Raw genomic sequence first — 144179 nt, forward strand, 5'->3', positions numbered from 1 at the left:
TGATGTAAATATAAAAGTTGAAATCGCCAGTAATTACCGATATATAACTATTTTCTATGGGTTTTTCGTGGTGCCGGTACCGATATACAACTATGTGACCAATTTTGTCCTAACAAAAATATTATAATAGATTTTTTATTGCTTTTTGATGTCTTTTTTTAACTTTTCGCAGATGAATCATAAGTATAAAAACTTTTAAGACTTCGAATTCATATTTCTTTCGCATTCGAAACATAATTTCTAGAACACAAAGCTTAGTTGGAACAATGGTTTGAGACGAAACTTGATTACTTAATGTATGCAAATTGCGTAACCTCAAATAAATACAATCGCTTATGTTGAAAAATCTTTTCATTATAATTTTATTTATATATATTAATAAATTTATTTTTATAATTCTGGTTATTCCCCTAATCACAACTCTGTGTGTTGAGCTAAAAACAGACTTTGATAAATAAGAAAAAAATATTATCGAGGATAGGAGTTTTCCTTCTATCCTCGATAATATTTTTTCTCGATATTAATGATAGAGTTTTTTTTTAAATATGTATACTTTGTTATTTTATATTTCAACGTTCGTCAAAAAATATAAAAAATAATTATGATTGTCTGTGGCTATATTGCTTAAGTCGTGATCAATTGATCTGCTCCCAGTCTGTCACAATGCAACGCCACAAGACAATGCGACTTGGCTAACAACGGGGTTTGCGGTTGAGGTCCGACTCATGTCAATATTACAACACGTAGAAGTTACTTATGATGTAATATGTAATGCAGGATATGATAAGTAATAATTAAAGTGATACATTTTATTTTGGAGAAAGGCAAGTCAATCACGTTTCAAAAGTTCTGTATCTACCTATACTCTGAATACATTCATATACAATCAGTAACAACTTAAAGAGTAGACATAGTCACGTTAATATTATATACGCAACCAGCTTATAAGACAGCAAAGCTGAGGTCTTGAGTTCAAATCCAGGATCGGACCAATAGTATTTTCTGAGTATTTATCACGTTTTTGTTAAGTCTCTCTGGGCAAAGCTTGTGAAAATGGCATTTTCAAGTGGTTTCAAGAAATAATCTGATAAATTCTAAGACTTTAAATAAATAATATAGCTCATATTTGAATAAAAATGCGAATATAACCCTAAAAAAATAAGTGGTATATTAGAAATAAATATATTCTGTGATAATTTTTTTTTACATTGAAAGAATGGGAACATAGCTAAAAGATAGCAAGAATATAAAACCTGCGATCGAGTCCTGCGACTAAACTCTTTCCAATCGTATTCTATTATCGAAAAGGGTAACTAGATTTGTATTTGAGTATTATAATGTATCCATTATTTTTTTTAGTATTTTTGGAAATGTCGATACTTAAAATTTACGCCTCATCTCACACTTACATAATATTAGTAGAATATATAAAATTCACACGCTTAATTAAACGTTAAGTCATCATTACATGCATGATATTAACTTTTTTTTTATAAAATAATTTAATAAATTGCTTCATGTTATGCAAACATCCGATGATTGAAATTCAACGTGCTCTGACATAAAAAGTATGTTACACTGCTAAACTTTTTTCAATTACTTTCACTGTATTAAGTATTTGACCAGAATGTGTTGCATATAATAAAAACTGGGACCAGCGCCTCAATTGTTTTTTCAAGACACCGTTTTGAATTCCAAACATATATATTCATATATCAAACAGAAATATTTCAAGTATCTGCGTACAACGTGATCGGTTTTGAAAGCGGTTTGGAATATAAAAAATACCAAGCATTAAATTTTATATTGTTCTGATCGTTGATTGTACTTTCATATTTTGAATATTAATAGTACAACTTCTTGCAATATCGTCCGCGTAGTATATATCTACACAAGTTATTATATTAAATATCTGGTACGAGTCATTAATCTCACGTAAGTATGTCTTGCGGACATACAATTCCATTCACGATTCCTTTTCGATATCGTTTGTCGCGATCTACAACACACGCCGACACCTTCGTTTATTGTGAAACGCATTTGACTTTTGGTTTTTATATAATTTTAAGTAAACCGCCGCCTTACTGCAGAATAAGAATATAATTTACCCTATTCCATTGCAAGATCTACCTACCCGAGTTGTTATGGCTATAATTTTTATCTTGAGAATTATTGAACCTATCGATGAATAGGTTTTAAAACAAAATTGATTGACATTTCGGATTTAAGTAAAAAATTCTAAGCCGGTATAGGGTCTGGACCATTATATTTGACCTGATAGGCTCTGATACGAGCTACTTGACTGAGGAAAATAAGTTGTTGTCACTTCGGGGCACTTGTCCATTAATGTTAAAGACTATCTCCTGCAGAACATTGACGGACAATAAAGAACCCATTTACTAGTAAGGGACAAATTCCAATTGAACACTTAATTTTTTTTTTTAATAGATCAAAAAATTTACTGTTTAGTTTTTTATTTTTTATTTTACGCTACATCCACGGGGACACAGTTGCCCGTGCCTTTTTTTTAAATTTAATTTAATATTTTAGTGACAATTTTTGGCGTACAGAGATTTACAGTAGTTACTATTCTAACATTATCAGCTTATTAACTACATATAAGTATACTGTTTAGGTTATGTTTAAATGGTATGTCAATAAAGGATAATATTCGTGTGTGTAATCAATATTAATGAAGATTTACCATAGTTTCACAATGGTAAATCTTCAGTCAGTTATAGAAATAGAATACTTTTATTGAAATATGTATTAAGACATTATTCGCGCTATTTAAAGCAATATCAGAACTTTGGGAAAATACTTTGTATAACAATGAATAGATCATTGTTATCATAACAATACACATTATTGGGTATAGAATTTATGTCGCAACAACATAATTTAAATGTTTAATACGATTATATAATGTACCTATTTATGAAAAAGTAGTATCAATAATTATCGATATTAACGGGTGTATTTGTTTATAATGAAACAACTAAATATTTTCAACCGACTTCAAAAAAAGGAGGAGGTTCTCAATTCGACTCGTATGTTTTATTTCTATGTTTGTTACGCGATAACTCCGCCAATTATGAACCGATTTGAACAAATCTTTGTCGGCATATAGGTAATACCTCAAGGGTGGTCCCATTTAAATTTAATAATAAAAAATCAACCCCCAAGGGTTTTATACGCAATATCTCCGCCGATTATAAACCAATTTGAACGATTTTTTTTTTGTATTCACGCATTTGAAGTCGGTTTTATTTATTTTTTTAAATGTTAATTATTATGATTTAGAAAAAAATAAACATTATATTTCTTTACATAGTTTGAGGCAGAATGATTTTGATCTGATGATTTATTTATATACTTATTATATCTTATAGTGAGTTATAGTGATAAATAGGACAACATATTCAAGTGAAGTCAAAAAGGCCGTTATGGTTTCAATTATTAACACATCGCCACATATAAAGATGACATTTTTAACTTTATTTTTATATTTTGTGTGGTTTATGCATAACGAGACATCATCATCATCATCATCATCAATTAGAAAGAAAGCCGTTGAGCCGTTAAAAGTGACGTCACAGTACCTCATACTACTGTTTCAAATTTTATACTGAGCTACCACTTTCCGTCGCATCGATTTACCGACGGAAAGTCACCGGCAGGAAGAAACTTGGAATATACAAATATATATATACCTATGAGCATGTAGTAATAATTCTACAATGAGTCAAGTAAACTTTACATAAAATCATCGTTGAATCGTCAATATTTAAATTCAACCATGGTTTCGGAAAGCAGCCTCCAGCAAGATGAAATGGCAAAAAATCGCGTTGTTGCTCTTTTCACATAAATTAGATTTCCAATTAATATTTACTTTTGATGGTCTTAATCACTAATTTCATTAAAATAATTCTTCAAACGGTAAATTCAGTACGAAGTTGTACTGAATTTGTTTCTTGCATCTACACTATGAAACAAATTTTTTCTTCATAGATCAATTACGTATAACCCATGTCCTATATTCATATTTAATTTTGTGCTAGGTGCTATAAGTTAATAAAACGCAATGTGTTGATTACATTAAGTAATACTACTACAGTAAAAACAACGTATTTAACTATTTTTAATATATTATTCCATCAAGTAAATAAATATTTATTTATTTTCCGCAACGCAGAATCATGATACGTTCAATTACAGAATAAATTAACCAAGAGAATATTACCGCTAAATTTAAAGTATTACAAGATTTCAGTATTGATCCATCACCGCGATATCGGTGCATTAATTTCGAGTTTCAAAGTTACAGACAGATCAACCGTAAAATTATCGCCGGTACGCTTTAAATATATAATTACTAAATCAACGTGGTAAGAAGTACTCTTACCACAGATTTAATGGATTATTAAATAACAATTCTTACGTTATTGATAATCATTAAAATAAGGTAATTGTGGTTCGTGATGAAATTAATCGATAATTGTGATTTTGTCTGTACAAATTGCCTCAATAAATTGACCGAACATTATGTTGCTATCGCTTTCTTGTGGTAGAGATAGGAAAGGATAGACTATTAAAGTCGGTTAAATAAATTTGAGATTTTGTAACTAATATATAGGCATTGTTTTAACATTTACAATACTAATATAATATTCTATGCCATTTTAGCATTGGCTGTTCATGTAATTTATGTTTTTTGCCAAACAAGCCCCAATGGCAAAAAGATTATCACTATTTTATTTCTGATTAATTATCACACTAAAGACATATCATAGAAAAATTCTTGATTTCATTTGAATGACTGTGTTAAAAAAAGTTGTGGAAAAACAGTCATAATATAGATAATAGGTGTATGTTTGTAAATGGTCCAAAGATTAGTAGAAGATAGTGTGTTTAAGACTCGGCAAGAACCACTAAATCTTCATGGACTTAATTTGTGTTTATTATATATTTATTCATATCGTGCTCAGCGAGGATCGTGAGAATTGGGTTTAACGACAATATACCAAACGTGTACTTACCAACACTCATTGTAGCAGCGCGGTCCAAAAGCGTCCAAGGCTCTCCTCAAAGGTAAAAGAGCTGTAAGCCAAGAAGTGCAACATTTGCAGACTATTACTTTTTACATATTTTCATTACTTTAGATGTATCTGTTTTGTAGTACTTACTATTATTTCCGTCGGAATAAAACTGCTTTATTATAAACATTTTATTTATTTTAATTCAATAGCCAGTTTAGGAACATTTTATCTTAGTAATAATTAAAATGTAAATAGCCTTTATTATATAATAAAATATTTGTGAATACCACCATTTATTTACTTACATACTATACATAATAATACTTGTAGTTTCATGTCAAACTTTTAAGGCACATCATTTATAATTCATTAGACAAAGCCTATAATTATAAGTGTGATGCTAAATATAAAATAAAAACAGTTGAAACTTTTAAAAATAAAGCATTTAAATACTAAAAAGTACTACAATTTCATTGTTTTTTTTACAGCTAAGTGTACAATGTCATAAACTCAAATTATTTTTAGATAACTAAATAGCCTGTTATCTCTTTTTAGCGCCTATATATGTAAGGGATAGTTATATTTTTAATGCTGTTCAAAAAAATCCTCTCAAGTCAATAAGAGTACTAATAATATGACATTACAAATAATCTTTTAAAACATTTTTTTCTCAAATGTTACAAATAGCTTGATATGCTTCTATATGCGAGTTTTCAGCTGGTGTTAGTGTTAACTGCCGACTCGCCTTCAAGAACAATACAACACCAGGTCTTATTTGTACGGGTTCAGTGTCACAAGCCTCACCTGACCCAGAAATTATGATAAATACACTCGGACTGGGACGGACTTTAGTATTGTAGGAGTCACCACTTTCCACCTGTAAAATGTTTTAAATATGAATTCAATATTATATGTAATTAAACTGGTTGTTAGCAAATAACAATAAAATAATTAACTTGTATGAGCAATATTATTTGGTAACAAAACTATTATAATGGAGAATAAAGAATATTGGGATAGTAAATGTTAAAAGTGCTTACCCTTATTTTTGCAACTGCAAAATCTGGCACAGGTGGTCTCCAAATACAGCTATTTTCATCCTCCAATTGTGGTACAAACAGCAGTTCCTCAGTTGCATAACTCTTATAGTCCAACATATCCACAAGTGTCGGCACATCAATGTGCTTTGGAGTGAGTCCCGCACGAACAACATTGTCAGAACAGGCCATACATTCTACGCAGTCTGAAATATAATTGTTCTTATTTAATACTATAAACTTATATACATTGATAAATCAAAACAATAGTCTCAAAGATGGACAAACAGTTGAAAGTTCAAATTACCTCCACTTAAATATGCATGAGGTAAGTTGGGCTTCAGGAAAATAGCTTGACCAGGTCTAAGTATGATGTAGTTCATAAAGTATGGAGCCCAGCAGCCGACATCTCCTGGATAGTCCTTATAAAGTCTTTGCACAAGTGAATACAGAAGCATTGTCTGGGTTTCAGCACCTTTGAAGAAAAATAATGCATTTGTAAGTTTTAGAAAATACTTAGTAAAATATTAATTCAATTTTATTTTGATTACTACCAAAATTTTTCTGAACTTTTTCTTGAAGCTGGTTATAATACGACACAACTTAGATGAAGTTCGTTTTGCTGCTATTAGTTATGTTAAGTTGCTATAGATTCTCGCGTCAGTTCAACCCGAGATAACGAGTGCATGTAAATCGAAAAAGTTAAATTGACGAACGTATTAGGTCATATGATATTATAAGTTATTACGTTTATGTTAAGATCATGTTGACATAAGAAATAAATATTGAATATTTGGGATACTTAATTCGGATGTGATCGGTTTTTAGAATTTTGCCGATGCTACATCTAAGTTGTATCAAACTATACCATTTACTCTTTTTGAATGTCAAATGATAAATTATAAAATATACCACAAACTAAATAAACATTACCTTCTTTTGCTAATCTTGCATGTAAGTTTTTTAAACTTGAAGAAATTACATCTTTATCACAGTTCATGAGGGATTGAAAGATCTTTTTCAAAAGTTTTTCACTTTCATCCACAGAATCATTGTTGAGGAAGGAACTTAAATTATCTTGTGGTAAGATTTGGGCAAGTTCAGGTAGATCTGTAATAAATTCACATAAACATGTATTATAATATTCATTTATTGCGAAAATTGTGGATGGCTTTTGTTAGTCATATCAGTATCTTAAATGTATTTTGTTATACATAAAGTAATTAGTAATTTCTTACTAACAAAGAATTTGTTTTTGTATAAGATAAAATTAAATACTACAAATACTTAATTGTATCCATTCATATTACATTTTCTTATAGATTTGAATTTAAATAACTTTTAAGAATATTATGTATGACAAAAAGTATAAAGTAGACATAATTTCTGTGTTAAATTTTAAAGTATATAAAATTGTACATTTATTTTTCAGTTAAACTTACTTTTCAAAAAATCCTTGATTTGTGTAGTAGGCCTAAAGCCACATAGCGCTTCAAATGGAGTAAGAGCTATAGCTAATTCAGGTTTATGATTAGGATCTTTATACATATCAGGAAAACTCTTGTGTAGCACCTCTGCATGATCCTATAATAACAACACAGATAAGATAACTACACACAACAATAACATTTTATTACTCATTAAAAAGTCTTTAATAAGAATTATAACTTATATGTATGCACTATGTAATCTATACCAATACTACGAAACTAACTCGGCATGTTTGTCCATCTGTTGCTCATTGTCAGTATGAAAATGTACATCAGAACAACTATTTTAATAATAAGGATGCCAGTCAGCATTAATATGATAATTTTCGTAATTACACATAAAACAAATCACTCCTGCTTATGAATATACATGTTCATAATTATAATGGATAAATATGAGACATTGAAATAGACATAGCACTAATCCAGATTAAGCATACGGATTTATTGTGTTATATTGTAAATGTCATAATAACTGAGATTAATATCATTGACTAGATAATTGCCATAATAGTACCATAGAAGGAACTAATTGTGTTTAAAGCCAGTTAGACTAGAAAATAAAAATAAAAGATACCTTAGTTGGATGGGCTTGTATAGACAAAGCTTTTCTAACTGATAATACTTTCAATAGAAAAGGAACCGTGACTCCAAATTTTCTCTTCACATCAGGGCCTACTGCATCATGGTTGTCCTTAAGATACTCTGATAAAAGGATGTCTCTTTCTATGATGAGGGATGGTCCATTTGAGTGTGTACCCATCCACAGTTCTGCATAAGGCTTTTCAGGATCAATTGTAATGTTTGGATTAGCATTTGACAAAAGTTTTGCTACTGTACTTTCCAATCCTAACTTGCCCCATTCATAATTTTGCACTTTGCATTGTAACTCCATTGTAGTAAACTAAAAAAAATGAACACAAATCGAGTTCAGTTGAATATAACAATGATAAAATGTACAGATTGCTAACAACAACAAGGTTATATATTAGCACCAAGATTACGTAATGGAATCACATTTCAAACACAAATCAATATAATATATTGTCGTTACGAAGAACAATTTAAATTTAATAGGTTATAATTAGTGCCTCTAATAGCCAGGCTAATTGTTTCAATACAGAGTTGTTGTGTATTAAAAGATATACAATATATAATGCACTACTTTGTTAAGGTCGATAGAATTACGTTCATAAAATATAATTAGTATTTAATGCCATATAACAATCAAAATATTTACGTTTAAGCAGAAATCGCTAGTCAGTTTAAACTTCAAGTAGCAACCAACAATAGTCCCATACTGTTAGAACTAAGACGTCAATGCCAAGTGCCAACATCGAGTGACAAAACTGACAATTTAGTATTATACTTCAAATGTCAACGTCAGGTATTTAATATAGTAAAAAATATCTTGCAATAATGACAATTAAAAGGCAACAACTAAAAGCCGTTAAACTAAGGAATGAATAAAAGATTATACTTAATTTATTACATAGCACTTATGGTCTAACTTTTGAAAAATCTCATACTGACAGCGAAAACACAGCTCAAAACGCACGCAGAATAATGATTAGTAGGAATCTTAAACGTTATAAATAAAAAATAAATTATTTAATTGTATGTTTAATTAATAATATTTTTAAAGTATTAATTACAGTTTTATTTTTTTTTATTAATTTACTTTAAACAGACAGACATATTAGCTAAAATAAAATTCGAAAACGTTTATAAAATGAAAAATACTTTTTATCTACTATTTTATATACTTATTCTCCTTTAAAACAACTATTTTATGTTTTTGAAGGAATACGTCTAGTAATAATAGTATTAACTTCTGATAATCTGGATTGCGCATCCCTCATTTTACCTCAATCACGACAAAAATTTCACCACTAGGTACGGTAAATATAAATAATAATAATGATAGTTTTTTGTAAAACTATCTTTTCATAAATTTCGTATTATGCACAGCCAAAAAGCAAATTCAACCCTTTTTTCAAGATAGCATCGCGCATATGGGATATGAAATCGAGGTTGACAATTTATAGTTAAGCTATCCTAAGAGTATTCAAACATTCATTTGCATTTTTAAATGTTTTGTGTATAATGACTGGACTTTTTACTTAGTCAAAATCATTTATTACATTCATTTGATACATAAATGTTTATAATCATGTACATTCAGTAAAGAGTAGTTGAAATGACGTTTTGAGGTATCTAAAATGCCAGCGATTTTCGAGAAATCATTTGTTAAAATTCAAAAATCATAATTAAATCGTCTTAACAAATTGCGCATGTCAATAATAATAACTTTTACGAATATTACATAAAATTTAGTTACAAAAAAGACTACATCGTTCATAGCGTTATTATTGCTCAATATATAGTTTAAAGTCCTTGAATATTTTTGAGATCAAAAAGAGCATTGATATCGTCCGTCAAGCTTTTCAAAATATTTTGATTTGAGGATTTTTTCGTTAAAACTAAATCTGGATTTTCAGATGGTTTGCAAATGCTAGGTTTAGATTCTATCATTCTATGTTTCGATAAATGTGGTGGTATAGCGAAACCAGTTAGACCTCTATTTATTATTTCTACATTAAGTAACTCTTCCGCCGGTTCACTGAGGCTAGCTTCATGATGCATTTTTTGATCCACATACAAATTATCAAATTTTTTGATATTAGGAAAATATTTCATATCTAATTCATTTATATCCAGATAAGGATATTTTTTCATTATAACTAATTGCTCGAAACTTCGTACTTCGTCGTCGTTTACATTACATTTCTTAGCTAAGCTTTTGAAACCGATATTAAAGTGATCATAAATATTTTTCCCGAAATACTGTGTAGTGTCTTTTATTTTTCTGAATGTGTTTCCAAAATTCGACGATATTCTTTTTCTTCGGTCTAATAATGCATAATTTTGGCTTTCTGAAAACGGTAAAATTGCTTTTTTTATTATTGTGATATTAGTTTTATAAAATGTACAGAATACACAACTGAAACTCAAATATAAAATTCAGCTGCATTAAAACTTATTAAGGTGATTTAATTTTTATAACACCATGTTACGGCAAGCGGGTTACCCATTAAGTTATTTATATACATATCAGATTCTATGTTATGCTATATCTATGTATGACTTCGTATGCCTTATGGTTAGCTTTCACTGATTTGCAGAGTTTGAATCTCGGCCCGGATTAGATACTTTTGATATATGAATGATTAAATGATTAAATATGATTTCCTACTTTAAACTAGTCTGATTATGTAATTATTGTTATGATAGATATTTATGCCTCTGATAAATCTTTTCAAAAGTACATACATAAAATCTATGTATAGGTAGGCTAAATTAAACTATTCGAGTTTCATTATTAAGTATAACAAATTTAATTCCATAGTACTATATTATACACCTATTCTTTCGCCGGCGGTTTTTCCGATACGACATGGGAACCTTCAAGAAAAGACCGTACTCCTTCTTTTAAGGCCGGCAACGCACCTGCAAGCCCCCTGGTGTTGCAGATGTCCGTGGGCGGTGGTAGTCACTTTCCATCAGGCGAGCCTCCTGCTCGTTTGCCACCTATGTCATAAAAAAATATTCTTAATTTGTAAGAACTTACGATTTGTATAGCCAATGGACGAGTCTCTTTCAAGCGGAAATGTAGAGTTGAACGTAAAGCAAAACATAGTACCAACAATAATTAATAAATTGATATATTTTTGCATATTGATTGAAACTTACAATTTAAAACGAACTTGAAAGTTTTACACGGGCAATAGGTATAATTACTACGCAGGTTTTGTTTAAAACGTGACACTAGAAGTACATTTATGTTTTACGTGACATTTAGGTATCTCATCATAAATATAAGTGACTGGTCAATATTTATAGATAACTAATATACCAAATTATTTTTATTTTATATGACAGCATATTTCTAAGGAGTATATAATTCATTGTAGAAATACCAAAACGAATAAACATTACAAATTACAATATACTTATCCTTAGATGATTTTTTTTTTATTGATTGAACGGTGCGAGGTTTTTTCCCGAAGCGATAATTTATAATTCTTCAAAATTCTACAGAATTATTAAAAACACTACATCTAATTCACAAGTCCTCAATTACTTTAGCTTTTAAGTAGGTACAGTTGTTTTGTTGCACATAAAAGTCCTATTTTGTTTTATTTTAAAGGGTAGCTATACAGACAAATGGACCAGCTGATCAAAAGTGACCGCCGCTAATAAGAATGTCGCTAAAATAAATAAGAACCATTGCTTAAAACACCGATGCCCAACCAACCTTAAGATAAATTAAGATGTTATTGCTATCGAATCTGCAGTTTGGCACATGCACATGTCAAACCAGAATACTACCGAAACAATCCTAATTACTTAATGCTGATTGGCAGCGGAATATTTGATCAGTTGGTGGTACCTACCCTCCGGCACGGTAGCATGCGTAAGCGATCCCGTGGCGTCCGCCGAAAGACGGAGAGGGTACCGCTGGTTTTTTAGTGGGTAAACCCGGCCTGCCTGGGCGCACTCGGCGTCCAGGGCTCCGGAGAGACCCACACACCCCCCACTTTCCATCACGTGGGGGAAGCGCGTAACGCGTTTTTCCAGCGAGAATAAAAAAACAAAAAAAAATGGTGCCACCTACCCAAAAAGGCTTTGCACAAAACCTAGTAGACTACAGTTTCTTTGATGAAGATACTATCTGTAATATATTACAGTTCTTTTAAATTTGGCCCTTTAACATTGTTAAGAAACGAAAGTTATTTTTTTAATTTTATTTATAAGTCAAAACTTTTATTTTTAAGTGTTTGTTCGTAATAAGTTATTTGTATACGGTAATAAACAACAAAAATACCTTAAAGAAGGGAAAGAAACCTTACATTAAAAAGCAACGGTAATATCAATAGAAAAGTTAAAATTGACACTTTTTAAACTTAGCAACGTATTTTAATCAATCGAAATGTGCCCGCCTATAGTGGGCTGGATTAAATGCGAGAAAGCGCTCTCATTGGTCGGTATCCACCCCGATTCCATTAGGGATGAGGGACACCGAGGGCGGGACCCCGTTATTCATATAAACACCTGACACTTTCAATCCACGTGCAAAGTGGGATAGGGTTGCACGTGTGGTGCGTTGTGCATTATTCGGTAACTTAGTTTTATTCGTAAGATTTATCAATATTAAAATTGATTGATAATTATTATATTATTTATACAAATCATTACATACATAAAAAAATTGTAATTGAAAACAAATTTTAATATGATGGATAAAGAAATTTATCCTGAAAAGTCTAAGGATACATCAATTCAGACGCCACGACCGTCTTCGCCACGTAAATTCTTCGCTAGAATTTACGGTCATCTGGACCAGCCCAAAACAAAGGATAAGGAACAGACACAGGGATCTGAAAGTGACTCGTGTTCTGACGTGGAGATTGGAGATAATGAAGGAAGAGACAGTTTATCAGCATCTCCGTTGTGGCCACCGCCACCGCTACCCGTCTGCCCTCGGCCAATTCTGTTACCCCATCAGCAATTGGCATTCGGTGCTGGTCTCGCAGCCTTTTGTAAGTTTTACTTCAACATTATTAATATAAAAGTGCGTCTTTCAGGAGTAGCTACAGGAAACGAATACATAGTATGTTTTTTTTTTCTTAAATATCAACAAAGCATTACTTACTTATTAAATAAAATAACATAAAAATTAACAAACTATGCGGTAAGTTTGCTGTTATTTTTTACCAAAAGGACTATTTGAAATACAATTTAACTTTGTTCGTAAAGGTCATTTAAAAAAAATAGAATAATATAACATGTTTTAGTCTCCTCCGTAAGAATATACAGAATGGATAGTAAAATCCATTTAAAAACAATATATTTATAAAATACTAGACGGCAGAAATCTCATTTGATAACATTTACTTAAGACAAAAGCTGTAAAACTAAAAATCGGTATTTCTATCTTTAATAATGAATTTCCATAAAAGCTTCCATCACCCACTTCACTCTCTTATGCTGTAAAATATAGAAAACCCTTCTTTAATGTTAAACTATCCTAATCCGTAGCAAATAAAATATACCAAATGTTTTTAGCGAGCATTGTGGGAATATAAACCGTTAAAATTAATGCGTCCATGATAAATAAACCTCTTACTAAGTTCTACTTCCGTAGCATACTATCTAAAACATAATATTAATAATAAAGTGCAAAATCATACGTCGTAATAACTTTTACCTCTTGAACTTTAAACGAGATACCCGTCCACTTCAAAAAATATTATTTTTTTGAAAATAATAAAAATATTATTTTTTTGAAAATATTAAAAATAATAAAACTGTAAGCACACTGACTTTTCTTTAATAACCTTTAAAGAAAATATTTAAAAAAATATACTGAATTGTAATCTAACACATAATAATATGTTATACATTTCGCATCATTTTGATATGATGCGAAATTATAACGCACATCTTTTCATGTATCAAAATGGACAGAGAGCGTAAACGTTCACCGAAAAAGACTCGATTTTTGTCTCATAACTTTGTAGATGACTTTGTATCCTAAATCACCAAAATGTAGAAACTAAGTACTATCATTCTGAAGTAAATAAACCATAATCAGTGTTTCGTGTTGTATTGATACTTGTATCGATACTCTTACAGTAGGTACCTATATCATTACTAATTATTAAAATACATATATACCTATATATATTAAGATGATATATATACGTTATTATTTGATAAGTGCATTTCCTTTATTATTGTAACAAATTATTCACTGTTTATATTTTAAGATAAGGTTGAGAAAAGCCGCATTATCTGAAATAAGCGAAGACTATTACAAAAGCTATTATTGCTCAGAGCTTTTCCGTGCTTTTATTTTAGCAACTTGAATAAATTTCTTTAATTTTTTTTCTACATCTTTAACTATTAGTATGAAATGAAGATAGTTCCTTAACATAACTAAGCACACAATTTTATATGCGAATACTTACACACGCATACAAAAACGACTTGTTCGGTGTTTGTTCATCGCGATCATATCGCAATTTCAATCGCTCTTTTTCTTTGAATAAATATTAAAGTAAATTTAAGTAATGAGTTTTTTTAAAATTGACTCTACGTCACAAAATCACTTAACAATACAATTTTTCGAAAGTGAGCATTTACTAAAAAATTGTATCAAATAAAGTTATATAAATAGATGTCACGGTTTGAATCAAAATCTCGTCACAGCAGGAACAAAGGCTCTCTCGCTGTAAGCGCTAATACAATACGAACAAATAGAAAACACTCTACCTTTAAAGTTTCCTCGAAACAACAACACGTAACACTTTTACGTTCTGAAACTAGATCGTCCTTAAAATTAGAAAGCATCCATAGAAAGAGAAAAATAGCGGAATATTTCAGACTTATGTAGTTTCTATGAAAATGTTTTCATAGAATTTTTTTTAACACTTTTAATTTCTCTTAATTTATAATAATTGTATATATTTAAAACTATTGTAATTTTGATTATACAAAAAAGAAACCAAGTAAAATATTTAAATTTAAATAAAACTTTATAAGATATATTAAAAGAAAAAATAAATAAATATTGAACACCTTTCTTCATAACGTAAAAGTTGTACGGTTCGCCTACCATTAATACGTTTTTACGCAAAAAAAAAGTATAGGAATCCCTTCATAAATTTAAAAACAAAATATCGAGACAGTATAAAGTCATCTTGACTTGACTTGACTTGACCTGTTCTTAACATTCTAGAACCTCGCTTATAGTTCAACTGACGTGATTGATAAAATTTAACCTTTTATTTCTACGAACTTATGTTCAGTGCTTAAAATAATAACGATATACTAACGTATATTGCTGTAAATTGTTATTATAATCTCAGTCTTTAGTTACTATTTCCGCATTCTATTTTGTTCATTTTAAACTGAACGAATTATGAACTAATTCATTCAAATTCAATCAAACACAATCACAACAGGCCTAAAAAGCTAAAGATAATTACATTTGTATTAATTTAAATATTTCAAAAGATAATCCTTTAGCATAGTATATAGTTACAAATAGTAATCATATAATAAGTACTTTATATTTTTAAGCTTTTACTTTATATTTTTTCTATTGGAACCTGGAGAGGGCTATAATGGCTATTGGAATCTACTGAGACTTAAAATGGATAATCAATTATATTCATAATCTAGGGCTGCCTACAAATAAAAAAAGAGATTCATAGATTTGGTGCTTATTACATTTTCTTAGTTTTTTTTCGCCTTCAGTCGCCGAGGGCCGTAGAGAGATAATTACGAACAAAACACTGTCGGCTCTTTATATAACGAACACACAGGCATTATTTTATTTCTAATATTAATATACCCATAACAAAAATACTCGTCTAATAATTTTGTAAAGTTCATTTTTTATCGTTTACGCCATTATTAGCTTTATCGCGTCGAGTTCATACAGTCGGTGGTGACAAACGCCCTACATTCTATATGACTATTACTGCCAGATATTGCATTTGCCCCATGCTGCATTTTTATGCTACGATTTAAAGATATTATGTGATGTGATTGACATTTCATCCGTGCAAATTTTCGCCAAAAATAAAAAAATAGATATTTTTACAAAATAGAATTTAAAATTAACAAAAATATTAGATGTCTCGATGACAAATTTTTCCATTAGTCAAATTTATTTATTTGTTAAGTAATTTATTTTAAATTTATTTCTAGTATATTTTTATTTCATCGTACTTCATAATGTAAGATTATACGAATGTAGGTAGGTGCTTCCTGAATCCTTCCTCGCCAAAGGCAAAGAGATCAAAGGGTTTCATAGATATCTATAATGGTCCTGCAAATAAAATATCACTAGAAAAATACTTTGAATAAATATAATAGCGAGATGGTATAGATAAGCCGCATTGCGTGGATACCTACTTAATCTCGTCTCTTTGCCGGACGCTCCTTTATAAAATATTCAAAGAAAATGTTTTCAATTTTTCTAATATCATTTCATTCTATTTTATAGATAGACATATTATATGTTTTACAAGGTTTATTTTCCTTATGTTTCAAGAAAAATCTTACATAAGTGTATTCGTATAACAAAAAATTTGTACCACCACCAACACCTACCTATGGTATGGTACATATGTGATAGCCATACTAATACGGAAGATGCGATATTTTTATTTTTGAATTTATTTTGAAGAACTTCATATAGGATAGACAGCAACTATATTAAAAGTCTAAAACACTGAAATTTACTGCAAAAAATGCGGTTTATAAATGTCAATTCCAATTTTCGCGAGAAAACGGATCTCTATTTCGTATGACGTTACTACTGTCTGTCACTGCCCCACTGATCATACTTGTCCTCGCTGGCTTTCATACTTTTGTATTTTTCTCAATCTTTCTCTTTATCTTTCGAGATACTTTTTTGGGTAAAATTTAAACGGACTATCGATACTCCGAAAAAAAGCTTTGTTGACATATGTTTTGTGCCAATTTGTTCGTCTACTTCAATAAAATTTTCATATAAATAGTTTTTGACTGGACCTTCTGACACAAACCTGAGCTAAAAGTGGTATCAAGCTGAAAAAAGGATTTCGGAGTCTGCTCTGACAAAACCAACTTTCATTTTAATACGAAAAACGCAATTAATTTTCGTTTCAATGTTCAAATTTTTATAACTCAAATAAGTAGTCTTTCAGTGACGTCATTCAAGTCATAACATGAGTGACGTCACTGAAAGCTTATTAGTGTTTTGACAAACGTTCCGTTTCACGTTACTTTAATACGTAATTATTGTTAAAAAACAAAATTATATCAAATATAAACCTTGCAGTGGCGCTTCTTTTATATTTTTAACATTTGAATAGCAAATTTTTCATAAATATTATATTTGCATGCTGTTATTATTATTGACGTTACGTAAGTAACTTTGTATTAAACGCTTGTTTTACTAAAATTTTCGATTTTATTTCATTAAAGATACAAAGTACGGAGCTAAAATATATCAATGTACATAGATATACTTTACATTTAAAATTCGCGTAATTTTTTTGGACTTCGTTCTATTTAAATATATACCATAATATAGTATTGTATTATTAAATGTTCAGAATAAATTCAAACGTTGTTACATTATCTAACAAATAATAGGTACCTTCACCTTATTAGGTGTATACTAGGACTTAAGTAGACATACAATTTCATCGTTACGGCCAACATACTTTAAGCTTATTAGAATGAGTATTGTCGTTCTGAAAATAGAATCATAATGGTTTTTCGCGTCGTTAAAAAACGTCTGAGTTTCCAGTTTGTGGACGCGGAAGGCGAAGCGACAGCCAGCATCAGCGTCGCTCTGATGCGATTACTACACCACGTTTCGATGCCTCAATATAGAAGCAAGCCGCGTTCCATTCAAAACCACCCTTGTATGAAAATTGCCAGCACTGTTCTCCTACACAGCTATAAAATTCATTGTTCAACTCTTATAACTATTACGAAACAACGGTCCGTGAAACTGAAACGAAAATTAGCGGCTCAGCGAATTTCGATGGAAGTGAATCGGTTTTGTCTGAAAGTCCAGTAACGTAACAATTAAATTAATTTGTAAAGAAAAACCTTTCAGAACAATTTCATCAACAGATATATCTACATGAAAATGTTACAATGAGAATTTCTCGTCCTTCACAATAATATATTACTAATGTTTATCATAATTTGATCTCATTACAATTAGGTAAAAACTTTATTTTTTAATAAAGCATTAATTTAATTAAATATAAAACAGATACGACAAAATATATAAATCCAATACTATCCATATTAAACTACGTCAAATAAACGCTCAAAATTCATGACTCTCAGCTGTGTCACCGTGGGAGCGAGCACGTGGTTTGCGCCCGCTCCGCTGGAAACATAACATTGTGATTTACATTAGCCGCAATTTGTATCGTCCTCGTTTTACATCATATTTGAGCGGATTGGGATTTAGGAGACGTGCCTATCCAACCAGATATAATTTATATTTTATTTGTTTTATTATTGTACTTTTATAATAATTATTTCGAATGTCTCGTGTGATCATTTTTATTAAAAAGAAAACTTGTATGGTCATAGTTTCATCATACGGATCGTATATTTTTCATTTATAGTAAAGTAACAGTTGTTAATCACTTCCGCTGTTGGAAAAAAGGGGGACCCTTTTTTAATGAAGAGAATGAATTTCAACTTTCTTCTCAAAAGAAGTTCTCTTTTATGAAGAAGATTTTAAACTACATATTTGAATATCGTATTAACAAGAAAAGATATGTTATTTTCAATTAAAATTATAAGTTGTTAATAAATATTTTACATTTTAAATTATAGAAATAGATGCGTTTCCATTACAAGTCTTATCTTACCTACACAAAAGAAATTTCAATCAGGCGCTCTATCGTCCAATTGAAACTTATTGAAGCAAACATTTTCTGCAATATCAATATATCTACAGGAAGAATTGAAAACAAAAAAAAACACAAGTCAGGTGTACTTCTCTCTCAACGAAGAATGCTCGAACGAATCTGTAATTAGGGGATAGCTAATGAATATTAAGGGAAGCAACCCTACGCTTTATTATTGTATTGTTAGCATTGTTGATTAATCACAATCATTTTTAAATCGCAAATAACAAATACGTGTTTAGGGAGCGAAGTGGATGGGTATTTTTTATCATTTGATGATGCGGTAGCCAGAACAATACGAGAAGGGCATGACAATGTTTTTGTATTGATTAATAACGAAGGTGACATAAATTGTTTTGCGATAAGTATTGAACGGGAAATAATTGCAATTTATATTATATTAATAAATAGGAGATATTATATTAATATTAGCCCATTGCTGATGCAGCGTGTGTGTTGTCTTTTATGTAGCATTAGGTATATTTAAAAAAAAGGTGAATTAAATATATTAAAACAATGAATATAAAAGATTTGTACTTAAAAGTTTTAATGCTATAATTTAATATCCCTCGATACAATTCAAGTAAAAAAAAGTAGATTGAATGTCAATATAATAAATCATTTTATCTCTCACTTTCCGCACGATTGGCCTCGTGATAATTTAATATGACAATACTCAGTCAGATTACGCTCTTTGCGGCCCAATTACATATGCGACAACAGCTGACGATTCCCATGTCACCCTTCTTATTTTTATGTCAATTTGGTCATAGCCATATTGTTCACAAACGTTCTAGTAAATTGTTTAATGTAGGCTGTTCTTAAATAAAGTCTAAAGTTTTGTATTAAACATACTAATGCCTTACTAAAATTACCTACTTATTTTATAAAGTTGTTTAAAATACTGTTTCTCAATTGAAGACTATTTTCCGACCCTGTGTGAGGAGGAATGCCGGTGTTAATATTTCTGTAACAATAAGTAGTAGACCATAATCCAGCTCTGTAAGGTATTTTATTCGGTATTCGTTTAGCCGTTTTGGCGTGATTTATTATTCACAAATATTCACCTAAACTCTCCACTTATAATATTGTCACTAATAATTTAGATGCGTCAGTATTTTTGTCTCTCTATGTATTCGCTAAGTATTTGCGATTAGACGACCGAAAGGTATTTTAAATAACGACGACAAAATCATGACTAAGTTCTTAAACCTGGATAAAATTAAATTATAAGTTATAGACGTTAACTTGGTGAAATAGCTTTGTGGCAAGTCTGTCAGGTTAGATTCTAGCCACTGATTCTACCGCCGAAAAACAATAATTAGAATGGTTTGTTCCGGTTAAGTTAAAAGGATACCGAATTTATGTACAGGCAGTAAAGATATTAAGTACATGTTGGTAGCTAAGGTTACGTTAGGTGGCGCTTTTGCAACCAAAAAAGTAGTTAAATGGTGTACTTAATATTGTTGTACAACAAGGTGACCAATTAACCCGTCAGTATTAAAAATTTAAATAATATCGTACGAGAGGAGTAACGGAAAACACTACGAGGAATAGGAAACAGACAGACGAAAAGTTATAGAATGAAATATACGAAAATAAATATCAAATATGATGTTGAAGAGCACAAAATACTTGGAAGATTTTTCTATACGAGTACAATTTGGAGCATTATAATAGAGATCATTAGGCGAACGGCCCATACTTGGACAATAAACACATTAAAACAGTCTCACGCACCGTCTTGTCTAACGACACAGATCATGCGAACTATTGAATAAACTTTTGTTCGTATTTCCTTTACGTATATGTACTATTACGTCTCGTTAAATAGCGTGCGTTATCATCAACGAGGCTATTACCAAGAATGTGGATGTAACATTATATATTAAGTAAAGAACAATTTACCGTTATCATTAATCTACTAAATGATTTATATTTTATTTGTAATAAATAAAGCTTCAAGGATTTCTGAATGTATATTGCCTTTATTTTATTTATTTTTAATGATTACGAAAAGCTGCTGAATCTAGATGATCAGTGAAAAAATGAGTAACATTGGATACATTACATTGTAGGTAGGTACATGTAGTCATAGAGTGAATTACAGTAAGATACAGTGTTTTTGTCGTCAATTATATTGGAGCACACCAGATAACCACAGATTGTACTTCTAAGGAAAGTACCTACTTTACTATAATCAATAGAAGGATCGGCTATTGATTGCAAATAACATGGTGGTAGGACTTTGTTCCAGCCCACCGATCCTATTTTTATATTCCATTCCATATCCGATATTCTATTCCAAATAGCAGTACTCAATACTTTTGCACTCTAGACTTTGAAGTATGAGTGGTACTAGAGGCACAATATATATTACATAAGGTATGGTAAATATTTCTTGCAGCGCTGTCTACTTGGAATCAAGTGACCCATTTGCTAGCCACCTAAATATATATTAAAAAATACTTACTATACGAGCACTTCAACCTATAAACGCACTAAAAAGCGAATGAAATCGGCTTATCCTTCATCAAGCTACTTAAATACATACTTGTAAATTCAAACAATATTGAACTTTAAACATATTTAAAACATTATCATAAAGTCTAACCTCACGTTGCCGGTGTTTATTTAGATCATCGAGCTCTCACGCGTAACTACGCACTAACGTTTTTATCTTTGGCTGGTCTTTTGAAATTAGCTGTCTTTTGATATGGACTCCATATTACTGTGCCAAAACTTCGTGCAAGCTCGCCTGGGTAGTTACCATACATTCACAATTAAATAAACAGATCAAAATAAAAAGTTTGCATTGCTTTTTAATTTGCAGACCTTCCAGCGATGGAAATTTGACTGGGAAATCTCATGAAAATAGTTCCAATATATTGAACTCTTGGTTCAATACATTTAAGCTTACATAATTCGGCTTCTTATTTTATAATTATTAATATGGATAGAGGATAAAGAGCTGTCGGTTTTTATATGGTATCGGTGATCAGTGAATCGTAAAGTAAATCTTAAATTGAGCGGACATCATATAATTACTGACATGTTATAATACTTTCTGGCAACAGTTGTTGGAGAGATTTTTTCGTATTTTGCAACATTATTATGGTCCCATTATTTGAATTATTGAATAAGAATTAAATTAATTTAAATAAATATTACTTCACACAAATCGAGATAACTTCTTAATCCTAAGTAAGTTTTTACATTAACATTGAAATTTGATTATAGCAGGATTTATCTATTATCACCTTAGTAATTATTACTAACAAGGATTTTTAGAAGACGAATTAATTAAAATTAAAACGATTCAGGTTAAACTTCATCTTAAATTAAAACTTATATTTCAATACAGTATTTCTCAAACTATTCGAAGTATTAAGAAATTCAAATCCTTCTAAATAATCAAACCTGCAGGCCATATTTACGCAATGTTTGAATCCTTACCGAGAAGGCGTAAATCAGGAAACCCTATCCGATGATATTCATAACATAATAATATCGTCACAGCGACGCTTGCGTATTATATTACAAACTGATTATTAAAATGATCGTGATTCACCCTTGTCCGGCGCAAGGTTTCACTTCCGTACAATATGGCACGGAATCGAGAGCTCTTACAATTACGAGCTCTTTTCTCGTGTCTAAATCACTTCCCCATGTCTACAGGAACAGTAGGGAAACCTTAGGTACAATTAAAACTTTTTTTGTTATTAACAGATTGCGTTAATTTTATTAGTCACTTAATTATATCTGCAAGTTGTAATATACATAACTATATTAGGTCAATGCTTTGCACTTCCTTTCAAAAACACGTCATCATTAGTTTAAAAGTTTATAAAAAAATCCAAGGGATTTAGAAGCACCACATATTAAAAAAAAAAAAACATTATAAAACATCCGCAATATATTCCGCAAATCATAGAGCGACAAAAATATGACCTATTGTATAGACCAGATCTGGAGGTCCTAAGTTCAAACAGTAAACTGTTAAGACTCAGTAGCAGATGTGCATGGCTGCATGAATCACAAAGTCTTGTGTCACATATTGTTATGCGATAAAACATAGGACAGGCTATGTCCTTAAAACAAGCGTAAAAAAAATGTTCCAAACCTAATCACCTGTGCAATTCATCTTTTATTTGCAAAACTTATAACTTTAAACATATTCGGTTAGCCCCTAAAAAATGGCAGATAATAAATGTGTTATATTTTTCTTTAAATAGTAAATAATAAATAGTTTTTTTTTCTTTTCAGTGGCACGCAGGAGACGTAAAGAGAGTCGGCCTAGACGGCAACGCACAACCTTTTCCGCTCATCAAACGTTAAGGCTTGAACTCGAATATGCGAGAGGGGAATACGTTGCTCGGGCACGAAGGTAGTTGGTTTATTATATTTTAATTATATACGAATTATATTTTATATATATGAATATTTGTATAATTAAATCTCGAAACTTCAAAATCCAAATCCAAAGAATACGTCTTTTTTTAAAGCCGGTTTTGTTCTTATTGATACCGAACGCACTTAGCATGATATGTACGCAAATTTACATAACCTTAAATAGGAGCAATTAAAAAATATATCAATAAATATTATATGTTTCAGATGCGAACTTGCTTCAGCCTTGTCATTGAGTGAAACTCAAGTGAAAATATGGTTCCAAAATAGAAGAGCTAAGGACAAAAGGATTGAAAAGGCTCATTTGGATCAACAGTACAGGTTTGTCATATTTTTCCTTACATAAATATTTTAAAATATTGAAAGGTTGTATTCCTCAACTGTCTATGGATAAATCAATTCAACTGCATGTTTTAAAAGAAAAATGCAAAATGAACCTACATTTTTATTTAGACCCAAATGGATCAATGGATGACCTAAATAAAACTCTCAGGTTCAAGATTGAGCAAGCAAAACTAGTTTTCAAGTGCTAATACGGCGATGAAGGAAGGTGGGCAACCTGCCATGTCACCGGTGTAATATTCTGTATATACAAACCCATATGTTTGATTGATTTTTATCAAGTTAATAAAGTAACTTAATCCTAAAACTATGTAAAAAATATTAACATTTAAGTTTGTCTAACTATTACAGACAGTTGGCCGCAGCTTCTGGATTTTTCCAGCCCATTTTTAACTCGCCATATGGTCCACCACCGTGCCCGTGTTTGCCAGTACATTCACCGCCTAATCTCGAGAAATAACCCTAATTTAACTGTTTAGCAATTGAACAATTTAGACAATTATGATATTCAAACGAAAAAAGTATACGAGTATATATAAATGTGTTTCGAAACAAATTAATTTACTTAATGTATATACAATTGTACTGTATTGTATACTTAGAAAAATGTAATACTATTTTTAGTATGTGATTTCAAAAAAATTATTTAGTACAAACAGTGATTGTTATATAAATTAGTTCATTTATTATCTCTTTATTTCAATTTCAACAAAGATATTACCACCAAATATTATTGTTACAGTGCATTATTACTTTCTTATATTATCATAACATAATATTGGCTAAAAGTATTATTAATAATATTTATTTAATTAAAAAAATATTAAATATTTGTTATATACAAAAAAAATTAGAAATATAGTAATGTAAAATTTTGTAGAATAAGATAATATAAAATTGTAAATATTTCGAGTGTTGCCACGCTTAATGTATGTAAATTATGTATTAGTTTGACGATGATAAAATAAAAGACGTTACTATTATTTCATTAAGTTTTATTATACTCAACTTACCATGGCCTTTTCCACGAACGGATGCTTGTCCAAGTGTAGAAGAGTCCATGGAAAACAGTCTCAATTTAATTATAATTCACACAGATATGGGATGAAATGTAGGTTATTCTACATTATACTTATTATACGAAGTAAAATATGAAGAAAAACAACAACTTTATATTGATATTAAGATTATAAAAAATACGAATATAATTTAACATCAAGGAACTCTTAAATTTTTTTTTAATAATTTATACCTATATTTATTAAAATTGCAACAATGAGATCAGAATAATATCCAACAAGAACTGTCTTATAATAATAATACTAAATAAAAGTGAATATACATTATTCAATAAAATTGCACTTCATAATGCTTTAAAATTAAGAGGAATGTTAAAATGGCAGAAATTTTAAATAAAAAAATATTTAAAATTGATAAAGATAAACATTAACATATTGCATCACTTATATGCTAGAAACGTAACCCTTAAAATAGCACAGCTTTTACAATATCAATCAAAAACTCCTTTCAATTAAGACTATAATAAATAGAGCAAAACCTCTGTGTGCTGAGAAAATACATGTAAAAACTGTGACAGTGCTTGACGAAAAATGTATCTAGTGCCTCACAGTACCTGGACCAACCTTATAGGAAATAAATGTAAACTGACTAGGTGGTTCGAGTCATCTTTCCTCACTAGCTAGCTGACTCCCGCCTACCTCCTGTCTATCTATCTGCCTCCCTAGCTTCGACTAAGCGCAACTTGGTACCTAAGCATTCAAAAATGTTTAAATTATCAAACATCTATTAAATCTTTGCTTAGCGTGCCCAGAATAAAACAATTTTCAATCAGATGCTATGAATGAAATACATATATTTTTTGCATAAATAAAATGTCAGCATTTTTTTTTTCGTTTTAAGTTTACTGTGTTATCTAATATCACTAATGAGAATCATGAAATGTTAAGTAAAATTTAGATTGATTCCATAAATTCCAAAGTAATGTGATACTTTTAATAATTATATTTACTAATGTATACATACAATATATTAAAATTATCATATAGTTATCACAGTTAAATAACTATGTTTTAAATTATGATCAAATTGATTAGATTAAATTAAAAAAAAATCATACTTACAAGAGACAAATTAAGTTAGAAGCGTCGCTGATTGCCTCCTGGTGGAGGATTTTCCAAGTTGTTAAAACTTCGGTTACCCCCAGTGTTATAGCCTCCACCTGATATTAAAAGGTCATATGTACTTATACTGCTCACAGTGTGAACTGAGTCGGCGGGCCAAACATATCACTGTTGTAAAGAACCTTTTTAAAAATCTTATAATGAAAATCATCTATAAATATTCCTTGCTATAAAGCACAAAAATAAGACACTTCTTAAGTCCAATGAGTGTGAATGAAACAATCCAATAATAATGCTTTATGGTCCGACGATTCAGTTCCTAATACCAGAGACAGTCTTCTTTGCAACTTTTTTTTGAACAGCAAATAAGCAAATGAGATGACCAGTTCATGCTTTATTTTTGTTGTACCATTACTAGTTGTAACGTTTTTCTATCTAGCTCTATATCTAGTTATTAAAGTAAAATTATTAAAAAGGGGTCAACTAATCAATCATCAGCCAATCCTAATGCACTGCTGGACATAGGCCTCTCCGCATTTTACCAGAAGTCCCGATTCTTCATCCAACCGGGTCCCTCCGCATTATTTTGTTCATAGTGTGGTGAGTCCAGCAGAGTGCTACTGCCCTATGCCCTAAACTGCATTTGCCAATCAGTTTTCCATTTTTAGACTACTCAACTAAGACTAGTCAACTACTACTTCAGTCTGCTAATCATGCAGGCTATTAAGGTAACTCCGATTCTTCTTTGGATAAGCTTATTACTGACTTTGAAAGATAAACTTTCAATGATATTCCGAGCATAACTTATTCAAGTCCACGTGAGTGACTTTAGTTTGTAGACAAGAACCACATTTCGGCACCGTATGGTTTTACTGGATAGACAGTTTAGGAGATATAAAATTCCCCTCTGCACCCCTCTGTACAGTTAAGTAAGTCCTCATCTTAATAAGATTCTTAAATAAGATACTAATTATAACGACATTATACAGATTAATAATGTTGTCTTAAATTTTCGCGATTACACATTGAAATAAAACTAGCTATAACGGATTTGAATCGCGTATATTAATTATTTTTAACCTAAAGATACAGTTAGTGCCTTCTGCGTGCAACTAGAACGTTACTCAAGATACCAATTGAGAAATCGTTGGCGGTAGTTGTTAATAATATTTCTTTTGTTCTTCAAATAGACAAATGTCACCTCAGTCTACCCGTGACCACGAACGCTGTAAAGTGCTCGAAACGTCGGGATGTTAAAAATAATTAATATACGCGATTCAAATCCGTTATAGCTAGTTTTATTTCATGATACAGATTAATCTCAGCGCCAGATTGTTGAGTAACTCTGTTGTGATTGCATCATCGCTCGAAGCTTTGTTATCCTACAGCTTTTCTAAAGCCACCATCATCTCGCTTTGGTTAAAGTCCATGAGGTGTTGGAATTAATTGCGCGTGTAAGAGGTCATCAAATACGAATCCCAATATTCTCCGATCTTACTTGAAAACTCTTCTTTTGACAATCTCAGGCTTAAAAGGCTTGCTTCGCGATTCCGCTAGATCAGCCTTGATGGCACAGATATTGGAGTACCGAATATCAAGTAACTTTTTAAAAGCTCGGTTTAAAGCTATAGTGGTTACCCCTCCAGCCCATCATGTAGGAGTATCTCAGTTAACAGTTGTGATTAAAAAACAGATAGGAACCAATATGAAGAGATTTAGTGTTTAATTATTACTATTATTGTTTTTAATAATATACTCGAAAACTTTAAAAGATACCAAAATTCCTAAAGTATGTGCTCCAAAATTTTTGACATATCCAAATAATATTATTATGTATTTCCTATTTGTCTAATTTCTTATTTACCTATTATACTATTACTATAATATTTAATAATGATATTATTTTTTAGCTGTATGTAACTTCTTCATTCGTCAATATATACATCACTAGTAAAATTAGTCGAGTCGATATGGCCCAGAGGTTAGAACGCGTGCATCTTAACCAATGATTGCGGGTTCAAGCCCAGGCAAGCACCGCTGATTCATGTGCTGTTCGCTTGTGTGGCGAATTTGCGTGTATTCTCCGATATCAGTAGTATTTATAGAACCATAAACCGAAATAAATATGTAAACTAAACATTTAAGCTCATGGTTAGCTAAATAGATACAACACATTATGTTAAGAGTTGATGTATATACCAAAATTTAAATAGTAATATTGTACTTACATCATTTCATGATTTAAATTAACTTTAATAGAAGACAATAATTTAGCATGAAGTCAAATACATATAAGAAATGTGAATGAGATATCATTTTGTATTGAATATGTACCTGAATTGTATGGTTGCTGTCGGGGGTTATTAAAGTTTTGACGCATTGGACCTCCACTGTAATTTTGTTGGTATCCACTACCAAAATTATTAGATCCTTGATTCCACCCTGTCTGTTCACCATATCCCTGATTGCCCCAGTTGCTGGAGTTATCCCATGGGCTTTGATTCCATCCACTTCCTTGTCCATATCCTACATAAACTATTCTTCGTTAATTCTTTGATTTATTTCCTTTAATTTGTATTTGTTTATAATCTTTTATATTGGTGTTACATTACTATTATATATATTAATATAAGAGTATAGTGTTTGTTGTATAAAAGTGTATGTAAGTGCCTGTAGTCACATCACACAGTACAAGAACTGTTCATACTATTATTCAAAAAATTTTGTGCCAATTATGTTTCCAATACACAATGTGAGAAAATATACCTCCATAATGAGAAGTGATATATAATTCTCAAACATATTTTTTATTAAAATGACCATTTCAAAATAACATATGGGCTGTATGTTTCTGCCCCTGGCCTTTGTAGCAGTATTGTGTAGTAGCAGCTTTGAAGTTTGTTTGTGATAGAAGATGTTTGATGTTATATTTTACCAGAATCATTCCAATCTCGACCTCCTTGTCTGTTACTCCAACTACCACGACCACCACGTCTACCACCAGATGCATAGTTAGATTTAGACATTGCTTTTTTTACATCAAGGCTATATCCCTTAATTTTATGTGTTTGTTGCACTGTAATATTGTGAGTCAGTCTTAGTTATTAATAATGAATACATAAAAGAAAATTTTTCATTGAATGACTTGATCATTTTTAACATTCCATTCCATCCCAAAATGGGCACATTTTTTATCTATACACCTCCTACTATTGAAATAAGCTATAGTACTTACAGCATATTCTATCAACAGGGTCGTAGTCATCAAATTCTACAAAACCGAATCCTCTTTTATTGCCAGTGTCTTTCTCCGAGACTAGACTAATGGATACTATATCACCATAAGAGCTAAAATATGCTCTCAAATCTTCCTCTTCAATATCTTCTTTCAGACCGCCAACAAACAACTTCTTTACAGTAGCACTAGCATCTGGCCTTTTGATTTCATCGCGAGGCACAGCTCTTTTTGGCTCGACAATTCTGTAATTATAACATAACAGTATATTAATACTAATACTATACTACTAGCTACTGATATACTGATCTCGTTTTAAATGAAAAGGAAGAGAGTATTAGAATAGAGTCTATTAATTGACAGTGTATTCTCGTGTCTCATAAAGCACATAAAGCAAGACAAATTTTGACGTATAATTTATATAAATTTCAGTGGGACTTGGGATGAATTAAAACGGCAACTATGAAGTTAATAAATTCCTTATTTTTTATTTAAGAGTCAAGAGAGGTCACAACCCACAGCTCATGCATAGAAAGACATTTAGATACAAGACGCAAAGCAAATGAGATTAAATATGACAAATATACACCGTATACTTAATAATATATGCTACCAAATCTCAGTCCATTGGAATACTAGCTTTTTCTAATTCTAACTCGAACTCGAACTTAGAAATTTAATTACCTCCCATCGATTTTGTGAGGTCTATTCCTTTGTGCATCATCAACCATGTGTGCTTGGGAATATGTTATGAACCCAAAACCTCGAGATCTCTTTGTTTGAGGATCCTTCATTACAACAACATCCACAATTTCTCCCCATTGCTCATAAAATTTTTTTAAAGACGCATCTGTTGTTCTGTAGTCTAACCCACCTACAAATATTTTTCTTGTGTGCTCCGGTTCTTCCTAAAAGTATGTATTATTTTCAACAACTTTTACATAGTACTTTATTACAATTTTAATCCTCCCTCATTTTAAGTTTTACAACTATTTTATTTCAATAATTTGGCGGAATCAAAATATATTTTAGTCTTACATATTCATCATCATCGCTATGATTCAACTTAGTTGGAGACCTTACAGATGTAATCTCCATATTTACTTTAAAATAATATTTATTTTCTATCTAGTTTACAATAATTAATACAATATTCAACACATAACAGTGTACAATTTATGTCAATTTAATTAGGAGTATTTTATTATTGTCGTAAATTATTCTATTTTTTGAAAAAAAACAATTTAAGCCACAATAACAATAATCACAATGTAATGTCATCAAAATGTCATATCAGAATCAAAAATGTAATTTGACAGATAAAATTAAAAAAAAAATCTAACGCTGTTTATACACGTCGCGGTGGATTTGGACTTTGCGTGTAAACAATAGATAATATGTAAATATATACTATATACCAAACTCTAATAAATGTGAGAATTTAAATACTACGTATTTAATAAGGTGGTACGTCAGAATAATAACGTTACGATGCAGATATAAAATGCTAAATACAAAATTCATATTTAAAACAGCAGAGTATTTGTGTCATTGTGTGTGGTGTCATAGGGAATAAAAAGGTGAATGTGTATTCTTAAGTTACATTTATTTAAAAAAATTGTAACGAAGTCTGATCTTACTACTTTCATAAAACGTAAAATAATAATAATCTACACTAATATTATAAAAAAGAAAAAAACTCTATGTGTCTGATGCTTTTTTATGGTAGCCATTAAAAAGCTTGATGTCCATGGAAAGTCATAAGACTCTTTTATATACTTTTTTACGCCTACCTGACGATCACCATTAAAATGCGGGTGACATCTAATACTGTACATAATCTTTAAATATTTTTAAAACAACAGGTCTTACAATATAAATAAGAATAGAATTGTATTACTACAAAATTTTTATATTTTATAATTACAATATACTTATAAAATTATTACTTTCTAAAATTATTGCAAGAATTGAAACATTATTTGACCTACGATTATATTTGAATATTAATTCAGTTAACATTATGTATGTATGTTATTACGTTACTATAACATCTGAAATACCGAAAGTAACAAATTTATCTATAAAAAATCTATATTTTATTAAATACATAATTCTTTCAGTTTTTGCAATCGTTTACCAGGAACGTTCCTGATATTACTACAAATTAAAGTATTACTGAACTAGATACTATAGTATATATATTTTTATTCAATGAAGATTTTATTAAATTGTGTGTTACTTTATTATGTAATATTTGTTTGGTTTTGAAAAATACATAGAAAAATAAGGCTGGAAATTAATATCTTCATTTTTAATGACTACATGAAATGAAAATTATTTTGTTATTCTTCTACGTGATAATGAAAATGACCATAGATAAGTAGAACACTTCCGGATCCGTTGTTACGATTCACTGCCGACGCTCACCGAAGTTTTAATTGATCGAGAATTCGAGAAACCATCTTTCTTTTAGGCGTGGCGTCGGTCTACAACGGACGTGGTGTACTATTCATTCAATTTGATTCTTTCACTTTTAATTTTCTTACAACGCTAAGAGCCTAAAAATTAGTGCATTTTCGGTTTATTAGTTTTAACTTTTAAGAATTAACGCGGTAGAAATGAGGCCGCAACAGAATGGCGATGATGGATTTGTAAGTATTACATTTATTTATGTATTATTTGAGATTTATTGTTATTATATTTTAACCTTTATTTTGTTAGTCTGTGTTTGCTATTCGATTTAATTAATAAATTTTCCCCGAAAATTGCTAAATACCTGGTGGTATTTAGGCAATTTATGCATTCAGCTCATTTTTGTCCGCCATTTTGTTAAACCTGCGTTCTACTTTTAGGATGAGCCGGAGGTCCATCGTAAAATTTTTATCGGTGGATTGAATTATCGTACATCCGATGAATCCCTGAAAGCACATTTTGAAAAATGGGGCGAAATCGTAGATGTAGTTGTAATGAAAGATCCGAAGACAAAAAGATCGCGTGGCTTCGGCTTCATTACCTATTCGAAGGCGCACATGGTAGATGACGCTCAAAATAATAGACCGCATCGCATCGATGGCCGGTAAGTGGTTAATTATGTTACATATACTGCAGTCCAGTTATGTGAGAATTCATTTTTATTTTCACATCGTTTCATAACTGCATAAATCGAAAGACACTGCTTGGTGATTGTCTTGTGTAAACAACACGTGGCATTTTCTGTGGCGTCGACATACTTCCCTTAGTTATCAAACTTAAATATTATATTTGATTATAAAGGATTCTTATATTATATTATATTGATTATTGTAATTACAGTATTGTGGAAACGAAACGAGCAGTAGCCAGACAAGATATTAAAAACCCAGAAGCTGGAGCCACAGTCAAGAAATTATTTATTGGTGGCATTAAAGATGACCACGATGAAGAACAACTGAGAGAATACTTCTCGAACTATGGAAATGTTCAAAATGTTAGCATTGTTACTGATAAAGGAACAGGAAAGAAGCGTGGCTTCGGATTCGTTGAATTCGATGATTATGACCCAGTTGACAAAATCTGCCGTGAGTATTGTATATTTACATCAATATTAAAAAAATATGCCACAGCTTTGCCCCAGATTGGAAGATGTGTGTCTATATCTGGCTTCCTCTGACTGTGGATATTAAACTATTGATTTAAGCTATACCTGACTACCATTTATAAGGGAAGATCTGGTACGCAAGTCAATGAACATTTCTATATTTTTAATAATTAAATGCTATATAACAATTTCTCTTTACTGTTTATATTGAATTTTTATAAATGTTTTACAGTAAACGCACCCCATAAAATTAACGGCAAACAATTGGATGTCAAGAAAGCTTTACCTAAAGATGGATCAGACCAAAGAGGAGGTAGACAAGGCCCAGGAAGGAATGATAATTGGGGCAATGGTGGTATGTATGAATCAAATAAAACTGAATAATAAATAAAACAATACTCCAATGATTCTGAATATTTGAGTATTTGTACTTTTTGATATATACCATATTAATAATTTTTTTTTTTCAGGAGGCTATGGAAACAATCAGGGTGGATGGAATAATTCCAATCCTTGGGATAACAACCAAGGTGGTTGGGGCGGTAATCAAGGAGGTGGATATGGGGGTGGAAACCAAAGAGGAGGTGGGGGTGGAGGAGGCTGGGGTGGTGGTAACCAGGACTTCGGCAGTTATAATCAGCAGGGTTATAGTGGGGGCCCTACTCGTAATCAGCAATATAGCAACAACCGCTCAGCTCCTTACAATGTTAACCAAGGAGGCGGCGGCGGTGGTGGTGGCGGTGGCTACGGCGGTGGTAACTATGGCGGTGGCCAGGGAAGAGGAGGCAGATTCTAAAACACGTGTGTATACCATTTTTCCTGCAATCATTTACACCACATTCCAATGCATTTACAAATTTATTCATCATTTAGAATCACATAAATACAGTAAATCTTATGCTAGGAGAGCAGCAGATGTTAGAATAATTTATCAGATTATTATAGGTTATCTCAAGCACTACATAGCATTAATGTGACTAGGATAATAGTTGTGATACAGTTATAGTTTTAAGATGGTTAATGCTATGAAGGTAGCTATACTGTTAGTGTATTACTTATACGTGTCTTATTAAAGGTTTTTTCAATCTCTAGGTTTCGTGCTAAGTACACTAGTAGTGCAGAGTATATCGTGCTAGTGTAGGCAGTACGCTCCGGAGCACTAGTTACTCAACTCTGGTCTACATGCGAGACCACCTAGGAGAAGCCGTCAGGATACCCATAGATTTAATAATAATAATAATTATTGGACCTCTTCTCTTTATGATGTCTCTTAGAAAGTATAAATAGAATATTTTTAATATGTACTGATATGTAAGTTGATCTATTTATTGTAGTACTTTAGGTACTTACGTGACATACTTGTAAGGATAATTATTATAGTTTGTGGACTCGAAAGTAGTTACTTTTATACGGATATGTAAGTACAATATAGGATAATCTTGTAAAAGCATCTGAATCTAGAAAGCTAGGAAATTCAGAAATAAGGTGACATTAGATTTTTAATAGATCATGACTTTTTATTTTGCTGACCTTTATTCAGTATTAAGTTTCAAATAGTTGTGAAACAATAGGTGTATAGTGGATGTATAGGTTAATTATTGTAATAAAATTCTGATACAAAACCAGTAGGGTTGTTTATTTAGAAATAATCTGTACATATAACCTTGATAGGCCAGAAAGAAGTAAATGATTAATAGAAATCATTAAATATCTTGTAATTTTTTTGAGATTTCACTTGATTATTAATCATTAAAAGAGAAATATTGTATAGGGATAATTAAAAACCAATCCAATTTGTTAGTTTATTTCTTACCCAATTATTTTTTCATTATGGTGCTCTGAGCACTGAATTTATTTTATATTTTCTTTGTGTTTTCTATAAATTTGCTAGTTCCAAAAAAATATGGAATTTGAAAAGGAAAAATTGCTAGTTCCAAAAATTTGCAAATAATAAAAAAAACAAGTAAATGAAATAAAATTTACTTAAAAAAAACTGCGAAGTTTCCTTGTATAGAAAGGCGTTACTACGATGAAGATCAGCAGCTATGGTAGGTAAAAATTTTACATCTATTAGGACCGACAGCTAAAATGCATATACAATATATACGAAAATAGATGTGCACGGCGTCCCATCCGCCCCAAATTTAAATCATATTTGCCTATTTCATACTGGTATTATTTAGTAGATTACTCGCGTGGACTTTTGTGGTTTATTATTTTATTTCATTATGCTCCACAACCTATTTATCAATACTGAAGTGTGCTGTGAGATGTCGTCCAAAAAAAGTTGACTCCAAATTTTACGAGTTTAGTGCAAAGTTTAGGTTTTTTTTAAGTATAATGCACGATGCCCGGCTTACTATAAAAGTTAATATGTAGTTCTTCGATAGTCTATTCGAGCAAACTCCACAGATTATACATAGTATTGTTAGTTGTAATAATAGTTACATCGCAATCTATTCGAGATAATGGATCAATTAATAATCTGCTTAAGCCACCAACCACGCTTTTAATATAAAAAGGGTAGGTAAACTTTCATTTGCAAATAACATAATGAAATTAAAACAATATATAAATATTACATCAAAACTTTTTTCCAACAAAGAAGAAATAAAATTACTTAATGGTACATTAGAAACATCTTCGGTCCTGGAGAGTGAATACCCCTGACCTTGGAAGATATACAGGCTATCGATTCAATCACAAGGTGTGATTAACATTCATGACCTTATCAACTGTACTTACCTTTCACATACCTACTTTATTCATTTTTAGTCTTATAAATTTCTTGTAAAACGACCGTGCACCACACATGACATACTGAAGTCCAATAGTTGAAGCTATTAGTTTGTGTAACGTTATTACCGATTGCCAAATATCGCAATATAAGTTTACGTACGTGGTAAGAACAAATATTTACATTATATTTCACTAGGTTTGTTTTTAAATTTTAGTTATCAAAAATTATATCTTGAATAAATTTAGGGTAGTTTCAAATATGAGCAAGATTAGTTATTCCAACCATTATGTCACATAACATTAACTTATTGAAATATCGACCATACCAATCAATGTTCGTCGCTTCTCCTTCATCGCGTGACATGGTGAAATAATTTGTGCCGTATTGGCACAAATAAAAAAAAAACTTATTAAATTGAGATAACAAATATTATTCGTTATGGTTTTGTGAAGTAATGGTATCCGAATGTAGCCCATTTTCTGGACAGATGTGCAAAGGTTTAGTATTACAATTTTAATATCGATATGGAAAGGAATATACACCTTGTATAGTATAAAAGCTTTCGCATATTCAGGTAATTAGCAAGTTTTGTTAGGTCTGCATCGCCTATTACATGATAGATTTTAATTAGTTTCATCCCAGTCCATGCTGTTTGCACTGAAAGAATAAAGGGTCTACATAAAATTAATAAGTAGAACAAAGACTGATCTACCAAGTCTTGCTTTTTTTTTGGTCCTTGGAGCCTTCTTGGGCAGAAAATATTATCTTAGGTTTCGTCACAATTATGATCAATGGCTTGGCAATGGCAATTAGACCCAACAACAATTTGACATTTTTTTTTAATCAAGAATAGGAAAAACACCACACCACACATCACACCGGTAAAAGCTGTGTTGCCAATTTAAGAAAAGAGATATCACTACCAGGATTATATTTATATTATTCATTAACGGTTGGGGTTTTTTAATATCTTAAATTTCAACATTTTTGGTAATCAATTTAACGTATAAAAATTGTTTCTTTTGAATGACTACTATTAATTATTTTTTAGTGACATACATGGACAAATGTGATACAACAAAGAAGTTTCCAGAATAAGCTGGCTTCGAACGTTTTGTCATCACTTTATCCTCCCTTTAGATATTTCATTTATTTGGTATTTGAAGTGAAGTCTATAGTTTATTCATAAATCTCCAATACAATCCGGTAATGAACGCGTAAATGTTGGGCGCATGTCTTTTCTTAAAATCAAAAATGCTACATATTATTACGTTTCACGGGGGAAGTTACTATTTTAGGTTTTATTTGCAAAAATCGAGTACATATAAACAATATTAAAACATTGATTTGCACATAAACACACTAAGAACATATTCTGCTACTATCCAAAGTTTCTAACCTACCTTTAATTTTAACCCATTTAATTTTATTTTCATGATTGACATGACATCTCGAGCCTGCGGGTCTTGCAACTTCTACTATTTTTTTCTTTGTGATCAAGGTAAGTCTATTATAAAAGTGCATTTATTATTTGTTTCTTTTATTTTTATTTTAAATAAATGATTTTAAAACAAATATGATCAATTTATTTCTTTCCTGAAACGTCCAGCCATCAATCGAAATAAATTTATAGTTGTCTAGTTAAACCAAATAAAATCATAGCCTTAAAAATTACGATTCTAATTTAAGCCGGTATCATGTCTGAATCTATCCTGATATCGATGATCGAGTTGAATTGGAAATTGGGAGCTTTTTACTACATGGAATCGCATCTTATCCTCAGACGTTCAACTAATGGAAAAGGTACATATAGGGAATAAACAATACTAGTCGTAGTTATCGTTGACAAGGGATCATTTAGCATCGAAATCAAAAGATAGAAGACCAGATTTATGATTACTACAGAAGTACCTATAAAATAAATATTCAGTTTCTGTCTACGGGAAAATTGTTCTTTATTAAAATTAAAAAAAAAATACTAATTTCAAGTGGAGTATAATTTAATACTAGTGTAATTTCAGTACCTAGTTTGGGATGACAAAGTAATATAAGTAGAAAGGTTTTTCAATGATGCGTAATTATCCTATTGTTTTCTAATGACAGCTCAATCATTTTAAAATAAGAAATAGTGTTACACGCCAGTATTAAATGCTGTGACATATAAAATAATATTAATTGCAGTTTTACAAATTATTGATCAATTAGTTACAATAATTATTTATATAATAAAGTAAATTCAATAGCCCCCGCTATAATATGCAACAACAATGTGATACAATCAATAATACAGAACCAAATGACAGTACCGTATCGGAAGCTAGGGTTACTCTCTAACATTTAACGTTTAAATTAAATTAATTAAGATCGGACTAATAATATGAAGTCAATTCAATGACTAAGTGTTTGACTCTTGGCATTGGAGGCTGTAATATAAATAATGAAATCCCTGAAGAAAATCGATAAATCTCATATTATATATACCATATAAATGTGTACGTACATTCGTTGTGGCGCTCGTGAACACTCATCGACTGAACTGCAAGCTGGTTACCTAAGTGTGATTTTGCTATTAATTCAGAGTGGGCGCAAAAGAAACTGCTTTAATAATTTTACACTTCGAATCAATGTTAAAATTTTTTTATTTAAAATAATTAAATATCTAACAATCGTAATACTACAAAGGAAAAATATATTATAAAAAAAAATGAAATTCACGGCGCTACGACATTTAGGTTGCAAGAAAACAATTAATTATCTATCGGGCACTTTATCGCCGTAACGTAATTTGTTCAAATACTGATAAGTTAGAAGTCAAGTTACTTCTAACTTATAAGTAGTTTTGTCTGGTATAGACTATTATATGATTTGTTCATCTTTCATATCAACGAGAAAACGTTGAAATTTTCATTAGAATTACAATTTGGTCACTTTTGCACCAAATGTACATGTCTAGGTATGAACTTGCAGCTTACAATGGAATTAAATCAAAACAAAACATGTCACAAGTATTGAAATTCTTAAAAAATCTTTTATATTTATATTAAATGTCTATAAACGTTTTCTAAGGCAGCTATCCACTTGTAGTATTACTTTAAATTCGATCACCTTCAACTATATTCAGTGCAATTTTCCTTAGGTGATTAGATATTTAAAACTAACTGCTGAACTATTTGCTCTTCTTATTAATTTCTAAATAACTTTCAAGTTCCATCAGCTGATTTAACGACATATCTTTTTAATTCGTTACGCTGTTATGAACGATTGTTTTCATCCTAAGATAATCACCTTCGATTCTTCACCTACAGGACAAGTCAAGAAGGCTATTTTGTTTTTTAAATATTTATACAAATGAACATAATGCAATCCGATATAAGTTATTGTAATTTTATTATATTTATTCACGAATAAAATACGAGTTTTTTTTTGTGAACACCGATTTGATATAGGATATATTCGATTTAAAGGATTGTGGTAGGTAGATAAAAAGCTATATTCACAAATTAAGATAGATATGAGAATGGAAATAATATGTACAATTGTTTGACATCTAAGCCGATGAATATTAATATTATAAAGAAATAAAAACATACGCCGTCTCGTTTTATGATAAATGCCTTTTGTCAGTTATATTTTAATAAATTACCTAGATTCTTTATAAATCATGTTTAGTATACATTATATAGCACATATTATACGTATACTAACTGTGGTTTAATGATCAATTTTAGACCGAACGTATGTATCCAAATATTTTTAATTTGATTACCTACTTTTCTAGCGCATCTTACTAATTAAGTACATTTTGACACGTGGGGGATTTATAAGCAGGAAGTACATATTCATTCATTAGTTAAAATTTAAAATTATTTAAAAAAAGTATTTTCTATCACAAGTAAATTTTACTCGACCCAGTGTGATCTATTAGTGATATAAAACAAAACTTTAATTTTATCTAGTGCAAATAAAAATAAAACGTTTAAATTCCGACGAAACAGAATTTCTATTAATCTGCTACGTGTTCTGATCTTTTTGTTGAACGTGTTGCGGAAATGCCTACCGAGACAGCGCTATGATTTCACTTTCATTTATCAGTGTGGAAAATCCAGCATCTGCGAGTTATGATATCGTGAGAGATGACAGGGTCATGATACAGATGTCTATCACTTATATACATAAAAATAAACACTGGTACCAATTAAGTTCTATTTATTTACACTGAAATAAATTTGAGACACAAATATTATGTATCTGTCTATACCACACACATAATAATTATGTTTATAACAAACAAAATCTATTGAATAATCGATAAATAAAAAGGTAAAAGTTTTTGGTAGGTATTTGCTTTATAATAAAAAAAGGGTTTAAATTGGTATATATCATTATGTACAACCTTATTGTAAGATAACGATAACATGAAACAGCTGTGTAGTATATTCAGTTGTGGTGGTAACGGCGGTGGGGCTTATTATTTTGGTTCGAAGAGAAAGTTCGCGAAGTGGTGGCCGAAGACCCCAGCTCGCAGAGGATTCCGCGCGGCCGCGGCCGACAGCGCCAGTCGGCCAGCGATTTGTTTGCGAAATATCCGAATAATGCCATTGAATCACTGCTGCCGAATTCGACAGTAAAAGCGCGCGCGGAGATGCCGCGCAAATAAATACGCGCCGACACAAAATATCGCGACACCCGAACAACGACAATGTGCCCATGGAGATCAGTGGCTATATTTTGTGTGCTTACATTAGCCCTCTCTGAGGCTAGGAAAATACATCCACAGGACGCTATACTTGATAACCATGTAAGTAATTTTAAAAAAGATCATTTTATCGGTCACATTACGCACGACAGTGCAATGACTTCGAATGCACTTTTACTTTCAGTGGATTGCACTCGCTTGATACTTACGTTAATTGCTTACTAATAGTAATTAATGACGTTAGGCAACTGGGAATTAGTTAAGTGAATATGACGTTATATAATATTAATGCTTAAGATATATTTATGGTACACAATACGTAGGTATGTTAAAAAGTTTGATTCGCGTATTTTATTGTCCCTATTTATTTATTTTTAAATTTATTTGTAATATACCATTATCAAGTAGTTTTATACTTACTCAAACCGTTGTGCTAAATTTATCTAAATAAATACTTTCAATGCTTAATTTGTTTCTGAAGATAATTATACATTTTTTTTTTAATTTAACTAGGTACTTGTATGTCGAAGTTCGTTAAGCTTACACAGTTACGATTATTTAGTAGTTACGATTAGTTAATTTCTATGGAGGCACCATAGATCTTGACTAAGGATCTCTAGTGCACGCTCATGCAAACGCCACTTACAATTTTTCCACATGCATATGTATCTAACAAGCAGTGGTGCTGCATATAATAAGGTTACACTAAAAACTGTCAGGGTACAGGGGAATGTAATTGAAACAGATCAAATCTAATCTTGATTATGTACGTTACTACGTTATTGTATCTAATAGTATAATGTTAAAGTTCTTATTCATATATATCCGTCTCGTACTGCCAAATATAAAGATAAGCTACCTTTTCAAGATAATCCCTTTATTAAGTACTTAGGCATATTCCTTATTTTAAAAATTAGTTTTTCTTACAAAATTTCTTGTAAATTCTTACAATTTATTTATCATTGATTAAAATAAAAATAAGTGTAACTTTTATTCCACCAAACATACATTAAAACACATAGTCACTGTACACACATACGAATACACGAACACACACATACTTGTATAATTTAATTGCGCAAACAGACACATTTATGTCATTTTGCGTCGCCATCTTTATTATATTTATTTGTTGTTTACATTTATTTACCTATAATATTTATAAGAATTGTTGATCAATATTATTGATAAATGAAACGGATATGCACTACTTTCGCCGCTTACGAAACGTTATATAACGTTGTCTTATTCAATACGCCTCCTTTGGTTATTTGCTTATCCTAAATTTTCTTCCTTTTATATATGTCATGATTTTTACATATTAAGGAGTGCACATTAATATTCATAAATCATTTTGACAAACCCTATTCATGTCCTATGTCATAGCGCATGGGACTCGATTAAGTAACAGAGTTTGGAAGTGTACTCTTATATAGAATAATATATTAAAATATGTACTTTAAAAGTCATAATACATAACTAAAAAATAGGTATTCTAAATATATACATTTAGCATTTGTAGCCATAAACGGTATGTTTTTAGATGACATTTGAAACACGTGTGGGACTTAAAAAGTCTTAAATATAGAGGAACAGATTTTCATAATTGAACAGCTTTAACCCTTTAACCATGACTTCATTTAAAATTTAACAGCTTAATGTTGATTTAATTTGAAATTAATTTTATGCTTTATTTTAATTAATTACTAATTAACAAAAAGTCATTATATGACTAAGAAAAACCAAGGATTGTCCAAAATAGTCTACATGGAGAAAAATACAAAACATTTGAAAATTTAGCATGCAACGAAATTACATTATAAGTAGGTACCTACTTTAATTTAACTACCACGATGAGCTATGTAAATACAAGGAATATTTGAATCCATATAATAGAAAATGAAGTATATAATTTAATCCATACAAGATAAAATTAACATACGACAAATTTGTAATAAATGTATCGGCGGCAATTTACCCTATGTTAGAACAACAACCGTTTCAATTAATTGTCGTGGCATACCTCTACCATTATCGTAGTTCATTAGAAGCGCAGACTGCTTTGTTATTAGATAAATGGACAGCAGTCGCCCTCTTCCTGTTCTTGTGTACTTAGTTCTGCTCAGAGCTTGTTTTGAGGATACCCGTGGGCAGCGTTACAGTTATTCCGTCTGATCATTGTTTCACCCGACAAGGATAACAGATACAGGTAAATGTCTTGTTTTTTACTGTTATTTCGAACTACATTTAATTTGCTATTACGATATATAGATAGATAATGCGTTCAGAAAAGCATTTATGTAAATTTGTAGGAAATTCGCATCTATTTCAAATTAAGATCAATGCTGCATTATGTAAGTTGTGTATTTTACATAATTTTAAAATACATTTTTACGTCACAGAATTTCCGGTTATATTTTTTCCAGAGGTATTTATGTTTTGAACTTATGTTTGCATTCCACTATGAAGCTTACTTAACGGACTTTCCCCAAATTATCGTATAGTGTTTATGCCTCAGATAATAGCTTTAATTTATTACATTGATATAAATTTAAATAATTATAAATAATAATAACCGACAAAGAAAGTCGTTTTTATTTACTTCTGGTGAAATAGCTTAAGTTTTAAAACCGCAATATATTTCGATATATTAACAGTCAAAATAGGTCGTCGGTGTACTGGCCGCCTATTGATCAGCAGGTGACTTTATTTTTATATTCAATCTCCATCCTGGAGGCGAAAGTTCTATTTAGTTTTACGCTCAACCGAAGGAAAAAATGGGAAAATCAATAATTCCTTGAAAACTTTTTCTTAACTGTGCATATTTTTTGAGGATTATATATGACGTATTTTATTCTTAGTAATAAAATAGTTTTGTTATTTATCTTCAATACAATATGTTGTAAGTTTACATCAATTATTGTTTAAAACCGTTGCTCTCGTTTCCTTATTAGCAAGAGCGTCAATACTTTCTTGTTTTTGATAAACGACTTCGGATAACAAAAACGAGAGTACAATAACAATTACCTTGTGAAAGGCCCGCAATTACTTTGGAAAGTAGTTTACTGATTGACCTTACAAATTTGAAGGCGTTATAAAAGTACGAGAAAACAAAAGCAACAAAGCATAGAATATTTTTGTGAGGCATTAAATGAAACTTAATTTATCATCCTTTAACTCACCTTAATTTAAATCGAGCTTTAAATATAAAAGACACCAATAATATATTACTTTTAGTGTTTGTCAGAAATGTAGGTTTACGTTTAAGTATGTAAGATTAATGTTTAATCTACAGTAAGTTTATGTTACGGGAACAGCGTTGTGTAGTCTATGGCGTACGGACATACGATATTACGATACGATTGTTGTTATACGACGTTGTCTTGTTCATAGCCTATTGTCACCAAAATGTAATTCAATTTGATTTGATATTGAACTTCAAATGTATTAAGGAACGCTGATTAAAATCAAGGTCCATTGCAACATTGCGAGCTAACGGGTCATGGCTCAATTCAGATTTGCACGAATTATATCAAATCTAGGATCTTTTTGTTATTTTTTGTGACATCAACCTCGATACTTAATTAAATATTTGACATTGATTGATATATAGGGAAAGTTACAAGGTTCATAGACGGTTAGGTCACGATTTGGTTATTTAGCGTAAAAAGGAAAGGAAGTCCTCCTGATCAGTTTGGGTTGCACAGCCTCTCTCGCCTAGGCAAATGCGTAAGAGTTATTATTTAGACAGATGGTGTGCCCTAACTCTATCGTGTAATAAATTTAAGAGACAATATTATTTAAAAAAAAAAGACTTCGTTCTCCCATTTGAAAAAATATGGTATGAGGATCTGCAGCTTCAACAAACCAGGCACATAAGCAGCGACTAACAGAATTTTCCATTTATTGGTGAAACGTCAGTAGCAAAAATACAGATACAGTAAATTAAGTATATTTTTAGGAAAACTAGAGCCTTATAAAACCTTTGATACCCCTAATAACGATTTTGTTATGTAACGATATTCTAAAAATAAGCCAAATATAATATGTCTATTACGTAACTTAATATTTTATATATTCAGTATATACATAGCCTATCTAGGTCGCTGCAACATAATTGCTTACATATAAGCAACCTTAGCCTTGTATCACCTTATATCACAGGTTATCTAATATTTATAACACATATCCGTATGTTTCGTCACACTTACGTAGCAATGCGAGGGAAAGCGTACCAATTAAATTCAGCTTCGACTGTTGGTATGTGAAGAGCAGTAATGGTTTTTTATTTCGATAAAGTACGGAAATTTAACGCATGTTGTTGTTATCATGGTGGGCTATTTGTTTTAATTAGAACCTAGTCAATAATATCCAAAAATCATGTGATCATCAGATTACTTTAAATTTAAATTGTTAAATATTTGGGAATAAGTAGTATCTTTTTTTTTAAATAATAAGGCATATTAATGTATATGTACAATATGCAGTAAGCACATGCATATTTTAATTCGCACAAAAACATGATTATAAAATTAACCAAAAAAAAGGGTTTTTTATACTACGACATATTCATATATTTATATAAAATATTGATAAAATGGGAATGTTGGTGAAGCGACATTTAAAATAATTGTATGTTGAAAAAGAAACGTAAAATAATTTAAGGTTTGGTTGATGTTGCTAAATTCTTCTCAAACAAAATCTTTCCTTTCACCTTCAGTATGTAAAAAAAGATGAGTTCACAGCAATCACATCAAAGAACAAGGGAAAAAGATAAACAAAAAACATCCCAGAAGACCGGAACGATCTTGTTAAGATTGTGAAAGTAACATTGACATTAGCGAGCAATTATGTTATGCAATGTTGTCGGTACATCCGCGCTCAGCGGGAAAGTTAACTGCCTCACGCAGTGCATATCAAAATTATATAAGACACATATAAAAAAGGAAAAAAACGGTATTTAAGAGAAAAGTTTGGAATGTTTAGTTCTTTGTTTTATTTCTTGAATACGGAAGAATTTTTGAATGTCGGATTTGCCACATAATTGGTTATTCATAAATTTGTCATCTTGATGTTTTGTTTATTTTTATAAATGACTAGCTTTACTAATAGCGTCGTCGATTAAAATATGGATATTTTTGTCACAATACAAGAGATAATAGTTTATCTTGCATAATGTCCTATTTCGTGATATTGTACTACATTGCTACGTAATGTACGTTCGGCTAGTTTACGTGATAGAGAAACAAAATGTTTGTTTAGCTTAATTTCACTTAAACATACCATTAACTATGTACGTTGCGGCATGATGCAATAAGAACAGTGAGGCTATATAGTACTTATATGGAAAATATTTGTCCTTTTCTTGTCATGGATCCAATGATGTTTTAGTAAACAGATATGTTATTAACGCGCAAAAAGTGAAGACTAGAAAACGTCCTAATTGGGACGTTTACCTTTAGTCGTTTTACGTAGTAATACGTTACAATACATCATAATTACGTATTAATACGTTTTGCGTAATTAAAACATCTAGTTATCCCTTTTACTTATTGTTTTTATCAAGCTATCCTTTTTACTTTTAACGAAATGTAAAAATAAACTAAAATAAACGGTCCCCGTCGCGGCACACTTTTTTCTATTGTTCAGTATGGGTATAACATATCAGTTTATTAGAATTTTATTGCATGGATCATGTTAATACTATTGATTTAGCACTAGGAATATATGCTCTAATATGCAATCCATGTGTCTCGGTGATGCTCTTCAACCTGTACTAGACGCTGCTTGCTATTTTTACTAGGATACCGGACATATTTTCGGATTATTTTAGTTGGAAACCCTCCTTCACCTCACAGTCTTATTGGAGTATTTACTAATTCAATGATGAAATTTAGCAGTAAAAACAAATAAGTTAGTTTTAAAGTAGGATCAGAGTCGGATTTAAAGGTCTGGAGGCCCCCGGGCCACAAAGCAGTGGGGGCCCTAGACAAACAGAAGCGTGAACAACCTAATAATTATATTATCATGAATTAATTACCTTTTTTATTTCAATCAGTAAGCAATGATTTATTTACTTGTGTCGGTAACTTTTAAAATATTAAATAATAACATTATTATAATTTGACTATATCTCGGTATTTGTTAACTTGCTGAAAACTGTGGCCCCCACAAATGTGGAGGCCCCAGGGCAATTGCCCCGGTTGCCCTCCCCTAAATACGGCCCTGAGTAGGATAGACGAAAATATGATTAATTGTTTTAGTTCCAAATTGTTTATAGTAGAAACTTATATATATTTTCAGGTAACTACTGGGAACAGATCATCGAGATTTCTTTTCGACTCTTTCTTCGGCCTGGAAGTACCTCTTTTAGAAGAGCAGAGTGTGGAAGATGAGGACGAAGACCCTCAGGTCAGGAACTGCTCGTGTGGTATGTAACAGAAGTTTATATTTTAATGAAACAACGGAATCTTATAAGAAATGAAAAAGAAATATACAAATCGATATCAAAACATGACATTAATGTAAATAAGTTGAAAACGGTGTATATATTCACTAAGTATTTTGGAAATATCACACAATTACCTTTGAATTATTATGCAATATGCAAAATAGTGATCGTTGTCAGTATTTTTAGATTCTTTAATATTTAGCACACTTATATACTTTACTTTAGTTGAATTCTCTTTACACCAGTAGAACTTCCTGCAAATCTAATTATTTTCATTCACATTTACATTTTAGAGTGCGGAAAAGCGAATCCACTTCCTAGAAAGATAGGTAAGTTACACATTAGGTTATAATATAAAGCACTTGTAAATTAATGCAATTTTATATGTAGCACGATCTTAATCTCTCCGCACAAATGTTTTCTCACCTCTTACCGTCAGATTACAATAAACTTTAGCGTTAACCTTTTTGCTTTTCTCCTCTAGTCTTTAATCCCTTTCTAGTCTTCTTTAGTGGTATATTATGTACTTTATATGGTTTAAGGCAATGACCCTGGTATATTCAGTATATGTTAAGTAAATAATGCGTATATTTTAAAGATATTGTTATTAAGTGAAACGAAAGTGGTGTAAATAAAGAGAAGATATACTATTTTTGTTTAGTTTTGTTCGGTGGAGCTCGATATTTCGAAATTATCTACGAATGTCTTTTTCACGAGACAATATAATACAAATATCGAACTTCACCGAACAAAAATAAAAAACATGGTAAATATCCCGAAATCGATTACTTTTATAATAAAAATAACCATGCTCATTTAAAATATATGTATGTCTTAAATATATATAAACATTATCACTCATACTCAACGTATGGATTTTTTTCTTCTGTTATTAAAATGTGACTTGTTAGTTCGGTAATTTTTTTTAATTTTTATATATACTTTGGTAAGTAAATAATATAGCAATATATTAAATATTTGTTAACTAACAAATGGGAATAATAATGTCCATACATATAGGTATAATGACTGTCTAGGAAGTAATTCGAGTCATTTCACAAATCCTGCCCTTAGCCATTTGTCTAAAATATGTATTACTTTCTCTCAATCAGCAGCTTATAATAAATTTAATTAGTAAGGCGCAATAAACTTAAAGTAATCCGATGTCACTATTACCTTATGTTAGTCAATTAACCAGTAACACAGGCTCCAGCTTCCTATACCAGTTCATTAACCGTCACTTTCTCCGTAGAATGCAGTGGGCCGAACCAGGAGAATCGTATAGTAGGCGGCGTTGCTGCGGGTCTCAACCGGTACCCGTGGATGGCACGCCTGGTCTACGATGGTCAGTTCCACTGTGGCGCATCATTGCTGACTAAAGAGTATGTTTTGACAGCGGCTCATTGTGTTAGAAAGTAAGTATATAAATATTTTACCAGGCATAGCCTTATCACTGCGAAAAAAAAGTTAAATTGATATCAGCGTTATATCAGTTATGAGAGAATATTAATCTGAGTGTTCGCCATAATATCATACAAGTGTTTCTACGTTTGTGATTTTTGTTTGTTCTGATGTTATTTCGGAATGAAAGTGGTATCATTAATGATTCCCATATTATGACGACTATGTCTTCTATGTCTATACCGTTAAATAATGTTTAAAAAAAATTTTTTTTGCTAATTTAGTAACTTATTAAGTTGTCAATATAATTTTTCAGACTTAAACGATCAAAAATTCGAGTGATTCTGGGCGACCACGATCAAACGATAACGACGGAGAGTGCTGCTATCATGAGAGCAGTCACTGCCATCGTCCGACACCGTAGTTTCGACGCTGAGTCCTACAACAACGACATAGCTTTACTAAAACTTCGAAAACCTGTCACATTTTCGAAAATCATCAAACCAGTGTGTCTACCTCCAGCAAGTACGATATACATATCAATAATAATTATACTACCAGCTTAACTACTGCCGTCAGACTAAAGTATATTAACAGTATGTAACACGTATATTTATTACGTATATTTCTTGCTGGTAGGGCTTTGTACAAGCCCGTCTGGGTAGGTACCACCCACTCATCAGTTATTCTACCGCCAAATAACAGTACTCAGTATTGTTGTATTCCGGTCTGAAGGGTGAGTGAGCCAGTGTAACTACAGGCACAAGGGACATAACATCTTAGTTCCCAAAGTTGGTGGCACATTGACGATGTAAGGAATAGTTAATATTTCTTACAGCGTCATTGTCTATGGGCGATTGTGACCACTTACCATCAGGTGGCCCATATGCTCGTCCACCAACCTATACCATAAAAAAAAACGTCCAGATTCAGATTAACTTCCTCGTAATATGGGCATCATATACAATCTGCTGTTCGTGGATTTTGCACAACCCACTCGGGTTAGAATAAGTCATTAGTTATTCTGCCGAATTATAGGTATCAAGTCAATTGTCTTGGTCTGAGCCTGCGATGACTGCGTGGTTAGAACGCGTGGATCTTAATCAAAGATTGCGGATTCAGCACCACTGAATTTTAATGTGCTTAATTTGTGTTTATAATTCATTTCCTGCTCGGCGTCGAAGGAAAACATCGTGAGGAACACTGCAAATGTCTAATTTCATAGAAATTCTACCACACTTGTATTCTACCAACCCGCATTATGTTCGATACGACGCACGAGCTCCATATAAACTTTGTTGAATTATTCCATTGAGTATTCATAATTAAATATAACGCAAACACCATTAAGACTTCTTTCAACTTTCAGGTGTAGATCCGTCAGGCAAGGAAGGCATTGTGGTTGGCTGGGGCCGTACGTCCGAAGGCGGTCAGTTACCTGCCGTCGTGCAGGAGGTGCGTGTTCCGATCCTATCGCTTACGCAGTGTCGTGGCATGAAGTATCGAGCCTCACGCATTACTAACAACATGGTTTGTACTATTCTGTTTTCAGTATCGAGAATTCTTCCTGGAATGTCTGATTAGAAAAGATAGACAAAAAACCGAAGCTCCATTGTGATAGGATGATTAATGCCGAGTTCGAAATATACCTTTGCATACGATTACCGTTAGCGTGTAATTATGTCTAGCATGCAGTCAGCTATATATATTTTGGTTTGAGATATTAAACCTCATTGTAATGTTACTTGCTTTTTATATTGAATTCTTAATTTAACTGTAAAGAAAAAAATACTGTTGCTAGAAAATGAGTCTACTTAGGGGAAAATTTATTAAACTAAGATTGGACCTGATGTTAAGTATCTATCGAAGTGTCGGGCCAATGTCGGGAAATGTTAAATGAATACACATAGCTGAAACGAGAATATTGTGATGATAATATGGTTTTACGATTTCAGTTTGGTTGACAAAGGAAATACTGACGAACAATAGGAATTGGTGTCTTATTACACAAAATTTGTTAGGTTAATGCCTACATAGTAATCAATGATTAGAAATAAGGAATTGGAAAGACCGAATAAGGACGAAAGTGTTGAGTATGTGCTCAATGCTCTGGGATAATGGGACAAGGGTTAGTCAGTTAATGATGCAACAATTATACTCGTAATATGTAATATGTATTACGTCGTTCTCATATAACACTAGAGCTAATAGACCGTAGTGCATTGACGTTTAAAAATAGTTTTATAATTATTACAGGCCAGTATCTTAGGGCCAGGGTGAAATTTTACTTTTCTGCCTATTTAAAATAAATATACTTAAAAAAAATCTTTAAAAAAAATTAGATATGAGACAACATCACATACATTACTCTGATCCCAATGTAAGTAGCTATAGCACTTGTGTTATGGAAAATCGGTACAGTAGTAGTTAGTTTATAACAAATTAATTTTATAAAATTTTCAGTTGTTGTTTTCTGTTATAGAAGGTTTTACTCTAATGAGAATTAAAGAAATTAGTGCCTGAATAATTTGTTTTTGTTTTACAGCTTTGCGCGGGTCGAGCCTCAACGGACTCCTGTCAAGGTGATAGTGGTGGACCGTTATTGTTACAACAAGGCGACAGATTTCAGATTGTGGGTAAGGAAATAAATCTCTTAGAACAACATTATATTAGTAGAAACTAAACATATACGTCTGTTGTGGAACTGCATTTGTCACTGAACTTAACATTTCATAATAGTAAATTAGACAAAGAATATTTTATATGTAATAGACCATAGAAATGTATCAGTATGAAATTTAAAATTGCTAAATACATGTTAAAAGCGTAAGCCAACTTTTGTCCCAGTGATTATGACGCGATAACTGCACGTAGAAAGTTGCTTAGCCGTAGATGTGCAGAAAAATAAAAAAAGATTCTAGATTACAATTTATCGAATTGTTGTGATTTAATAAAGATTTAAAATTAATGGAAAATGTTACAATGGATGCATAAAAAAATGAAAAACGTAAACAAAATTAAGGAAAATTGGTATCGAGAAACTCCAATTATTTTGAACAAATGCGATTTTTCGGTGGAGACCCACTAGTTGAAATTCAAACATATTTGCAGGAAAATTTAGGTCATCTGATTATTATTTATTTATTCGACACTAATTATTTTTTTCTTGTGATTGGTTTGCTCAGTATTTATCTCATACTATAGCCATACTGAACAGTAGTGATTTATTGTTTTTGGGCAGAAAAATAATTTGTAAGCTGCACATTCTTGGAGATGATTTTTTTTATCTACGAGTATATCAGTATATTTTTCAAAAATCACCTTAAAATGATTGCTAATTTTGTTTATAGTCTATGTGAAAGGATATACAAATGTTTCGTCAGATATTTTTTCCACTCTTTTAAATCACCAACATTTAGTAACAGATCTGTGTACTCATCTCATAGATGTACCTACTTTTATATCCGACATTTCAAAACATTTTCTTTACGGAATTTTTACGTATGAATATTAATATTGTAAATTTTATGTTACAGGTATTGTGTCTTGGGGTGTAGGGTGCGGTAGACCGGGTTATCCTGGCGTGTATACTCGAATAACCCGATACCTGCCTTGGTTGAGAGCGAATTTACGAGACACGTGTCTCTGTGGGACCTAATTTATTTACATTTTTCTCTAAGCATAAATACATTATTTTATATATATGCGTCTTATGAGACGTGAAATATCTTTGTTTAATATTCAATAATAGATTTAAATTCTTAAATCTTAAATGTTCTTTTGACAACAATGTTTTCAGTTTTGGAAAATCCTCGTAATAGTCATAAGTTTATTTTAGTTCGTATTGTCATCACAGACGGCATTTTATTTTCTTCTATCTAATTTATTCTTTCGTTGTTTAATTAAGAAACATTTTGTAAAAGTCACAAAGTCTAGATTAAGTTTTTTTGGTTATTTTTTTAAGATGTTATTAGAGTAATAAGTTTTTAATTATTTTACTTTTAGCTGGTTATAAAATAAAGAAAGATAAAATAGTATGTACTTAATACAAATATAAGTAACACCAATAATTTTAACATTATTAATCTCAAGATAAACTTTGAGCATTACAAACTAATAAAAGTAAAAATTGGAATAATCCATTCATCCAAAAAATTAAAAAATTAAATAACCTCATATTACTTTTACCAAATATAATGAAAACCTCTTTTGAAAATAGTATAATAACAATCATATTTTGAACTTAAACATAATCCGTTTCATTTGCTAGATATAAGTAGTTTTAACTATTTTTAAATAATTTAATAATTGTATATATAATGGACAGGCCGGTGGTGCAGATTACCAATAGATATTAAGCAACTGTAGACAACTACCTACGTGTTCAATGTTTTATTTGTACATAAAATGTTAGGAGAATTAAGTTTTATATAGTTTTGTAAATAACAATTATATCATCACTTACATATTAATTAAAATCATCATCATTATTATGATAACCATCATTAACATTATCACAATCATCATTTTTTAATCACAATTATTTTTACTATCTACATTTAGTTGTTCAAGTTTTTTTTTTCACTTTTTTCTTTCCTTAGAGGGAAAAGGCAAAGGTATTACACCATACAGCCAAGTCTTTTGTAATTTTTATTCATATTCAATTAAATTGTAAGGCATAAAGCCATTTCTTCCGTTTAAATTAGTTGTTCTAGTACTTATTCCTTGTTTTTTTTTTTTTTTAATAAATGTCATCAGCCTCATCATAACATTTTCATCATCATTTAACATTACTTTAAGTCATTGACTATGAATATCAATTAATAAGAAAACATAATGGAGTCAATCTTACCTAATTGTTGATGTTTAAAATATTTTTGTAGTTATTTATTACGAAAAATCGCTCTTTAGGCTATTACTGTGATCTTCGTCACGATGAAATTATTCTAGTAATATCGTTAGTGTTAATTGTAAATAATACATTACTGTAAGTGACTTTTATAATTAATGTTGTTAATTTTTAAAATTTTATTTTATCTGTGCATATTGTAACTTATTTAAAGTAATGTAATATCATTATTTAAATAAATTTTATTAGATATTTGGTTTATTCTTTGTCTCACAATGTCCTTTGACTGCTGTAAGGTTGATATCATTCTTCGTTTATCTATATTAATTAATGAGGAGATTTTTTGGGTTCTCTGGCTGACAATGCTACTAAATTAATATTTTGTTTTTTTTTTTTTTTATTGTATAGGTAGACGGACGAGCATATGGGCCACCTGATGGTAAGTGGTCACCATCGCCCATAGACAATGACGCTGTAAGAAATATTAACTATTCCTTACATCGTTAATGTGCCACCAACCTTGGGAACTAAGATGTTATGTCCCTTGTGCCTGTAGATACACTGGCTCACTCACCCTTCAAACCGGAACACAACAATACTGAGTACTGTTATTTGGCGGTAGAATAACTGACGAGTGGATGGTACCTACACAGACGGGCTTGCACAAAGCCCTACCACCAAGTATATAAATATATATGTATATAAATAAAACTTACACGGTATCTAGAAGAAGCAGCGACTATCGAAGATATAGTACATACATAACAGACAACGAAGAAGAAGAACAGAAGTCTGTCAAAATTTATATGGATTCGTTTTATATGGATCTTACGCCCTTTTTTGTTTTTTATATATAAATTTATCGATCTATGTAGAACAATGATGTTCTAGTAAACAGATATGTCATTAACGCGCAAAAAGTGAAGACTAGAAAACGTCCTAATTGGGACGTTTGCCTTTAATCGTTTTCATCATAATTATGTCAGTAATACGTTATAATACATCATAATTATGTAGTAATACGTTTTACGTAATTAAACATCTAGTTATCGCTTTTACTTATTGTTTTTATCAAGCTATCCTTTTTACTTGTAACGAAATGTAAAATAAACGGTCCCCGGCGCGGCACACTTTTTTCTGTTGTTTAATATGGGTATAACATATTTGTTTATTAGAATATCATTGATGTAGAAGGTATTTTAAGTGATATTTTAATGTATATTAATGATACTTCATTACTTCTGATGATAGTAGCCTGGATAAGCTAATTGTAGCTGACACAAATATATGAAATGGATAGTAAACTAAAATAAAGACAACCGATTGTCTACTATAATGAGTAAGCTTATCCTAATTTCAACTATTTAAAACCTTTGAGATGAATCAATAAAGGATTTTTAACAAATCTTTTTTTCTAAATTTAAAATAGATAGATGACTACCTATAAGATTATCTGATGTTAAATACTGTGTCATTACTTTGTGTCTGTGTAAATGATCACATTGTCTTTGATTAGATATATATATATTTATTTGACAGTGCGCCAGAAGGCTATATATACTACTGCTTGATTGAGTAGTATTTATTTATTTATTTATTTATTTATGCTTTATTGTACACCACATGTTACACATTATAATATGTTATAATGTTACAATATTATATATATTATACATATATTGTAGAGTACAAAGGGCAGTCTTATGGCTACGTAGCCATTTCTTCCAGACAACCCAATAAGGAGAGAGGTTGTATGAAAGTTGGGTAGGTGGTGCTAAGTCGGTAATATACATATATTGCATACAAATATCTACATGTAAATACTCATACAATGTACATATAATATATATATACATACATATATGTATAACATACATACATATATATATATATATATATATATATATATATATATATATATATATATATATATATATATATATATATATATATATATATATATATATATATATATACATACACATACATACACACACATATACATATATAAACATATACATATCAATATTATAGACTAATAAATAATTATAACTAAACTAATAAATAAGCACTAATATAAATCGTCTCTATGCAGATTCAAGATAAAACTTCTTTAGGGAATTTTTGAAAATTAATAGTGTTTTGGATTTTTTTATATTTAATGGTAAATTATTCTACAACTTAATTGCCTGAACGGTAAAAGAGTCACTGTAGAATTTTGTTTTATGTACCGGTATTTTGAGTGTAAGACTCCGGGAAGATCTCAAAAGAGAAGGATCGCCTAGAAATTCAAATTTCTCTTTTAAATAAGAAGGAGCCCTTAGATTAAATAACCCACAGTACAGAAGAGACAAAATATGCAAGTTCCGGCGAAAACCAATAGAGAGCCACTTGAGCTTCGAACGAAATACAGAAATGTGGTCATATTTGCGAAGGCAGAATATGAACCGGATGGCGAGATTTTGAAGTCGCTCAAGCCTATTGAGTTGGTCCTCGGTCAGATTAGTAGTAATAATGAGTGTATGCTATAACAGCAAACGATGGTGTGTTATGGTAGCACGAATGCTTGACTCGGATTTCGATTTTCTATTCGAATATTAATCAAAATAATCAGGCATTATATTTACTTGAAATGCAGGATATTTTTGCACTATTATTCTTAAGAATTTGGAACTTCAAGTAAAAATAGAATATAAATATCATTTGAAATTTCTGCAGTTGTTAAATTTTGTAAGCCTGATATTAGACAGGCCAAACTTTTGAATGCTTCTAATAAGTAACAAAATACCTTAAAATATTTTTCTTACTCGCCAAGCATGCTATGAATTATAAACACATATGTAGCACATAAACTTACCCCAATAAGTAGTACCTACTATCAATGTTTGGTTAACATTTTCATATTCTGTCCGCGTAACCATGGCGATATAAGCAATTTAAAAAAAAACAATAATTTAATTAAATAAGTCACAGATTTCGTCGAATTTAAGTATTCAGCAAATTAGAGAATGTCTTTAATTTTTAATGTTACCGATTGACTTACGTTTTCCAACAATAACAACATATGTATTTTTGTTTTCAAGAATTTAATGTTAATATTTATCATCAAGCAAAAACATATTAAAGACAAGGAAATGTGAAAGTGTCAAATAAAATTTCTGTGATAAATGTTTTTTTTTTAAGTCAGTATGTAAGTTAGTATATAGTAATTAAGTGTTTCTTAAGATGAATATAAAGAGGCATTAACCGTTACTTGTCGTGGAAAGCGATACTTTCGCTTGGCCACTAGTTTGTGCCAAAAGGATATATGTATCATGCATTTAATTCTTAAAAAAATAAGTCTTAATTACCTATACAAACTAATATAAAACCTTTTTAGGTATCATAGTTTTATAAAATAACTAGTAATAAAAAGTTTGTATACCTTTATTGTTTTGTATTTATCTTTTTAATTTGCTTTAGTTGTATTTTTCTTATATCTAATTTCAATGTGTAGTTTTTATCACAAATCAATAGACTTATTAGTGGGGTGTCTCCATCCAAATAACGTACGAGGTCTGTCGACGCGGTCGAGCTACCATTTCAGTGTGTGTTAGTTTGTGCGCGCGCGCGACAAGTTCAAAGACGAGCGATGCGCAGGTTGTGCGAATTCTGAATTTGAAGTTTGTTGTTTTTTTTTGTTTCTTTTTTTTTGAATCAGCTGCAGTATGTGGAAGTGCTTTCTTTTCTTTGTGTTTTTAGCCTTTACTTTCACTTCTGTTCAGGTTTGTGTTTATTTTATGCATATTAATTTAAAAGCTATTTTCATTAATGATTTTTATATTTTGAAACATAAACATTTTGGCATTTAAGATTTAAGGATTTCAACAATAAATTAAATCTTTTTATTAATGAATTCCCAAAAAATATCCAAATTATCTTAATTTGAAAGAAATGGAATATTTGTAACGTTTGGATGAGATATTTTATTAGTACTTCCAAATAGATAAGAGTTGTGTTATATATTTTTTTAATTATAACACATAATATGTAGTATATAGCAACATAGGTTTGTACAAATATTTCCTATGGCAGATATTTAACTGTTATTTTTGAAATACCATTTAAGAATAAATTTAAATCTTCATAGCATTATACGCCTTGTTTTTAACTAAATAATGATCATCTTTGAAGAAAATACTATATTACTTTTCTTGTGTGATATAGGGAGATATATTGCGGGATACACGTGGCGTGTTCTCGAAGAATTTCTTCGGTGGTGTTTGGGGCAACCGACCACCGTTGCTTGAATCTAACCAGCCGAGGACAACATGCACTTGCAGTTAGCATCCTTTATTTTATTGATATCATAATCTCAGTTCCTACAGCTATACAAAAGGGAGGAAATATTTAAAATAATTGGGTCATTTACTTTTAATAGTAATTAAATATTTATCATTTTGTGTATTCAAAATTCGAATACACTATCCACTTATACCAAACTTGACATTTCCCTGTGAAGCTAATAACGCTAAAAATTGGGCTAATTTGAAATAATGTTCAAAGTTCTTGAGAAAAAGCAAAATAATGAGTTAGTTTTAATTTTATTAATAATATATTCCAGAATGTGGCGAAAGGAATGAAGTATCCCGAATCGTTGGCGGCGAAGAGGCCAGTATCAATGAGTTCCCATGGATGGCGAAATTATCGTACTTCAAGCGGTTTTACTGCGGAGGGATGACTATTAATGATCGATACGTGCTTACAGCCGCGCATTGTGTTAAGGGGTAAATTTATTACTATACTCATTATTTCACAACATTTATTTATTATCTGTATCATTTTAAATAGAATCAACAGAACGTATTCAAATCACCATATTCAATTTTTTACATTTATTAAGTTATTTACTGTTAAAATAAATTTGATTTGCTAAAGTTATAGAAGTTAACGTGAATTTTCTAGCGAAGTTATAAAGTTGATTTATTAATCATATGTCAAATTCTATTATTAGATTTGATTGCTACATCGCTTGAATATCATCATAATATGTTAATGAAAATATATCGGTATAACGGCTATTTTACTAGCGAATTGTTAATTTTTCACAATCAATTCAAATCGTAATAGATAATGTTGTACCGTGTTTTTATTGTTCTAACACAAGATACAGATGCAGTTTGATCGAAGTTGCATCGGAATAAAATCGGGAACGTATCGTAACCGTTATAAATAACTAGAATTGGCTCCCTGATTACACAATACATTTGGTGTCAGATTTATCAAAATGTTTTTGTTTATTTTTGTCTGGTCCTTTGAAAATGAATCGTGGCGCCCAACGCAATATAGTGCAACCTTTTGATGACATTTAAAATTTTATATCACAAGTTGTATTAGTCATTTTATTGTTATTATAAAACTTTTATATTGTATTTATTGAACGTACAAAGAATGGTATAATATGAGACGGATGTAAAAATTTGGAATCACAGGTCTTTCGAATTGAGATTCCGAACGTATTGACATTGTTGATAAGGTGGCTAATTAAGAAAATAAAACACTTCAATATTCAATATTCTTCACTTCAATATTCATTAATATTCAAAAATAGAAAAGGTTTTGATACTCGGTTCGTAAGCTACGCTGATTATTGTATACATATACATACGTTTGCTTTGAAACAACCTCACGTGTGTAAATGATCCGAGAAGCCTGAACATTTTAGCAAGTGGTTTTTAAGTATTTACTCAAAACTTAAGAGGATGTTGACTCGCCACCAACACTTGGTACAAAAATTTTATTGGTAAATGTTTATTTTGCATAAAAAAAAATTAAATAATTTCTATTAGAATGTAATGTGAAAATTAAAGAAATGATGCCTAATATGGCTTTTGAGATTGAGGTTTTTGTCTAAATCACCAATTTAAAAAACATAATTGTCAATGTAGGTTAATTGCAAACAAATGACGCAGTCGCTTAAAAGCCGAGTCCTTTGAATATTTAGGATGACGTTGAGTCAACAGCGAGAACCTGATAATTTGCGTCAATACCTAAAATGCAAATCAGAGGAGAAGTAGAGGACGTTTGACGATTGAAGTTATTCCTTTATTTTGATAAAAATGTTAATGCGTCTCCAAATTGCAGATGAAATCGTATATCATCGATATACGAGTCCGATAACCTGGTAATGGGAAAACAAGCCCAGAATAATTTCTTGGTCCGAATTTTTGAATTCCAATCAGTATCAGTACGTTGACCTTTAAACCGGCCGAGAGGCAGGCTCTAAACTTTGAGTTCAATATCCTCACCTAAATGTCCACAGTGGAAGCGTTTGCACGTTTTATTATTTTTTTACGTATCAATGTTTGATTTCTAAACGAAAACATCATAATGGCTTTTTCGTTAATATATACCAAATGTTATGGAAATGTATGTAGGTCGTCAAAGGTTATGCCAGAAGGCATGAGTTAAACTAAGCACCGAAGACACTTGTGTCAGCCGGTACAGTCAGTGAAAGCGTAAATGAAGCATTAATGGTATTCAAGTCCAAAATATTTTGTAAACTTTCGCTCAATGCCGGCACAAACATGGATTTGTAATGTCTTATTGAATAACTGTTTTAATGAATACAAATTATATTTACAAACAAAAATGAAAGCAAGTAAATTGACTTACTATATTCACATTCAAATAACTATACTGAAAACTTAATATTGAAGATTATAATTTTTGTATAATTATGTAGTAGATATAACAGTTGTATCTTAGTGTCGTAGAGTTTATTTTATATAATGCATTTATTTCTATTTTCAGCTTTATGTGGTTCATGATAAAGGTTACATTCGGCGAGCACAACCGTTGCAATGCCACCCAGAGGCCGGAGACTCGCTTCGTTATCCGCGCTATTGCCAATAAGTTCAGTCTGACAAACTTCGACAATGACATCGCATTGCTCCGACTGAATGAGAGGATTCCCATGTCAGTCGCCATCAAGCCGATATGCTTGCCAACCGATAGCAGTAAGTTCTTATAACTGTAAGGTAGCTTTAATTAAACGTTTTGACAGATCTCTTAGGTATTATAGATTAATATACATATTTATAACCGGTGAAGGAGATTGCTGCCTGCAGCTCTTCATTGGAACACATTTGTTATTTTATCGGCGAACTGTATTGCGATATCTAGTTTGAACAGAGAGTGAGTCTTATTTTATATTATCTCAGTTGCAACGCTAGTAAAAATGGTGACTATTTTCCCATTGTGAGAAGATTAATTTTAATCCAATTTTTTTTTACGTACGTTGATGTAAATCTATTCTAAAATAAATGAAGAGTCGATTGTGTGAAAGGCGATATGTTTGGAAAGAATGTAACTTGTGAGTCGACCCCAAATAAAATTGGGATAAGGATAGGAGGATGATGTTAAAGTTATAGTACATCATATATGTATGTATGTTTATAACTTTTTTAACATTCGCTATAAAATACAATGACAAGTAATTTTATATCTAGGTAATTAATTATATTTACTACATATTAACATACTTTATAAGTTTATAGCTTCATATACGACGATGTGAAAGTTTTATACGAACAAAGTCGGTATTATTTGCGTAAATATAATATAGAAGTTAAATTTTTGTTCATTTATTAGATGAAGATAGGCTTATGATTAAGTAGCGACCGTTAAAATAAAATGTACATAATAATGACTTGTATGGGATTATAGATTTGCTAACATATATGTTGCTAACTAATATATAGGTAGAAGATAATAAAAGATACGAAATATAAAAAATAACAATGATTCCATTTTTATTAGATATTTGATTGTTCTCGTATTTTAATTTTGATGGAATGATCACATTCATTTAACATCGTGTACTATATGCACGTAAAATATTTTCTTTAAAAATTAAATAGCTAAATAATTATTTAATAAAACTTCTTATAAAATTATTGAATTTATAGTATAAATTAATTTATAGAGTATGCCAGAGAGACCTAAAAACGTTAATAAAATGATAGAGAAAGTGATTAATTGCATTAGATGAATAATTATTTGACGTGTTGATATTTAGTTTATAACGCTTAATGAAACGCTATTGAATATGTCATAAAGTTATTTATAATTAACGTAATGATAACGCATGCTGCATTTTATTTATATTTAACTTACTCCTTGAACGTTTCTTATGAAATTAATTTACTAAATTAAAAAGGAGTTTTTATAAAAAATACATTTATAATAATTTACTTTACTCCGTAGTACATACTTTATGTTTAAATATATGATTAGCTTGATACGAGAAAATAAATTTAAGTCAAAGAAGATGACCTTGTACATATTTGTTAATAACAAAATATGAGAATTTAATTTATTATAGAAATTAACATAAATAAGGCCTAGCGAATGTATAAAAAATGAAATTTAGGTATTATTCATATTAATTTATGGACTAATTTGCTATTAGAAAGTTGTGAAAAGGATAAACTTAGTATTAAAAAACTTGATATTTTAATAAATGATATTTATATATAGAGTCTAATCAAATACTCCGATACAGACTAGCATTTCTATTTATGTTTTTAATCTATAATTTTTTTTCAATACAGCAAATTTGTACGTTGGAGTCAAGGCAGTTGCTTCAGGATGGGGGACTTTGACAGAGGAAGGCAAGGTGTCCTGCACGTTGCAAGAAGTAGAAGTACCAGTTATAAGCAATCAGGAGTGCCGAAACACGAAATATACAGCCAGTATGATTACCAATAATATGTTGTGCGCAGGATACCCAAAAACCGGACAAAAGGATTCTTGCCAGGTAAATATTTTCAAATGTCAATTTGTTGAACAAGTTTAATTTACCATTTTAATATATTTGAAATATGGGATTTAATTGCATTTACTCTGATCATGTCACTTGAGTAAACTATTGTGCAAAATATTAATGTTAGATATTATTTGTCGTTTAATAATAGAAGGAAATTCAACTAATGGTGATACAATTCAAGAGAAACAAATAATATTTTATAATGAAAGTTAAAATAATAATACTACCAATAATAATATTCCTCGTAAAATAAATAAATTTTAAAACATATCTAAATTAACAACCCCTCCTAATTTTGTAAAATAAATACATATTAGGAATAAAATAAAAGGTTATACAAGAACAAGGATTATTTTATTGTTAAATTTTAATTTTTATAGAGTTTCAATTCTTTAATATAATCTATATCAATAATCCCCGCAAGTATCGCTTAAAGAAAAAACACACTAGATATTTCGTATTTTAGAAATAAATTATTGGTTATAATATGAAGTTCGATCTGCTTAGAAATCGTAACTTATTCCATCGAATCCACAAGCAATGAATTTTGGTAGAGTTTGCGATCTCAATACATCTGTTTCCAGGGTGACAGTGGCGGGCCGCTCATCGCTGAGAGAAAGCACGACAAGCGGTACGAGCTAATAGGTAATGAATATTGATGTTTACTTTGCGAATCCTACTGCGTCCGTAGCTCCCTCTGTAAACAAAGCACATAGCGCCTTTCACTTGCTGATAACACGTGTGCTTAAGCGTTTTGGATACATTTATTTATCTTAACGGTAGATCTACCGTTAAGATAAATAAATGTATCTGTTTATTTATGTATGCTGAAACATTTACATAACACTCTTAGTTAGTTTGTGCAAGTCCTTTACCTACTAGTACTACCTACTAATTAGTTCTGCTATAATTTATTGCCAGTCAATTTTTGACGGCGATGAAGTTTATTTAATTTAGAACAATCTTTTGGTATGGGTATATTTTCCTTTACCGCTGAGCATGAGATGAATTATAAAGACAAATTAAGCACATGAATCAGCGGTGCTTGCCTGGGTTTGAACCCGCAATCATCGGTTAAGATGCACGCGTTCTAACCACTGAGCCATCTCGACATCTCGAAATAGATACTCATTAAAGTGTAGCATTAATTTTTAATCGTTGTTTTTCAGGTGTAGTGTCATGGGGTAATGGGTGTGCTCGGGTGGGTTATCCGGGGGTATACACGAGGGTCACCAACTATTTAGACTGGATTCGAGAGAACACAAAAGACGCTTGCTATTGCAACGAATGAAAATCCATCTTTGTAAACCATAGGTACACATTTATTATTAAAAATAAAATATTTCAACATACAAATAGTAATTGATTTAAAATTCTTAAAGGAATTCCAACTTTAATTATGATAAAATCGACCTTATAATTCTAATAGTACCTATTATTTTTAATGAAGAATTCTATCTTAGCTGATTATTAGTGATTGAATTTAACCTCACAATAAAAACGGTTACGGTGTGACCAATATAAAAAAAAATTATAAGGTAACCATTTAATGTAAAATTTATTTTAGTATTTTATTAATTACTTACTGTATTTATTATTCCATACCTCATATTTTTATTATTTATTGTAAATGTGTTTAGTTTATTTAACAATACCACATTAAAAAATAATTGTCTGCGATATAAAAATATATTATAACTTTGTTATTAACACTTACCATATCTGTGTTAGTTCTACCGATACACATTTAAGAAAATATAACGAAGCCGTGTCAAAAATTAATTTAGTTTTAAGCCAAGAATTTGTCACATAATCTTTAAGAAATCATTAATAGGTCATTGAACTCGTGTAAATATTAAAACGCGTAAATTTGATTGAGTGATATTATTTTAGAGGATGACTAAATCTTGTTCAAAGGTAGATTAAATATTGACTCTATAAATCAGATTTAGAAACGGAATTATTGTCATTGCCTATTCTATTTTATGTTTATTTTAAATTGTACCAAATATATTTCAATAGGATTCGCTATTATATTATTTTGGAGTTTTAATATTTATTAGTTACAAAATATACGTAATAATGCCATATTAAATAAGCTTAGGTTTAAGTACGACTGTGGAATTACAATGTAATATTATATAAATAAAGTACCTCATATAATCCGTTTTTCTTTTTACTATAATATATTCATAATAAACCTGTTACTTTTTAAATACATATATGAATTAAAATAAAGAAGAATATATTGATGCGAACGTAGCTCTGTTTATTTATTTGTTACGTTATTAGGACTGAACCATTCATAATGTAATTTAGCTTAGACAAACCATACAACTGATGAGACAATAATTTTTCGCCTTTTAATTAATTAAACTGGAACTCTTAGTTAATACAATTTCGACCTAGAATCAGACGTAACAATTAATTTGCCACCATTTACTACAGTTTAGGTCATAGCATCATAGCTCATGAGAAACGTCGCTATCTACATGACCAAATAGTTTTATATACTAAATTGTTTGAAATCCTCCAGAAGGCTCCTTCACAAAATTTATATTTATATAATGTAAGTACAAAACACGAGTTGACGTTCACACACTAATCTTATTTGAAATACATAAATAAATACCAAAAAATATTAGTTACATTATGTCTATGTTTATATGCTTACATTAAAGCTGATAATTTATTTATTATTGATTAATCTCTTTTTTAATAATAAATATAATTATAATATTAATTAAGATGATATGTTTAAAGTAACATAAAGCTATGATCTTAGATCATATATACTCTAGCACAGTATTTATACTCTGTGCTAAAGAATGTACCAGTAATATTTAAAAATATATCTTTACGGTGTTTGAAATTGTAGCTTCAACCGTATATAATCACTCGATACAGAATAAGTATCAACAACAAGTTTAAGTGCATAGTTAATTTTCTAACGCGTCTATGACAACGTTAATAAGATTCAAATTACTTATTAATTCATATAATACATACACACGGGGTCAATGATCCATGAGGTCATTGCCAAATAACATGTTTGAACATATAACTTTGGAGCTTAAAAAGTTGCCTTCAAAAGCTTGTTTAGCATTTACACTGAAAAGTATCTCCTGCTTTAGTTTTATCTATAACATATATAAATTAAAGTCCAAAATATCAAATGATTATCTGTGTGTTATATAATGTATATTTAGATTTTTAGTAGCAACGTGTTACATTTTAGGGTGCCCGATATTCATAAGTGCGGTGTGACCGAAGAAATGAGTTAGTGTATCACAAACTTTGTATCCTAAGCACAACGAAGGAACCGTGTATGTGTTAAAGTCGCTTATTGATGATTTTCCTGTCACTTGTTTTATAAAAGTCGTTCGCAACACAAGGAAAATAGTATGCTTTTATATTTGTTTTGTTTTCTTTGGTGCGTGTCTATCAGTGCCGGGGATACGTTGAGTAAGGTAAGGTTTTTTTTATATTTTTGTGTATTTCGATCTACATTCCGTTAATTAATTTTTTGCTTCGAAATCAAACGAATATAAAATCGATTTATCGTTCTTGTTATGAATTTATGTTCCTCTAATTATAACTAATCGATATTTAAAAACTATAAATTTGATTAACGTAAGTTATTCAAATTATAGATTCAGATTAATATTTTTATGAAGTGACTCGATTTATTTTTAATCAAAGTTATTAATATTGTCTACGGAAATAGTACCAATAAATTTTTCTATTATAGGGTTTGCTTAGAGTTACTGATGAGTATTATGCTAATGGACAATATTCAGAAAATCAGTTGCCGCCATGTAGAGACTGTAGTAAGTACATTTTAAGTTTTTTTTAATATTTTATAAAGAGAATAATAATACTTATAACTAAAAAGACTTACGATGCTAGAATATTTATTTAGAATTTTAATACATGTGGAAAAATCACACCGGCTAATGTCAATTAGTTGTGTGTTACACTGTTTAAACTAAAATATGCGCATTTTTAATTGTTTTAACAAGATGTTATAGTTATTTTTGAAAGACAAAGTTAATAATTATTGAGTTTGTTTCAATAATTAAACGAAAAGAGATTTCTTGACTCTCTTTAATTTAATTTTATATTTTCATCTAAAACAAATATTGATATCATAATTAAACTAAAATATTTTGAACTTCGAATGTCTAAAAAAAATAATTATAGATACATATGTAGTTAGGGATGAGAGTATGATTTTAAATAATATTATTAATAGAATATATTCATTTCGTGAATAAGTAGAATGTGATATGGAAAAGAAAAAAAAACAATTAATGATAACAAATGAAAAAGGTTGTTTAATAGATCTTAATAAAAAGAAAGAAATGAATTTATAAGCTTCTTTTGTATAAACTTTCTTTAAATGTAATGTAAATAAAGATCCTTGCTTACCAAATTTCCTTTACCCATTATAACAATTTATAAAATATTAATAACTACACACAGCATGATCTATAGAAGTCAAGTAGAGTTTTGTGAGTTTTAAGAAAGTCGTAAGTACCCTTGACTCTACGTTTCTAGGTTGCGGTGAGCGCAATGAGGAACCTCGTGTGGTTGGCGGCTCTATGGCCGACTTGAATGCCTTTCCCTGGATTGCTCGTCTCATCTACCACAATTCCTTCGGATGCGGAGCGTCGCTTATTAACGACAGATATGTTATCTCAGCTGCACATTGTGTTCGAGGGTAAATAAATTATTCAATAAATACTATAAGACGTACTTATAGTACGTAAGAATTCATACTTTAAATATGTATACCTTTTTTCTATGTATTTAGTTATTGCCTATGTAAATTATTAAATTAAATTAATTATAAGCTTACATAGCTTAAAATTTGATGTGACACAGTAGTAAAAGAGACGCTTTGATTTTTAGAAATTCGAGCTGTTAAAACATGATACTATATTTTCGTGTTTCATAAATAAATTAACGTTGGAAAACGTTTGAGTAAAAAACAAAAAAATAGGTGTATTTAATGTGTGAATTCACTTTACATGTTTAAAACTAATGAATAATTATAGCAAAAACCTAAGGAAATGACTCGTAGATTTATTACTATTAGATACTATTATGCCGTATTGCATACTCTACGGTAAAATATATGCCTACTTAGACATATATTGCTTATTATTCGAATCACAGTGTTGGGCTCGGTTGGTTAGTCATGCGTCGTTGGTCTAGACTCTGTATCTCCAAGTCAGGTTGATACAAAGTTACGTTTTTTATTGAAATATTCTCAGTAGCGTGCCTCGGAAATACCTAAAGCTTGGTCTGGATTCTTTCCTATCGTAGAATGAGGAAAAGGAGAATGTTTGAGAGTTGTAGTTTTCTATATTAAGTTTTGTATAGTTAGCCACTCGCCCTTAAGATTACTTCATGATTTTGTGTCATCTTCACTTTAGAGTTTTTGTGTTTCGCCGATATGTCGCAATGTAGAGATATTTCCGATGACTATTTATAGTGACTTAAAATTGAATAGCACCAATGGTACAGCGTTCATGTAATACAAAATTGATTGCAATAATGTTGTATCTATACATATAATAAAATTGGAGTATCTGTTTGTAATATTAAAATAGTCCTTTTTTAATCAATGCATATGTATCTATACAAGGTACATATACTAAAATAACATTTTTTTCCAATTTTTGGTCTTCCTGTCTGACTGTTTGTTTGTTTCGGTTAATCTCTGAAACGGCTGGACCGATTTTGACGGGACTTTCACTGGCAGATAACTGATATAATAAGGATAACTAAGGTTACAATAATTTTTTTTTTGTTAAATTCAAACGCGTACGAGGTCGAAGACACAGCTTGTTATAAATATATAGACTAGTTACTACATTGAAATGAAAGAAGATCCTAAATTATTTATGATTTACTTAAAAATGTATCAAAGAAAAGGATTAACAAATAAATTTAATTCAATAAAAGGTTTAATTCATAAGGAGATTTTATGCGAAGCACAACAAAACAGGAAAGTGCGGCACTAAATCAATTGGGCGGACATTTAAGCCGTCGTTTGGAAAAAATGAAAAAAATAATACCCTTAAAGAAGCTTATCACATTTTTCAAACGTTTTTTTTTTTAATTGCCTTCGCACTTAATATGGGATCAAAAGCACTTAAGAATTTAATTTTTATAAATATCCAATTAGTGCACAATATATATGAATGTACATTATTAAAATAATTATTACATCCTGTGGATTACAATACTTACTGTATAAATCTTGACCGCGTGGAATGGTAGCAAGAAAGATAATAGTAGTAGATTATATTAATTTTTTATTTCATATTTATATATATTTAAGAACTTAATGGTAATAATTCATAAATGTATAACATTTTGTGGAAGAGTTATATAAATCTAATAAAAGTCACATTGTAAATAAGTATTTTTGTATTTATATTCTGTGTTTATCAGCGACGTTATAATATATTTGATCTATCACAACATTAAAAAACATATCTGTCAAGCCTTTTTGTGTGTGGGTAGTGCTTACCTTTGATCATAAGTAACAACAAAATATATTTGGACTATTTAATATAATTAAATTTTATAATAGTCATTGCTAATGTAAAGTCATAATACTACATAGCATACATACTACATAGATAGCTTATAATATAATTGAATTGACATTTACAAAGTTTACACTAAAAAAAAACAATAGAAAAGTATCAAAAATATTATGTAGCTCCTTAAATTTGTTTTAGATGTTACTCTGTACTTTATAGTATTTGTAATGAAAATGTGATCATTTATTTTGATAAGTAGTTTAAGTAAAAAATAAAACAAGTTTAATTAAAAATGATATATTTATAAATTATAACATTTCAGATTCATGTGGTTCATGTTTCGGGTAAAATTCGGCGAACATAACCGCTGTGAACGTAAAACGCCCCCTGAAACTCGCTATGTAGTCAAGATGTATGTCCACAACTTCACACTAACTGAACTGACAAATGACATTTCACTGCTGCTTCTAAGTAGGCCAATGGAGTATTCCCATGCCATCAGGCCTGTCTGCCTGCCTAAGAACGGTAAGTACACATACAGCAACATATTATTTAAAATGACGGCGATAATGATGTATCCGTATTTTATAAACCTATCAAAATTAATTTGACTTCTGTTGATATGTATCTACTTGAAATTAAATTAAATTTGATCATCATTCTTATACTACAATTAATATAATAAATGAATGTGAATTGTTATTATTCTTGTGTGTGAATTCAAATCAGAATAACATTGACTAATGAGATTATTAAATGTTACGAAATTATAAAATTATATTACTTTATTATTAATTGATTGAACTTACAAAATACAAATTTCTTATTTAAAAAGGAGGTATAATTTCCATTCCATTTACTTTTGTCATAAAGATATCAGTTCGAATTTATTGTTTATAAAATTAAGAATTCTACCTCTTTATTGCGAATCGTAAAAACCTCCAAAAAGGTACTTCTTAGTATAATGATCAAATGTCGAATGTATATTTAGATGTTTTTATTTTATAAGATTACAAAAGTATGTTGTAAGTGGCCAGTTTTATGTAAAATACATACAATTACAGGGGCTTATGTCCTGTTACTATATTTAAAAAACGATTCATTTTGTTGTACAGCAATCGTACAGAATCATTGTACAGAAATCGTTCCAGAAAGAAATGTTGTAATACTTCGTTTTCGAAAAGACTTGAAATTGAATTCGTTAAATATATGGACCGGACATTACTTGATTATAGATATGAATTGAGAACTAATGGTATATAATTGATAAGATATGTTATTGAGAAGTAATACTCATTTGTTTTAGCGCAAAATCTTTACGCTGGTGCACAAGTCACTGTTGCCGGATGGGGCGCGGTGGGTGAGACTGGCAACTGGTCTTGTACTCTCCTGGAGGCCGATCTTCCAGTCCTTACTAATGAGGAGTGCCAAAATACGAAGTATAACAAAACGAAGATTAAAGATGTTATGCTATGTGCAGGGTTTCCAGAAACTGCTCATAAGGACGCATGCACTGTTAGTTTGAAATATATTTGATATTTTATATTATACTATTTACGACTAGGTTGCCTTAAGATAATAGTACTATGGTTAATGTTTTTTTAAACTCAAATTTATATTCCTTTATTGAATATACGCTTACTTATTGATAATCAAATTAAAGACTACCACCGGTTCGGAAAAAAAAAAACACCTTGACCCGAGAAGAACCGGCGAAAGAAAGTCAGTGGGTCTTTAATAGTGTCATACTTTAATAGTGTTAAATGAAATACATATTAATAAAATAAGGGCATGATTGAGACGTGTAAGAATAGAATCAGAATATTTTAGTAGCTAAAGTATGTTTTCTAGAACTTTTGCTATAAGAGGTTGGATTGCTACGACGCTTATTATGTATTTTGAATATTGTTTGCGCCTGAAACACAACTTAAATTAAAATGTTTATTCTACCAACAAGATGTAGAATATAAAAGTCTGGGTTATACATAATTTACACAAGGCATTAACAAAAACAAGTTAAAAGTTTCAAAATTACATATTATTATAAAAAGCAAACTCCTGTAAAAAATATAAAGCAAAACCGTTTTTTAACTCAAATATTTCAATGTAATTTAGTAACAACTAGGTATACAATAATAAAACATTTTAAGCTGCTGAATATAAAATATTTACAGATAACGATATCATAGTATTTATTTTTTGAGTATTATTGATAATATGAAGGAAATACAAAAACTATTAATATGTTTGTTAGATGTAGTTAAAGTTACATGTTTCACAGAGATTTTCTTTTCATGATATGATTGATAATCAGTAATTAAATAAATAATTTTTTCTTTATATTATAATACCTTTTATACAACTTGCAGGGAGACAGCGGAGGACCTCTTATTAATGAAAATAGCGAGCATACTTACGATTTGATTGGTAAGAATTTTTGATTAAAAAAATTTATTGTTTCCCATAGTAACCAAGATCCGCTGACATACAAACAAATATACCAATTTATTATATATAAGCTGGTTGTCATGTCATTTTATTTGCAGGTATAGTATCATGGGGCTATGGATGTGCAAGGAAGGGCTATCCGGGGGTGTATACTAGAGTGACTAAGTACTTGGATTGGATCCGAGATAACACCGAAGACGCCTGTTATTGTGATTATTAGATACTTAAAATGTTTAAACATTTTACCTCGCTTAATGTGCCTCAAATAACATTACTAATAAAATAATCTTATGGAATTTGTTTTTAATTTTTATAAACCAGAAGTATCAACCCACACTTAATTTTATTTTTTTAGTGCATTTTTTTTTAATTAAGTAGTCGGAGGTGTCGTTAAAAGTGTTACTCTTTTTAAAAATGGCAATATAATATCTACCTTAAAACATTAAGGCGTTGTATTTTAAGGTTCGCCTGTTTACAGGCATCCTAAATAAGTTTTTAGAATTTACCTTGATTTTTCATCGCAATTTAAAACTTGAGACAATTTTGTTTGGCCAATTATAACATTTTAATATGTTGTTAGCTGGAGTAGTTCGAGCTTGTTCTTTATTACACTTTATTAAATTAATATCAACTTTGACGAACTATTAAAAAATAACACATACAAGTTTTACGAATACTCTCACAAGTATGTAGTAGTTTTTATTAATAACAATGTCTGTTATTTGATTCGAAATACAAATCACGAATGAAAACCCATGAAGTCAAACGAGAGAAAAAAAAACAATATCAATATTTGGCTTCTATAAAATTATTATCACTGATTTAATATAATATTATCTTTTATTTAATTCATTCTAAATACACAGTCTAATTAAGATTAGACTATGTATTTAGAATAATATGTTGTATCATCATTAATAACAGAGTACAGGTCAAAAAGCTAGTTTGCGTACTAATAATAGAAGAAGGCTAAACCGCATAGTGATGTCGCGGGAGCAACGCACCCATTCCTGTTGCAATCTCCTCGGATTTACTCGTACATCGCCTTAGGAATACTTATTCCACGCCGTTCACACAAACCAAGCTACAGTTCAAAATAATTACAAAATAGGTTAAATAGCTTTTTTTAGGCGGGAGTGACACTTCGTTCAAAATGTGGAACATTAGTGCGGTGCTTCTTTTATTCATATATTGCGGAACAATTGTAAGTTGAACGACTTTTTACATACAATTGAACTACTCTTATAAAAATTATTTAAAATGTTTCTTTTGGTTACAAATAAGTTTCGAATTAGTAATTTTTTTTTTAATAATAAAATACAAAGCATGCAAAAAGGTTTTAATAAAAGGGTTAGTCGAGTCAAATTAAATAGAATTTAAAAAGAAAAAAAAAAAGTTGAATGATTGAATGAATGTAATTTTATAGATGTGTTTTTTTCAATTTACCTACTTTTTAAGGTTCATTGTAGAGAAATTGTCGATTCGAAGGAAGAAAATTTGACAATTTCTGAGGTTCCTACTGGTGAAGATAAAATAAATAAGATTGAGGGATGTAACTGTCGTAAGTATTTTTTAATAATAAATACAAGCTGTGTTTTGGTGTCAACGTTATTTTTATTCTATATTAAAATACTTATAAAAAAATATGTAAGTACTTGCACTTTTCAAAAGGATTATTAATTTGAAAATTTTTAATGTCAATTTTCTAAAATACTATTGTTTGAATGTTGTATTTGGAGTAAGATAAATATTTTAGTAGTATTTTAATTGTACATACATTTGTATAAAATAAGTAAAAAATAGCTTGCCATTGCTCTATTTCCAATGTTTTGCACTCATCTTAAAGAGGATCTTTAACCCGCTTTGGAGTAACGACTCTAATGCGGGTCGGTAGATTAATAAGTCGTAGAATTATCCCGATACGTGCATTTCGTCAAGATGATTTACTTCGCCACCGAGAATGGGATGAATTGAACACCAATTTAGAATATGAATTAATTATTTTTCGATTTGAACTCACAATCTTCGGTTAAGATTTACGTTTTCCAATTACTGGCCCATGCATCTTCTTACGCTCATATATTTTTTAAATTATTTCGTATGGAAACTTTAAGTATAATATAACTTTTTAAAACTATAGTTTAGTTTCAAAATTATAATTTTAATAGGTTGCGGTGAACGTAACGAAGCCTCCCGTATAGTTGGTGGCGTAGAGACAGCTGTGAACGAATTCCCTTGGGTGGCGAGATTGACGTATTTCAACAAGTTCTATTGCGGTGGTATGCTTATTAATGATCGATATGTCTTAACAGCTGCGCATTGCGTTAAAGGGTAAGAATAACACACGATTTAGATGCATTCTGTCCTTGATCATGTCTAAAATCTGTGTTGGACTAAACGTGAACTCTAAATGTTGATTACTCAAAAAAATCATTTTTATTTTACAAGCATAATTGAAATAAATATAAAAAAAATAAACAGATATATTGAGTTGCCCTAATATTTACGTAATCGGTGATTATTTTCTAACAGATTAATGTGGTTCATGATAAAAGTAACGCTGGGAGAACATAACCGCTGCAACGAGACTCACAGACCTGAAACTCGTTTTGTCGTGAACGTAGTCGCCCATAACTTCACATATTTGACATTTAGAGACGATATTGCTGTTCTAAAATTGAATGATAAAGTCCAAATAACTGACACGATAAAGCCTGTATGCCTTCCGCGTAGTGACGGTAAAAAGAAACATTATATTTTAACCTAACTTACTTTTGTAAGAACCAACAATCGTATTCTTGATAATTACATCCAGGTAATCTGATATTTGAATATTCTAGATAATCAATACGAAGGAGTTAAAGCAATAGCTGTTGGTTGGGGTTCAGTTGGAGAGCAGAAGAATCACTCCTGCAATCTATTAGACGTAGAACTACCAGTCCTGAGCAATAAGGAATGTAGAAATACCAAGTATGAAGCTACCATGATTGCTGATGATATGCTCTGCGCTGGGTACCCTAAAGAAGGAAAGCGGGATACTTGTCAGGTACAGTAGAATGCGAATCTCTCTTCCCCTCCTCCGATAATTACAGGTTCAAATCAGAACATAACACAACAGAACAAGGATTTTTCATGGGAATTATCCCATGAATTAATTATGAACTTAATTTCATGCTCGGTGATGGAGTACATTATCTTGAGAATTGAGAAAACCTACATGGTTTGGATGATATGATATGATATACGTATCTGCCCCATGTTTACCCACTGCACAGAGAATAAAGTCAAAAAATTATGCAACCCAAACTTTGTCCTCTAATAAAGAGGAAGATTTGGCCCAGCATTTACAGGTTTAACATTCAGAAATATAATTAAGCAAAATTTTCTTTCCATATATTTTTCCTATTCAGTTGTCTTATAGACAATTATTTACTAAATGTAAACGGAAGCAAAGCAAAAACGTACGAGTCTCCAAAGTAAGAAAAGTTATCTGATTTTGTGGTGTTTGAAATTGAACACTTTTGTGTTCTATTTCAAACACCACACAATAATGATAAGAAAATAATATATAGAGAAAAATATATTTAAAAATGTTACGAAGATACTTTTGCTTTTAGGGTGATAGTGGAGGACCCTTATCTGCGGAGAGGGGAGATAAGCGTTATGAACTATTAGGTAAGAATATTAGAAAATAATTAGCGCATTAAAAAAAACCTTAATATGATTTCATGTATTATACATTGCAGGTGTTGTTTCATGGGGTATCGGCTGCGGAAGACAAGGCTATCCAGGCGTTTACACCAGAGTCACCAAGTACCTGGACTGGATTAAGAATAACTCACGGCATGGCTGTTTCTGCTCTGACTAATTTTTACTATTGAAATATTTTATATAATATACCCGTATTATCCTCGATGTAATAATTCAATAACGTCATTAACATTGAAGTTATCTAGACCCTAAATTAAAGAGCCCGCATATTTAATTGTGTTTTTTTCTATAACTAGGGGTATTATATTAGCAACTGTACGTAAAATCGTTTCAAATAATGCTATATATACTTAAGTATATAGCTTTATAGCTATTTGCTTAGCAAACATGTATATTTTAAATGTGTTCGTGTTTTCCTTTTTAACTCACGTGGTAAGTACTTCTAGCAAAAACGTTTTAGGCGATGGAGCCACTAATGTTCTAGGTTTTTATACCGGTTTGAGGAAGCTGTGTTTGTGTCGTAAGTATTGATTTCCAAATATATCAATTTATAAAATATATGATTACATTCCGGTGTTCAAATTTTTATATGTTTCAGGGTGTGGCATTTCAAAAATTTATGGAAATCATTCAAAAAGTGGCCGTTCGTTTAGTAATGATATTTATACTGCTAACGAAATGCCGTGGTTAGCGAGAATTTACACAGGAACTAAGACTATACGAGGGACTCTAATATCTGATAGACACGTAATCACTGCAGCTAATCCACTTTTTAGGTAATTGAAATAATATTTGTAATATTGTATAATAATAGATTGAGATCTATGATTTCACGTGCTGATTCAGTATTTTTTAATTTTACTGTATTTATTTTTTTAACTATTGTTATGTGTCATTTAGAACCCGATCAGCTTGTGACATTTTTGAGCTTGTGAGCGTATACTAAGTTGGCTTGACTATATAGTTCTGAATATACGTTTATATTCAGAGCTATATAGTCAAGCCAATCCATGTAAAGCGTTTAAGGTTTTATTTTAAGTTGTGCAAGAAATTGAGAAAATCGATTGTGTCTCACAGTGACTGTAAATTTTATGGTACATACGATTTATAGAAATTGGGTCAAAACTTGTAGTCCAATTGTTGTGTACGAAAATTCTAGAAAAACATATATTATAAAGACCGTAATCTTTAGGGACACGGGTAATTACAAATGGTAATTAAAGTATATATTCATAACAACAACAGCCTTTAAATTCCCACTGCTGGGCTAAAGACCTCCTTTTACCAAGATAAGTTAAAGTACCTAATAATTGCGTGATACCTAGTTCTAAACTAACAATATTACAGAATTTAACAATTGAATTAAGATCTTCCTGTTTTGAATTTGATTAAATGTATTGTTATCAGGAAAATATATAAGTTAAACTAAATACATAAATATCAAAATGTCATAGTCGTTATATCCATACCGAGAGGAAATTTGTAGAAAATAGTTATAGTACGACACAGCTTAGATGTAGCTTCGGCAAATTCAAATAAACCGATTACTGTCGATTTATACAACCAATAGAAATAGATCCCTACCGCACCATTCAAAGCTATTCGTCGCTATAGATTTTCGCGTCAGTTCAACCCGAGAAAACAAGAGCATGTAAATCGGAGTCTCAAATTGACAAATATATTTATTAGGTCATGTGATATTACAAGTTATTACGTTTGTGTAAAGATCATATTCACATACGAAATAAATATTGATAATTTGGGGAAGCGTATTTAATTCCATGTTTTAATTCAAAATTCAAAGTTGTGTCGTACTATACATGTTTGTGTGAGTGTGACAGTAGAAGAAGAGTTATACGACCTCTCTTTGTGAGAGCTCAGTGCGGTAAGATAAGTTGCGCTTTGCGTTTCAATGGGTAATTATGAAAAATAATAATAAATTAGTTGTAAATTTAATTAAAAAAAAGAAACCGTAATCAGACTTAAATCATATAATTGCGGTATCAATACTGGTCTTTCACAAATATTTAAAAAAGATTGATTGAAATACTTTACTATTTAAAGTTATATATACATATATAACTTTATATAGTTATTATAATAGGTAAAGTAGTAGTCTGTATATATAATCGCTTGGAGGTTATAATGAGATATATGTATCAAAATTTTTGCAGAAAATCGGCATCGGAAATAGTAGTAACATTAGGGTCACAGACGTGTAAGGAAGGAAGTCACGCACTGAATACGAGTGTAGAAGCAATTTTAATACATCCTGGTTATTCTGGTAGTGTAAGAAATAATGATATAGCGCTCTTGAGATTGAGGAATCCAATTCAGTTTAGTTCATTCATTTCTCCCATTTGTATGCCACTTTATGGTGAGTCTGTTTTTTTTTTAAATTGATTATATTAATTAATAACGTTAAATGCTTGAACGCATACAAAATGAATTGAATATAGTTACTGTATAAATCTTGACCGCATGGATTATTTTAAAGAAGGTTGCACATTTCAGATAGATAATGTTTTATGAATGAATTATGTCTTGAAAGGGCATTGCTTAAACACATTATATAAATAGAAATGAAATAAACGTGTTTTTTAATAAAAAATGGTGGCTTAGTAAGAATGTGTTAAAATAAATGACTTTTATTTTAATAAGTAAATTACTGCTTTTAAGATATTGGAAAATTGGACCAACTAGCATGGACTGCATCTAAGATAAAGACTAAATCTGATTTATGTTTAACTCGGGTCGTTACATTACCGATATTGTCGACTCGAAATTGCAAGGGAAATACGTTGTTGAATTCTTCAGTGGCTACTCTGTCCGATAAAGGTTGTCTTGGACCTTTAGGCACGAAGAGTGTTTTATGTGAAGTAAGTAGCAAAGAATTTCTTTTATAAAAATCTTTACTTGGAATTCTTTGAAAGCAATATGACAAATTTAACTATAATTATATACAAAGTCACTGATTTATTTCTCCAGTTGAATCTAGTGCTGTCTAGTGTGATATTTTTATGTCTCGAAAAATTATTAGTTTTCCTTCAAAAAATTTACTTTTACTTTTATTTTAAGAATGACATTGGTGGGCCGGTAATGACGCGTTGGGCACCAACTTCCCCGTTTCGACTGGCTGGCATCATTACAAAAACATCGTGTGAGGAAGAAATGTCTCCACAATTCACTAGAACAGTGGATAACATGCTATGGATACATGAGAATATTCGTAAAAACTGTCAATGTTTTTGAGTACCTATTTAAATAATGAGTTGCAACAAGGATAACATTGTAAAGATTAAAAAATAAACTATAAAGTATTTCTATAACTTTTATTTAAATATACATCTTAAATTAATTTTAACATTATTTATACTTACTTACTCTTACTTACTATTTTATATAACTACATAAGTAATATAATTTTAATGAGATTAAGGGTATAATCAACCAGCAACAACTTTTCTCTTGAGTACATTTTCCTCGATGACATCATTTTCGTGGTACAACGGTAATCCTTTATCTTCTAAAACTGCGTCAGGTGCTTTATATACGGCATTGTAGGATGGGTTGAGTGGGTGCACGAATCCGATAGCAGTAACTGCATTTCTATCTTTTTCGTTACCGAGGGCATAGTGTGTTCCATCTCCAGTTTTGATGACTCGTCTTGCAACCTTCAGAGAGAAATTTACGAACTGTTTTATTCGGTTTTACTATAATCGTCAGATAAATAAATAAATAAATATGAGACAACATCGCATACATTACTCTGATCCCAATGTAAGTAGCTAAAGCACTTGTGTTATGGACAATCAGAAGTAACGACGGTACCACAAACACCCAGACCCAAGACAACATAGAAAACTAATGATAATCTACATCGACTCAGCCGGGAATCGAACCCAGGACCTCGGAATGGCATACCTATGAAAACCGGTGTACACACCACTCGACCACGGAGGTCGTCATAGAAAGAATGGATGGAACTGATGAATATGATAAGATAAAATAAATAATATAGTATTACCATTTCCGGTGATGCAGTTTTTAGGTCGTAAGCCAATCCTAACTTTTCGAAATATCTTATTAAATGTGCTGAAGGATTAAAATGCATTGTCAGTTCAGCGGCTTTATAGTCCCAAGGGAAAGTGTGATGATAGTTGTGCCAGCCTTCACCGAAACTTAATAAAGCGACGAACCACGACTCTACGGGCTGTAATTTCCTGTAAAATATCATAGGAAAAGTGACATTTAATTATTAATCATAACAATATGTGTTAACATTGTAACTATTTTTTAAAAAATGCTAATAAAATAGTCAATATTGTTTTTTTACTTGTCATATGGTCTTGTTCCATAAAGATGAGCTGCGCTGTTGACTAGCCATGTGCCATTTAATTGAAATAAGTATCGGAAGAAATAGCAGACTAGAAAGGAATTCTTAAAGGATTCTCCCAAGTAATAATACGGCACGGCGACGGGAATAAACACAGCAAATACGAAGTACAAGTAGTAATAGTACCTGAAACAAGAATAAATATCGAATTATTAATAAAACATTTAATAGGTCTTAGTCATTTACTACATGTTTTACTTAGCCATTCATTTTACTTATGAGTAATGACACAATTAATCTTACGATTACTTTTTAGAAAACAAACAAAGTTGTCAAGATTTAATGGAAGGAACAGACTACACTTCTTTCTAGTTGCTTTACTTTCATTAAAAGATAAAAGCGACAAGTTGTATAAGATTAAGTAACATTAAATTCAACGTACTTTTTCTGGAACATTACCATCCAATCAGCTTCGAGGTCTTTCATATCGATTCTTCGCCCTAGATCCTTAACATATGGATGTTTTTTGTGCATCAACCAACCGATGTGACAAAAGAAAAATCCTCTTTTAGAGTTGTGAGGATCACCATCGGTATCCGAATAGCGATGATGCAGACGATGATCGCGGCACCAGATATACACAGAGTTCTGTAAAATATGTGACGTGTTTAGTTGATACTTTTACTGGAAATTGAGTATACCATCATGTCATCTCATTTCAAAACTATTGAATCTTACTGCTTGCTATCATCAAACTGTTATCAAGTTGAGAATGAAGGATATTATCGGTATACTTTTGTTCAGACTATAGACGTATGCTTAACATGTGTAGTCAGATTATATTTGATAAATTTGAATGTGTGCTCTATTGAATGCGCTTCTCTAAGAAATTCTTAGTCACTAAGTTCTTTATGACTATATAAATTATATAAACACACCTGCCCAGCTATCGTTTGAAATAATAATAAAAAGGCTTTCAATAGCGGTGTTGCCTTAAATGTTTTATGTGCAAATAGCCTATGAGCTCCTATTGTTACACCTTCCGTGCTGACAATCATGAGGAATAAAGCTGGAAGCATAATCAACACAGTTAATGGATAATAATATTTACATAAATTCTTCAATAATTATTATATTACAAAAAAAAAAACTTTTAGAAAAACTATATAAACTTACTCCATAAATATGTTGCATAATGGATGCTTCTAGTAGCCATTATCCAGAATCCCCACACCGCTAACATATGCAATATAAGAAATCCAATAGCATTTTTCCAAACTATTTTGTGTTTATACGAATAATCAGTTCCAATTTTTTTTGTGATGTTAAAATTTTTATCATCGCTCTCAGCCTCAGGTTTAATGTCACTATCGGAAACTTCGTTATTATTAAGAGCCATATTGATATATTGTGATTGAATGCTCAGCTACAACTATAGATCATTCTCTTTTCGTGTCTTTATAAACGTTTTTAAATTTATTTGGCTGACACATGTGTCTTCATTTCATTGTTTTCTTGTAACGTATTAAGCAATATAAACTTGAACTCGTAGTTTTGTATGTAAATTAAAAATGGCCTTTTGATACACTATGTGAATAAGTAGCCGATGAAAACAAGGATTATCAGATTTTTTTAAATGTTTATAACGCAAACTACAACTTTTCATATTCGTCTATAAATATTTTATCAATGGTTTTATGAGAATTCAAACACAGGTCACGTGTTTGAAAGAAATTTCGCTTATTTATGTGTAGCCTAATTAAGATATACTTAATTTAAATATTAACATTCGATATCAAGTCATTAAAAGTTTCATAGTTCATTTACAATTATAAAATGAGTCATCTACCAATATATTATGTAAATAGCTTTTTTTTTAAAAAAAAGGTACTTCTAAATTAATCCAAAGTTGTATTTTCGACGAGCATAAAATTAATTACAAGATTGAATCGAATGCACAAGTGAATTTTCGATATTAATATCCACTTCTGTTTTAATTAAAAATTCTCGAATATTTCTTTTATTGCTAACGAAATCGTTCCGACGACGTTGATCGCCATGTTTTTCCTCTTACATCGAACCGAGATATTAAGAACACCTATAAAATGAAACGATTAATTATTTTACTTTGTTTTACGATTGGAGTTGTAAGTCGAAATTGGAATTATAAAAAGGTTTTTACCGAATTGGTTGAGGCTATCGATAATGTTTGTTTTGTTTTTAGATTAATGGAAGCAAATCTAATCATTCGTGCGGTAAGATATTACGTTCCACGTTTGTAATTTACACAATAAAAAATATTTGTACAATTTAGCACGCATGTATATGCCTATATTATATACACTCAGTGGTACCTATTTTACCTACAGATATATCAGATATTTTTTTATTACTATTATCATCATATTACTGTAATGTATTGCTCATTTATATTAAATTTATGTATTTCAATGAGATTTTTTTCTTGAAGAATGTGGGATAGCCGGAAAGAATCGTCGTATCGTAGGTGGGACGACAGTCCAGCCCCATGAATACCCTTGGCTAGTGGCCCTCATGCTGGGCTCAAAGCTACATTGCGGAGGAGCAATCATCACCGACCAACATATATTAACTGCTGGGCACTGCATTACATTTGGGTGAATCTAATATTAAAACAAATTTAATCAATTTATCGTTCTTTCAAAATAGCTTTAGTGAAATTGGTTTAGGAAAATTTAACCCGCTGTTCTTTTAAAAAAGAAAATTATCAGTTCGACACGTATGTATGTAATATTAGTAGAATTTAATTATATTAAGTGTAATGATTATTTAGGAAACCAAGCCACGTGTACTTAATTTCGTAAGAGTATGTTTGCATGTAAGTTAGTATGTTTGTCCGCGAATTTCTCTAAAACTTAAAGTCATATTGATATGATAATTTTTAATTTAAGTTAGGTTAGGGTACACTTCAATTTAGGGCACAGTGTAAGTTTCATTAAAATTGATCTAGTAGTTTCATAGATTTTTTTTCTTGTTTAGTTCATTAGCATGTTTCTAATTTAGAAGACGGTTTTATACATATTTTATAATTTATTACTCAATATACTGTCGATAGAAATGTGACTATTGTTTTGTAAATAGCATAACAAATTAAAAAAATAGGGAATTAATTAGTGCATTTTGTTCTACTGGTTTTTCTAAATCCTTATTAAAATAATGTTATTACAGTCTACTAGCGCAGAATCACCTAATAAAATGTGGAAGAAAAATCTAAAACATACCTAATGTTTTTGTAGCGAGTTGAAGCTGTATATTTTAATCTCAATCACATTAATTACATAATAATCTTATTCTAGCTATTATTATAAAATGTAAATGTCACACCCAAGAGGCAAGACGAATTCGAATAAATTTGGTACACATTATGAATATTATTGAATAATATATTGTTTATTCTAAAAGGAATTAACTAGGAAAGGATTCTTTATAGATTCAAATTCAAATATTGATAACCTTATAAGTCTTTTTTATTGTCTAAGCGATTATGTTACAGTTAGTTTGTTGATGAAAATATGTTGATGTTTTGGATTGTGCTTAGAGTTCACTATCGAGATCTATCAGCGCATATTGGGATGCACGACCGCCTCGGCTCCTCTCACTCCGTAATTCACTTGTCGAAAGGCGTCAAACACCCGAGTTTCACCTCGAACGCCGTACGAGACATCAATGACATCGCTGTGCTGACTCTAGAAAAGAAACTTAAGTTCTCAGACAAAGTTCGACCGATTTGCTTACCGAGTGAAGGTAAAATTTCATAACAAATATGAATACTATATTTATTTATCAACAATATATCGTTTCATGGCCAGATAGCCCAGTAGTTAGAACTCGTGCATCTTAACCGATGATTTCGAATTCAAACCCAGGCAAGCACCACTATATATACGTACAATGAACATATCATATATGTGCTTAATTTGTGTTTATAATTCATCTCGTGCTCGTGAAACCTGCACGTGTCAAATTGCATTGAAATTCTGCCAAATGTGCATTCCACCATCCCGCATTCGAACAGCGTGGTGGAATATGTTCCAAACATTCTCCTTCATGGAGAGCAGTAGGAAATTTATAGGCTGTTACTTTTACTTTTTTATATCTTTTCATTTATTTTATAGAAATGGTTTTTATTTTCATACCATATGTTTCATGATTAATTACATAGTGATATAATAACCATATTATTCTAGATATGACCTTTGGAGAACTGCCACTAACAGTTGCAGGATGGGGTAAAACCAGACAGGGTGCTTTGACCTCGTCACGATATTTACTCGAAACTAAAGTAAAATTAGTAGTGAGCCACGTTTGTACAAAATCTTCTATATATAAGGACAATTTTGTCGCTGATTCTATGATGTGTGCTTATAGTATTGGGAAGGATGCATGTCAGGTACAAATAAATTCTATGATTAATATAATTATAATTAATATTTTAATTTGATTAACAGTACCGTACGTACTGTATTAAATTTATTAATTACTTTGATTCAATGTTGTTGAAACGTCAAAAGTTTTATCAGATTCAGCAAGTAATCGTATCTCTTAAATAGCTATTTGGTCTTAATTTGCTTGTATTTTGAATGAATGAATTAAATTGATTTGAATGAAGTTTTAAATCTAAAGAAAGAAAGCCATTATTTGCACGTTATCAGATCTTGTAAGAGACTTTCCGTTAACAAATGATACAGACCAATATATATGTTTTAGTTTTTATTAATATGGTACAATATGTTGTTGCAGGGAGACAGTGGTGGACCTCTATTTGCCACTCATTCCCGAACTCACCACAAAAAGTGGTACCAAGTTGGTAAGTATCTATCTATTACAGCTTTATTCAGTTTAGTATGCTATTCCAATGGAAGTAGGAAAAAAGATAAACAAGCCTTAGATTTAGGTAATTAATGCGATTTGCGTGCTTTTTTCGTTCTATTTGATAAAAAATGCACGAATAACTTCGTTTTTTTTTTATAATTACAATAACTATATGCTACATTAAGTACAGGCAGTTACATTTACTAAACAAAAAAAAAAAACAATTAATATTATAAGTAATCTAATTTATTAACGTCATGGAGATGATAAAGGAGTATGTAATTAATAAAAACGATCTATAACTTATTGGCGCCCATGATTGAGCAGGACGGAGATCGCTATTTCTTCTGAAAACTGTGGTGTTTGTCTCTGATACATTTAAAATATCTGACACATAGCTCATAGGCTGAAGAATTCCGGACCTGACAAATAACACGTTTTTTTTGTTCAAAATTAAATTTATCTATCAACGTTATATTGCCTCAAAATAGGCCTCAGTTTCAGTAATAGTCTTTTCATTCGACCGAAATAAAAAATAAATTAATGTAAGGTACCCAAATAACTAACTTTTTTACAAATATCTCTCCGTATTGTAAGGATTTTTAGGTACAAAAAAAGTAAAGGCCGGTGAAAACGCGATTATATTATATAAAAACACCAAGTGTGCTGTCGTTATTATGGAGGTATATGTATATAATGTTGAAAGTTAATCATTTTTGAATAAAATTAATGTTTAAATAAAAACGAAAAAAAAAAACTATTCTAAACCTCTGTTTTTCTTATTTATAGGAATTGTATCATGGGGCATTGATTGCGCTAAGCCTGATTACCCAGGTATGTACCTATATCTAATATTCTATGACTTTCATTGTTTTAAAAAGTCAAAAATAATATTCTTAAATAAAAAAAATGTTTATTTGCAGGAGTTTACACGATTGTAGCAAAATACATTCCCTGGATTAAACAACAGATCGTTGGTGGACTTTCATGCAATTAAATATGCATTGATTCTTAGTACATGAAATATTATTATCAACATTAAAAAAAATAGATGCATGTTCATATGTTTTTTATGCAGATTAAACCACAAGGATAAAACACAGTGTCTGTCCGTTTATTTTTAAGAGATAATAAAAATGATGTAATTGGAATTTTTCTCACGTTGAAGAACTTAATAAATAGTTATCTAGAATATATATTTTGTGTTCGAGTGTTATAAATAAGTACAGGTGTATTCTTTCATCCTCAATTTTGCGTCGTGGGGTCGTTACCCAAGGGCTGATGGCTTTAAATATTTTGCCGTTAAACCTACTCTTCTATAGTCTTGCCTAATAAGAATAATATGCAAAAAAACAATAATTTTCATTTGTTCAACAGGTGATTTCAACGTCGTGTAGACCTGAAAAGAGAATTGATATTTCTATTAAGAACTTAATTTTCCAAATATGATTATTTCAATAATTTATAAAATATTCTCATATAATATTATACCGGTATAATGTTGTAAAATTTTAGTTTATATTTTTATTAGTGTAACATCGTAACAATAAAGCGATAAGAGAACTATTAAGATAACACATGTAACGTAAATCGATTTCACACATTTCTCTTTCAAATGTGAAATATGTTCAATGCAAAGTTAATAAGCTTGATGTGATTGATAAGAAATCTTTTATACGAAAATTATCCATCGCTTTTCCGACTTTTATTTATGATCCTCATAATGTTTGATAACGAAGTTAGTTGAAGTCTTATTTAGGTGCCGTTAGACTTTGGATATTAATGATAATGTTGGGCTTACTGAATGCTAGTGTTTTATTCCTTTTTGTGTCGGCGGAATTACTAATTCCAAAATTACATCCGCCTATTACAGCCAAGCTTGAGACAAATTCACACATACAATTTATTAGTGATCGAAATTCAACCTGCTATCTTCGGTTGGCTAACTGGATCTGATAATAATAACAATAGAACATTTTATTGTTAATTATAAATTTTATATCGTCTCGTAAGTTGCATTTACATGGACATTAGCGTGAATAATTTGTATGGTTTAAAGTGAGCGAGACTTTATTAGGTACTGATTCTATTCACTCGAGGACGCCGCGCAGTGTTGTGATTACAAGAAAAGTAAAGAAGACAAATGTGGCTTGTTTTAATACTAATCATTTTCTGCACGGAGGTTTGCTATAAAGATATTTTTAATATTTAATATATTTTATAATAAAGTAAAAGTCTGAACCGTAAAGAAATTTTATTTCAGATATCAAAAGCAAAAGAAACATGTCGTAAGTGTTATTTTGCATACCTAACTAATTGCTATCTATGTATGACATCGAATTTATTGCATTAATTAAGTATTTATGTATGATTAAAAATAATGTAATTAACTTTTATTTTGGATTATATTTTAATTACACCATGAGGTTTTTGCACTTACGTTAAACGTTTTTTTGTAACCTTAAGCAATATTTTATATCACATTTGAAATGCATAATTATATCGTAATCCGTTAATATGAGAAAATAATATTCTGTGTTTTCTTTCAAAAATTATAGATTAGATGATATTTTAATTTAAATGGTTTGAGTAAATACATTTATTTATGTAACAATTTTTGTAAATGTACCTATAAATTTAACATTTATTAATTGCTCATAAAATTATAACTATTTAGAATGTGGCAGGCCTTCCGACGAGATCATATCAGTGAGGATAGTAGGTGGTCGTCGAGCAGAGCCTCACTCATTTCCTTGGACGGCCGCCATCATGAAAAAAGATAGCCTACACTGCGGGGGCGCTATTGTCACCGATAGGCATATACTAACGGCTGGTCACTGTTTTAAATGGTAACATTTAATTTAATCCTAACATGTAATTCTATTTATAAAGTTAAATTACTAATCAAGCTATCTATCTGACGTTTCTCAATATTCACTTTTTTTTAATTCAACCAATATATGTTTAGATATAAGAATGAATTGTCACAGCCATTTTTTTGATTAGTTTAATCGATTTGAAAATAGATTTTATTTAAATGAAGATATTTATATCATAAATTAATTAAAGGGACGACGTACAGAAACTGACAGTACTCTTGGGTCTGGATAACATTGATCAACTAGAGGATGTGGAAAAGAGGTCTATATCGAAAACGGTCATTCACGAAGACTTCACGACAACAGCAGTCAGAGATGAGAACGACATAGCAATAGCGACAATAAATAAGCCAATACAATTCGGCAAAACTATTATACCAATTTGTTTACCTAATCCGGGTAAGTTTAAAAAAAAGGTTATGCGCAGTTTTTATTTGTTACGAGTAGGTAACATCGACGAAAGATCCTAACTTGACGTTTCCTGTTTCTTATTAAAAATAGCAAAATTTTAAGGTATCGAAATTCTTCTTGGATTCATCAATCTCAGTTTCCCATCGAGAACTATTATTCTCTCAAAAGTAGATAAAGAAACAGTTAAGAGTTAAGCGCTTCAAGCGCTATTTAATACGATCAGTACTTAAGGCTAAATAAATGATTATATTTTGTAAAGGAAATATAACCTTATATGATTTCAAAAGTATGTTTCCTATTTCTTTTAGTTTGGTTCATAGTGTTTTAGTCATATACATAACTAATTGATTTATCTGATGTAATTTTTAATGACTTTGGCTAATTCTTCTTGGTATATAGAAATACAAAAAATATTTAATTTTTTACAAACACCTAGGACAAGACTTCTCTGAAAGAGTTGGTACGGTAGTAGGCTGGGGACGTCTAGGCGTGGGCAAGTCTTCTTCAAAGGTTTTAATGAAAGTTAGCCTTCGCATACTCAATGATGAAGATTGCATGAATTCCAAACTGTCTACTCATTTGAAACCGACGATGATGTGTGCTTTCTCTAAAGGAAAGGACGGTTGTCAGGTAAGTATTTAAAAAAACAAATTTTTAAAAATTTCTAAAATTATCAGTCTTTCTATACTATATTGTGCATGTTTTATACATATAAATCTTTCTCCTGAATCAATCTATCCATGAAAACAATGCATTATAATGCGCTCTATAATTTTAAAGAAATAATCATACATAGTATAGAATTGATACTGATTTTTGTTTTTTTTTTTTACACAGGGTGATAGTGGCGGACCTCTAGTAGTGTTTGAAGGCGTCGGAAGATACGTCCAAGCAGGTATAATAAAATTTGTAAATGGATATTATATATACTCACACACAATTAATACCTTTAAATATATTAAAATAAAAAAATATATTTAAAAATTTTAGGTGTCGTTTCATGGGGAATTGGTTGTGCAGATCCGAGATATCCAGGTTTGTACAATCTTTAACGTATAATGTTTTAATAATTAAGTACGTAACACTATTCTTATTTTTGTAAATAAAAGAACCTAACCAATAACTACGTAATAAATATACATATTTTTTTAGGAGTGTATACAAAAGTGAGCAATTACATCGATTGGATAAAAAGGCATACAGCAGATGGCATCACATGCGAATAGACAATATACCAATTAATATATGTTCAAAAAACGAATAAAATAAAATTATAATACATTTATCTCTTTCATTTATCTACCCGACTTTGTAAATTAATAACCATACAGTAAAAATTAAAAAGTAAAAAATATCATATGCATTAGAAAAGTATTTTGTAAAATTTATAAAAAGTTTAAACTCTAAATAGGTAGCAACATCGATATAAATATTTATTAAAAAAATATTAAACACATAATGCAGATATTGTTTAAGTTAAAACTATCTGGACTATATTTTATCGTAACTTATAATCAAATGTGTGGTAAGAAGCGATCAGACGAAATGTATCAATTCTGAACAGGTTTTATAATAATTATGATGTTCTCAAAGTATGAAAGATAAAAATAAAAATTACAAATAGAATTTACTAGCACGTAAATAAATGAATACCTAGTACAGTGAATAAATGAATGTATTTTCAACCCATTTATACATTAGCGTCTTAAGAATGAGAAGATGTCTTAAATTTGAAAATTACATACAACATTGTTTTTGATCTATTAGATTGATTAATACTTAAACATACTATAGGTATATATTTATATAACGTGATTTAAATTGTATACCTAATCATGTCTTAACATATTGTAGTAATTTTACAATAGATCGAGCGTTTTGTATATATTTAATTATTTTTTGTTAGTTATTTATAAATCTATTCAGTGCCGCACTACAAAAGAACTAAAACAAACGAATCAACTTTTATCTTGGTTGCGTGACAGCTACCGCCTTTGACATTTGCGAAATTTCATACTACTTTACAATTAGATTTCTATTTTTCGTTCGCAATGGCTGTCGATCTAGACATACAAGTAATCAAAGGAAGTAATATTCTGTTTTTAAATTTATTTGCACAGAAAACTCATTCAACAGTAGAATTTTAACCCAAAAACCTTATACTTATTAATCTATAGTTTGTTCCACAGATTACGAATTCATTCACTCTTGATTCTGAATGTTTTTTGACGCGACTTGAGCGGCGAGCGCGTTCATCATTCAGTCATTCCAGTTGGTTGGCCTTTGGCCTACTTGCTATTTATTATTGCATTAGCTGTGTAGAATTTTAAAATAAAGCAAATGTAGAACTTGATATTTTTCTTTCCTTTATTCTTTATATAGTTTTGTTAACTAATTTCTCTGGACATGATTAATATTAGACTATAAAATGCCTAGCATCAGGAAATACCGACGTGACACGACCGAAGTCAGCTGTTGTTTAAAATATGTAATTTTTGGCGTAAATGTTTTATTTTGGGTAAGTTATAAGCGCAGAAATATTATAATAAATATTGTTATCTATTCAGTTTCATGAGTTCCATAAATATTCAGATACAAAGTTTTTCAGTTATGTTGTCTTTGTAGTAAAGTCAAGGCTGCATTCACTAAATCCTTGTCCGCTATTATTTTTTCTTTTTATAAGTCGCTAAGTATGTTTGAAATTACTGTATACAATTTATATGGAAACCCAACAAGAAATACAAATACAATTAAAATTTACATATGAATGATAATAAGCCATTTTTTTTTAATTTGTTTCCATAACTTAATATAAAGAATAACAACTAATTGTTGTCCTTATTATGTACTCATATAATTTTGTTTGATTTTTGTAAAGTGACTTTTGTATAGGCTTTTATTTTCTTTTATCTGTAACTAAATTCATTATTAGTAAGCTTGAAAAATATTTATATTTTTTTGTTTGTCCTAAATAGTATAAGTATAGGCAGTAAGTTGTGTTAACTTTATGGAGAGACTTAAAGTAAATGTCTTTCTTTGTTCTTTACAGTTTCTGGGCCTCATTGTGATGGCTGTAGGCGTATGGGCATGGACAGAGAAAGATACATTCAATAACCTGTCTCGTTTGACTAATATTGCTCTGGATCCAGCATTCATTTTAATATGTGTCGGTAAGAACATTTTATTGTTATTTAATTTTATATAACTTGTGTTAATTCATTTCTATGAGTTTAAGACATTGATGTTACCAATACATAATAAATGTAACACAAAACGAGGTCTATATAATAGTTGAAAGTATTGTATGTTTCAAGCTTATATTTTATTTCATTTATTCTGGATTCTGTACTCAAATCTTGTTACCGATTGTTTAGTGTATCTATTCAAAAGTTTATAGATTAGTTATTATTTTATAAGTACCTTAATTCCTATGTTATTTAATAAGTAAATAACAGTCTTTCAAGATAGATTGTTATATCAAAACAATAAAAATGGAAATTGCATATATTTAATTATAAATTTGTGTTTTTTAAATAGATCTAATACTCAGCAAAGTTATAATAGTTGTCAATATATTAGTATATAATATGTGCTTCAAAGTATACAAAATGTTAAGACTCAAACTTATAAAGACACAACTCTCAAATAACATAAAAAATCAAGTTATGTTATGTATTAAGTCCCAGCTATAATCATAATGTCCCATATATATATTGCAACAAAAAATCTAACAAAATTGCATATACAAGTAGATTAGCTAAGTAATTGTATATAGATAATGTATGTAAATATATTTTTTAATGAAGCAATCGTAGACTATACCTACCTCGTTTATATTTCAGTTAAAACTCAAGACACTTTTTAAAGACATTAATGATTAAACTTATCGTCCTTGAAATAATTTTTAACAATAGGTTTTGTTAATTAATCTCATGTCAATTTTTAAAACAAAGACCGATTACAACAATGACACAATTTAAACCATTGTCAAAAAATAGACAAAAGTAACATGCTAATAATTAGCATATGTTAATATTGAACATTGCTCTATGTTTAATTTCTAATTAATTTTGTAACCTATAACTAAGTTTTAGGTAAGCTTTGTCAAAACTCAAAACATAAAAATTAGACTCAAATACATATGCTGAAAGTATAGCGCTTCTGTTTGTGGGAAAATGTAACTGGGTAGGTGTGAGTGACAACTTAAAATGTGACTACTACATAATTTTCATCACAAGCTAAGAACATATCTTTATTGACATAAATCTTGTGAAATCGGAATATTTATTGAGTTTTCTCAATATAAAACTTTAACTAATCGTTACAATGACTTTTATATTGGAAAATAACATGCAGTTTCATTTTTATAAAATCATTTAATGTTTTCAAACTTATACTAGACATGTAGTACATATTTACTATTTAAGGAATGATATTTAAATTAATTAAAAACCAGTTACTGACTAATTAAAAATAATGTTTGTTTTGGTGAAATTTAGATTTCACCAAAACAGACTACTTGATAACGACGTAAAATATTCTCTTATGTGACATTTACATGTAGTTCATTTAAATTAAATTAAAAAAATGACTCATAATTTTATATAGTAAAATAATATTATATTTTAATTTATTTATAGATAAAATATCATTAATAGTTATAACTATTAAAATAGCATTAATAGTCATACCTTTTAATGCTATTTAATACTAATTAATAATAGTGTTGAGGTTTAAACATACATGTTGTATCTGTTTCCAGGTACAATAACATTCATAATCGGCTTCACGGGATGCGTCGGTGCCTTGCGTGAGAACACGTGCTTATTAGCCTGTGTTAGTACTGATGTTTTATTAATTTATCGACCTTAACATGCAGTTCATTAATTATTCATATTCGTATATTATAGTTCTTGAAAATATTAAGTATTTTATAGCTATTTTTTTCTTTGTAATAGTATGGTTAATTTAATAATGTACAAATAATACAGTACTCCAATCTTGTATTGTATTATCAATATTTTTAGGGAAGTTTTTGCAATATGGAATTTTTCATACATATCATTAATATTAAATAATATGGTATTTGGGATCAAGCTGTGATCATACGTGTTATTTTGTTAATTATTCGCGGCCCTGATATTAGGATATAATGTGCCAATCAAGTTGAAAAAGTCACGTACTATTTTCTCATTCTTGCCAAAATGATTACATTGTTAAAACAAAATGATTACATTCGTAAAACTCTTGCAAATAGCAAGAGTTTTACGAATTTTGCCGATGCTACATCTAAGTTGTGTCGTACTGTACTGTTGTCGCCAACATTGAAACATTCAGAAAAATGTAAACGGTATCATCGAGTTATTAAATAGGAAGTATTGATCACGTTTATGAATCTTGTCGGCGTAAAATAAATGTTTCATACAAGTGTTTGGTGACAAAAATATTATTATCCTTATCTGTTAAATATTACTTGGTGGTAGGGCTTTGTGCAAGTCCCTCTGGGTAGGTACCACCCACTCATCAGTTATTCTACCGCCAAACAACAGTACGCAGTATCGTTGTGTTCCGGTTTGAAGGGTGAGTGAGCCAGTGTAACTACAGGCACAAGGGACATAACATCTTAGTTCCCAAGGTTGGTGGCGCATTGACGATGTAAGGAATAGTTAATATTTCTTACAGCGTCATTGTCTATGGGTGATGGTGACCACTTACCATCAGGTGGCCCATATGCTCGTCCGCCAATCTATAACATAAAAAAAAATAGTATATATTGATCAAATGGTTTCTGTAATTCATAGTAAGGTTTTTCTTTTCAGTATGCAGTATTTCTCGCTCTTCTTCTATTGGCGGAAATGACGGCTGGGATATTGTTCTTCGTGTTCAAAGACTGGGTAAATATAAACGCAAGTACATCAATCTTAATAATAATACTAATTATGCTCGCTTCTTATGCGATTGAATTTAACAAGAAAATATTCCTATTACATCAGCAGTCAAAATCGGTCCAGCCGTTCTAGAGATTAGCCGGAACAAACAGACAGACACAAAAAAAATTTATACATAAAATGTTTTTTGGTATGTGTGCTAATTGTAATATTACATACAGACACTAATTTTAATATTTGTATAGATTATTGGATATAGTATATCGAAATTGTAAACTCCGGTTGTTTTATATTTCCATACAAGTATGATGCAATAACTCATTATTTGTTGCAGATTAAACAGCAAGCGACGACCGGTTTCCAGTCATTCATCACGCATTATAGAGAGGATCCGGATCAGCAGAATTTGATTGACTGGATTCAAGAAGATTGGGTATGTTTACTTTAGCCTCAGGAACTAAGGAAATACCTAATATAATAGAACGCCTATTCCAATGGAATGGGGAAAAACGATAAACAACAACAACAGCCTGTAAATTCCCAGTGATGGGCTAAAAGCCTCCTCTCCCTTTGAGGAGAAGGTTTGGAACATTTTCCACCACACTGTTCCAATGCGGGTTGGTGGAATACACATGTGGCAGAATTTCTATGAAATTTTTGTCACATGCAGGTTTCCTCACGATGATTTCCTTCACCGCTGAGCACGAGATGAATTATAAAGACAAATTAAGCACATGAATCAGCGGTGCTCATCTGGATTTGAACCCGTAATCATCGGTTAAGAGGCACGCGTTCTAACCACTGGGCCATCTCAGCTCAAAAAGGAAGGAAAAGATAAACAAGCCTTAGATATACGTATAGCATGCGGTTTGCTAATAACTCAGCTATATTGTGCACTACTAAGAGTTTTGTTATACTTAATATTTTTTTCCATTTTAATTCTACTTTCAAAATTCTAATAACAGCTTCGTCGACGTTTAAACGCTAATCGTAAATCCATAGTAAATATCATAGATATGCTATCAAGCTCTCTACCAATGGTATCGCGTTAATTTGCTGTCAAATGTTGTTTATTTGGCTCTTTTCCTCTTATTGTTGGAATAGAGTGAGTTATGAGTATACTTGTTCTTTTTAAAAATATTAATTTGGATAATTTTTTTCGACATAAATATCTTTGTTATAATAAACATAAAATAATAGATAAGAAAATAATTCATCTACTTGTATTTCTCTTTTAAATTTTTAAGTTAATTATGTTTATTTCATTTAATTTGTATGTCAGTTAAGTATTCTACAGAGCAAATCCATTTTTGGCTTCTCATTTCAACGAGAGTCAACGCGCATACGCAGTTCGCTTACATGTCGCCGAATATTGTAATGATTGTTATTCCTAATGGTTTCCTCATTACTGAGGAACGTGACCACCATGCATGTGGCTCTCTAAACTTCGCACCACCTTCCTCCAGTCATTTCTATTCTGTGCCATTCGTAGGCAAGCCTGGGCACTGGATTCTGTAGACGTCTTTACAGTGTGTATCCACCGGAACGGCGCTCTCGTCTACCTCTCTAGTGGCTAGCCATTACAATTTTTAGGGTTCCGTAGTCTACTAGGAACCCTTATAATTTCGTCATGTCTGTCCGTCTGTCTGTCCTGGCTCGTTCTCAGCCGTTTGCACCGATTACCACGAAAATTGGTGGAGAGATGTATACAGATAATCCAAAAATTTGTTTTTAAAATTATCGAAAAATAATTATTTTTTACCCCTCCCATACAGCGAAAAATTAATTCGAAAAAAAAAATCGATTTACCCCATCGTTCGGGTATCGTTAAAAAGGTATCTTTAAATATAACAAAAATTGCCTTGAAACCATGTGGATCAAACCCCCCAGTCTCGAGATATAGTAAAACAAAGTTAAAATTAGAGCGTCCCCCCCTTAACTTTTGAAATACTATTACAATAATTCCGAAAAAAATGTGTTGTATACCTCCAAGTATGTACTTTCAATGAAAACTATAGCGGACTCTGTATCATAAATAGTTATTTTTATACAACTCGACCAACTCAAGACGTGCAGTTGCCCTGACTAAATGGTAATGTATGGAAATAACTACGTACAAACCTGAGCAGGAGTGACGTAATAACTTCATTAAGGCTTCGATCCGGACACATCCCTCTGAATAGTTTTGCTTTCCTCATGAAGAACGTTCCATCTCCTAACTGTAGCGAGTGCGGAACTATAGAAGATGTATATCACATATTGTTGGAATGTGTACGGAACGAAGCAGAGAGGAAGCAAATTGAAGCTGCTTTACCATATTGTTTGGATTTTGCATCTTGTAACAGTATCTTGGCCTCACCAAATTCAGCTGAGGCTAAGATGCTATACAATATGGTTCAAAAAGGGTGTAAACGTAGAATGTAATTTTTTGTAATAACTACTATGGGGGTGGCATATTCTACTTTATAGAATAAACCCTCTAAATAAAAAAAAAAAACTACGTACAAAACTACAAACTATGAAAATAAGTAGGAATGGTACATATCTACATATAGAAGTGGGTCAGGGTAGAAATAGAGCTTGCTAAATTTCCATCTTATGGCTACGGAACCCTATCACGTGCGTGTCGGACACGCTCTTGGCCGTTTTTTTCGATATTCGATACGGCATGGTGACGTGGGAATGTGGCCTCAGCTGCAGTGCTGCGGCGTGGAGGGCCCGCGCGACTGGGACCGCAACGCGTACTTCAACTGCTCGAGCGGCGCCGTGGGCTCGCGCGAGGCGTGCGGCGTGCCCTTCAGCTGCTGCCGCAACAAGCCGCAGGACATCATACGCAACAAGCAGTGCGGCTACGACGTCCGGAAACCCACCTACGTGAGTCCGCACTACTACTACTACACAACACTACACTACACTACACTACACTACACTACACTACACTACACTACACTACCCAATACTCTTGTATAGTACGACACAACTTAGATGTAGCATCGGCAAAATTCGTAAAACCGATCACATCCGAATTGAGTACGCTATCCCAAATTATCAATATTTATTTCTCATGCGAATATGATCTTTGCACAAACGTAATAACTTGTAATATAACATGACCTAATATATTTTGTCAATTTGACGCGTCGATTTACATGCACTTGCTTTATCTGACGCGTGAATCTATAGCGACGAATAGCGTCGAATGGCGCGATAGGTAACTGTTTCTATTGGTTGTGTAAATGGACAGTAATCGGTTTTATTTTCATTCCATTGCATTTTCAGATGCTACATCTAATTTGTGTCGTACTATACAAAGTTAATACAGCGTCAGAAAATAGATAGGTATGGAACGGAATGTTAACTGCAAAAGGTCATATGTAAAAGTTTTATTTTAGAATTATTTTTAAAACTTGGGTAAAATTCAAACGCGTACGAGTTCGCAGGCAAAGCTAGTTATTAATAAGAGAACCGTCTTTTCCGCGCTATCAAATGATTAATTCACTGAATATTCAGCTATGGTAAAACATGTTACTGTTGCTGTCAATCATATATTCAAAATCAAAATAAACTTTATTCAAGTAGGCTTTTATAAGCACGTTTGAATCGTCATTTTACAATTAAGTGAAGCTACCACCGCTTCGGAAAGTAGATTCTACCGAGAAGAACCGGCAAGAAACTCAGTAGTTACTCTTTTTTAACATTTAAAAAATACAACGTCATGTTAATTAAATACAATTATTTCAATTAATGTATCCTGCTTGGAAGTCAACAGGTATTAACTCCACGCTTTTTTATCATCTACAAAATCTTGTATCGAATAGTATGCTTTTTCTACCAAGGTATTTTTAACAAACGATTTGAATTTACTAAACGGCAAAGTTAAAAATTTCTGCGGAATTTTATTATAGAAACGGATACCTTGCCCCAAGAAGGATCTATTGACTTTGCGGAGTCGGAAACTTTGTTGTGCATAGATGATTGTTGCAGCAATAAAGCAATATTATGAAGTTATTATGCTACTGCAGAGGTCCATAATACTAATTTAAATCCGTAACAAAAAAAAATTGCTAGCAACATTTGCTATGCTATATTATAACCTTTATAGCACCACTAGTCTTCGGATTGTCTAAAATAACGTTCGCATGTCTAGAAGTACGCCGAATCAAGGTGAACGGATAGGAAAAGATACTGTGAATTATATTATACGTTGCTTCTTTGAATTAAATTTTTTCTAAGTCAAAGTCAAAAACCTTTATTCAAAATAGAAGTGTTTACACGTACTTATTGATTGTCGAAAATCTACCACTGGTTCGGAATATAATACCTCAGAAACCTACCTCTGAAAAGAACCGGCGAAAGAAACTAAGCGGTTTTTTTTTATAATGTCATTTTATAATTTAAAGCAATAAACATATTGTTGTTATTTGAAACAGCCTGGAGGCGATCATCTCATTCCCAAGGTGTGCAGTCAACTAGAAAGTCATTAGTGCTGTAATATCCTTTAGCACACAAACGCTCTTTAACGATTTTTTTGAATTTTATAATCGAATATTGTTGAACGTTTTCTGGGATCCTGTTGTAAAAACGTATATATTGCCCCAAGAAAGAGTTACTTTTTGAGGAAAGGAGTAAGATTTTGAGGCTGTGTATATGTCTGAAAGGGTAGTGTTTAAATATGTCGTAAGAGAGAAATGCGATATTTCAATAATACTCATCGATGGTAATAATCTGTGCATGATAAAAGTCGACGTAAATTGAGTATCGAAACTACGCGCCGGCTTAAGAAAATCAAAATAAAATTTATACAGGTGGGCTTTTACAAGCACTTTTGAATCGTCATTTAACAATTAAATGAAGCTACCACCGGTTCGGAAAGCAGATTCTACCGAGAAGAATCGGCAAGAAACTCAGTAGTTACTCTTTTTCAACATTTAAAAAATACAATAATATTTGTTAAATACAGTTATATATGTCTGTAAGGTATCCTGCCTGGAAGTCAAAAGGTATTAATTCCAAGCTTTTTTATCAGCTACAAAATCTTGTATCGAATAATATGCCTTTTTTACCAATGTATTTTTTATAAACGATTTGAATTTACAAAACGGTAAAGTTAAAAATAGGATAATGATCGATTTGGAGTCGGATCTCGGCTGCGTTTTATCCAGATATAAGCCCGTAAGTTAAAGAGAATAAAATAATACAAATAAGCCTTTTTGATTTATAATCTATGAAGCGGATTCTTCTTAAAAGACTTCATATTAAAATTGTCTTACGTATTCTGAAAGTTACGCAGCGTGCACACTAGTCGAAAGTAAGGGTCAGGAAACATTGATTTTGTTTAAAAATATAAATTTAGCAAGGCAGTGAGCGCGTCATCCACGAGCGCGGCTGTCTGGTCGCGGGCGAGGATTGGCTACAGCGACGGTTCGCGCCCGTCGCCGCCGCCGTACTGGGCCCGCTCGCACTGAAGGTTCCAAGCGACCCTCGGCATATCTCAGCATATTATGCATATTTTTGTGAATTGCACAGCTTCTCAAACTTTGTAATGGATTTAGTGGCGGCGTCCGTTAAGTTGTAGTTGCGTTATTATTTTGTTGCGTCACAATTCGCTTTCAGAAAAGTTTTCGATTGAATCTGTTAATGTGTATTTCGTGGCAGATGCACAGCTTAATCAAATTCAGTACCATGATATATTTTTACACATACGAGAGGTGACTAAGAGACTGACAGGCGTTGAAACGTATTCGTGGTATTTGCCATTGAAAATGTAGAAATTGGGAGGTGTATATAGGTACATCCTATCCTATTATAAATAAATAAATATGAGACAACATCACATACATTACTCTGATCCCAATGTAAGTAGCTGAAGCACTTGTGTTATGGAAATCAGAAGTAACGACGGTACCACAAACACTTATATTGACAATCAGTTTGCAACCTTGCTGTGTGTGGGTGTGTGTATGCTATGTCCCTCTTGTTTTTATCACACTGGCACACCTACCGTTACAAATTACTGTTAGTGACGGTATTTTAATTGTTGAGTGGATTGTATCTGACCTGGCTATATAAAGCCTTGTAATAAAAAGTGAAGCTTGATTTATATGTTTTGATACGTTTTTATTCTGAGGAGATGCTCACTCACTCCGATACTCTGACATCTGTCATATGACTGACATTATAACAGATATATAATGATGTCTGGCTCGTGCTGTTATTTACATTTAGTTTTCTTTTGTTCTAGAGTTTTGACATAGCTAAGATAATATATGACAAGGGTTGCCTAGAGGCCGCTGAGGAGTGGTTCGATCACAATCTGTTGATTGTAGCCACGTCCGCTGTTTGTACCGCTTTTGCACAAGTAAGTTTTATTTTGTAGGTGCACTTATTTGTTATATCGTGTAGCTTGATATACAATACATGTGCTGTTTATAACGATGTATGTGGCTCCTAATGCTTTAGCTTTTCTATGTTAATTTTGACATAATCAATTGTTATTGCGCACGTGAAACATGCTAAGTTGGCTTCTAGTATTTCTGTGGATTGTTTTTTATTGGTATTTAACTAGAGATAAATGTAGAAGAGATGGATCATAAATAGTAGAAAAGAAGACGTGATACAGAGTTCTGAGTGACTTTACGAAATTTAAAATATTAGCCAATATTACATCATCTAAACATTAAATAATTATACAAATGACACGCTAATCCTCCTCCCATAGATCCTAGGCATCTGCTTCGCGCAGAATCTCCGCGCGGACATATTCGCGCAGAAGGCTAAGTGGCACTGACAATCAGCGTCTCCTGCGGCGGTGTGATGCGCACCCGCGGCCCCGCACGCCTCCGCCCCCGCCGCCCCGCCGCCCCGCGGACGGTATGACACGCCCATCTCTCCCCTTCTCTTAACTCAAATGTAGATCACTCCTATATGACGAATTTCGTACACGATTCACTAAAGGCTGTAATGAATCTCTTGAATATTTACTCGTGATTGATTATTCAATTTAGAATTAGTGTGATATGAATTGATAAAAATGTCGTTATTTATATATTATGTTTATAAATTTCTCGAAATAATTAACTTGTATGGCTTTTATATATTCTGTAATTTTTTTTAATACAAAATAATTTATTTATAATTTAATTTGATGTCAATTCATATGACATTAATAAATAATGGCAACATACAATTTCTTTTAAAAAATTGTACTTAAATTTAATTTTCATTAATTTGAAAAAGGAAAGAATACATTAGTAACTGCCACTAAATAAAACCTGCCAGTGTATGAACGTCATAATTTGAGTATTGCCATTTTACCGAATAATATAGTTATTTTATGAACTATTAATCTGTAACACAATTTCATTGTTAAAAACTTCATCTTGCTATCCCTACGGCTTCGGTGATAAATCTCTTTACCTCGAAACATCCTTCAATTCCTCAAGCGTCTATGCTTAATTGTTGTTAATGAAATTGTTATTAGAAATATTCAGCGTTTTGTCGACTTCAATATAAATATATAATTAAAAAAAAAAAAAACATCAATATTATCTGTAGTCTTCAACATATGTTGACTAATCATATTTTTCGTTTATGTTGTGTGTTTATGTATGTATTGAAGTCGATTAGTATCGTTGTGTGTTCAATTAATGTCCATTAAGCCTTAACGGGAGCTGTGAGATGAATTTAGTATTGGAATTAAAGTATTATATAGCTATATGTATATGAAACATTGTTGAAGCTGTAGAGTTAGTTCTAAACGAAATAGTTATCGCAAAATGGTTTCCACGAATTTATGAAAAATATTAATTGAAGACGACGGTCTATATACGACTTTTTTCAAGGACAATATTGTATTTGTCCAATAAATCAAATAAATCACAAAATATTCTGGAATACATATATGTTGCATATAAATGCAAATAATTCAATTACAAAATTCGTGGTAACTAAGATGATATACCATCACGTGGATTAAATCTCATAAGTTAATATGGCGGAGACATTTTGATGCATTTAGGGCCGTGATATAAGCTGCAGGAGAATAATGGCTGACAATATAATTAGGTATAAAATATTTAAAGTATTACTATATTAGAATAATTTCTTTAGTGATTAGGAAATACTCAATTCAATATATAAAAAAAATATTTTGTCATTTAATTGTAAGACATGGGAATTATTGATAATGAATTTGGACGCATAATTTATTTACAAATGCCGCACAATTAGTAAGTATTATGTTATGATATTATTTACAATATAATTGTTTAATATTGAGTGTTGTAGACCTTATATATTTTGTAGTGTTAAAATCGTTATATATAGTTTTTTTTGTCATATATTGCGAATACCTAGAATAGTTACATATAACTGTTGTTTTAGATAAATTTAGAAAATAACGAAATATCACTAAGCTATCTTTACTTATTAAGAGGTATCGTGAGGTCTGTTTTATAAAATCATTTTCATTTGGAATATTTTGTCATGTCCTAATTTTTCATATCCCCTTTTTTTAAGTAACTGAGAAACGCGCCAAATTAATTATTACGGATATTCTTATTTACCCCTTTAAGCTTATCACTGGTGCTAAGAATGAGTTGTCATAACATATTAATTGTTGCGTCTTCAATAAATGTACAAAATATGATACTCTTCTTATTCAATAACTTTTAGTAAACAACCACAAGAATTTGTACTATTTTTTAACAACAAATCCTAAACTCCGCAAAAGACTATATTAATAACTAATTGGCATAATTTGTTTTTCTTAAATTGGACTAGTGAGATATGAAAAGAGTTCTTATAAAATAACACCGCAATCAACACACACCAGAATGAAATTAGTACAACTCTGGCTGGCACAGAAGTAGTAAAATAGACCTCATGTTAGTCTCATATTCACCGTGTTTGCCTTAAACAACATTCCTTTGCATATTCCTCAAATAACAGGACAATAATATTTCGAATACTTAAATTTGTAGCAAATGATCTCTTAAAGTCGATCGGTTTTAAAGATTCCGTGTATACACTGCCTTACAGTATTGTTACAATCTCATTTTGTGCTTATAATAAGATTAACTATATTGCCTTTTTTGTATTTGTAAACTAGAATAAGGATAACATAATTCTTTATAAACATAATGTAATTGTAACTATTATATTATTTTTTAAAGTTTTTGTTTTAATTTGTTGATCTGAAGTGAAGATTGATATATTTTTTATCTGTGCCATGTCATGTCCAGATAAAATGTCATCGACCTTTCATGTGTGAAGTATTTTTATTGTCTATAGTCACATCTCATTGGTGGCTCATTTACCTATCATTGTGTGACTAATAAAAATAACTTTTTTGTATTTTGCCAGTGTTGGATGATAACATTAATTAACTTTAAATATTTTTTGTATAATTTTTGTAATGAATAGTAGAAATAAGTTTACATGAGATTGATTTAGTGTAAAATCGCCATGTGTTTAGTAGATATATTGAATGTATTTTATAATAGGTTAGAGATTATATTATTTCGTATGAAATTAATTAAAATGAAAAAAAAAAACATATTTTTTACGCAAATAAATTATAAAAGGCTAAGAGATTGTTTTAATAACCCTTTAGAAATATAATTTTTATAGGTAGAATGAATTTTCTTCGGAGCGAGACTGCCCAAGTCCAAAATATACATATATCCCGATTTCGATTAAAATGAAACATTTTAACATTAACGAACAATGAACCATATTCGATTTATTAAAAAATAACACCGTTGTTATTGCAACTTTCTATAGAATCGATAATAACTCTGGGAAGTAATGATACACGATACACAAAAGAAGGAAAATCTTGAATATTATTAAATGATTCAAATGTGTAGTAGTATCTCTATGATTTATACAAGTATAAACATTACTCGTATATAATTCGTTTATTGTCGTTCGTGAAACTATTGGCGCCAATTCTTATGATGTTCTAATTTCAATAAAGAAACAAAAGAGCTTTCAGTGTGCATTTTAACCGCAGTCTCATAAATTTGAATAGTACTGAGCGAAAGAGTCGAGATGGACCAGTGGTTACCAGTGGTAGACCAGGACGCGTGTATCGTGCTTGCTATCAATGATTGCGGTTTAAAAGCCAGGCATTACTACTGAATTTCGTTTTGCTTGATTTTTCTTTATAATTCATGACGTGCTCGGCGGTGTAGAAAAATATGGTAGATTGCAAGTGTCTTATTTCAATGATATTCTGCCAATGACTAGACTACATTGGGGCCGCGTGATAGAATAAATTTCTAACCTTCTTCTTCAATATACGTCGATATTTGCTGTTACTTTACTTTTACTGTGAAAATGTGAGCGCACCGGGTATAATAAGGTATTATGGGTAATGTATGAATCACACTAAATGTTATGTAGGTATATAATAAAATTTTACAAATATAAAATCTAAAAATAAAATAAAAAATTTCTTTTAAGTTTTTTTTTTGTTAATCCTTATTATTTTGGGTTTTGCCCATCCACTCCCAGTTGTAATCCAATATTTAATGCACAAAAAAAAGTGTACAAAAGACAGTAAAATCTTTATTAAAAGCAAAAAGCATTGAAATTTCGTTTTAGTAACTGTTCTGGGTTCCATTTTGACCCTATGCTGAAATTTTTTAATCAATAAAATGTTAGTTTTTAATGGAAACTAAAATTTATCTATTTTGTATAACTCTCTTGTCTACGAAAACACTAAAACTTAACTTTGGTCTTACGATTGATACAATTTTCAACAGGCTATGTAAGTTAGGGAACATATAATATTGTAACATGAATTAACTTCTAACTCCGTCGTGATAAATGAAATAAAAAATGAACGAATAAAACTTGAGAGAGGGTAGGTGCATTATGTTAACAACAAGTGTTGATCAGAGTAATACATAATTGACATGATAAAATTTTAATGATATATCTATGTAGGTATCTATATAACTTAATAGAACCAAATAGAGAAAAATATTATCAAAGAATAAAGATTTTTTTATTACATAAAATGAGCAAAGGTATTCTGTCATTCCGGTATGCCAGATACTATTGAATGGAATGACTGGCTGGTCTTTTGTCACGAAGTTATGTTATTGGTTTATTAATTTGTGAGTTGGGGCTATCCCGCCCGCCTTACTTCCTCTTTCTTGTTGACCTCTCAAAAATATTTGTTTACGACACCTATTCCCTCGGGTTCGAGAAAGTTACATTCCTTATTCACGTGTTGAATCTATTATTATTTTTCTCGTTATTTGATAATCTATTTTTATTTTTAATTAGGTGACTTACCATTTTCAATTAAGACATTCTAAGTATGTAACGAGGTAGTTTTAAATATCTAATCTATCATGTTATATGCCATAATTTACAAAATTATTTTATTTTATTTTATTTTATTGCTCTAACAGTAAAATGTCACCACATAGTAAAAAAAGATTCTATAACGTTTTTCTAAATCTATTCTCGGTAGTTTCTACGTTTTCTACGACCCACGTTCGACGTGTCACGTGCCCGGCGTAAAGAGTGATAAAACGGACAGAAATGGTGCATTACTTTCAGTTAGAATATCACGAAAAGACCCGGACAAGTCAAAGCTAATTGTAAAATATACACACTAGCACGTGTAATTGAAACAAAACGATTTTACTTGTTGAAATAAATTAAATAGTATTATTACAACCATCCTGTAATGATATGTGTACAGTTATGATAAATAAATAAATAAAATATATTGCATTTTATCAGTTGGCATTGTTATATAAAACTACCGAAAATTATAATTTATATTTTTTTTTTATAGATTTTCTTACCTTTAAAAAGTGAATACGTTTTTTTAGCATCAATGGCTTAAGAGCGGGTATATAAAACAAATCATAAATTTTGATATGATTTTGCCCTTTGAGATTTCGATTTGAGAGAACATCACCATACATCTTATATTCTACCGTCAAGATTTAGCCAATGTAACTACAACGGACAAATCATCATACAAATAAATAAATAAATTTCCAAGTTTGGTGGCGCATTGACCGTGTAAGCAATGGTTATTTTTTCTTAATATCAGATGTCCTGTTTGAATATTTGCTTACCTGTGTTACAAAAAAGGGCATAATAACTATTGATTTGGTTAAAAGATAGTTTCTTACAACATCCAATAAATCATTTGTTCTCACTAACACATCCGGTAAGTATCTAGATTTCGGAATATGAAGCTCCTTCGAGACTGAACCTTACCTAAGTTCAAATAATTTTCTTTAATGTACGCCAAATTTGCCAGGGAAGTTTCACAGGGATTTCGGTAGAGACAGGGTTTTGGGTCCGATTTTTATTTCACATAAAAGGTTATTCTCTTCGGAGTAATAAAAAACAATTTTCATACATAAAATGGGGTTGTTTTATTTATCGATTTTCCATTATTTAGTAGACTATAACGCATTTTAATTGTTTATTTTAAAAAGGATGCTTAGTCAGCATATATTACTCGAGGTAGGGTATATACTAGGTGTTAGGTTTTTGTGCCAGTCCATCTGGGTACGTATAGTAGGTATAATCACATATTTACCATTAAACAACTTTACTTATTATTGTTGTGTTTCAGTTTAACGCATGGGTGAGTGTACCAGTAATGATAGATACGAGGTACAGTTTCGCATCTTAGGTTCAATGTTGATTGCGCGTCATTTATTTGACGAATGGTTAGTAATTATTTACGTACCAAAGTAAGTAGTAGCCATGTACTATGACCGTTTACCAATTTTTAGTTTAAAAAATGGTATCACCTAACCCTTTCCAACCACGGAGGCTAAAGACGTCGTATAACTTGTGGGTGTCATTATATTCGTGTTCAAACTTCAAACCGGACCACAGTAATACATAGTATGTACACTGGCGATAGAAAGAATAATTGATGAGCCAGGCAGCCCAAACGTAGTTATTCCATTATCTTCAGACACACCTGTACTAAGCCCTCTCCTAAATTCTAACTATGATGATATAAATTATAAATACCGACGAAAGTATCCACTGTATACATAATACATGTATCCATGATTATATTGTTAGATTAATGCTTGTATTGAATTAGAAATATTCGAATTAATTGAATATCAAGACAGTCATAAGTATTCTTGAAAGTAGACTTAGACAGCAAATATTGACTTATCTAGGTATATTAAAGATTACTGGCTTTGTAATTTGAAACTATTCCGAAACTACTAACAACTTCTTCAACATCTACAAGGTTTGCATTGTAATTGAAACACAGTTTTAATCAAGTTTGAGATAATTTGATTATAGTTGAATTTTGAATTACGTTTGTCTACTGTCTCAATGACTAAATGGTAAATATTCATTGCAGCTTCACAGCTTATTGCAATTGTTAATGACTGTCTGATATTTGGGGTTATGCCACGATATATATTATACCAGTATAGGGTATTCAAAAATCAATAAATAAAAATGCATTTTTTCAAACGTTTGTCATGTGACATAAAACGTTCCTGATTTGCCGGGCTTATGATGAAGTCACTTTCTTGTAAACTTTGCTTTTCTACTATATCTACCACAGACATGACATACAGCAAAGTGACGTCACCGACCCCAATGCAGCGTCATATTGTCCAAGTATCGTTTTCGCGCGTTATTTAAATATGGAATTTTTAATATGATATTTTTCGGCAAATATGTACTAGAAATAAAAAATTAACTCTTACTGGGTCCCTTAACCTCTAGTAAATAATATAAAACGGATTTTAAAAACCAGTCAAATAGCCTATTTAGTGTTTAGCTCGAAATCATTTACCTTAAATTCTGTTGGTGTTGGGTAGTGGAATTTTCTTTACTTAAGTGTGATGTATTGAATCGAGCTGAAATTTTTAATGAATAATTATTGTTTTCAAACTAATTCAGTTAGTAAAATAATATAGACAAAAAGTAGATGTGTGACTATGTGAATATATGATAGAAGAAATAATATATTGTAAGCATCAAAAATGCCAAAACTAAACAACTAAATAACGACATATATTAAAAGTGAATCTTTAAATATAAACATTGTTCATGTTGCATTTAAAATATAATTGCGTAATTTATATGTGACAATTACCTTTTGCCTTTTTCTCAAAAAAAATTGCAAAACTATCAAAAGGCGTTGCAGGTAAATATATTTTGTTCTTTAAATATTTTTTTTACAATCATATTAAAGAAGTATTATAAAATTAAAAGCATAAGTACTTAAAACTAAAAGGTAATATTAAGTAATTAATAAAAAGTAAAAGTGAGTACAAATTATGTTTGCATCGTGTCTGCTACCTTCTACAGCTGTTTGTGCCCGATAAATAGTGTCCGACAAAAAAGATAATTTCAGAAAATAAATGAGAAATCTATCAGATCCGATTCGATTACGAGTATTCGATTTATGGTGTCACGTCGGATACGCTAGGAGTCATTTGTCACTTGTACCGACGCGCCCTACATTCATCCTAGCATTAAGATCTGTTGTATCTCAAAATCATATAAAATTACTTAGAGCACTTACAATTCATTATGGCCTTTAAAGATGACCCTGCAGTTGACAAAGTTCAAACTTCATCAATGATTGCGGAATTAATCCCTTGTAAACACCACATAATTTTCATATTCTTAATTTGTGTTCGGAATTAATTTTGTGCTCGACGGTAAGGGGAAACGTAGGCTGCCTAAATTAGTCGGAAGTTAATCTATTACATGTAAAACAATTCGCATTGGAGTAATTTGGTGGAATAAGTTGCATACCTCGCATATAAAAGAGAAAGCTTGCCCCCGAATCGAAATGGACAAGCTGTTACTGTTTTTGTTTTTCAAAAAAAAAGTAAAATATAGTTCAAATAAAAAATATATTACATATTTATGCAAACATTTATATTTAAAAATCTTCTATACTTATTGAATCCTGAACAAAACATAACCGAACTCCTTATTGGATGGATAAGATTTTTTCTTGGATGGCTTAGATTGGACCTAGCGCTGTAAACAGATTGTAAATAAATAAATAAATATGAGACAAATCACATACATTACTCTGACACAATGTAAGTAGCTAAAGCACTTATGTTATGGAAAATCATTAGTAACGGCGGTACCACAAACACCCAGACCCAAGACAACATAGAAAATTAATGAAAAATTTATATCGGCTCAGCCGGAAATCAAACCCGGGACCTCGGAGTGGCGTACCCATGAAAACCGGTGTACACACTACTCGATCACGGAGGTCTTATATTGCCATACGAAATCGGGATGGGCAGCTAGTATTACGTAAATACGAGATGAGAGTGCTACGAGCAGAATTGATTTAAATTATTCGTTTGTTTTAGGTTTTTAAAACCGGCCAGTTTTATCCGAGGTCGTTATAAGGTCGGGGTTAAGAGTTCTTTGTTTAACAGTGAACTGTAAATGCCGCAGCGCTCATTTACTGAAAGCCTCCGCCTCAAGTGTCGGCAGAATACCGTCCATTTGTGTTGCATACATTCTGCGCTGAAAAACGACAACTTAAAAATCCTTTCAAATACAACACTTTTGTTTCTGCCTCCAAAATATAGTGTCACTTTCTAAATAATTGTACCAACGCGTTCTTTTCAATTTATTTAAATGCAACCTGTATTTTTAAAAGGCAGTATAAAGAATAATTAGATCGTATTTTAAACGGAGTTTGCATCCAATTCAATTCCTGTTGTTCCCATAAACAAAATTGGAAACTGAAGGTGTATTCGTCATTTTTTCAGTTAAATAATTATTTATTGACATGTAAAAATTTACTAAGTTCTATATAGAACATCATCATGATGATCATGATGATGACAAACTTTGCCTTGCGGTGTTTTGTTGAATATAGATTTATCTCTTTCTTTCATTATTAATTTACTCTTCGAGTGAAAAAGACAGTATTCTCTGATTAAGTAGGTAAAGCCAATTCGCAAACACCACTTCCCATATACATTGGTGGTGTAAGAATTTATACCAAACTAACTAACGATAAGATGTTATGTTTATTGTGCCTGACAACTCACTATTCATACCAGAACAAAATAATAATTAACAATTGCTGTTAGGCGGTAGAATATCTATTGATTGGGTATCTGCCTAGACTGGCTTGCGCAAAGCTCGATCACTAAGTAAAAGTGTTTGTTATCTACCATTACATTTCAATTTTAATATCAAAATCTAAATTCCGCATACTGAACGAACAGAATATATGTATAATGCTTACATTAGGAACTATAAGAAAATATTATAGGCGTATGTGTTCTAATGTAAGTACCACATAGGTAACAATTTGCATCATAAAAACCGTCTCAAAATCAATAAAACATTCATAGCTTAATGAGCTGGAATTATTATTTGTTATTTTTTTTAGAAATGTGAGTTCCCAACAGCTTTGGTAATGATCATCTTTAGTTTAAATTGAAAATAAATGAGTTATTTAATAAACTAAAATTCAAAACCCAACAGGGTGTAGATTCCGAAAACCAAATGGAAATTGATCTTTCGGACAAATACTGAAGGAAAAATTTTTCATATCTTTTTTGGGCTATTAAGTAAAAAAAAAGTATGAATTTTAGAATAGTAATAAAATTTTATGAATATTTTTACATAATAGAGCAGAATCCTTCAGCGCACTTCATTTCAAACGGATGACAAGAAAACATTCCTTTTGAGAGGCGTATTATAATGTTGCTACCTATTTATATTTAAGACGTTTCCCGCTGTGCTGTCAACTGCAGTGGCCCGTAGGTGTCTCGCACCAATCAGTAACAGCTTTACTATCTTTAAACCTGAGATGTTAGTAGCTTCAATATTTTTTTATTTTTTAATAATATTTAATATTAATTTTAGCAAACATAAGTCCAGGACAATTTTTGATGCAAATGTCTGTTAAAATGTATTGTGTGAATAAAAATATACAGAGGAATTGATAATCTCTTCCTTTTTGAAGTCGGTTGAAAATAAAATAACGGTATTACCCCCGGCGTTAATATATAGGTACGATTTTTTAAATTATATTTTCATACTGTAATATCAAAGTTCTTTTACGCATTATTCCATATTTTGGTGATTTTCTTCATTGTAATTCGAGATTTTTAGATTTACGTTTATTTATAATACAATTCTAAACAAATGTCAAATAAAGAGATTTAAAAAAAATGATGTTTTAGTATCTATCCAAAAGAAAATCATGATCTCCATATTAACATAATTCAATCTTATTACATTTATTACAACGCTTGGCCCTTGGAGTAGTGGTGCAAAAAGCTTCATCAAAAGTATAACACCTCGCCTCATTGCCTCCACTGGTGACAGGAGGGCTGGTTCGTTTTTTGCCCAGAGGATCGGAATTGCGATTCAACGGGGAAATGCTGCTAGCATTCTTGCCACCATTCCACGCGGTCAAGATTTATACAGTAACTAGTTTTAGTTCATATTTGTATATATATATTTAAGCATTTAATGTTGTTAATTCTTATGTTAAAAAATTTATTACAATTAATAAATACATATATAACATACATAATTTTGGTATAAAATCGAACTTTGTACATCTCATCTTATTGTCTACTCGACCTATAAAATCCCAGTCTTTATCCAGCGAATATAAAAACGGAAACCGCACTCAACCCCTCAGTGTAGCCGTGTTGCTGATAGAGTTGCCAGCTCATTATTCTTCATAAACTTAATATGCGGGAATCATTTGTATTAATTATCTCGCTGTTCGTGATCTCTGTGCGATGTTCAAATTTAGACCGGGATGGTTTCAATATATACAAAGGTTCTTAAATTGCGTCATTGTTTGTTGAATATAATATAATATAGAAATAAATATAGATAAAAAAAAGTAAAGTAACAGCCTGTAAATTTCCCTCGATAAGGATCAGATAAGGCCTCCTCTTCCATTAAGGAGAGCGTTTTGGAACATATTCCACCACGCTGTTCCAATGCGGGTTGGTGGAATGCACATGTGGCAGAATTTCGATGAAATTAGACACATGCAGGTTTCCTCACGATGTTTTCCTTCACCGCCGAGCCCGAGATGAATTATAAACACAATTAAGCACATATATATAGTGGTGCTTGCCTGGGTTTGAACCCGCAATCATCGGTTAAGATGCACGCGTTCTAACCACGGGGCCATCTCAGCTTAAATATAGATAATCAATATATATAATCAAGTCTTAATAATAATATTATCACTTCCTTAAATATTATTAAGACTTGATTATTATTTTGACTCAAAAATATTTAACTGATAAATTATTGGTTAAAACGAATTGTGCGTTTTTGAATTTGATTTCGAAAGACAATTAATTATATTGAATTTATTTACAGATCATTTGCGCACGCGTCCTGACGAACCTTCGGAGGTAGCCTCAGAGGTCGGAGATCGAATATTGTGTTAGTAAAAATTACTATTTACCAATATAATTAAAGCTTATACACATTTTAGCTCAGTTCTTAGGCACATCTCAATTATTGTGAAAGAGTAGATTTTAAATAGTTTCCTTACTTTTAATTTATTTGATTTTTTTCTTACTTGAATTGATGGCAACTAGATGTTTTACCATGTTTAGGACACAAATATCCTACCGTACATCTACGGTTATCGAAGAATGCTCGACATGTTTCGAGAAGATAATATAAGAAAAATAAATCACTGAAAAACATGAACCTATTTTCTCGAATCAAAACCCATTTCAGTAGGAATTTTGAAGATTATAAATTAACATTTTTTTTAGATTTCTTTCGCGCACCTTTACAAATGTATTCCAGTCAGCCAATGGACCCTCAGGAGTATCGAAAGCGTGAAGCTAATATATATAAAAGTAAGTAAATGATTCTTTTTTTAAATTAATCTTTAATAATCATGCCCGTATATCATGTTGGAATGGAATGGCGTCAAGAATGTTAATTTGTGAACATCGATTTATTGGACGAAATTGACCTGATTTGAATGGGATGCTGGCAACACCAAAAAAAAAAATAGTCTGAAATATTTTAAACGATATACCAATGAAATGTATAATTTAAATTATCTCAAAATGATTACTAGTGAACTATATCAAGGGCGGTTTGGAACTTCAACTGACGTTTATAATTTTATGACATGAATTGAACAATTTCTTACAGGCCACATGCTGACTAAAGAGCTGAGTCCGCTGGAAAAGCGTACATCCAAAGCGGCTTTATCCCTTATGTTACAGAGCAAGCAGGATTTTGATCATACGTATGTATGTTATCTTATACTGACAAAACATTTGGTGGTGGCACAGTTTGTTGAAATAACATACTTTATCCTTAAGCGTTAAGTTAAAGCTTTAAATTAAGACAAACAAATCCTTTTATAATGTTTGAGTAATTTAATATTTTATCTGTTAAGATCAACAAGCTTAACCAACACCCACTGGGAATAAACGATGATGATAACTCCCTATATAACTTATATAACATATTCATTGCATTTGTAGCGGGCTAAGTAAAGTTTGTTGCTCGTAAACGTTGTGTAATTCAGAACTATATATTCTGGTGAAAATGTTACCTAAAGTGATCTATCAAGAAATTTGCAATATTAAGAAAGATAAATTGAGTTCCATTTTCAAAAAGTGTTTTTGTAGTGTTTAAAATAAACCTGGTTAGTATTAATTTAAAAATAAATTTGAATGGAACTTTATTATAATATGGTTTTGTGTGCTTTAAAAAAAGTTTTATTTAATATTAACACACTTTAATAAATTAAGAATTGTAAATTATGCAAAAAAATATAACTTCACATTATAATTGAATTAATATTTTTTATAAATATTATTTTGTATAATTATCGTAGAAATAATTAATATCTTTGAGTATTATTTCAGGGATGAAGACCATTATTGCCTTCACGGAAAATAGCTTCTCAGCTTGTCGGTACGTATTGTTTTAACCAATTTTTTTTAAATACAAGTATTGATTATGATAATTTTGACTGTAATTTCAAGTACCTACCTTAGTTTTATATGTATTTATATTTTAATAGATCTTTTTTTGCATTATATCAGCATTTTTACTGTTCTCTCTTATGATAGAACTTCTATCGTAGAACTTTTTACTTGGTAGTGACTAAATATTTCTCATGGAACCAAATTCAACGGTCAGTGGGTTACCACTTACCATCAGCCCCATTTGCATATCCACCAACCGATATAAAAATGTATATATTAGAATATAAAAAAGACTAACAGACTCCATTGTATTCTTTTTTTTTTTTTTTTATTGGTTTTTCAGAGTATTCAATTTACTGTGTTAACATTTTTAAAGTTGCATACAGACGGACGTTAATGGTAAATACAATTAGTGAATGAATGAGTTTTGTTTTGTTTCAGAAACGCCGGGACATATTGACTATCGAAATATTTAAAAGAATATAAATTTTTACTACTATATGCTTTTTTTAATAAAGAACAATAATGTCGTAAAACTAAAAAAATAATTTCTTTGTATTTTTAAACAAATTAAATAGTAAATTAGTAGATAATTAAATCATAGCTTACAATAATGGTCTTTTAATCCAACCTTTTTTTCTTTGCGATCAGATAATGACTTGAAATTAATTAAATGCAGTAAGGAAGGGTTAATAGGATTTCAATTCTCAGAAACTTCATAATTGTTAATCGATTATTGAGAGAAGCACGAGCTTCACTTTGTTTGTAAAATGGGAATTCTAAATATCTTGTAAGAGCTAGAATTAAATATATTTTCATTTTAATAAAGATATATACTAATTAATTTTATTAATAAAATTTTATTATGTTAATATTAAGATATATTGATAAAGTTACGTGTTTCTCTACGGTTGGAGCGTAAATCACTTTTCAGGATGGCCCAGTTTCAAACAATGAATAGTCCGCCATATTGAAGAATATGAAAGAATGAACTTAAATGAATGGGAGACAGAACAAAAGAGCAAATTTTAAATTGCGTCCAATACGATTTTACACATTTGTATTATTAAGAAAAAGAAATATACATATTTTTACATATAATCATATCATCTTAATAATATGCGTATTAAAAATAAAATAAAACAGTTTTTCTTGTTATTCAATTACGGAATTCATGACCGGAAATAGCAGAACCATTTGTTTTGACTTCTCTTCATTTGAATTACTTATTAAAACTATTTTCGAACCAAAAACTCTATCGCTTTAAAAACACATGCTAACGAGAAATTATGTGAGGAGAATATTTTAGTTCGTTATTATTGCAAATTCATTGGAGCAAGTTTCCTTGATAAATGTACAGCAGTAAGGTTGCAGGAAATTTTCAATTCCACTCAAATCAAACAGTGCATTTATTCAGTTTAACTTTAAGAAAGTGCTTTGTAAGGCTTAAAACATTGTCTAAAGTCGGAATGCATAAGAGAGCAGCGCTGACTCCTCGTCGTGCTACATAAATTTCATTTAAAGTGGATGTAGGAATTTTTCTAGGGGCCTTGTAGGAAACGTTTTATCTATCTTATTAAAAGTACTAGTGGAAGTAATAAATTTAATTAATTTAAGTTATTTGCTTTATAAAATTTATAAATCGACTCGGATTTCATGAATATTATAAAATGGTTTTACTAAGAACGTTAACTGACCGACTTTCGTATCCGTTCCTTCTAGGTTGGTACCGACCCCTCCTCACACATTTTATCACCAAACAGCAATAATCAGTGTTGTTGTTTCACTTAAAGAGTGAGTGAGCCAGTATAACAGGCACAAGGTATATATAACTTAGTTTCCTAGGTTGGTGGTGAATTCTTGTTTTAAGGTATGGTTAATATTTCTTACGGCGCCAATACCTGCAGGTGATGGTCACCACGTGTCAGCTGGGCCTTTCATTCGCCCGCGTACCTAATCCATTAATCCATAAAAAGAAATGGAGAAACAAACAAATAATAATGATTATTTATGAACACAGCAGATTTATTACATTAATAATGTTTTCATGAAAAAACGTTGACAGGGATTCCATTATTGTACAAATAAATATATATTCGTTTGTTCATTTTAACACGTCGTAGACGTACATTTTTCTTACATTAAGTTTGTAGTGTGTAATAACCCAAAATTTATAGAACATGACGTTCTTGCGACCAGCTCAACTGAAAGACCGAAAAGTGTAAAACGAGTACTATTTCTATTAACTGCAAGCTACTTAATATATAGGTTAGGATGGGTGTAACTCTTTGACCATCCTAATATGGCCAGAGCAGACGACACTGTACCTTCTACACTACAAAGGCCCAGATTGGACGAGGTTATATAGACGTTAGAGTCTCTCTCTCTCTCTCTCTCTCTCTCTTTTTATAGACACTCCATCAAATACAATGAATTTTTTGTTGTTCCTATTAATTAAAGACATTACCTTTTAAGTTTTTTTTATGGTATAGTATAGCGGACGACCATATGGGCCACCTGATGGTAAGTGGTCACCATCACCCATAGACAATGACGCTGTAAGAAATATTAACTATTCCTTACATCGTCATTGTGCCACCAACCTTGGGAACTAAGATGTTACGTCCCTTGTGCCTGTTGTTACACTGGCTCACTCACCCTTCAAACCGGAACACAACAATACTAAGTACTGTTATTTGGCGGTAAAATAAATGATGAGTGGGTGGTACCTACCCAGACGGGCTTGCACAAAACCCTACCACCAATAATATAATTAGTAACACAAACAATTAAATATTCATTTATTTTAACAACTCATTAGGCTTTCTAAATTCATTAAAATAGCTTGAATAAAAGATTAATTTATTTAAGAGCATTCGAAAGTAAAAACAAAATAAATCTTCATTTGTCTGAAATGTTTCGAGTTTTTGTTAACGATTAGCAATGACTTTTCTGCCCTTAAAAAATGTTCTCGAGCCAAGAATAAACGTTGGAGATAAAAGTTTGTGGTTCTTTGGTTGAAATTTCAAGGAAATTATCATAATGTTCTGAAAGTAAAAACGTCTCGATATAAATGTAGCTTAGTGACACTCATGTTTTATCATACAATATGCCTCTTTGGTTTCATGATCTGAAATTCAAAAGTTTATGTCCAAAGTCGGACGAATAAATAGCAAAATAAGTCTTTCTTAGTATCATTATAAATTTTAGAAAGGCAGAATTTTCCTTCGTCCTCATACCTCGGCAATTATCAATAAGAGTGATTGAATGAAGACTTAATGTGTGCTTTCATACAGACACGTGAACTATTACAAAATCTCTTATGTAGCTGGTTAGTCTGTATTAGAAAGATTTGGTTTAACCAGCCAAGAAAACATTCCATCTCCCATCCTGCCTTTATCCTAATTTTGTTTGGGGTCGGCGCAGCGTGTCTTCTTCCTCCCTACTTCTCTCTTCCTCTGTCTGACGTCATGTCACAAGTAACATTATTTTTTCAGCCATATCGTCTTCCACATTCATTCATTCATCATTTTTTTGATCCCCTTCCTCTATATCCAGACATAATTAATAATGATAAAATATTAAGGCATATTTATTTCATTTCCCAATATTTTAATGGTATACTCGCTGAGGGACGTACAGGACTAAATTTTGATTTTGTTCAATGATTGGACCATTTCCCGTACACATTTCTCTTATTTTAATTGAGTTGGAAGAACGTATTAATCTCTTGAACATAGAAATAGCTACAGTTTAAGAAAAAGATACATTGGCCGAGTTAAGTAACCATTAATTATGTTTTCTGCTAGAACACATTATTTTAACTTAGTAATACAAACGGCGTTTTGCTAAGGAAATGGCGCACTGGGCCTAAGTCAGCAAAACAGCTTCACTAGATTTATTACAGCTGGTAGTGTAATTAGCCAACAAATAACAGACAAAATTCATATTGCTGTGAAGTTCTGAGTCAAATGTTTTAAACAATGAAATCATAAAGATAAAGGCATATATCCAAAATTACACTTACGTACTGATTGTCGAATTAAACACTACCACCGGCTTGGAAACGAAATAGCCAGGAGGCGATAAATATTCGCACTCAAGTGTTCTTAAACATTTTTTTTTTACATTTGGTACCAAAGGCATTCGGAACGCTTTTTTTAATTATTTTGTAAAACCGTATGCATTGCCCCACAAAAGAGTGAATGACTCCATACGGGCAGCACGAGTAAAAGTTTGTATGTATTTTTTGTACAAATACTATGACATTTTCTCACACAATCATGAATATTTTTCATGATTGGTGGCAAGAAACAGCTAACTCAACTGGATCCATCGAATACCCGTTGATACATCAGATTTAACATTTTTGACCCTTTGAATTTTAAATATTAAACGATTATAAGGTGTAAATACCCCACGGCAGTGTTCTTGATATCTAATGTAATGTCATTGGTGTCTGCAGTGGTAAAAAGTTTGTATCAAATTTTCTTTGATTATAGACTCGGCAATAACTTAGAAGAAATGCTAGTTGTAAAAACTGGCGTGTACGCAATTACAAATTATTAATTTTATGTGTTGTGACTTTATGATTATCATTCAAGGTCGATTCGGTGTTGCGACCGCCGGCCCCTCCAGATTCAAAATTAATAATTTTCATTAAAACCCTTTTGTTAAGTGCATTCAAAATTTTATTTTTTAATAGCAAACGATTTTGCCAACAGGTAATTTTCTAATCACTTTTGAATAGTCTCTCTTAATTAGTCATTTAATTAATTTAAATAATTACTCACATAATTAGCAAAAGCAGCACTGCGACGTCCTTTAATGTCTTTTAATGAGATGTTCACAATGATCTGAACTTAACTTATTACTATTATTTTTTTAACATTATAAGTTGTAATTATGTTGTCTATTCTGCTGTGGAATCTGTAATTCTCGTAGATTTTAAGATTAATATTTTCCAAAGTATCCAGTTATGATATGAACATGAATCGAAATTTAAAATATTTGACTTATGGAAATGAATTATTCGGACAACTGGTTAGATGAGGAGCATAGAGGGTTTAATTATTTTAGTAATTGCAATCAATGGCAACATTATGCCGCTATTGCCACCAATCATGATTTGTGTAATAATTAATTTTGATTTTCTTGTGTATACTTGCTTTCATATTCGTAATACATTGTACGTATTACATTATACATATAAAATAATATGTCTTGATTGAATGATTCATCATCGCCGAGTTTAAACTGCTAAAGTTAGGGCCTTCAAATTTGGTGCGTAAGATTCATATATTGAGTAGAATTGAGTAGAAGTAAGATTCATATAGTTAGTAGTACGAATAGCCACTAGTTTAACGAGTAGGCTAAAGCTAAATACAACATCGCTAGAAGTATAGAAAACATAAATATAATGATTTCATTTTACCAATTTTGGCTATTGACGCTCTCTCGCTGTTTATTTAATATAATATAGTGCATATTTAAACAAACTTTCAGATTTCCCTATTATTTTATAATATATAAGTATGTAATTTGCTTGTAAAAAAATAATGCAGGAAATATTTATTTACCTTCTATATGTACCTAATATAGGTAAAACTTTTATATTCGGTGGATATCACTCATATATCATACTAGTAGTTACCTGCGGATTCGCTCGCGTTTTAGTCATGTGTTAGGGAAAAGAAGTAGCCTATGTCCTTTCTTGGAATTCAAGTTTGCTTCATACCAAATTTCATCAAATTCGGTTCAGCGGTTTGTTCGTGAAAGAGCGACATACAGAGAGAGTTATTTTCACATTTATATTATATATATTTTGTATTATGATGTTCCTTTGGTTTGAAGGGTTAGTGAGTCTAACTACAGGCATAAAAACAAAGTTACCATGCGGTGGCGTATTCGCAATGTAAACAACGATTTAAATTTACTGCGCCAATGTCTACACTTACCAACCAGGTCATGGTTTTCCTGTTCATAGTTCATAAAAAAACCTTGCTATCTGCCTCTATCTATATCGTTTATAACTCCTTGTAAACAATTCAACATATTTTGACGTATTTCTCATTACGCTATCACTTGGTGGTAGGGCTATGTTTAAGCCCGTCTGGGTAGGTACCAACCACTCATCAGTTATTCTAGCGCCAAATAACAGTACTCAGTATTGTTGTGTTCCGGTTTGAAGGTTGAGTGAGCCAGTGTAACTGCAGGCACAAGGGACATAACAACTTAGTTCCCAAGGTTGATGGCACATTGACGATGTAAGGAATAGTTAATATTTCTTACAGCGTCATTGTCTATGGGTGATGGTGACCACTTACCATCAGGTGGCCCATCTGCTCGTCCACCAACCTATACCATAAAAAAAAACGCTAACGAACAAAAACAGGGAAAGTTTGTACATTGAATTAATATAACATATTTTGTACAAAAACCCAGCACATATTAAAAATCTGTTTTCATACGTTTCATGGCTAACGTTGACTTTATCACTAACGAACCACCCCGGCTTCGCATGAGTGCAGTGCTGATACTAAATATACATATTGCTTTCAACATTCACAGCTTTTCTGTCATTGGACAATACAAACCTCTATGTCCCTGCATTTTAAATCTGTAATATAAATATAATTCGAATTTATTTATTTAAATAACATGCTGTAAAGGACCATATTGATCTATATTAAATGCACCATCTATTTAAGGATTTACTTAATTGGATAAGGATTAATGCTGTATTGCTTAAAATCGCTTCGAAAAAGAGCCCGTATTTCTCTTAAAAAGTAGAGGATAAAAAAAGGTTATTGTGGATTATCCTTAAGAGATAGACATATATGTGCTATCGCGAAATGATTTTTTTGTATGACTTTTTGACCTATCTGGTGGGGTTCAGCCTGTATTTGCAATGTAAGATCAAAACATGTGTTTATAGCCACCACTTTAGAAACCTCTAAAATAGTCAGTGTTTCTCTGCTATATTGTGAATGTATTAAACATACAAACCTTCCTTTAAATCAATCTATCTAATAAAAAAACCGCATCAAAATCCGTTGAAGATTTAAAGATCTACGCATACATAGAAAAATACAGCGGTAATAATTTAAAAGATAAATCGATTCCAAATTTATTAGCTTTGAATCGTTATCGGATAACAGGCTGTAATAACAAATTTTTGCCCTTGACATTTAAAGTTCCCTAAATTTGAATCTATAAACTGCCGACGGGTTTTAATATGTTTTACATTAAATTTACGGTTCAAGCTAATAATATCATGTTTATTTATTAAGGTTTTTAATTTATGACATACACATGTTAGTATATACATAAAAGTTACAAAACCAATTTAGGTGTGTACTGACTATTTCTTTAATAAGCTGACTCGTACGATGCAGGGGCGGGGCGTTAACAATCATAAAAGTAACAGCCTGTGAATTAAAGAGAGGGTTGTCAAACATATTCCATCACGCTGTTCCAATGTGGGTTGATGTAATGCACATGTGGCAGAATCTCAATGAAATTAGACACATGCAGGTTTCCTCACGATGTTTTCTTTTACCGCCAAGCATAATAGCAATAATAAACACAAATTATGCACATATATACGAGTATAGTGGTGCTTGCCTGGGTTTGAACCCGAAAACATCGGTTAAGATGCACGCGTTCTAACCTCTGGGGCATCTCAGCATACACAAACAATATTATTATTATATCACTTTATATTTTAAGGGACGTTGACCGATTAATAAATAAAAAAAAATGAAACAAAATTATAGATGTATCGAAGTTTCACGAAAGAGAAACTAAAAATTATCTACACGTTTTTAAGAGTTAAGTCAATATATACTTATTGTACTTTTAAAATAAATAAAAAACTTGACATAATAAAGACCTGACAAAGTTACGAAACGAAATTTTATAACATTTTGTGAAATTTGCGGTGGACAAGAGCGGAAAGAACAAGAAAGGCTTGTACCGATAGTAATAGTTCAGACAAAAGTCAGTTGAAAGAAGTCTTGGCTTGAACAAAGCAGTGAATGGAAGTAGCGGCGCCTCGGTGCGTCGTTCGGGAAACAAAAGAGAAGATTGTTCGACTTATTTCGAACACTTATTGGTTAGGGAGGCGACATTTTATCGACGTTTTATTGTAGAAGTTTTTATCTTTAGTATTGAACATCTCTCCGAATCTAAAAACTTTTTGATGACATTAAAGATTACATTTTACGTCCTTCGAGAAATTATTGTAGATATAAAATATTTTTATATTTTTTATCTAACGATGGATATTCATATGGTTAATATGTAAGTAACAAATATGATAGTTAACATACATTCAAGTTTAACTAAAAAATCTGTTCAAAACCAACGCTTCAATTTTTCTAGGATATCTGGTATATATAGCACATAGCTATAAGATCAGTTATTCTTGTTTGTTTTTCAATGTATGTATTACGTATCACATTTTACGATACAAGAATTAATAGATATAATAAATAACTCGTCTATCCGCTGATATAAATATGCTTCTGACCTCTTACTTCTTCGCACGTTACGACTGAATTTCGATTGGCAAGTTCACCCATCATAATACTACGTTTCAATTGGAAAATTAAATGTAGTACTACCAATATATTAAGACAGTTATGTCTAAACATATTCGACAACTATTAGGTTGTATGTAAGAATATATTTTAAGTGATACGATGATTCTCTTTGAGTAGAAAAACGAAAAAAATAAGTGGAATATAATTTAGACTTAATGAACACTTGTTTGTATTTATTTTATTTCCTTAAAATTTGTCTCTTAACAAGAAGTAAAATTACCATCCCGAATGTTCTTTTTGTGTGTATAAAATTTCGTTTCATGTACAGTTTTTAAGATACCCTTCGTCATAAAACCCTTAGCAGTGTTTGTTTTAATAAATATCTCGTTGTGTTGCTTTTGTTGGTTTCAAGTTATTCCCCGGAGGCAGCCTCGAGAGAACCTTTCTTGTTTTGGAAATAATATTAATATTAGTTTGAGCGACCATAGCCGTGACTGGAAAATTAGGATATTTGACTATAGGTACCAAAAAGGTTTTTATAAAATTGAAGTCTAAAAGGTAGAATGTAGAAAGTTTTCATAATCATATGACGACCGCTGTGGTCGAGTAGTCTACGAGCATACACCGGTTTTCATGGGTACGCCACTCAGAAGTCCCGGCTTCGATTTCCGGCCGAGTCGATGTAGAAAATTCATTAGTTTTCTATGTTGTCTTGGGTCTGGGTGTTTGTGGTACCGTCATTACTTCTGATTTTCCATAACATAAGTGATTTAGCTACATACATTGGGATCAGAGTAATGTATGTGATGTTGTCCAATATTTCTTTATTTATTATTTTATATAACTTTCTTTTACTTTCTTTGTTAATTAAATGTCAAAATGTTGTAGCTTAAACCTTTTATTCTGATGTCATCATTACAATTTCGAGACTAGTTAGGAGTGAATTCAGGGCAAACATCGCACCATCCATGAACTATTCAAGCGTGATCGGGTGAAATTCTCTGCTTTATCGATACAGATTGCATGTAAGTATTTTATTACAAACACGCTTTGAGAAGCTATTCAGAAGTAATTACTAAATAGTTTAACTCATAGTATTAGAAGTCAAGTCTGTCTTGAAGCTGTGTTTTCTCGAAATGCAATTAATCGTTTCGGAAAGATAGTTTACTGATTAAAGTCTTCCTCTTTTCTAATATAATATACAGTGTAAACTCTATATAACGACACTGAAGGGACTGTGCATTTTATGGCGTTATAAAGAGTGGTCGTTAAATGAAGAGAAGAAAAATCAGAATTCGAAAAAAAAGTTTATTTTAGTCTATTGTTAGTAGTTATGTACAAAAAATATATATATCTTATTTGAACGCTATTGCGTATACTCTGTTATTTTTGACCAATTTTGTTGTATATTTTTAATTTTTTTATTTATATCTTATATAAAGGAAGTAATTTTCCAATAATTTAGCTGCTTTCAGAACTTCTTTAACGCTTGGCGGAGGCTCAAGCTCATCCGTCTCATCTTCTTCATCTCTTTATTCTTGAACCTCAGTTTTTTCTCACTGAATCCAAAATTTCTATGTCTGTGAGTGAAGCCGTTGTAAACAGGCAGTTGTCTACTTCGATGTAGGTTTGAAAATTTACCGTATTTCCTGCCATGTTGACCTGCTGAATCCACTCAGTTAATGGAAGGTCGTCGTCGCTATCAAACTAAAGTTCTGTTTCCACCTCATCAATCGTAGAATACATATGATAACGTTGTAATCCATGACTCATACTTATTAGGCATGGTCACAGTCTACACGTGCAAGCAATCCCAATTTGTAAACAAATTAACGAATTTCTTAGAAAGTTCCTAATGCGTGGTGCCGACATTCGAGTTTATTGAGTGCTAGAGTAATAAAGCGACAAAAGAACGTATACAGATGCGCAGTTTTTTCTAATTTTAGCAACTTAAAAGGAAAAAAACTTAATTTTTATTTCTCAATTTTTGTCGTTATTGAGAGTGGATGTGATGTTATGTAGAGTGTATCATTGTATAGAATACAAGCTAAACCAACTAAAACCAATTGATTTCGACGCTTTAGAGAGTTTGCCGTTAAATCGAGTGACGTTACATGGAGTTTACACTGTATTATACAATAAAACTTAAACATCCCGCCAAACGGATAAATGTTTTTAATATAATATTCTGTAATGGATTCCTTTTTTAAAAAGTCCTCTGATTAGAACAGAGATAATTTCGGGCTTGAGTAGGTAATCTCGTTACAATCCACGAAGAATATATTTGAGTGCATATCTATTTGCGTAAACAAAGGTGTATTTTGTCGTCCGATTTCGTATTTGGAAAATTTCAAATTACATCTCTAAACAAATATCTACATTTAACACCAAAATTATGTCTATTATATAAAAATTAAAACATACCTAAAAGTATTATTATTTTTTAATTTCATGCTTTTTCTCTTATAACGTAGAAATTGCATCAACACAACGTTCTCCGAACGAACATAATACATCAAAGTAAACAGTACACGTTGTGTTATTACTTCCAAGTTTCACCAAGAATATTGGATATACGATAAACATACACTCCTAGATATACATATTGCTAATGTTTTCCTTACCCACATGGGAATGTCGGCTGTTACATGCAATTTGGTCTGATACCCTCTGCAATGTTATAACGTACAGTCGGACTCGAAAAACATTTAAAAAGACAAATGACAGTTGAATATAGTTGTCGAACCTTTTGTTCCAAAAAATTTCATCAATTCAAAACAACGTACAAACGTTTGGTATACAAAATGCATGCAATTCATACAACCATCGATTTTAAAACAACAATAGAAATATTTTTTTCTATTCAAATAAAAGTTATGATTGATATGAAGTATTTATAAAATGTTGACATAACATACGATCTGTTTGAAACGTAAACTTCGTTTCAGGGGAAAACTTTATAATATAATAGTGCTCATAATTGACGAGTTGACTAGCTGATCACTTTGGTATCTAAGTTAAATTTACTGCTCCACTCACTTAGGTATTACTGTGACATTCTAAGTCTAAGGCAAACACATTTTTGTGCACTATAAATCGAACTGGTAGGTTGACAAATTAAAACAAAAAAAGGTTTTATATAAATGTATTTTTAGTTAGATTGATAATCAAAGTAATTTTAAAATAAAACAATGCAATGTTTATTGTTCATTTATTTGTGGCCGCCTGTACTTTGGAACGCTTCCATTAGAAAATCACTTGCTATGTTGATATTAAAACTGGTGGTACTATCATATGCCATTTGAATATTGCTTATTCTTACTGTATTCAAAGAATGCAATTTTAAAACTTAATATTACCAATGCAGTCCTTAACATGAAAATCTTTTCTTCTGGATATTTATTTCTTTGTGCTCCATATAAAGTACACGATTTCAATGGAAATTAATCGTATAGGTAAATATATTTTTGAATTGAACATACACATAATTTTATATACATGGTGCATTCTTATTAATATAGTTATATTTTATGTAACATCAAAATTAGTCCACTTCCCTGTTAAAACAGTAGTGGAAACTTAACTGGCATAAGTGTTAAAATATGATTATTATATTAAGTTGTAATATACGATATGCTGTATGTTTCCCTAATAAATAAATAAATAAAAAAAATAAAAAATAAATATTGTATCGCTTTTTTAGAGGTTTTTAGGTGTCATAAAATATTTGTTTTCTGTTTCGATATCTTTACGTAATTGTTTTGTCAAATTCAATGGTATTTAAAATTTCAACAGATTTTTAATCAGTTTCTGAGGTAGTTGAGTAATTAATTGTCAAAATCACTCGTTCGTTCGATTCTCGTAATAATATTATTACTCAAGTCTTTTTTTAAAACTGTATTATTTTCCGTGTCAATGTTTATGTTCTTTACAGACATTTTGATGCAATGGTCTGCTTTGTGTTTATTGCAGTATTTTCAGTTCCGTTTAAAAATGGCGACCATTGCATGCGAAAGAGGGCCTCACAGCAAGTGTAACATCTGATGCAATAAATACATCTGGTCAACAGATCATTGTAGTGCACACATTTGTAAATCTAAGAAATAAACAAAATTTTACTGTGACCAAATTTCATTGTTTATTAGTAGTTCTATAATATTTATTATATTTATCAGGAAAAGTAGTCTCCACAAAATAGATCTCTTCTAATAATTAGGAGATGAGATGAGATGGCCCAATGGTTAGAATGTGTGCATCTTAACCGATGATTGCGGGTTCTAGCCCATACAAGCACCACTATATATATGTGCTTAATTGCGTTTATAATTCATCTCATGCTCGGCGGTGAAGGAAAACATTATGAGGAAACCTGCATGTGTCTAATTTCATCGAAATTTTGCCACATGTGTATTCCACCAACCTGCATTGGAACAGAGTATTGGAATGTGTTCCAAAACCCTCTCCTTAGTGGGAGATAAGGCCTTAGCCCAGCAGTGCGAAATTTACAGGCTGTTACTGTACTGTACTGTAACAATTACGTAAATCTATACTTCTATACTAATATTATAAATGTGTAAGTAACTCTGTTTGTCGCTCTTTCACAACACAGTTAATAACTAGTAGTGAATATCGTTGCAAATGATAACAATATCATTTGCAACGAAACAGTGTACGCCAATTGTAACGTTACACGTTAAAGTCTCAGTTATTTCGTCTTGCAAAGGCTAACTGAATTAATTGAACACACTTGCGAATGTTCACCGACGTATCGAACATTTGTTATATGCGCGTTTAATGTAGCTTGTGTTTGCTGAGCGGTCGAGTTTTAACCATAATCGTTATTAAATTCTAGGAAAACGTGTATGACTTCTCTTTATTTTTTTTTTACTTACTACTACTACTACTACTTTATTACAATAATATAATGAAAAATATAATAAAATTTTATAATATCCAATTTTTATGCAATTTCTAGTAGAGAAAAACCGATAATCTTAACATTTCTCAGCGTTTTTTTATGTTTATTCTTTATTCTCAAAATTGAAGAACAAACATAATGCGCATTTGCTGGAACGCGTAGACTAGTCTAGTGATATATAATATACTAGTTGTCATCCGTAACTTCGCTGGCATTTTAGTGGGTGGGTGGAGTATGGTTGGCATGAGCTAGGTAAAAAAAATAGCCTTCGTCCTTCCTTGGAGCTCAAGCTTGCTTCACACCAAATTTCATAGAACTCGGTTCCATTGGTTTGGTCGTGAAATAATGACAGACAGATAGAACGACAGAGTTTCTTTCACATTTATAGTAATGTAGTATCTAGTATGGATTATTTTTAATGTCATAACTGTATAGGTTATTGTTGTCCTTTATCGTGAATTAAATGTACAAATAACATGTTTCATTTCAACATTAGCGCTGTTTTCTGTTACTGCAAAATTCCTTTACATCAAAGTACTCGGAAAATGTTATTGTATTTTACACAAAGAGAAACATCGCATTGTTTTCATGATATTATAATTCCATTACGTTAATTACAAACATTATATAGAACGAGGAATTATAAACAGATTTAGTTTTAAAACGTTATAAAATCCTTATAATCGATTCGATGATAATCTATTTTAAATTTGAAAACGTTCAAAAGAAAAGAAAAAGTTTATGATCTTTATGTGATTGGCTTTTCAGAATGATTGTATTAAAAGGTTAACCATTTAAATATATATTGGTTTTTACTAATGTTGTATTACTGGGTAATCTAAGGGGAAACTAAAAAGAGGCATTGTAGAAGATGGACCGATGACATCAAAGATATAGCAGGAGACGAATGACAATCAGTGGGGAAAAAATAAAACAATGGACAAAGTTGGCGGAAGCTTTCATCTGCAGGAGGTTTCTTATTTCATAAATGTAGATATACCTCTGACATTTAATTGATGTAATTGCATGGAATATGAGAAAAAAGGCTTATTTATTTATTTAAATTTATGTATTTATCATTGGATAATAATCGAATTCGAATCTAAAAAGTACGCACATGTTGGGATAGAAATCTATAGGTGTTTTTGTTTTATTCCATCTTCATATTTTTACTAGCAAAAGTAACGTAAGTAAAGTAAACTTTGACATATATGTTCTGCAGAAGTTCTACATTACAATTTAATCCATTAATTTGTTTGTTTATATGCTAAATCATCTCGACTTTGTGCATCGATCTCTGTGGGTATCCAATTATAAGTTGTTTAGATTCAAATATTAATACTTTGTATTATTGTGTTTCTTAATGTATAATATGTAGTGCCTTTAATTATAAACACATGCAACATACAGACGTGGTACATTTTCAAACCGAAGTTTATCGTCGTATCAGTAATGTAAGAAGTGTTATACATATCTTGAATTGCCATTGTCTATAGGTTACGTATTTAATAACAATTGTACTATTTCCTTGCGGGTTCAAATCCAGGCAAACATCACTAAATTTTCACGTGTTTAATTTGCGTTTATAATTTATTTCGTGCTAGGCAGTGAAGAAAAACATCGTGATGAGGACAAACCTGGATGTCTCTAATTTTAATGAAAATCTGCCATATGTGAATCCACCCACCGCACTGGAGCAGCGTGCTGGAATATTTTCCTAACCTTTTCCTCAAAAGGGAGAGGAAACCTAAGCCCAACAGTGGGAAATTTTCACCTTGTACAAGTTATTGTACTATTTGCTAGTCTGCCTCTACATAATAACAATCACTTGTCTATCTCGTTAGCCTAGTAGTTAGATCATAAGTCCCTTTATCGCGAAGTTCTGAGTACAAACGCTGGGTCGAGTCGATTAAAAATAACTTCACATTTTTTGATACAATACCAGAAATCTGAATAATGGCAGTGTTTATACTCTAGTTTCGCAAAAAAGCCTAAATATTATTTAATGCACTTAATACATTTCAGGTCGTGTCGTTTTTAGTTGTTTTCTATACCCAGTGTCTCCCTTAATTATGGCCTTCGTGTCGAAAATCGGTCAACATGATAAATAAAAAAAAAAAAAAAATAGAAAATTTTTAAATAAAAATATTCTGAGTATGTGTAACAAAGATGAAAGATAAAAAAATCTGTTTCAACCTTGCCTTTATTCCATTTCTAAGAATGTAATATCAACATCGAAAGAAACAGATTTCCATTGAAAAGATTCGAACAAAGATAACCCAACCCCCGAGGACGGTTTCACTAAAACCCATATATTGTTTTAGTGTCCGTGATTGTGTGCTACACTCAAATGCTTTCGGATAAAAGAGATTTCAAACGATCTGATATAAATAAGATACGAAGGTTTTATATTTTTTCTTAGAAGATTTTTAGTCCAAATTACTAGTTTTATTACATGAAATCATTTAAGGAATGTCGAGAACATTTCGGTTAGAGAAGTTATTTAAAAAATTTATATATAAAATTATGATGTTTATTTTATTTAAGGCAAAGAAGACCTTTTATTTAATAACTTACGGTAATCTTTTTATTTAGACATGTACAATAATATTTTTTAAGCATTTACAAATGTGCACTATTCAGTTGTTTTAAGCCGATCGAGTGTATTTGATAGAGAAATTGTAAAAAATAATAATTAAGATGTATTAATACTATAATTGTCCTGATATTAGGCGTCTGCTATTTATTTACAATAAATAACATTGCTAGCATTGTTGTTTAAGATAAAACATAAAATTATAAAATATTTTAGAAGTTTAAACTCGTAGTCGTGGCGTCAACAGTCCTAATGTGTTTTCTGCCCTTTTAGTCGAACAATAGATACGAGTGTCAAGAAAAGTCGCATCCTTTCTCAAAGCTGTTAAAATGTCCCACATTGATTCTGCTTTAATCAGTTCAATTGTATTTGTGTATTACTAGTATGATTTTAATAGTAATTTTTAAAAATAATGAATAATTATATTAAGAGCGAATAGTAGAGCGTTTTTAATACTTGTATGTTTATTATAACCGAACTGCGGCTTCTATAAGTTCCTAAACATTTTGTTTCATCGTTCGTTTATTTTGTCTTTATTTAAATGGAACTGAGTTGTATAGTGCAGTTGTATTTAAATATGGACTTAATGTGAAAATTTTATCTGTGTAAACAGTATGGACCACGGTCAGTTTGTTTGCACAAAATATTGCAAGCGGATAAGCGGTTTTGGAGTGAATTATGAATTTCGCTGCGCACTTCTGCCACCGCAGTATTTTGGGCTTTGCTTTATTCCGGTATACATTTTTATGACCCGATTTTGGCGATTTGCTTATACGGTAAATCATTTTACTACAAAACACATTTAAAATATTTTAATTATTCATTCAATATTATGAAACTAATGCTACATACGAAGTGAATAAAAAGCATAATCATTGATAACTTGTTTTTATTGTTAATAATAATTGACATTGACAACGGGGAAATACTGCTAGCATTCTTGCTACCATTCCACGCGGTCAAGATTTATACAGTTTTAGTTCAGATTTGTATATATGTATTTAAGCATTTAATGTTATTGATTCTTATTTTAATAAATGCATTTTAATGCATACATTACAAATATAATTTTAGAGGTTAAACTACATTAGTCTATCTTTTATACCACATACATTATACTGAGACGTCATTATTATCATCATCGTCACCATTCTATCTCAGCTCAGTGGCGCGCTTTCGGGGAGGCCTACGTCCAACGGCAATTTAAAATCCTATAATTTTCCCACTGCTGGGCTAAGGCCTTCTATCTCTTTGAGAAGATTCGGAACATATACCACAACACTATTCGAATGCAGATTGGTGAAATACTAGGTGGCAGAATTTCAATGAAATTAGACACATGCAAGTTTCCTCACGATGTTTTCCTTCACCGCCGAGCACGAGATGAATTATAAACTTAAATAAGGCACATGTATATTCAGTGGTGCTTGCCTGGGATTCAACACACAATGATCTGCTAAGACGCACGCGTTCTAACCACTGGGCGATCTCGGCTCGGCCTACGTCCAGCCGTGGAATAATATAGGCTGATTGTGATGATGATGATAAGAATTAACTTAATACATGTCAAGTTCAGACTTATAGACATAGCTTTAAATAAATAAATTATTTTATAAGGTTAATATACATTCGTTCACTATTTATTTGTACTGTTGTTACTAGTAGTGACGAAAGCATTTCAATGTTTACTGTTTGGATGTAATTCCACGTGGATTTCAACGGTTCAACTAATAAATGATTCCTTCGAATGATTAGTTTCACTTCCTCGTTCCAGATAAAACCGAACCGCCGTAAAGATTGGCTCGTTTGCTTCATAAACTCCACAAAATGCTTTTTTATATTTTCTTCCGTTTCGTTTTCTTATTCGTTACGTATTTTTATATCGTTATAAAATACACAGAGTCAATACTACTGCTTAAAAAGACATAAATAAATAAATCTTAGTTGGAAATTGTGAAATGTAATATATAGTTTGTTAATAGGTTATGTTAATAAGAAATATACAGTTACAATTAATATTATTATAATTCTACTATATTTGTTATTGTTTTAACTGTTATTTATAATTTGATAAATAATCGTTGTGCTTTTTTCTTTTCTCGTGACAACTATTTTACTTGACATAACCTAACTTTTAGTGGTATGATCCGGTACAAAAACAGGATATCATGTTTCGCAGCCGTACAAGCTAGTTACTCGATCAACGAGTGTTTAGTATTTTATTCGTATATTTTTTTATAAAAACCCATTTATTTCACAACTAGAATATATCAATATGGAGTATTGAAGCTTAGCGGATTATATATGGCTATGAGCAGGGAATAGAAATTAAGATTCTCAATCTGTAATCCAGGAATACAAAGAAATATTGGTGGAGGTGGTGCAATGCTAAGGTATACTCTGACATTTATCGTAATCTACTACCCGGACGCGATTGCGCAAAAATTTACTACCAGTGCATAATCTACACATGTATATTATGTACTGATAGTAAATTTTTGTAACTGTTTTATAAAATATTTGTAACACCGAGCTTAATATTATCTCGTAATAGTTTTATAATGGTCGGTTGAAATCGTATCGGTCAGAATGGTGGGTGAATTATTTCCAAATATACCTATTCAAATTTTACTGAAAGTCTACACGTGCACCTAACTGTAGTATTATTTTTTTATATTAATTTTCTTGTTATATGCGTAAATGTCTAAAAGAAAAAAATATATGTATATACAATTTATTTCTTACGATCCGCTATTCGTGATGTCAGAATTGTGGGTCACTTTAATGTTACTTTATCGTAACATTCGATACAGTACATTTATAAATACAATTCATCGAATCTCTAATCAATTTTTTTTGCATATAGACCACCTTATGATGGTAAGTGGTCACCATCATCCAGGCGAGTGCTGTAATAAGATTATATAAAACATCTAGAATCATAAAGCATCTAAAACAAAACATATCATTATTACTTTTTTTATGGAATAGGTTGGCGGACGAGCATATGGGCCAACTATTGGTAAGTGGTCACCATCACTCATAGACAATGGCGCTGTAAGAAATATTAACTATTCTTATATCGTCAATTTGCCACCAATCTTGGGAACTAAGATGTTATGTCCCTTGTGCCTGTTGATACACTGGCTCACTCACCCTTCAAACCGGAACACAAAAATACTGAGTACTGTTATTTGGCGGTAGAATAACTGATGAGTGGTTGGTACCTACCCAGACGGGGTTGCACAAGGCCCTGCCACCAAGTGACTGAAGTTTTAAAAAAGGCTTGTACTATTTGATTAGATGGTTGTTCACGATACTTTAAACAAGTATAAAATTATTGACATAAGCATATCATATCATGTAAAGAGAAAATAAGTAATAACTCTATTCATTAATTTCGAAGTATTTTTAATATTATATATTTTCATCTTAAAAAATAGAAAATACAATTTCTAAGCAAACTTTAAAATGCTAGATGGAGTTTCGATTAAATACGTGCTGGTAATAAATGATTGCTAAAAGGCACTAGGTCGTTAATCAGGCTCTACCGCAGAGGAAAATCGAAACAAGTACTCCAAGGGGAATTCGTATCTCAGTATTTTTTTATCTGTAATCTTGTTATTTATATTACGTTAACTTAAATTAACCATAAAAATTGAGTTGTATATACTTTAAATAGAATTATCATCAGTGTAAAAGACCTTAATAATTTTATAGTATCATAATATTAGTTTGTATGAATTTAAAAATGTCATCTAAATTACCTTTTAATACAAACACTCGTATTTAAATATATTTAAAGGAATTACATGACGTCACATTTAATGTCTTTGCATCTAATTCAAGTTAGATCCTAGAATACTAACTGTAGCCAACAATTCCAGTAAAGTACTTCCAAACTCCCATAGTTCAAGTTCTGACGAGCTGAATGTAGCGCTTTGTGTTAAGAATTGATAACTGTGAAATACTAGCAATAAGGCTAAGTTTTGACGGCGAAATTATATAGATAACTCAAACGTAAGTATCATTCTTTGATATAATTTATATACGAAACCTGGCTAACTTGGTAAGCTGTTTCCTGGTTTATATTAATAGCTGGAAGCGGCTTGCTCTGTGGGAAGGTCTTTAGAATAGTTTATATATAAGGCGAGAAACGGTTCAGTAGAGTTTCAAGGGGGTTGTATCCGTTGCCTGGAGTTATGCCTTGTTAGAAGACGTAATTCAAAAGCCTCTAGGACCGCTTTAAGCAGCTCTGTTGTCATTCTGATAGGAATTTTAATATTTTTAAATTGTCCTTATCGCTCGGGTGCTACTTGGAGTTAAAGCATGTAATAGGAGCGAGATTGTCATCAAAGTGGTCAAAATTCCATGACAGATTATTGTTGGCATGACACGCTAGATCATACGCCAGTGGCTTCTATAGTTCTGCTAAGTGAAAATCGATAACTATGATTGATTAATGTGAACATTATTTTTTTTTTCAAACTTGTTTTGGTAATTCGGAAATAGTAAATGTTGTTTAAAATTATATGTTTTTAGATTGTCATTTCTTAAATATGCGTTGTACGTCAGTGTGTTACTAAGTGTTAGAGTATTATCAAGTAAATTTTATTGGATTTTTTTTGTAATATAATAATGACCTTCTTACGATTATCCTACTAAATAAAAACAAAATACGAAAACGGAACAATCTCACAAAATTTATAAAATAATTAACACATTAATAGTTAATTTAGTTACATAAAGTGGTAAGTACCTATCAATTTCAAGTGAAAATGGTAATATATTATAACAATAGTATTACCATTTCAGTCTCTACGCTCTATTACGGATTTGCCGAAATTACTAGCACTATGGTAATCATCTACAAAACTTGCCGAGTCAAAGCCTTTCGCAGACATCTTTATAATATGCCTTTAGGTTGTTTTCGTGTGTTTCATTCTTGTATAACAATGTCATATTACTTATCGAAGTACCTATTGTTTATTGTATTAAATACTTTATTTAAATATCTTATACTTGTAAAGTCGGGGTAAGAAAAGATTTGTCACCTTAAGATCTATTTTCGTGTGCTTAGTATGTGTGACAATCTGTTTTACCGATTGAGGTTAGATTCAAAAGGTCTTAAGAACTTAAGACTTGATGAAGGAATTAATTTGAAAATTGACGAATTTTTTCGTACTGTGATTGTACTTTTTGGACATTAAAATTATCTGTAAAACTAATTAGAAACATAAATTATGCTCAAAAATAATTCAGTACCGCTTGCTTGCCTTGAACTCGCATTCATCGGTTAAGATGCTTGCATTATAATCAGTTGGCTCTTTGTATATGATGTACAATAATAACAAATTAAATTTAAGGATTGGCCTTTGATTTCCGGAGCAAATCAGTGAAAATATTTTCAATTGTATTGGGTGAAATGTAGGCGCTTCTTGAATCAATTTATTGCAAAATTTATGGCACAGTTAAATAGGAAACACAAATAGCATGTGCTGTATAATTATGCTAAGTAATCTTGTAAAGAGGCCTGATGTTTGTTTGATATACATATTATACAACAAAAATCAGCTCGATATCCGAAAGATTGTTTAAATTATGAATTTTTAAGGATTCTTCGCGAACCGTTGTGGAATCATTGTTAGGAGCGGCCTCTTTTTTATAACTTTCTTATTTTTCTATTTCTTTCTTTCTTATTCCTGCAAAGAGTGATATATTTTTTGTAAATCATAATTTGCATATATTAGAATATTATAAAAATCATAACTGTTCTGATTGTGTGATTCTAGAAAGAGACAAAATATTTTTTCTTAATAGTAAATAAAAGTAAGTAATAAATAGAAGTAGTTTGAATTATTTATACAAAGCGTTTTATTACCAATCAAGTACTATTTGCACTAGAAGTAAGGATAAACTTATAACGCCAAGTTTCCGACTCCGCAAAGTCAATGGATCCTTCTTGGGGCAAGGTATCCGTTTCTATAATAAAATTCCGCAGAAATTTTTAACTTTGCCGTTTAGTAAATTCAAATCGTTTGTTAAAAATACATTGGTAGAAAAAGCATACTATTCGATACAAGATTTTGTAGATGATAAAAAAGCGTGGAGTTAATACCTGTTGACTTCCAAGCAGGATACATTAATTGAAATAATTGTATTTAATTAACATGACGCTGTATTTTTTAAATGTTAAAAAAGAGTAACTACTGAGTTTCTTGCCGGTTCTTCTCGGTAGAATCTACTTTCCGAACCGGTGGTAGCTTCACTTAATTGTAAAATGACGATTCAAAAGTGCTTATAAAAGCCTACTTGAATAAAGTTTATTTTGATTTTGATTTTTGATTTTGATACTGATGAGAAATTTTAATATAAATTTCATTAATCAGACATGGATATATCCGACTAAAAACAATTTTTTTTGTAATTTCTCGTTAGAAGATTTAAAAAGCTTCTACGAAGGTTTATGCAGCTCTGTAATTTGTTCTATGTTGACATATAAAAAATTTGACAAGATTTTTAATCTACAGGCAAACTGTGAAATTTGTATGAAATAAGGTGCAGTACTAGCTGCATCCTATTTTGCAAATTCATTTTTTTCGGTTTCGAGGGGATATCATATCGAGGTTCAGTCATAAGAGGCAATTAAATTCGGCTATTACAACAAATGTAAATTAAAAAAAAAAACGATTCTGTTGATACCAATACGACTTATGTGTCGCCTGCGTCTGAGTTTCTCATAAGGTTTTATTTTAACGAATTTATCATTTAGTTATCTATTCGTGACGGTCTTGAACTAATTTATTTATTACATTGATTATTTACAGTTAGCATATAGTCTTAAGTTCGTCATTGTTGGGATATGTCTCGTTGAAATACACTAATATATTTTTATTTTTTCGCGGGCCAAGGTCTAATCTAAAGCTAGCTCGGAGTTCATATGTGTTAAGCAGAATATTATTGCAAATTTACTATTCTGTACTCTGTATAAAGTTTACTGTGGTCAGCTTTTCATGAAAGATGTCTTTTAAAATTATGGTTTAAAAGTGTTCACAAGACTTTACACTTAAATTACTTTATGATGAATATATTTTATTATGAAAAACATTTACCAGTTATTAATATTCATTTTTTAAACTGTGAATTCAATTGGTTATTCGATCAGTTTCATGAAAAACAACAACAGCTATTGATTTCGCAAAACGACTATTGCCGGTATTTATTTACCAACGGTGCCTTTGTAAAATATATATGGAATATTTATGAAGAATTTTTGGATGTAATTTTAAATAAAAGAATTAAACTTTGCATATATCGCTTGAATAACGACTACAAGTGGCTTCCCTGAAATTTGACAGGGCTATGCACTAAAAGGTAATAAAAATAATTGCATATCCAAAATATTTTTTAGAGTCCTCCTAATTAAAATGAAATGAAAAATATTAGATTACTTAAAAGTCGATTTACGATTAATTGTTGCCTGTAAACAACTTAACTTTTCTCTGTAAATAAAAAAGTATCTACCAATTAAAATCTCTATCGGATTTGTACCTACTTTCGAATATAATACGTGTAAACGATATTTTAAAGACACCAAAGAAGCAGACAGCAAGATCTAAAAAACAAAAAAAAATCGGATATGCGTTTGACAGATTAAGTAAGAAATTATGAAATATTTATGATATATTGTATGTTTAAATTAATTATTACATTTAAATTATTTTTGAATTGTATTGATAACTTTAATATTCTAATCTACTTTCCGAATCTACTTTCCGAACCGGTGGTAGCTTACTTAAAATGGTTATTAAATGACGATTCAAAGTGCTTGTAAAAGGGTACTTGAATAAAGTATATTATTGATTTTGAAATATATTTTCTTATTCATATCATCTTTTATTGCCTTAAACCTTGAAATATTATGAATTAATAAAGAAATAGATGTTATTTTTTAATTATCCTGATATAATATGTTTACAATATTATATAAATATCTAACACGTTCAACAATTGATAAAAAAATTATATCATTTCTATTTAAAATTAATCATTATTTCATAAGTTTGTACCACACTATTTCTTATAAATAAAGATATTTATGATTATTACTATTACTTTCGAATATGTTTAGGTACATTTCTCAATTCATGGCTGGGATTACTACATTAACCGGGCGATAACCCAGTAAATGCAGCGTGTGTTATATTAGTTTAGAGGTTCATTGTTATCTATTTGCATGAATTTTCTCACAATTCTACAGGTATTTAATATGGCAGCTTGTTGTATGGATGTAAATTATTTTTAAACTGTGGAGACGATGTTAAGAACAAATTATTCAGCGTGAACAAAGAAACATGTTATAAAATTATAGTACATTTTTAAGATGACTAATGACCCGGCTGCGCACGGGTGGACAAAAATTTCTTTTAAAATATTTTTACCTTTTATTTATATATTTTTGTTGCTTTTTTCCGATATGATTAACAAGTGATGTTCTGTTTCAAATTATTTACATAAAAACCTTAATAAACCTTATGTATCCCTCTTTCTATTAGTGAAAACTGCATAAAAAATTCAGTTCAGTACTTTTGGAGTTTATCGCGAACATACAGGCCGACAAATGCGACAGGGGACGTCGCATGGGGGACTTTGTTTTATAATATGTAGTGATTATACAGACTATTTTTTATAGAATGATAATGATAACGATATGCTATCCCTATTTTCTCTTCAACTAAACCTTAAACTTTAAATCACCTTTAAACCTAATATCAGAATAAACATCTATAGCCCTTTAATCGTACAATTCTATGGCCGCATTAGCCATCACACCGGTTCGCAGCGCTCGCTGATAAGCCTAGTTGAATGGCGCGGGTCGCTTTGTATTCGAAACGGGTGGATTTACTCAGTCGCCCGAACGTAACAAGTTACTGTAATGGTGTCAGCTAGTTTACAGTTAACTTTTATATTCTTAAAGCTTACATTAAAAAGTATTTATTAAAAATTTATTAAATAACTATAATATGGCTAAGTTAGCAAATGTTACCAAGTTGTACTGGCGTACTGATTTTTAGGGCCAAAGATCCTACGGTCATAAATTCGACCTTCGTTCGTTGTTAGTAAAATGTTTTAGTAGTAGTGGTTTTAGTAAATTTTTTCTGTTTAATATTTTCTGGAATTTGGAAGTGCGTACAATTTCCTGCCTCGGAAAGTATGTAAAGTCGTTGGTCTACGCCGAAGCTATGCGGCCATGTCCGACTTGTCTTCCCTATGCTTGTGCCTTATAATAATTACAGTTCTTTTTTTATACGGTCAGTTAGAATGAGCTGCACTAGACGCCCTTGCCATGCCGGTTCGCAAGATGCCTCTTTACGCCTCGTTTAAGGTACCCAGGTTATAAAGGTAGAGTTCCATTTTTTGCCGGTGCGACAAAAAGCTCCGCTATTTCTCGACGTAAGAGTAAAGGTTCGAGGCTGTTTGTAACGTTTAAGTCGCCAATAATGTGGCTCGTATGTCGATGCAACCGATCCAAGGCTTCCATTAAGTACTTGGCGGAGCCATCCCAGCGGTACGAGCAATATTCAACGCAAGACCACACCTGCTTTTTGTACAACAGGAGCAGTTGTTGTGGCGTGATAAAAAGTGTGTGGCGAGACCCGTAACTCATTTTTACGCTGTATGTACGAATGACTAAAACAGATTAATTACAGGAAGATGAACAAATGTCTACCTGGAAATTACTGTCTTTTAGTAAACAATAGAAAAGAACACAAACTATTGCCTAAACGGAAATTGTTCGGCTAAATATTTACGTCATTTGTGCCTGCATTAACGCTTGCAGTCTTTAATCTGGAACACGGTTTTACAAATTATTGGTTTAGGGGTACAATGACTGACCATTGAGAGAGCTGTATTCTAGGTGAGTATTTCAATGTATTTAAGGGAACTTTAACGCAATTTTTTTTTCTAAATATATTTAATGTTTTGAAGTAGGCTTTTTAAAATATATATTGCATTAGCTATATAAGCTTATTAAGGGTTCAAAGAACGTAGTACATTTTTGTTAATTAACAAGCAAATTAATGCCTCTGTATCGAATAGTCTTTGACTTTGATAACGACTTAGACTATTGTTGGTAGCCAAGAAAATGATTATTGATTTGATCACGAGACACATTATTGAAGAAATATTTCAATAAACTGTTTAATATTTGGTTTCATTCACTATGAATGTATTAATTATTTTATCAATCAATCAAGCCTTACTTAGAATCAGTTGGAATAGTTATTATATCTATTACACACGTATATCATAACATCAATTTATAACATTGTTATTCATTTATTAAAAAAACACAATTAATTAAATTGCACAATATTAGTTCAAATAATGCAATAATTAAAATCAAATAAAGATTATGGTATGAAGTTTTTTTATGCTATTTGATGGGAAGTCATCACCACCGCCCATAGACAATGGCGCTTTAAGAAACATTAACCATTCCTTTCAAAACCAATACGCCACCAACCTTAAGATGTTATGTCCCTTGTGCCTGTAGTTACACTGGCTGACTCGCTCTACAAACCCGAACACAACAAAACTAAGTACTGTTTTCTGAGTATCTGATGAGTGGGTACCTACCCAGACAGGCTTGCATAAAGCCCTACTTTCGAGTACGCATGGTATACAAAAATCGTTTCACTGGAGTTATTATTTATGAATATACAGAAACAGTATGATACTAATATTAATTTGTTTTTATCGTAAAGCGTTTAAGTACTTATTCACTTAAGAAATTTAATAAAGCTGAGTTCTACAAACGAATCAGATTATAGAATCTCTCATATTGTTTCAGTAAGATAATTCATTTTCATTAAAATGTTAGAAGATTAAAACATAAACATTTCAATTTACAAAGGTCATTGTTTTTTAATAATATCTACTTTGAAGTAAACAAAGAGAAACGAACATTGCAAACATCAAACAATTTCGTAAATATTATAACTTACTTTATAATAAATGTACATCAAAGACATTGTATTGTACTTTTTTAATATTTTCATAGTTATATATTCATTAATATTTGCTCATCGAATATTGATAAATTGTACGATTTGGCCCGTACCCAATGGATTTAGCTTATCGCATTGCAAGCCGGCGTATCGTGTTGCTTTCGGTAGAATAACTCGCCAAGTTACAAGAGATGGTAACATTGCACGTTGTACCAGATGTTACTTAGACGAAACAGATGTTATAGATTGCCAATGTACAAAGACGTAACTGGTTTATATAACCGCTCTCCCTGAGATAGTTAGCATACGTATTTTTTAAAGTATTTAGTATAAATGGTACCTACATATGTAGTAGCTGTTGCAAAAGAAATGCATTTTTGGTAATACGTAGTTGTAACTCTGCTTGTCTGTCTATCTGTCGCTCTTTCACGACCAAACCGTTGAACCGAATTTGATGAAATCTTGTATGAAACAAACAAGAACTCAAATAAAGGCACATAGGCTACTTATTGCTTAGCTCGTGATAAACAAGCGGAGCGAAGCCGTGGGTTACTTCTAGTTCATTATATTTGGCCAAATAATAATGGTAATCTAGTATGAGAATGTGTGATGTAATAGCTTGTGCGTGTAATTAAGCTTATGATGATGACGTTCACCAAATCGATTTCATCCACGGCTTCGAACACAATATAACAGTGTACAAGGGTGTGGGTAGCTGGTAAACTCCCTATTCTCTCATCCTATAGTCCTATAGTATACTCTTATAGTCCTTTGGGTTAGAAATCCAACTCGATCGGCTTGAGTTGAGGCGTAAAATCACTTTACGTGCTATAAGATACTCGGAAGGCTAATACTTCCAACTTACAAACTGGTACTTATATATAATATTTTTTTATCAGTTAACCCAAAGTTCAAAGTTCCTATCATAATACGAGGGCAATAAATAACGGATATAAGAAATCCGATATTTGTCATTGTCTTTCAAAATAGTATAATATGATTCCTCTTATTTATTTTCCTTATATACGTACGTAATACAATACTTTACGTATTTCGATTTCCGAGAAATATCTCCATGAATGTAATTGTATTTGATTTCGAATGTTTGCAATATTGTTTAAAATATAGACCTCAATATTTTGATGATGGTGGTGCATTTGGATATTGAATTTCAATTTCATTCCGCCCGAATGGAAATTATTACGTTTCATCGATCTAATTCACAAACATACGAATACATTTGTGTACATTATTTACTTGTATATATTACGTGTATAAAATATTTTCAGAACTATAATGTTACACGATGTGAGAGAATTTATTATAAAATATTTATTTTTAGGTACGTTTTTAAGTATTCAAATATGACACTAAATTATGAATAATAAACATTAATTTGACTTTAAATATAATTTTCAATATATAGTTAACTAACTTATTACTTAAGGCACTTTATTAAATTATTATACCTACATAGACATTGACGCCGTGAGACATTTAAATTTTTTTTTAAAGTTATTATATCTTATACCTGTTGCTACACTGGCTCACTCAATCTTAAAACACAACCTTGGGACACAATATAAAGTATTGTTGTTTTGCGGTAGAATATATGATGAGTGATGACTCCTACCTAGATGAGCTTGCACAAATCTCGACGACCAAGTAAAAAAACAAGTATTCATATTTATATCACAAAATCGTCTGGACATACTATGAAAATTATAATTATGTACTTTTATATACTTTTTGGTTATTGGGAATTGGAATCTCAAATGTCCAGACGCTAAGCGATACAGCATGCGAAACTTAGGGAATCCCACAGTTGTAACTTATTTTTTCTGAACTGGCGGGCTTACAAGGCAGACATTTATTTGTTCTACTAATAATTTTCTTCTCATTAATAAATTCTATAACCAGCATATTTATATAATATTAAATATGAATACTAAAAATAAAATATGAATATACATATATGTATGTTATACACATAATCCATAGAAATGAAATAAACACAAAGAGATTGTTTATAAAACGCTGTGTGGGTATCACAGCAGATGTGACCACACTATCAAGAAGCCCATTACATTTGTCTTCCCACTATTAATAAGGAAAGTATATTATATAAATACGCCAGCGGTCGATCTATATCTTTGTCGCTTTATTCATAGTATACAGCTGTGCTTTGTAAATGCTTTATGCATTACCATACAGATTGCTTTCTCAGTTGAGTTTATAATGTAATTTACTTCTTATAATGAAAATACATAATGCATAAGGCTAGTTACCTTTAAAATTTTTATTTAATATTCGAATATCATTTTTGTCTTTCTACGGTGATTAATAATTCTAACTAAATAATTCAAAAGTGAAATGACTGAGCATTGTTATGTAATATAGAACATAGATTAATAAGTTAGTTTCCTCTACACATTGTTAAAATTTTATAAAAATATATTTAATAAGTTAGCTATGTATGTGCATTGTACATGTCTCGATTTGGCACGGATAGAGTAAGGTGCTGCATAAAACGTTTCACTGTCTAATATATAAATTATATTGGTTCTTCATCTTTAACAAACATCATATTATTACGAATACCGAGATGGCCCAGTGGTTAGAACACGTGCACCTTAACCGATGTTTTCGGGTTCAAACCCAGGCAAGCACCACTATATATATGTGCTTAATTTGTGTTTAAAATTCACCTCGTGCTCGGCGGTGAAGGAAAACTGTGTGAGGAAACCTGCATGTGTCTAATTTCATTGAAATTCTGCCACATGTGCATTCCACCAACTCGCATTGGAACAGCGTGGTGGAATATGTTCCAAGCCCTCTCCTTAATGGAAGAGGAGGCCATTAGCCCAGCCGTGGGAAATTTACAGGCTGTTACCTTACTTCTTTTTTTATATTATTACAAAATATTAATTTATTACATGCACTTTAACTAATAAACATATTACATACAAAATATTAATTTATTACATGTACTTTAACTTTTCTCACGAATCACCCTTTTATTTGCGAAACCGTATGGAAATCCGTTGGATATTTTTGTATGTGTGTGATAGATACCATATCAGACGTGACGTGGACTATGTTTAGACACATACCAGAGTTCCAAAATGAAAGACAGTATTAAAATTAAAAACTTATAAGCGTTTTATAAATTTTGTCACGTAGACATAATTAAGAAAATGCCAATTGATTTGTTTTAAATAATAATGTATATTAAATTTCAAAACGTTTAAAGGAATAATGATTGATAACCTTTGTTATGGGATCGGGTATCCAATTAGTTCTGATAATGAGGCAAGACTTAAACTTTATTGATTTCTATATAAATAACTGTGTATATTTTATTGTACTGTTTATTAAATGAGCAAAATTGCTTATAAACAAAAAACAAATGAGGACTAGAAGGAAAATATATATCGGAGTAAAATTATTAATTTTGTCTTAGTAATATTAGTAAATTGATAGTTACACTAAGTTGCAAATATATGTATCAACCTTTACACCGTTTATATTTCAAGACTTTTCGGTGTTTGGTGGTATCGGCTTATACGAAGTCACTTCAGTAAATATCCAAAAGATACAGCTCATTGTGTCAACGAAATAGGAGAATAAACTGTCGGTCGTAGCTTTGTAACTTAACGCTGTTAAAACTATAAGACATACGTGAAAACTTCCTAATTACGATTTGAATTTCTCTAAAATAATAACATAAAAGTTAACGGTTACATCTTAACTTATACTTTGTCATTCTTACATCCTTATTATTTATTTCTTAGAAAGATAATTTTGATGAAACATTTTTATGTTACAGTTAGTAATGTTAAAAACAAAACAGAACAGCCTGAAACTTACAAAAAGTTTCCTCAAGATGAGCACAAAAATTAAACACATACGAGTTTGGGTGGTATCAGCCTGTATATGAAGTCGCTATCATCGGTTAAGATGCACGTGCTCTAACCGCTCGGCCATTTCGGTATTAATTACTTCAACAACAGCCTGTAAATTCCCACTGCTGGGCTAAAGGCCTCCTCTCCCTTTGAGGAGAAGGTTTGGAACATATTCCACCACGCTGTTCCAATGCGGGTTGGTGGAATACACATGTGGCAGAATTTCAATGAAATTTGTCAGATGCAGGTTTCCTCACGATGATTTTATGTTTTTATGATTAATTACTTGGTTTTCTTTAATTAAACATTATGTAAATAATAATCGATTTTGATCGTGAAGTCAACATTTTTATAGTTATTTCTTATTACTCTTACTTATTCTTCATTACTTTTTCTAATACATTTAATGTAGGAGTATATTAAATGTGAGTCG

General features: G+C 30.9%; 13 protein-coding genes across 19 annotated transcripts; 9 read left to right on the forward strand and 4 right to left on the reverse strand.

The window, feature by feature from the left end:
* Nucleotides 1-5231: 5231 nt before the first annotated feature.
* Nucleotides 5232-8893, reverse strand: LOC124535299 (mannose-6-phosphate isomerase). Its single transcript, XM_047111474.1, has 7 exons — nt 8807-8893; nt 8144-8470; nt 7519-7660; nt 7010-7186; nt 6384-6551; nt 6080-6282; nt 5232-5916 (listed from the first exon to the last, which is right to left on the reverse strand). Exons 2-7 carry the CDS (start codon nt 8459-8461, stop codon nt 5710-5712), a joined length of 1215 nt encoding a protein of 404 aa, XP_046967430.1. The 5' UTR covers nt 8462-8470; nt 8807-8893; the 3' UTR covers nt 5232-5709.
* Nucleotides 8894-9777: 884 nt separating this feature from the next.
* Nucleotides 9778-11367, reverse strand: LOC124535249. Its single transcript, XM_047111382.1, has 2 exons — nt 11198-11367; nt 9778-10502 (listed from the first exon to the last, which is right to left on the reverse strand). The coding sequence occupies exons 1-2, from the start codon at nt 11301-11303 to the stop codon at nt 9955-9957; spliced, it is 654 nt and encodes a 217-aa protein (XP_046967338.1). The 5' UTR covers nt 11304-11367; the 3' UTR covers nt 9778-9954.
* Nucleotides 11368-12865: 1498 nt separating this feature from the next.
* Nucleotides 12866-24324, forward strand: LOC124535417 (homeobox protein rough-like). Its single transcript, XM_047111628.1, has 4 exons — nt 12866-13169; nt 23334-23454; nt 23685-23798; nt 24171-24324. Exons 1-4 carry the CDS (start codon nt 12866-12868, stop codon nt 24277-24279), a joined length of 648 nt encoding a protein of 215 aa, XP_046967584.1. The 3' UTR covers nt 24280-24324.
* Nucleotides 24325-24797: 473 nt separating this feature from the next.
* LOC124535248 (heterogeneous nuclear ribonucleoprotein A1-like) lies at nt 24798-30489 on the reverse strand. 2 transcript variants are annotated; one of them, XM_047111380.1, is made up of 7 exons: nt 30234-30486; nt 29880-30103; nt 29196-29440; nt 28896-29036; nt 28295-28486; nt 25961-26058; nt 24798-25588 (listed from the first exon to the last, which is right to left on the reverse strand). In XM_047111380.1, the coding sequence occupies exons 1-6, from the start codon at nt 30291-30293 to the stop codon at nt 25976-25978; spliced, it is 945 nt and encodes a 314-aa protein (XP_046967336.1). In that variant the 5' UTR covers nt 30294-30486; the 3' UTR covers nt 24798-25588; nt 25961-25975. The 2 variants fall into 2 exon arrangements, with proteins under 2 accessions (XP_046967336.1, XP_046967337.1); XM_047111381.1 differs by lacking the exon at nt 28896-29036 and having other exon boundaries at nt 28295-28495; nt 30234-30489.
* A 1105-nt stretch (nt 30490-31594) lies between these two features.
* Nucleotides 31595-35695, forward strand: LOC124535468 (heterogeneous nuclear ribonucleoprotein 87F-like). 2 transcript variants are annotated; one of them, XM_047111697.1, is made up of 6 exons: nt 31595-31849; nt 32051-32274; nt 32511-32755; nt 33008-33130; nt 33249-33576; nt 33868-35695. In XM_047111697.1, the coding sequence occupies exons 1-5, from the start codon at nt 31817-31819 to the stop codon at nt 33569-33571; spliced, it is 948 nt and encodes a 315-aa protein (XP_046967653.1). In that variant the 5' UTR covers nt 31595-31816; the 3' UTR covers nt 33572-33576; nt 33868-35695. The 2 variants fall into 2 exon arrangements, with proteins under 2 accessions (XP_046967653.1, XP_046967652.1); XM_047111696.1 differs by having other exon boundaries at nt 31596-31849; nt 33246-33576.
* A 4317-nt stretch (nt 35696-40012) lies between these two features.
* On the forward strand, nt 40013-53068 carry LOC124535026 (trypsin-1-like). Of its 3 annotated transcripts, none has more exons than XM_047111047.1 (8): nt 40013-40313; nt 46515-46641; nt 46956-46991; nt 47915-48077; nt 48380-48588; nt 49433-49518; nt 50609-50699; nt 51600-53068. In XM_047111047.1, exons 1-8 carry the CDS (start codon nt 40215-40217, stop codon nt 51719-51721), a joined length of 933 nt encoding a protein of 310 aa, XP_046967003.1. In that variant the 5' UTR covers nt 40013-40214; the 3' UTR covers nt 51722-53068. The 3 variants fall into 3 exon arrangements, with proteins under 3 accessions (XP_046967003.1, XP_046967001.1, XP_046967002.1); XM_047111045.1 differs by having other exon boundaries at nt 40014-40313; nt 49433-49593; nt 51600-53063; XM_047111046.1 differs by lacking the exon at nt 46956-46991 and having other exon boundaries at nt 40015-40313; nt 49433-49593; nt 51600-53064.
* A 3439-nt stretch (nt 53069-56507) lies between these two features.
* On the forward strand, nt 56508-63081 carry LOC124535027 (trypsin-7-like). Its single transcript, XM_047111048.1, has 7 exons — nt 56508-56676; nt 57119-57233; nt 57516-57678; nt 59705-59910; nt 61507-61712; nt 62306-62366; nt 62891-63081. Exons 1-7 carry the CDS (start codon nt 56620-56622, stop codon nt 63010-63012), a joined length of 930 nt encoding a protein of 309 aa, XP_046967004.1. The 5' UTR covers nt 56508-56619; the 3' UTR covers nt 63013-63081.
* A 1852-nt stretch (nt 63082-64933) lies between these two features.
* LOC124535418 (transmembrane protease serine 3-like) lies at nt 64934-74714 on the forward strand. Its single transcript, XM_047111629.1, has 15 exons — nt 64934-65191; nt 65473-65551; nt 66282-66444; nt 68604-68806; nt 69588-69796; nt 70651-70708; nt 70828-70946; nt 71654-71765; nt 71860-71933; nt 72188-72290; nt 72898-73060; nt 73262-73467; nt 73570-73775; nt 74347-74404; nt 74476-74714. The coding sequence occupies exons 1-15, from the start codon at nt 65126-65128 to the stop codon at nt 74595-74597; spliced, it is 1941 nt and encodes a 646-aa protein (XP_046967585.1). The 5' UTR covers nt 64934-65125; the 3' UTR covers nt 74598-74714.
* A 366-nt stretch (nt 74715-75080) lies between these two features.
* LOC124535030 (vitamin K-dependent protein C-like) lies at nt 75081-77762 on the forward strand. The gene is made up of 4 exons (XM_047111052.1): nt 75081-75216; nt 76615-76817; nt 77120-77319; nt 77519-77762. The coding sequence occupies exons 1-4, from the start codon at nt 75119-75121 to the stop codon at nt 77690-77692; spliced, it is 675 nt and encodes a 224-aa protein (XP_046967008.1). The 5' UTR covers nt 75081-75118; the 3' UTR covers nt 77693-77762.
* Nucleotides 77763-77885: 123 nt separating this feature from the next.
* On the reverse strand, nt 77886-80383 carry LOC124535025 (acyl-CoA Delta-9 desaturase-like). The gene is made up of 6 exons (XM_047111044.1): nt 79953-80383; nt 79715-79845; nt 79219-79424; nt 78777-78962; nt 78468-78663; nt 77886-78114 (listed from the first exon to the last, which is right to left on the reverse strand). The coding sequence occupies exons 1-6, from the start codon at nt 80173-80175 to the stop codon at nt 77887-77889; spliced, it is 1170 nt and encodes a 389-aa protein (XP_046967000.1). The 5' UTR covers nt 80176-80383; the 3' UTR covers nt 77886.
* A 424-nt stretch (nt 80384-80807) lies between these two features.
* On the forward strand, nt 80808-88193 carry LOC124535031 (plasminogen-like). Its single transcript, XM_047111053.1, has 13 exons — nt 80808-80923; nt 81001-81031; nt 81247-81412; nt 82354-82559; nt 83003-83205; nt 83556-83622; nt 84417-84461; nt 86305-86476; nt 86697-86905; nt 87354-87547; nt 87755-87812; nt 87908-87952; nt 88070-88193. Exons 1-13 carry the CDS (start codon nt 80882-80884, stop codon nt 88141-88143), a joined length of 1512 nt encoding a protein of 503 aa, XP_046967009.1. The 5' UTR covers nt 80808-80881; the 3' UTR covers nt 88144-88193.
* A 972-nt stretch (nt 88194-89165) lies between these two features.
* LOC124535028 (tetraspanin-5) lies at nt 89166-102394 on the forward strand. Of its 3 annotated transcripts, XM_047111051.1 has the most exons (10): nt 89166-89435; nt 89967-90087; nt 91680-91753; nt 92737-92811; nt 93140-93238; nt 95500-95683; nt 97547-97551; nt 98171-98272; nt 99047-99163; nt 99524-102394. In XM_047111051.1, the coding sequence occupies exons 1-10, from the start codon at nt 89346-89348 to the stop codon at nt 99590-99592; spliced, it is 936 nt and encodes a 311-aa protein (XP_046967007.1). In that variant the 5' UTR covers nt 89166-89345; the 3' UTR covers nt 99593-102394. The 3 variants fall into 3 exon arrangements, with proteins under 3 accessions (XP_046967007.1, XP_046967005.1, XP_046967006.1); XM_047111049.1 differs by lacking the exons at nt 97547-97551; nt 98171-98272 and having other exon boundaries at nt 92737-92823; nt 95500-95679; XM_047111050.1 differs by lacking the exons at nt 97547-97551; nt 98171-98272 and having other exon boundaries at nt 89168-89435; nt 95500-95679.
* An 8110-nt stretch (nt 102395-110504) lies between these two features.
* LOC124535466 lies at nt 110505-113286 on the forward strand. The gene is made up of 6 exons (XM_047111695.1): nt 110505-110626; nt 111184-111249; nt 111591-111677; nt 111982-112078; nt 112707-112755; nt 113211-113286. Exons 1-5 carry the CDS (start codon nt 110536-110538, stop codon nt 112738-112740), a joined length of 375 nt encoding a protein of 124 aa, XP_046967651.1. The 5' UTR covers nt 110505-110535; the 3' UTR covers nt 112741-112755; nt 113211-113286.
* The last annotated feature ends 30893 nt before the right edge of the window (nt 113287-144179 follow it).

The sequence above is a fragment of the Vanessa cardui genome, chromosome 14, assembly GCF_905220365.1.
Source record: "Vanessa cardui chromosome 14, ilVanCard2.1, whole genome shotgun sequence".
NCBI classification, from domain to species: Eukaryota; Metazoa; Arthropoda; class Insecta; order Lepidoptera; family Nymphalidae; genus Vanessa; species Vanessa cardui.

Bases quoted from the DNA above. Each gene is read 5' to 3' on its own strand.
- LOC124535299 (XM_047111474.1), bottom strand. From the start codon at position 8,461: ATGGAGTTACAATGCAAAGTGCAAAATTATGAATGGGGCAAGTTAGGA. The intron at 7,661-8,143 runs GTATCTTTTATT...TTGTTATTATAG, and splicing joins TACAAGCCCATCCAACTAAG to GATCATGCAGAGGTGCTACA. The intron at 6,283-6,383 runs GTAATTTGAACT...ATTATATTTCAG, and splicing joins TCATGCATATTTAAGTGGAG to ACTGCGTAGAATGTATGGCC.
- LOC124535249 (XM_047111382.1), bottom strand. From the start codon at position 11,303: ATGCAAAAATATATCAATTTATTAATTATTGTTGGTACTATGTTTTGC. The intron at 10,503-11,197 runs GTAAGTTCTTAC...TACCGTTTTCAG, and splicing joins GTCCATTGGCTATACAAATC to AAAGCCAAAATTATGCATTA.
- LOC124535417 (XM_047111628.1), top strand. From the start codon at position 12,866: ATGGATAAAGAAATTTATCCTGAAAAGTCTAAGGATACATCAATTCAG. The intron at 23,455-23,684 runs GTAGTTGGTTTA...TATATGTTTCAG, and splicing joins TACGTTGCTCGGGCACGAAG to ATGCGAACTTGCTTCAGCCT. The intron at 23,799-24,170 runs GTTTGTCATATT...TAACTATTACAG, and splicing joins CATTTGGATCAACAGTACAG to ACAGTTGGCCGCAGCTTCTG.
- LOC124535248 (XM_047111380.1), bottom strand. From the start codon at position 30,293: ATGGAGATTACATCTGTAAGGTCTCCAACTAAGTTGAATCATAGCGAT. The intron at 29,037-29,195 runs GTAAGTACTATA...ACAATATTACAG, and splicing joins CCCTGTTGATAGAATATGCT to TGCAACAAACACATAAAATT. The intron at 26,059-28,294 runs GTACATATTCAA...TTTTAATATCAG, and splicing joins ACAGCAACCATACAATTCAG to GTGGAGGCTATAACACTGGG.
- LOC124535468 (XM_047111696.1), top strand. From the start codon at position 31,817: ATGAGGCCGCAACAGAATGGCGATGATGGATTT. The intron at 32,275-32,510 runs GTAAGTGGTTAA...TTGTAATTACAG, and splicing joins CCGCATCGCATCGATGGCCG to TATTGTGGAAACGAAACGAG. The intron at 32,756-33,007 runs GTGAGTATTGTA...AATGTTTTACAG, and splicing joins CCCAGTTGACAAAATCTGCC to TAAACGCACCCCATAAAATT.
- LOC124535026 (XM_047111045.1), top strand. From the start codon at position 40,215: ATGTGCCCATGGAGATCAGTGGCTATATTTTGTGTGCTTACATTAGCC. The intron at 40,314-46,514 runs GTAAGTAATTTT...ATATATTTTCAG, and splicing joins ACGCTATACTTGATAACCAT to GTAACTACTGGGAACAGATC. The intron at 46,642-46,955 runs GTATGTAACAGA...TTTACATTTTAG, and splicing joins GGTCAGGAACTGCTCGTGTG to AGTGCGGAAAAGCGAATCCA.
- LOC124535027 (XM_047111048.1), top strand. From the start codon at position 56,620: ATGTGGAAGTGCTTTCTTTTCTTTGTGTTTTTAGCCTTTACTTTCACT. The intron at 59,911-61,506 runs GTAAGTTCTTAT...TTTTCAATACAG, and splicing joins ATGCTTGCCAACCGATAGCA to CAAATTTGTACGTTGGAGTC. The intron at 62,367-62,890 runs GTAATGAATATT...GTTGTTTTTCAG, and splicing joins CAAGCGGTACGAGCTAATAG to GTGTAGTGTCATGGGGTAAT.
- LOC124535418 (XM_047111629.1), top strand. From the start codon at position 65,126: ATGCTTTTATATTTGTTTTGTTTTCTTTGGTGCGTGTCTATCAGTGCC. The intron at 72,291-72,897 runs GTAAGTATTTTT...TAATTTTAATAG, and splicing joins GATTGAGGGATGTAACTGTC to GTTGCGGTGAACGTAACGAA. The intron at 73,776-74,346 runs GTACAGTAGAAT...TTTTGCTTTTAG, and splicing joins GAAAGCGGGATACTTGTCAG to GGTGATAGTGGAGGACCCTT.
- LOC124535030 (XM_047111052.1), top strand. From the start codon at position 75,119: ATGCCGTGGTTAGCGAGAATTTACACAGGAACTAAGACTATACGAGGG. The intron at 76,818-77,119 runs GTGAGTCTGTTT...ACTGCTTTTAAG, and splicing joins CATTTGTATGCCACTTTATG to ATATTGGAAAATTGGACCAA. The intron at 77,320-77,518 runs GTAAGTAGCAAA...TTTTATTTTAAG, and splicing joins CGAAGAGTGTTTTATGTGAA to AATGACATTGGTGGGCCGGT.
- LOC124535025 (XM_047111044.1), bottom strand. From the start codon at position 80,175: ATGGCTCTTAATAATAACGAAGTTTCCGATAGTGACATTAAACCTGAG. The intron at 79,846-79,952 runs GTAAGTTTATAT...TTATGCTTCCAG, and splicing joins TTATGCAACATATTTATGGA to CTTTATTCCTCATGATTGTC. The intron at 78,115-78,467 runs GTAATACTATAT...TTCTCTCTGAAG, and splicing joins AAACTGCATCACCGGAAATG to GTTGCAAGACGAGTCATCAA.
- LOC124535031 (XM_047111053.1), top strand. From the start codon at position 80,882: ATGAAACGATTAATTATTTTACTTTGTTTTACGATTGGAGTT. The intron at 81,413-82,353 runs GTGAATCTAATA...GATTGTGCTTAG, and splicing joins GGGCACTGCATTACATTTGG to AGTTCACTATCGAGATCTAT. The intron at 87,953-88,069 runs GTTTGTACAATC...ATATTTTTTTAG, and splicing joins TGCAGATCCGAGATATCCAG to GAGTGTATACAAAAGTGAGC.
- LOC124535028 (XM_047111051.1), top strand. From the start codon at position 89,346: ATGCCTAGCATCAGGAAATACCGACGTGACACGACCGAAGTCAGCTGT. The intron at 91,754-92,736 runs GTTAGTACTGAT...TTTTCTTTTCAG, and splicing joins ACACGTGCTTATTAGCCTGT to TATGCAGTATTTCTCGCTCT. The intron at 98,273-99,046 runs GTTCCAAGCGAC...CTTTTGTTCTAG, and splicing joins TGGGCCCGCTCGCACTGAAG to AGTTTTGACATAGCTAAGAT.
- LOC124535466 (XM_047111695.1), top strand. From the start codon at position 110,536: ATGCGGGAATCATTTGTATTAATTATCTCGCTGTTCGTGATCTCTGTG. The intron at 111,250-111,590 runs GTTAGTAAAAAT...CATTTTTTTTAG, and splicing joins GGTCGGAGATCGAATATTGT to ATTTCTTTCGCGCACCTTTA. The intron at 112,079-112,706 runs GTATGTATGTTA...GTATTATTTCAG, and splicing joins AAGCAGGATTTTGATCATAC to GGATGAAGACCATTATTGCC.